The sequence below is a fragment of the Centropristis striata genome, chromosome 16 (genome assembly GCF_030273125.1).
Source record: "Centropristis striata isolate RG_2023a ecotype Rhode Island chromosome 16, C.striata_1.0, whole genome shotgun sequence".
Taxonomy (NCBI): domain Eukaryota; kingdom Metazoa; phylum Chordata; class Actinopteri; order Perciformes; family Serranidae; genus Centropristis; species Centropristis striata.
In genome coordinates, this window is record NC_081532.1 from 15465333 (window position 1) to 15569266 (window position 103934).

The 103934-nt window shown below is 39.1% G+C and overlaps 12 protein-coding genes across 18 annotated transcripts; 4 read left to right on the forward strand and 8 right to left on the reverse strand.

The window, feature by feature from the left end:
• Positions 1 to 10655: 10655 nt before the first annotated feature.
• LOC131988831 (kazal-type serine protease inhibitor domain-containing protein 1-like) lies at positions 10656 to 13980 on the reverse strand. 3 transcript variants are annotated; one of them, XM_059354096.1, is made up of 5 exons: positions 13936 to 13980; positions 12619 to 13534; positions 12313 to 12473; positions 11097 to 11244; positions 10656 to 10998 (listed from the first exon to the last, which is right to left on the reverse strand). In XM_059354096.1, the coding sequence occupies exons 2-5, from the start codon at positions 13082 to 13084 to the stop codon at positions 10886 to 10888; spliced, it is 888 nt and encodes a 295-aa protein (XP_059210079.1). In that variant the 5' UTR covers positions 13085 to 13534; positions 13936 to 13980; the 3' UTR covers positions 10656 to 10885. The 3 variants fall into 3 exon arrangements, with proteins under 3 accessions (XP_059210079.1, XP_059210081.1, XP_059210080.1); XM_059354098.1 differs by having other exon boundaries at positions 12619 to 13388; positions 13936 to 13968; XM_059354097.1 differs by lacking the exon at positions 13936 to 13980 and adding an exon at positions 13869 to 13934.
• Positions 13981 to 17099: 3119 nt separating this feature from the next.
• Positions 17100 to 22559, forward strand: gale (UDP-galactose-4-epimerase). 2 transcript variants are annotated; one of them, XM_059353409.1, is made up of 11 exons: positions 17100 to 17255; positions 18035 to 18163; positions 18365 to 18480; positions 20483 to 20596; positions 20872 to 21048; positions 21123 to 21236; positions 21362 to 21428; positions 21502 to 21587; positions 21705 to 21782; positions 21977 to 22091; positions 22190 to 22559. In XM_059353409.1, exons 2-11 carry the CDS (start codon positions 18043 to 18045, stop codon positions 22252 to 22254), a joined length of 1053 nt encoding a protein of 350 aa, XP_059209392.1. In that variant the 5' UTR covers positions 17100 to 17255; positions 18035 to 18042; the 3' UTR covers positions 22255 to 22559. The 2 variants fall into 2 exon arrangements, with proteins under 2 accessions (XP_059209392.1, XP_059209393.1); XM_059353410.1 differs by having other exon boundaries at positions 18368 to 18480.
• A 451-nt stretch (positions 22560 to 23010) lies between these two features.
• zbtb8a (zinc finger and BTB domain containing 8A) lies at positions 23011 to 27611 on the forward strand. 3 transcript variants are annotated; one of them, XM_059352530.1, is made up of 4 exons: positions 23011 to 23142; positions 24416 to 25284; positions 25439 to 25608; positions 26512 to 27611. In XM_059352530.1, exons 1-4 carry the CDS (start codon positions 23078 to 23080, stop codon positions 26827 to 26829), a joined length of 1422 nt encoding a protein of 473 aa, XP_059208513.1. In that variant the 5' UTR covers positions 23011 to 23077; the 3' UTR covers positions 26830 to 27611. The 3 variants fall into 3 exon arrangements, with proteins under 3 accessions (XP_059208513.1, XP_059208512.1, XP_059208514.1); XM_059352531.1 differs by having other exon boundaries at positions 23032 to 23142; positions 24352 to 25284; positions 26512 to 27610; XM_059352529.1 differs by having other exon boundaries at positions 23013 to 25284; positions 26512 to 27610.
• Positions 27612 to 29485: 1874 nt separating this feature from the next.
• hmgcl (3-hydroxy-3-methylglutaryl-CoA lyase) lies at positions 29486 to 34071 on the forward strand. Of its 2 annotated transcripts, none has more exons than XM_059353923.1 (9): positions 29486 to 29611; positions 29846 to 29929; positions 31228 to 31335; positions 31482 to 31577; positions 31697 to 31845; positions 31950 to 32013; positions 32108 to 32296; positions 32409 to 32534; positions 33351 to 34071. In XM_059353923.1, exons 1-9 carry the CDS (start codon positions 29525 to 29527, stop codon positions 33450 to 33452), a joined length of 1005 nt encoding a protein of 334 aa, XP_059209906.1. In that variant the 5' UTR covers positions 29486 to 29524; the 3' UTR covers positions 33453 to 34071. The 2 variants fall into 2 exon arrangements, with proteins under 2 accessions (XP_059209906.1, XP_059209905.1); XM_059353922.1 differs by having other exon boundaries at positions 29520 to 29620.
• A 1843-nt stretch (positions 34072 to 35914) lies between these two features.
• Positions 35915 to 38698, reverse strand: gjb3 (gap junction protein beta 3). The gene is made up of 2 exons (XM_059353925.1): positions 38555 to 38698; positions 35915 to 37873 (listed from the first exon to the last, which is right to left on the reverse strand). The coding sequence occupies exon 2, from the start codon at positions 37802 to 37804 to the stop codon at positions 36947 to 36949; it is 858 nt and encodes a 285-aa protein (XP_059209908.1). The 5' UTR covers positions 37805 to 37873; positions 38555 to 38698; the 3' UTR covers positions 35915 to 36946.
• A 3250-nt stretch (positions 38699 to 41948) lies between these two features.
• On the reverse strand, positions 41949 to 44008 carry LOC131988428 (gap junction beta-4 protein-like). The gene is made up of 2 exons (XM_059353540.1): positions 43928 to 44008; positions 41949 to 43505 (listed from the first exon to the last, which is right to left on the reverse strand). Exon 2 carries the CDS (start codon positions 43401 to 43403, stop codon positions 42624 to 42626), a length of 780 nt encoding a protein of 259 aa, XP_059209523.1. The 5' UTR covers positions 43404 to 43505; positions 43928 to 44008; the 3' UTR covers positions 41949 to 42623.
• Positions 44009 to 44701: 693 nt separating this feature from the next.
• ppie (peptidylprolyl isomerase E (cyclophilin E)) lies at positions 44702 to 51159 on the reverse strand. The gene is made up of 10 exons (XM_059354046.1): positions 51108 to 51159; positions 50102 to 50200; positions 49935 to 49978; positions 49091 to 49117; positions 48893 to 48974; positions 48704 to 48807; positions 48490 to 48613; positions 46773 to 46958; positions 46510 to 46652; positions 44702 to 44898 (listed from the first exon to the last, which is right to left on the reverse strand). Exons 1-10 carry the CDS (start codon positions 51136 to 51138, stop codon positions 44830 to 44832), a joined length of 909 nt encoding a protein of 302 aa, XP_059210029.1. The 5' UTR covers positions 51139 to 51159; the 3' UTR covers positions 44702 to 44829.
• Positions 51160 to 53975: 2816 nt separating this feature from the next.
• On the reverse strand, positions 53976 to 64799 carry pabpc4 (poly(A) binding protein, cytoplasmic 4 (inducible form)). Its single transcript, XM_059353987.1, has 15 exons — positions 64159 to 64799; positions 61095 to 61288; positions 59847 to 59962; positions 58720 to 58859; positions 58542 to 58636; positions 58324 to 58461; positions 58120 to 58215; positions 57715 to 57984; positions 57525 to 57615; positions 57143 to 57238; positions 55857 to 55987; positions 55667 to 55757; positions 55454 to 55584; positions 54642 to 54766; positions 53976 to 54557 (listed from the first exon to the last, which is right to left on the reverse strand). The coding sequence occupies exons 1-14, from the start codon at positions 64349 to 64351 to the stop codon at positions 54665 to 54667; spliced, it is 1884 nt and encodes a 627-aa protein (XP_059209970.1). The 5' UTR covers positions 64352 to 64799; the 3' UTR covers positions 53976 to 54557; positions 54642 to 54664.
• A 1138-nt stretch (positions 64800 to 65937) lies between these two features.
• On the reverse strand, positions 65938 to 68527 carry zpcx (zona pellucida protein C). Its single transcript, XM_059353423.1, has 9 exons — positions 68140 to 68527; positions 67948 to 68060; positions 67802 to 67875; positions 67547 to 67718; positions 67368 to 67473; positions 67211 to 67296; positions 67050 to 67135; positions 66096 to 66960; positions 65938 to 66020 (listed from the first exon to the last, which is right to left on the reverse strand). The coding sequence occupies exons 1-9, from the start codon at positions 68350 to 68352 to the stop codon at positions 65999 to 66001; spliced, it is 1737 nt and encodes a 578-aa protein (XP_059209406.1). The 5' UTR covers positions 68353 to 68527; the 3' UTR covers positions 65938 to 65998.
• Positions 68528 to 70068: 1541 nt separating this feature from the next.
• Positions 70069 to 77792, forward strand: tmem54a (transmembrane protein 54a). The gene is made up of 6 exons (XM_059353840.1): positions 70069 to 70198; positions 73177 to 73373; positions 74268 to 74327; positions 74645 to 74839; positions 74930 to 75067; positions 77118 to 77792. The coding sequence occupies exons 1-6, from the start codon at positions 70186 to 70188 to the stop codon at positions 77250 to 77252; spliced, it is 738 nt and encodes a 245-aa protein (XP_059209823.1). The 5' UTR covers positions 70069 to 70185; the 3' UTR covers positions 77253 to 77792.
• Positions 77626 to 82809, reverse strand: LOC131988659 (probable histone deacetylase 1-B). The gene is made up of 14 exons (XM_059353839.1): positions 82666 to 82809; positions 81839 to 81951; positions 81638 to 81755; positions 81467 to 81541; positions 81198 to 81336; positions 80806 to 80947; positions 80630 to 80722; positions 80422 to 80530; positions 80154 to 80294; positions 79497 to 79605; positions 79265 to 79395; positions 78995 to 79165; positions 78625 to 78676; positions 77626 to 78530 (listed from the first exon to the last, which is right to left on the reverse strand). The coding sequence occupies exons 1-14, from the start codon at positions 82715 to 82717 to the stop codon at positions 78503 to 78505; spliced, it is 1473 nt and encodes a 490-aa protein (XP_059209822.1). The 5' UTR covers positions 82718 to 82809; the 3' UTR covers positions 77626 to 78502.
• Positions 82810 to 83680: 871 nt separating this feature from the next.
• On the reverse strand, positions 83681 to 101043 carry lck (LCK proto-oncogene, Src family tyrosine kinase). Its single transcript, XM_059353920.1, has 13 exons — positions 100861 to 101043; positions 98912 to 99024; positions 98316 to 98376; positions 97449 to 97539; positions 95023 to 95121; positions 94782 to 94885; positions 93370 to 93519; positions 93122 to 93274; positions 90496 to 90675; positions 88364 to 88440; positions 85869 to 86022; positions 85526 to 85657; positions 83681 to 84893 (listed from the first exon to the last, which is right to left on the reverse strand). The coding sequence occupies exons 2-13, from the start codon at positions 99017 to 99019 to the stop codon at positions 84694 to 84696; spliced, it is 1509 nt and encodes a 502-aa protein (XP_059209903.1). The 5' UTR covers positions 99020 to 99024; positions 100861 to 101043; the 3' UTR covers positions 83681 to 84693.
• Between the last annotated feature and the right edge of the window lie 2891 nt (positions 101044 to 103934).

Genomic DNA, 103934 nt, shown 5'->3' on the forward strand with positions numbered 1-103934 from the left:
GCCCCTACCAAAGTTAACTGCACGCCACCGTTTGGGCCACACATTCTTGATTCACAGTGACTTACACTATTACATGGAAGACCTCTAAAATTTGCTTGTAAACAGCAACAATAGTAAAATGTTTGCAGTGAGTGAGCCTTGAGAAGATAAGTCAGACTGTAGCATCTAGAAGATCAATGGGGAAATTGCCTGTTTGGCCATGAGAGTGACACCGAGGTCACTGTCTAGACTTTAAAGTGTACTTTAGAAGGAAGCCCGCGAGACCAGGTTACTGTGAAAGGCCCTGTGAAGTGGTACAGCTCTGAGCTTAAGACTAATGGACCTCGGTGTTGACTGGGAATGTCCCTGATGTCATCTGTACTTTTGACAATAATGTTGATGACTCGATGAGGACACATGTTTCTGGGCTTTTATGTCATTTAAGAAGACAATATGTGGAGCTGGATAATAAACTGGTCTTTTTGCAGTATATATATTTATATTAGAGGTATATATAGAAATATGATTATCTGTTTACATGTCTGTATCTGTGCATCCAACAAAATGATCTGTTTCTGTATTTGTGTGTGGTTTATACTGGAAGTCACGTTTAATCAGGTAAATGTTGTATTATAAAACCTAATATTCACTGACAATGCCATTTTTTTGCCTTCAAATAATCCAATTGATTTAATATTGGTTTATATTAGATTTTGAAATATTTTTCCACATCTTCATACTGTGCTTTTCTTTTGTATGATGAATGATGAACAATAACAAGCAACCTTGGATAGAAGAAATATCTGTTTCCATCACCTTATTTGTTCTTTCACAAACAACATATTTGGATTAGGTGCGTCCCTAATATGTATATACTATATACAAAAATAAGTATAAAATGTCTTATCTACTAGAGGCCGACCGATTTATCAGTCGACTGATATTATTGGCCAATTCTGACCTATCTCTGACATATTGGTATCTATCACTATCAGCACATGATGTTATTTGATATGCACCAATATTAAAAAAAAATATTTTTTACAGAACATATAATACAGAAACGATACTTGGGTTGAGTTAGAAATGCCACAAGCTTTTTTTTTAATTCTTCATTAAAATGTTAAGCAATAACAGATACTGAACATTTATTTGCTATTTTATTCTAATTTATAATTATTTTAGACAATGTAATGCATTATATGTTTTACGTACACTAATGTGAAATATTCCTAGTTCGTTTTTTGTTTAGAAAAACTGTTTTTGGTCATATTGGTGCGCAATTTACATGGAAAAGGTCTATTTTTAGTTAATCTCAAAATTTCATTATATCAGCAACCATATCAGTAATCAGTGAATTTTTAATCCTTCTGAAATCGGTTTTAAAAACCCCTTTCAGTTGGTTTCTAATATGAACAACTGCAGAAAGGTTGCTAAGACAATAGATGCTTGTATTAATGCACAGACAAATGCTTCAAAGGAACAACAGCAGATTTTCTTTTCTCATAAAGAGCCTCTTATTAAAAAGAGGTCTTCCTGCATATCAGGCATATCAGTAGCTGGAGTCCCAGGGGCATGTTTAGCTCTAATTTACTCATCAAAAACATCAGAGTGTCTCTCAATAATCTCTGCAGTCCGTTGGTTGTTTGGGGGTGGAGTCCCCTGTCAGAAAGCATGCCCTGGAATGTTAAACACTAATTCACCTCTGAGCTGTGGAGGTGGATAAAGTGATTGTTCTATCTGGGAGCTGATTAAAATGGCTCTGGCCTGCTTCTCCCCTCTGCGCTCAACCTCTGACGTCCACCACATTCATTTCTGTATTCATGAGCGGATGAGAAAGTGCAGGCAGAGCGGCTGCCGTATTACAGATAATAAGGCCAGCGGGCACCACATTCGCTGCCACAGGTTTCCCCCTGCCCCGGCTCATTCAATTACTTCACAAGAGTCCTCTGAGGCACAGCTGCACTATGGGGGTGAAGAGGAGTAAATTGAGGTACATTCATGTAGACGCACACACAAGCACGCACACACCTTACGGATACAAAGAAGTGGAGGAGGCATACACACACACACACACACACACACACACACACAGACGCTGGAGCAAGAGAAGACAGCATATAAAGGATTTTACTGACAGGCATTTGGCTAAGCAGTACAATACATTTCTTGCACAAGTAGACAACAAAAAAAGGCCTGTCCTCTGTTGCTCACTGGCTCCCTGAAGATGGTAATGATATTGATAATGACTCCATGTAAGAAAAATGAAATCAGGGGCCATTGCTCATAGACTCCATATATGAGGTCACCATTATCTTGATGAAAGTGTAGACAGCAGCTGTATCATCTAGGAACATGAAAGATGGAGCCTGGCGGACTAATGGGCCATATCCTTTATCTATCGACATATGTAGCTACACAGTGGTCATCTTTCTTATAGCCTTAAACTATTAGTCATTAGCTCACCTATTCATGCATAGGATGCTTTGGAGTCATGTAAAAATTTGTAAAATACTTAACTGCCCTCTTTACTTAATTCATGATTTTATATTTTAAACGCTGGCTCTAAATTTGAACACTCTGTGGAGGTTTTATTAGTGAATGTGATCTCTCTGGAGAAGACTGGTTGCTGTCCATGGTGCTGAACTTGCCCTTGAGTTTACAGTGGCAGCTGCCTCTTACTACCCTGGGCTCTATAAAAGACACAGGGCCAGAGGGAAATAAAAGTTGGTGCCCTGTGAGTGGTTTTGAGCGCCTGAGTGATGAGATGCTGTCATTTGTACTCTCACTTGAGCTTTTATATTGTTTTGTTTTATTTTTGGCCAATCAAAAGAATAGTTCTCCATTTGGGGAAATGTGCATTCTTGCTTCCTAGCCAGGAGGTAGATAAGAAAATTGTTACCACTTTCATGTCTTTATGGCAACCAATTAGCTTAGCTTAGCACAAAGAGTAGAAGCAGTGCCTGGTTCTGTCCAAATGAAGAAGAAACCCCAGGAAGCTACTTCAACTGGTAAGTAAGTTTACCAAACAAGCCAGCTTTATTTCAGTTAGTCTGACTATTTTTCAGTTGATTTGGTTCCATAAAGCAAATTCATCTAGTTTTCCAGCATAAGTTGCCATTTGCTTAATAGAGCAGCATCAATTGAAAATGATTCAGACTAACTAAAATTAGCCTGGCTTATTTAACTCCCTTTATGGAACAAATAGTCCCATCCATAAACAACTGTAAAAGTACAATTTGTTGTTGTTACACTTTGGTGGTTGGACGGAATAAACATAAACCGTACCATAGGGACTTGAGAGTGGTTTCATTTTTCTCATCTCTTGGCAAAATGTTCAATAGGCGAAAATCTCAAAGGAGGACAGTAATGTTTGAATCTCATCCATAAGTAGATGCATGCTTCCTATTGGCTGCTTGATGTGTTTCGGTAGCAAGAAGATAGGTTCTACTTGAAACAGCTCACAACAGTAACTGCATCATGATTTCTGGAAAGATAATTTTTTATATGTATTTTTTTGCACCACAAGCAAAGTGCCATATTGTGCCATTATATTGGAATAGACAGACATCTCTACAGCTGACATCTCCACTATTTATAAATAGCACTATAGGTTGGAGGAAAAAATTGATGTGGGGGAGAACTTGTCTAATCTATATCTATATTTTAGTACTTTGTTTGTTCCAATGCACCAGTACATCACAGAAAATTACTTGTATGTGAAGACCAACTTGGCAATAAAAACTGATTCTGATTCTGAGCTGTCCCTTTAAGTGTCTAATTAGCTGATGATTGTATGTTTTTTAAAAAATGTGTTATATACATTTCTTCCTGCTGAAGTTGCATCAGTCGCCAACAGAGATTTACAGCTGTCTGAGAAATGAATGCAAAAATCTGGGGCTCAAGTATGTAAGTACATCCTTAACATGTGTACATTAAGAGGAGAACCTTTTCTTGGCCTTTGACTTTGGAATGCTGCATTTTCCAAACAAAGAATTCCCAGAATTGGCGCTCTCTTCATTAGATGGCATAATTTGCATTCTTTTATAATTGTGCTGCTTCTTTGATTATTAAATGATCACCCTAATTAGGGAGCATAATAGGGTTAATCAGACTCTGCTCATCACACTTATTATTATTCCTGCAAAAAATGAAGGAAAAAGATACAGTACTTGATTAATTATATCAGCCTTTTCATCAGCTGGGCTACCATTCCCCCCTCTGAAATTAATATCATGTTGTAAATGGAAGGAAGGAGCTGGCCGGACACAGACAGATGAAAGATTTCACTCAAATTAATTAAGCACTAATTATGCGGTGGGAGTTGGGAGCAGTTTGCATAATGAGCTCTATCAAAAGAGATCAGTCATGGAGAGGGGCTGTAGAGTTTCTATACAGCCTTCAGATGATACACAGACACCACTGAACATCATAAAGAGGGCTCGCAGAGAAGTGGGAAGAGGGTTAAAGCACTCCGAGGCTTGAGTCGTGAGGTTGAGGAGGGTTTTGTTAGGTTTGTCAACATGCTGTAAACCGTAAGGTTCCTCACTTGGCATGTTTTGAGCCACCAATGTGAATTATTCCGGTCTCACTTAAAGATATTACACCAGTCCTGGGGCTATATATGTCATTTTTTAAAATCTCCCTTCAGCTTAAGCATCAGATAATGAATTCACTACTCCAGCAAGAGGCAATAAGAACAGAATGTACCTCTAAATTCGAGCTAATCACAAACAACCTGCATCCACACTCCAGGGAGCTTTAAAGACCCTAATCACCTCTCACTCCAATTCTTGCGGTGTTCAGTTATTGGTGATCAGGGACTATACTGTGGCTATCTATCTAGACAATAGGAAAAGGGATTAAACAGACATAAACTCTCTATGTCTTAATCGCCTGTTTAATCACAGCCACTGTGTAGTGTATGGAGTTGAGTTACTTCAACTGATTTGTGCCACAGCAGCAGCAATCATGCATAGGCTAATCAGGGTGCACAGCCCAGCACTGCCCTTCAAGGTCTCCGAGTGGAATTACAAAGACTATGATTAGTTAATCAAATGAAGAACCCAATGTCCTTTCTTTATTTGTGTATACACCTTATCTAAATGGAAATTGTATAGCTGAGGCACTTCCAGAAGGACACATCTACATGTGAATGATCCTCCTTGAGCCCTTGGCAGTGAATACAGAATAAGATCTTTCACTCCCAATCATCGTGTTATGGCATCGTGGAGACTTTTACATGTCTGAATGATATTTGTTGTCAATGCTCATGTGAATGATGCAATCACTCAGTCTGTTGTGAGGTAAATCAGGAAGCACTAGACCGCAACTCTTCAAACACACGGGATGATGCGAGGCAGGATGTCGAGATCGTAGTATTCTGAGAGTGGAGAAAAAGCAGACAGGCGGTGGAAGTCAGTCAGCTTATTGATAGCAAATCAGTCAAATGTGCAGAAGGCCAGTATACATGTATCTGAGTTTGAATGTTTGGCGTCCTACGTCTTGGTACATTGGTACACATATATCTGGGACACCTTATAGGTTCAATATTTCTTTTTACAGTGTTAATAAGTTTGGTTTCATTGGGGTTAAAAATACGTCTCAATTTAATAATATTTAAATAAAAAAGAGACAAGAAGAATGCCTATTTTTATATAGCTATTCTAAATTCCTGTCACTGGATCTGGTTTTTACATTTTTTATCACAGGCAAAGTTTGTCAGTGAGTTGATTGGAAATTGAAGGTTCATGGAAACAGTACCACTTTTAACCACAGGTTATGGTTTTGGTTTGGATTGAATGTTTGTCCTTCCTCAGCAAGGATCTTGTTGGAACTGTGTAGCAGGGGTGAAGCAAGAACCTTTGGTGCAGATCTGAATAATGAGGCTATTCCACAAATTATTAATATTGTGTAACAGGGCGTGGCCTTGTGTGCCTTCAGCTTTCCGAGTATCCCGTTATTTCATTTTATATTTTTAAGCAGCATTTTTTTAAATAAACCTTATTTTAAAAAGGTTGAATAATAAAATAATAGATGTAACATTAGTCAATTGAGGAATAAACAAGATAGCATTCAGCTTAATTTGCTTACCAGTTTGGCTAATGTTAGCTAGCAATAACATTTGTAACTTACTTAATTTTTTTATTATTCTAAAAAAAGAGAAAAGCCATTGGTGATTTATGGCTTTTCTTCATCACTACACACCTTGCTTCTTGCTAAGTTTATGTTTTCAGTTGACGCATGTAAGTTTACATAATCGGCTAGCTTGTTGGACAGACTGATATTTAATGGATATCTAGCTGACACCCTGAATTTGAATCATTCATGTATCTTATATTGAAATTCTAAAGAAACAGAGACGGTTGAAGTACAGATATGTAAATAAAAAGCATGCTATCAGCTTGGATTAGCCAAAATGTTATATTCCACACACTGCATCTTTCCAGTCCATAAAATAAGTCTATTTTCTGTACAAATCTAACATTATGAACTTTTTCAGTACCAGAAACAACACATTGATATGTCCGACATGTACCCTCATAAGAATATAATTATGTTCTAAATTAGTCAAAAGAAAAGTATTTGGATATATTTAAATTGTATAATAAGGTCTTTCTCCAGCATCAAAGCGAACCTTTTCCCACCACGCGTCCCTCTGTCAGACATGCTGTTTGACATTGTGACTGTTGTTCCTAAAGAGAAAAGAATTTCCCTCCATTTCTTTGTGATAACTTCCTTCCAGGGGCGTCAGACTTGACCTGCTCACTCCTCCTAGAATCACCTCTATTATTTGTCAGTGACAGCAGCCCTTTGGAGGGTGGGGGCCTCCCCGAAAGGTACAGGGTCGTGGATGGCCCAATCCATCTCTGTCTGTCAGGTGATTGATTGTGATTTAGTGTGCGGTCCAGAGATGGTGGGGTTCCATTCTGATGAGCGATAGGTGGGAACCCTTTGACTCCCAGCACATGGCAAGCAGAGGCAGGGCTATGATGCAGGGTCAGAGGCAGCTGGTGGGGGTAACTGGGGGTTGGATGGAGGCAATGGGGGGTGTTGCGTGGATCACAAGATAGAAGATGTCAAAGATCCAGGACAAAGCCCCCAAACCGACCGCCTGAGTCTATCACTTAGCCCATCCATCACCCGTCCAGCTTTGTGGTTAGCATAACGGTTGCTAGCTAATCGTTTCATCATCAGGGAGATAATGGAGATGACAGTGAAGTCAGAGTAGCAGCAAGGACGCACCAGCTATTTAAGGCCATACTGGGGGGCTTTATGCCAGCTGGATGGAATATGTAAAGATTTCCCTAATATGATTAATCTCAACCTTGTATTAAAGGTTTCCTCTCTGAGGTACATGCTAGATGACGTTTGTTTGAAAATCAGTTAATGGTTACACATGAGTGGATCACGGAGCTGGCTGGATGCTTTGACGGAAAGAAACCACCATCATTCTAAGAGGAGTTTCCCCATGTTGTGCTCTGAGGAGATATCGGCTCTGATTAGAAGAATAAAAACTCATCCAGTGTGAAGAAGATATGCTTGATATCCTGTCAGCTGCTCTAATTTCCCAGTTCTCTTCTTAATATCACAAGATATGCATGATAAACATTATCTGACTGTAAAATCAGAGCAAAACGGCTCCTACTTAATGATATAATCTTTAAATCTTAATACTCAGGAGCAAAGTTCAGAGAGAGTATTCTTCCCGTTGTTGGCTGAGCTTTGTCTCCCAGATCAGATCAGGTACAAACTGTCCTTGGATGGCTGCTAAGCCCAGCCACAGCCTCGCTTCAGTGGGCCGCTCCGGCAGCTTAACTCCATAATCAACCTTAGAGGCCTCGTTAGGGCCGAATTATAAAATGAGAAGACAGACGTCTGTGGAAATATGATGTGGATTTTTTTTATTTCATGAGAGTTTTATCTAGCGTTTATTTTAAGTCATATTGATCAAAAACCTCTTCACGCGTAATTTACACAAATATTCAGAGTGGTTTGAAAATCAACTGATTCATAATTCTACATGCAAGATATTATGAGTAACAGCAGCCGGGGCATTGTCAATCACAGGAAGTTGTGTCAGCCAGGTGAATGTGTAGCCAGTAACCTGATCTCCTGTTGACAGAACAGGGACAGGTGCTCCGGCTAAACTAATCCATACATGCATGCTAGGCACAGGTCATCCATTAAGTCAGATTGATTCAAAGCTTTAAAAGACAAACTCCTCAAACCATTCCAGGCCTGCATGACTGTTCCTCTGTTGTTGCCATGATAATTGCAGTAATTCAAGGTGGCCTGTATCGGAAAGGGAAAGGAATGTTCCCTGTTTGTGCAGCTAATGCTGGAAACATTTTGTCACATGGGGACGAGGGGACATCTCTGGAAATGATGTCTTAACTTATGAAGAGAAAATGAAATAGCTGGGCGGTTTGTTATGTCAAGTATTCCATCTTCAATAAGATACGTTTGGTAGAAAATATGATTCAGTATGGAGAGGAGGGAGGTTTAAAGGCAGTGGACTTATTATTATATAGCTTGCATGACCATTTCACTTAATAGCCTTGTGTAAAAAAGAAAACATATAAACCAGAATTCTCTTTGATTCAATGTGATTATCAAACCCACTCCCATAAGGCCCCAAATGCCAAATAAAGGTTTACAGGCAGAGGCCAGACATCTGCTGCCCTCTGATTGGTTGAAAAGCCAGCAGCAGTCTCACCTGTTATCCACAGCTCAGTGCATGGTAAACACCCTCAGTCAGAGCTGCATGGAGAAGGAGCCCATCTGGTCAGCCGCATTAAAAACCAGGTCTTTAACAATGGCTTCCAGGAAAAAGGAGAAGGGTACAACAGGCCATATCAGCCAATAAAAACAGGCTATGCATGACATTTAGCGCCTGATGCAAGGGCTTAGCAGCATACAGGTTACCTACTGTCCGCACCAGCCCCTGGCAATAAAACAAAAGCCAATCTCACAGAGCGGGGGGATGCTTTGTGTAAAGCCGTCTGTTTTAGCTGTTGCTCTCATAACTTGTGTGCAAAGATGCAGACAGAGCATAAAGTTAAAAAGCATTTCCAGGGGGCTTTCATATAAACATCACAGCCAATACCCTTAGATATGCAAACACTATTATTTTCAACTCTTCATAACCATCCCAGTGGTAAAGTGTCATTGCATTTAAAGAGGACACTCACTCTTTTTTTTTTTTTTTGGAGGGATGTAAATAAGAAAACATGAAGCAGATGAGATGAGAGAGCAGTGTTAATGGATCTAGCTGTCAAAGTAAAAGCACAGTCACTGGAGAGCATTAAAGCGGTTATTTGACTAAACAGTGCCATCTTGTGTTCGATTGCTGAAGTCAGAAAACCTAGAAGGTGAAAATTATACCTAGAAAAAGACAAATAGCTGTATTTTTCAGTTATCCTTCTCTTATTATGCTTTTGGACACCGTTCTCCCTCTGATGTAGCTTCCTGTGGTGCAGTGCTGCAGACCAGAACACATTAGTAACCTTCTTCTACAAAATGGACTCTAACAAGTTAGAAAACAGGGGGAAACTCTGGCTTATTAGATATTTGATGGGTCTCTATTTTTGCCTCCACCTAGAATATAAAGGATGGAGACAAAGTCTCTAAATGAGATCTCTGGAATACAAAGAGGGATGTGAAGACGGAAAGGTTCGGGGTGGAGTTTGAACAGCAAGCAATGTGCTCTCTACAGCTGCTGGCACTAATGAGGATAATTACCCCAGTAATAACATTAGCCTATCTGAGGGAATGGAGGGGAAGGACAAGTGGTTGTGTTTGTGTGTGTGTGGGTGGGTATGTGAGCGCGTGTGTGTGCATGTGGTCGATGTATGTGTGTGTGCATGCACTGCTGTGCGTGTTCCTTTCCTTCTATCTCACTTGCAGTCTCTCCCTCATTCCCTGAATCTCAATATCTCTTTGTTAGCCCACAATAATTGTATTTGGGCCTCATATCCGCCATATCAGATTCGAGTTTGTACAAGGTAATTAGCAGGGGAAGGGAAGCCTCCACACCAGGAGGACAAATGCCCCCATGACATCATTCTGGCTCCACTCAGGAGGGGATGTTTTTTTTCCCTCTCCCTCTTCCTCCTCTTCGTCCTTCTTGTCATTCAGCTGTCAAAAAGAGGCAAAAATGTAGTGGCAAGCGAAAGTTCATGACATTGAAAAGCAAGGGGGTTGGGATTAAGAAGATAAAGAAATGAAGAGACGGAGGAGAGGTAAAGGAGAGGAAAGGGGTGGAAAGTGATTTGAGATGAGACAAGGGGCTGTGTTTTCACCGCAGGCCTGTAATCTCCAATCAGCTTTGACTAACAGACAGCGGGGGAAAGTTCCTCGGCGTTAATGCAGCTTGCCATTCAGAAGGAGCCGGTGTATCCAGCTGGGAGTTGGGGGATGAGGGGAGGATTAACTGGCACTCAGGTGGAGAGAGATGAAGAGAATCAGACGGAGACCCAGTGGATGGTCGCACCTTCTCTCGCTCCACGCCTCTTTCTTTTTTCTTGAACGTACTGTGCTCTCTATTTTCTGGGTGGAGTGCTAAAAGCAGGAGGTAGTGGTGAAGGCTTTACGTTATAGGGGTGACATGTATCCGTTTGCAGCTTGTATTAAGTATGTAAGTGTTTTAAGATCAATCAGCACTTTCCCTAGTATGCCAGTGTGTCACTTTTATTATAATCATACAAATTCTCTACACAACAATTAACAACACTGAATTGTTTTCTGTGCCATGGTACAGTAAGAAGGGAGAAGTAATGAAGAGATAGCTATTCCTTTTACAATTAGCAGTGAGCTGTGACTGATGAATGTCATGCCCTTTCATTTAAAATATGTGGGCTGATCCTTAATGGCAGACCTTGTTGTGTTGTCATATAAAACTGATCTAAATTAATCCCAGGTAATCTCTAGATGCCAGCTGTCCGTCACCACTGCCCCCCTCCAGATGATTTAAGTCCTCCTCTTCCTCCTCAGCATGGCCTTTCATCACCTTCATCACTAGAGACCAAATAAGAAATATTTCAAGTAAAAATGTATAGGAGTTTGCCATTCAAATGCACTGCTTTAGTGCAAATAGACGACAGTATGATGCTCACCCTGTTTTAACACTGTGAGCTGTGCAGATGCAGACGTTTCTCCCAAGGCATTGTGGGAGATGCAAGAGTAAACGCCTGTATCAGAGACGTGGAGGTCCTGTATCTGAAGCCAGGTAGAGACAGTGTAGCGCTCGGGACCGCCTCGAGCCTGAAAATCAGGTGGGATTAAACCTCAAGAGACCATACTAATCCATTCAAAGGTAAAAAGACTTTTGGCAGAATTATGGGTGGTACGAGAAAGCAATTTAATAAAATACATCATGTCCTGTTATGATCAATAACAGGGTCTTTCTTTAGTGTCATTATCAATAGAAATGCTGGAACTCATTGTGTGGTAGTTGGACATTTAGCCAAGTGAATGGTGGCACAAGAACACAATGCTGTGTGGGTTTTTAAAAGGAAAGTCTTTTGTTGATTGTTGTTTTGCCATTTTTGGGGTGTATGGGCTATTTGTTTTCAGTTGCACAGATAGCTATCATCTGTAGATCAGCCATTTTGCAATATCAGAATCCTTTGCACTGTGACACCATTGCAATCTCTGCCAATATATTGTGATAATATTGTGAGTTGCAATGTGATGCTCATCTCAGTTTTGGAAAATAGAAAAATAACCACCAGCTGGATTCAAGTTTATAAGGCTACTCCAGTGATTTAGTCACACTTCAACAAAACTAAGAGTCTCACAAAAGAAATATTATAACAGAATGGTTGAAATAGGCGCAGAGACAGACATAGCCTGAAGTCCAGTTTCTGCGTCAAGCCGCAAATACACTGGGTCCTACATTTTCCATAATGTAATTTAGTGGTGTCTATTTTGGAAAGCTCAGTTCAGTGCCACAGAAGAAATTATACAATTATTTTCACAGGGTGGTGTTTCTCCCCATAATGAAATAACTGAACTTTCATTTTTTCTAATGGCCAGCATGGGGCGACTTCACCTGCTGCTGCAAAAAAAGCCATTGTTTAGAAATCTATAAGAAAATAAGCCTGTTCTTCACTTAATTTATTACCTCAGCAAACATTTACCTAATACATTTATGGTCTCAAACACTGATTTCAATGCAGCAGCATGTTTAATTTGTTATTTCTAGTCCCAATAAGAGTAAAATTGACGATAAAACAGGTATAGCTTAGGGCTTGGCTACCTTGTAACTGACAAGCATCATACACAGCAAACATTGTCAGTGGTGCATAATAACTTCAGCTCATATCAAACCTGGACAGAGATGTGAGGATCATCTCCTGGCAGGAAGTGGTCACTTCCTGTCTTCCTCCAGCTCAGGTTTGGAAGAGGGTAGGCAGAGACCTCGCACCCAAACACAATGTCGTTCCCAGTGTAGTTGGACAGGTTTCTGGGGCCTCGAAGGATACGGGGAGCTGCGGCAGAAGAAAAGGTGTACCCCACAGTTCAAAACTAGAACCTCTAAAGTTCTCTATCAAGACAACTATCCACATGCATTGAAATATAGAAAAAAATGACTTTCCTGAACTGATAACATATGTAAGAGAAGAGTGCAGTAACCAGAGTGGCAGGGTCCTCTTCCGGTGAGCTTGATGGTTGTGTTTCGGTGGCTGGCACCCTCTCTCATCTGGCAAATATTTGGATAGGTCCAGCCATCTGAGCCACATACAGGGCCCTTTTCCTGACACACACATGTAGGTTCTGGCTCAACCATGTGTCCCCTCTTTGGCATCTTCCTCTGGCAGACCAGATCTTCTCCACAGCGACCGTAGAACTTCTGAGCCCCATCTGGGTCACACTGCTGCCCCTCCACATTAGCACACTGCTCGCAGCATCCACAGTCATCCGGCACCAGACCTGCAGGACAGCTGTTGGGAACCGGGGGGCAGAGGTGCTGGTTGCACTCCTTACAGCCTTCACCCTCCTCCCACAGCCGAAGCCACCCACGGTGCTGGGGTGGCAACCCGAGGGAAGTGTGCAGCCACACACTCATACATAAACACACACACAGGTAAAGCTGAGCCATGCTGCTGACCTGCACACAAAGTCAGAAACAAAGTCCTCCTGGCACACACTAGACTCAAAATGAAACAGTAAAATGGTTTCAAGCTGAACCAAAACAATGAGAGAGACGGCAGTCCGGGTTGCCTGTTGGTCTCAGTCACATGTTGTTCCTCCTCTGAGTTTTAAATGTTTCCTTGTGTGTCCTCTCCTTTGTCCTCTTCTGAATGGCTGGATTGGTTTTTGCTATTATTACCATGTACCCCTGCAGAAATGTTTTACAATTTTGTTTTCCCACTTCAGATTTCTTCATCAGCTCAGAGTCCTTCCTAACAAAGACACAGCATTTGCGGTGAATGAGGCGAGCAAACTTCATCTCTAAGGTATCCGACTCCTCTCATCTTTCTTTCCTTCCAATTCTGCTGCCTTTCTTCATGTGCCAGTGTCTCAGGGCAGGCCAGGACTGGCAAACAGGCTTCAGAAATAGCACAGGACATAAAAGAATCTTGCTAAATCAAAACTTCAGACAAACATAATGAAAAACAACAGCTCTCTATATGAACATAATTCACTCAATATATATTTAATATGCATTATTTAGCATTAAAGGATCCGAAGTGAATAGAAAATGCAACTTTATTTTACAACCTCTCTATCTAGTATGTTAATGTGAAATTCCTGTGTTTGGAAACATATTCTGACTATTTGACTTTAAATGGAAAATACTGTGTGTAGGAAACGTCACAAATCATTTTAAGAATTTAGGTATGAGATTATTCTTTCTCAGAATTAGGAATAAAGGTCCTCACATTTGTTTTTAAGAAAGTTCGTAAGAAATCCCATGAAGGTGTTCTTAACCTATTGAATTGTTCGTACCTGTGTTCTTTGAATGATGAATCTCATTTTATTGTAAATTGAAAAGCTGTGGCAGCTGAACCCAATTAGCATTAAATGCCCAGCTTATCCCCATAAAAGGGCATGAGACTGCAGGACCATGTGCAGAGTCACTACACAGAGTTGAGAGAATTAAGTCAAGAACATCAAACAAATGTCTAAAGGGAATAGAGCACCGGACTTAATAATGAAACTTAAATAGTTCTGACGTGAGATACTTCAGAAGTCATATTTAAAAGTGTCAGAAGTAGATATAAAATAACACACACACACACACACACACACACACGGGGCAAAAGTGGTATAAGGCCCCATACTGAAGTTGAGTCCTTACTGCAGAGGCTCAGTTTAAATTATTAAAATGCCCTTCTTCTGAAGAATGGTTGGTGAATGAGGAAAGTATCTCTGCTGGTCTAGACATAAATCACATGTGATGGTGCATTGCAAGTATAATACGGGGCCTGTTAATAAACTTTGAGACTTGGTCTTCATGCTGCAAATTCACAGATGGATATTATTCCTTTTTGTATGACATGCTGTGACAATTTCCCTCAATCTAATTAAATTCAATACATTGCATTATGGTTTTGAGCTTATATAACCTAGTATATATTTCAGACATGCCTTTTTTGTGCATATCCATGAAGTTATCAGTAGATATATATAATGCCTATGAAAAAGTATTCATCCCCCTTGGATGTTTCACCCTTTTGTTGCTTTTATACATGAAATCATGGTCAATATAATTTGGCTTTTTTGACGAGAATTTACAAAATAAAACTCTTTTATATCAAAGTGAAAACAGATTTGGTTCATCAGTATTCCTGCTACAATTGCAACATGAAGACAAAAGAACACACCAAGCATCTCAGAGAAAAGATCATTGAAAAGTATAGGTCAGGAGATGGCGATAAAAAAATTCCAACTTACTGGACATCACACAGAGTTCAGTTAAATACATCATTAAGAAATGGACGGAGTATGGCACTTGTTTAAATCTGCCTAGAGCTGGCCGTCCTCACAAACTGAGTGACCGGACAAGAAGAAGACTGGAGAGGGAGGCCAGTCAGGCCACCAGTGCCACCTATGACAACTCTGAAGGAGTTAAAGCTTCATTGGCTCAAATAAAATCAATTTTATTTATATAGCTCAAAATCACAAATCACAGATTTGCCTCAAAGGGCTTTACAGACTGTACATGGTACGACACCCTCTGTCCTTAGACCTTCACATCGGCCAGGGAAAAACTCCTCAAAAAACCCTTTTAACAGGGGAATAAGAAGAAGAAACCTCAGGGAGAGACCGAGGAGGGATCCATCTCCCAGGACGGACAGACGTGCAATAGATGTTGTTGTACAGATCAACAGAGTAGAATAGAGTAGAGAGAGACCGGTCTCAGACAGCCCTAACTATAGGCTTTGTCAAAGAGGAAAGTTTTAAGTGTACTCTTAAATAAAGAGAGGGTGTCTGCCTCCCGTACTGAGACTGGGAGATGATTCCACAGGAGAGGAGCTTGATAAATGAAGGCTCTGGCTCCCAATCTAGTTTTAAGGACTTTCGGAACCACAAGTAACCTAGAATTTTGGGTAATATGGTAATATGGCACTATGAGGTCTTTAAGATATGATGGCGCCTGACCATTTAGAGCTTTGTAAGTCAGAAGAAGGATTTTAAACTCAATTCTAAATTTTACAGGGAGCCAGTGCAGCGAAGCTAGAACAGGATAAATATGATCTCTTTTCTTGGTTCTTGTCAGTACACAAGCCGCAGCATTCTGGACTAACTGAAGAGTTTTAAGGGATTTATTGGAGCAGCCTGACAGTAAGGAATTACAGTAATCTAACCTTGAAGTAACAAAAGCATGCACTAATTTTTCTGCATCCTTTTGAGATAGGATGTGTCTAATTTTTGTAATATTACGTAGGTGAAAAAATGCAGTCCTTGAAGTTTGTTTTATATGGGAGTTAGATAGGAGAGACTGTACAACTGTTGCCCAGGTTCTTCACCAGTTGAAGCTGCATTAGAGAGAAAAAAAGCTCATTGTCTGATGAAACAAAAATTGAGTATTTTGGCTCTCAGACTAGACGCTATGTTTGGCAAACACCAAACACTGCACATCACAACAAATACACCATCTTCAGCTTGAAGCATGGTGGTGGCAGCATCATGCTCTGGGGGTGCTTCTCAGCAGCAGGCCCTGGAAGGCTTGAAACGGTGTAGGGAAACATGAATGCAGAAAAATATCACCAAATCCTGGAGGATAATCGGACTTGCTCTGCACGAGAACTACGATTTGGGGGAAGATTTATTTTCCAGCAAGACAACGACCCCAAGCATACAACAAAAGCTACACGCGATGGTTAAAAGACAACAAGGTGAATGTTCTGGAGTAGTTAAGTCAAAGTGCAGATTTCAGTCCAATTAAGAATTTGTGGCTGGACTTAAAGAGTTTTTTCATGCTTGATTCCTAAACAACCTGACAGAGCTTGAGCTGTTTTGCAAGGAAGAAAGGGGGAAAAATTGCATTGTCCAGATGTGCCAGCCTGATTGAGACATATCCATATATCCAAACGCTGAATTAACTATATATAGGCTACTATAAATAAGAGATTGATATATGTTGAGATGGGAATATTATTTATTATAATAATTGCTGCGACGAGTTGCTTCTCCTAGCTGCACTTACATTGCAGTGTGTAAATGTTCTGGATTTCATTTAAGTAACGTGGCACTTTTCCCTCACTATCCAGCATGTTTCAGATTGGATGCTGAGCACAATCACCTCCCTGTGTAAACGGTCAGAGGCGTGGCTTTGTTAGCTGACTGTCTGACGTCATGGCATGTGAGACGCTGGCGTACCACGGCGGAGACCTTAAATACCGTGAAGGCTGGGGATGGCATGAATGCGAATCCGGGTTGCGCTTCAAAATAAAACCCAAGAACAAAATTATGCCAACATAAAGACAAGTTTATCGGCTGTTGTGGTTATCCTGCATTATATTACATCATGTAGTGGTTCGCTTTTATGTCACAGTTCACGCTTAATTTAATTTATTGCCGCATAGGTGAATTTTGCGAATGTGTGTGCTTTTATTTTGAAAGACCACGCACAGGAATTCGGACGTTGATTATTAACTTAATTCCGTTCCACGTTTCACAGGAAGTAAAGAAATGACTGAAGCACAGAGGGGGAACTTCACTTAATGAGATATACCTTAGTTCTGTCTCCATACACTCTCCTGGACAGATTTATCCAGAAACTCTGCCGGAAACGACAATTTACACTCTTAGCGGGAAATTTAGTAAGTCCTTTCCACTGACAATCATTCTGTACTATGTGGTCTCATTCTGACAGTTTGTCAAGGAAGTTGTACGCTTGCACACTGTGTTAGACTTTAGTTTAAGTCATTTAGTGTTGAGAGGATTTACTGATATTAAAAAACGTTTTAAGTGGGGGTTTTAAAGGCTAAACATACATACAGATCATTATGAAAGGGTTTGTTTTATTGTGTAGTCAAACATTTAATTACAGAAAAAAGCAATGTATTGGGGAAAATTAGAATAGTGTTCAGGCTTTAACCTGTCTGTCAGTGTCTGTACTTTATTCCCTGTGTTATTGGCAATAGTTTTCAATGGAATTTAATCATAAAACTTTTACTACGCAATGTACAATTAAGATGCAGCCCATTTAGAGTCACTAAAAAAGTTTGCTCCCTCAAAAGATAAGAATAACTTCCAACAATGATAAGCAGACGTCACTGATGTATTGTTTCGCAGGCACTATAATTGTTCTATGTGGTAAAACAGGTTCAGACTTGTAGTGGTTGACGTGTGACATTGTGGGTGGGTCACATATCAGTCAGGTGTGCTAAAATGTGCAGGATATCCTCTTTCTCCAGAGCACGTCGACAGTGTGCCCTTAAGTTATTCTGCTACAGCTATCAGGAACGGGGATAATCACAACAGGGTTTTGAATAGATGGTTGATTGTTTGAACTAGATAAGACACAGATCATTCAAATGATCAGCTTGTTATCAAGCCGCAGTGGACAAGTGGATTAGGTGTGTGTTGTATTCAACAGGTGAGACTATGGCAGAGAAAGTGCTGGTCACAGGTGGAGGAGGCTACATTGGGAGTCACTGTGTGGTGGAGCTCATTGAAGCAGGTTACCAGCCAGTCGTTGTGGATAACTTCAGTAACGCTGTAAGAGGTAAGCTCCCTAACTGGAAACACAGGCTGATGAATGACTTTATACATCATGATAAACTTGGCAACTCCAAGTGTGTTTGTTTAGTGCAGTGATACTCATATCTGATTATTCTGATCTCTCTCTCTCTCTCTCTCTCTCTCTCTCTCTCTCTCTCTCTCTCTCTCTCTCTTTCTCTCTGTGTACATCCTGTTGTGAATGGAGGAGAAGGGGATGTGCCTGAGAGCATACGGAGGATAGAGAAACTTCTGGACACCAGCATTGAGTTTCATGAACTAGATCTTTTGGACAAACCTGGCTTGGAAAAACTCTTCAAAAAGGTCAGAAAGTTATTAATAGTTAATCTGATTAAAGCTCGAAGAATGAATTGTTTAATTGCCTCGTCAAATAACAGAAACTTTATCTGCAACTATTTTAGTAAGCAATGAACCATTTGTCATTCTTTACGTAAAAATATTGTTATATTTGCGCCAAATATATGGATTTTATGCTTTTCTGTGTCTTGTATAAACTGAAACCATGTCAGGGTTTTGACTGGTGGTTAGATAAAACAAGTCGTTGTTTTATGTCGCCTTTGGCTCTGGGAAATGATATAGGCATTTTTCACTATAATCTGACATTATATAAACTCCTCAAAAAGTTTGGAAACATTATTTCGGTCAATTATTTCTCTTTAATAATACCAATTGTATTGTGTGCATGGGTCCTGTTGAGTTTGTGTGCTCCAAGCATCAACATGCCTCATTTGTCCCTTCAGGATAAGGCCCGTGCAATAGGGCAACTGGAAGTTGGTGTTCCGGTATGTAGGGTGGCAGCATTATTTGGTGTCAGCCCTGGTACCATTTCAAATTCAAGACCAAGTTCTTTGAGACTGGTGAAGTCAAAGACACACTATTGAGTTCCCTGACAGTGTAAAATTAATAAAGTGTAAAAATGGTCAATATGTGTTTTTTCCTTACTACTGTGGGAGACTGCAATCATCATCCATTCAAAACAAACAGTGAATACCAACAGGAGAATATTGCAGGGGGTTCTGGCACATTTTTTGGGTCACTAGCAACCCATTTAGCTGTGTTGCTCATTCCAGAGAAGCACAAACCTTATGAGTTGTACCTCATTGTAAAGGTGACTAATCAGGCTATCCAACGATGTATAATACAAAAGCAATTAGTATTATTAAAGTGGAGAGATAATTGACCAAAATAATGTGTTTCAGTTCCAATACCAATACCTGGGCGCTGAGTTTGGGCTGATACCAAGTACCGATCCAATACCACTGTTTATTTAATACACTGCTTAACATTGTTTTCATATTTATTTTTTTAAACAATATGTAATAAATAAATACTTTGATATGGATTTACTGAATTGATATTTCTCATTAAAATCATTAATTGTGTACTAGCAACTTAAGAGAAGGAATTTAAAAAATCATAAAAAAATGTACAGGAATTGCTTTTCAAGTGTAAACCTTTGAAATGCAAGAAAAAAATGATAAACTTGAACAGATGAACAGATCAGTCGCATTGTTATTGATAACTGATCCAGCTGTTTAATCAGTATCAGCCTGATGCATCCCTGCTAATAATTAGAAATGAATGTAATTGTTGGTTGCAGCCCAAAATCGTATTATTCTAATTTGAAATTAAAATGCATGGTTTTTTTTTAACTAATGAATCGGCTCTAATTATTAGTTATTGAATTAAAGCTGGCAGACTTTAAAAAAAAAACAGAATAGGTTTGAGAGCAAAACATTTCACTCTGCAATAAAAACTAAATAATTGAATTATTAAGAATGTAATCTATCAAATTTTAAAAATGTTTGAGAATCTAATACGTTTGTTTGCACATCCCAAAGTGTTGCTTTTGATTTTAAAAGTTTATTTCCATTTCAAAAGATTGCTTGCCAATTCTTGTGGGTGGGACCTACACTGAAAGATGTGAAACACATCTCTATTGGTCAGTCTCAATCAGAGTGACTGCTTGGCAAAATCTACTGTTTGTAAAAGTGAGAGGAAGTTTTAGAGTCCATGGAGAAGACAAAGCAAAGTGACGTTGCCAAGCTGTCACTATGACCGAAACTGCCAGTAGAAATGTGTCTTACTTCTTTCAGCATAGGTCACACTTATGAGATTCAGCCCAAAAGCAGAAACAGAATTTTTGGATTTGCAAGTTTGATCCACAGTAATACATTTGGATCACAAATTTATTATAGACTGTTTTTGTAACCCAAGAATGTAGTGTGACATACTGCTGTCATGCTGTATGTGCCCACATTGGTCATACCAGTCACACATGCCTAACTATCTCTCTGTGTTGCAGCATTCTTTCAGTTCGGTGATACACTTTGCTGGGCTGAAGGCCGTTGGGGAGTCAGTGGAGCAGCCGCTGCGTTACTACAGAGTCAACCTCACCGCCTCCCTCAACCTGCTTGAGGTCAGTTTGACCTTTTGTCATCTGATCTTACTCCTCCTGTCTTCCATTAAATCTGCAATCACTCTTTATTTGCACTTCATCTTTGTTCTCTGTGTGCATGACAGCGTGTGTTCATTTGATACAGAATGAGATGATTCTAACCCTGCACCCTTCATAACTTTTAACGTGTGTCCGCCCAACTCAGCATTTATGCTTGCTCCCAAGTGGTGTGTGTGTGCTTTAGACTGCTGACTGTATGCGTGTGCCGTGTTTGTTTGCATCTGCATGTGTCCCAGGTGATGCAGGCTCACAGGGTGCACAATCTGGTCTTCAGCAGCTCAGCCACGGTGTACGGAGACCCTCAACACCTTCCCATCGACGAGCAGCACCCCGTGGGCGGCTGCACCAACCCCTACGGCCAGACCAAGTACTTCATTGAAGAGATGATCAAGGACCTCTGTAAAGCAGAGAAGGTATGGATCAGGAGGCAGATGCACGCATGCACATACACACACATGGATTCTCATAAATGCCTCTGTGTCAGCAGGACTGGAATGCAGTGCTGCTGCGTTATTTCAACCCAATTGGAGCTCATATCTCTGGCCAGATAGGAGAGGACCCTCAGGGTATCCCCAACAACCTGCTGCCATATGTTGCCCAGGTACATGAATTATCTGCCAAATACACAGCTGCATCAGATCACATCAGAGCATGCAGTGTGGGTGTTGTAGTTGAAGCTGTCATAGAATTTCACACTTTTGGCATTGCTTAATTTATCACTCATAGGTGGCTGTTGGGAGAAGAAAGTGCCTCAATGTATTTGGGAATGACTATGACACAATTGATGGGACAGGTAACAGGTGCACTGATTTATTTGTTTGAAATTGTATTTTGGTCCAAGGGCTAAATGTTCTTTCTTGTGGTAGGTGTGCGAGATTATATCCATGTTGTTGATCTGGCAAAAGGACACATAGCGGCTCTGAAGAAGCTGAAGGATGACTGCGGCTGCAAGGTACATTCAAGTGAAGAACATAACTTTCAGTCAATTTTTGGTCATTGTGCATTCACATGAATACTAAATTGAGGTATTTATGGGAGTGCTGGCGTGTGTGCATTATTGTGTCTGTAGGTTTACAACCTGGGAACAGGGACGGGCTACTCTGTGCTCCAGATGGTGAAAGCCATGGAGAAGGCATCAGAGAAAGAGGTGAGTGTCAGAAGAGCTCCTTTCTCTTTCAAGTAAATTGTCTTCTGAGTAACTGAAGTGACTCGGAGTAGTAACCACACTACATCTTGTTGTGTAAGTTCAAGATGGGAAAGCTGACACTGACATGATTCCAGCTTCTTAGGCTAAACCAACCTGCGTTATGTTCATTTAAACTTGATGAATCCTCTCCATAGATCCCATACAAAATCGCCCCACGTAGGGAAGGAGACATAGCATCCTGCTACGCTGACCCTTGTCTAGCTGAGAAAGAGATGGGTTGGAAGGCTGAATTTGGTCTGGAAAGAATGTGTAAGGACAGCCATGCAGACAAAATCTACATGAGATTTATAGCTTTTTTTTATGTGTGTGTGAAATAAATCCTGATGTAATTTCCTGTACCTGCATAGGTGAGGATCTGTGGCGCTGGCAGTCCATGAACCCCACCGGATTTTGCAACGGAACAGCCTCTTGATGCACCTCCAGCCTTTTGTTGTCTATAAGTCTTCTTTTAAATCACCGGGCCAAAGCAAAACCATCAACTTCCTCATTTTTTGCATAAATAAACACATGATTAAGCTAAATGCTTTGTTTTGTCATGTTTAATTTTCTACTCGCTAAATATCAACTCTCATCTTATTTACTGTTTACATCAGAAAAACATGTGACAGTGTATTTCTGATTTCTCTGTGTTACTGGTACTCAGATTAACAATGGATATTTTCTCTATGAATGTATTGATCTGTAAACCATAATGAAAAAATAAATTAATTTTTTGCATACTGAGAAAATTGAAGCCTTTTTTTCTCTTTCATTATTAAATTGTTTCCAACTATTGTAAAAAGGAGGTAATTAATCAAGATTGACTGCTACAATGCATACTATATTATTTGAAATTAAAATTCTTCAGTGACACAATATCATAACATTCCAGTAAAATTCACACCTGTAAACATGTTCAGAAACATCATAGTATGATATGGTCAGTGGAAGGTTTGAGTCACACATGGGTTGTAAATCCCGACAGAATCATTGTAAAAATATTGCAAAATTTTATGTGGCTTGGATATTCGCTGTTCAATATTAATATTCTGCCCATACACCGTATTTAAACGGGGCACTAGGGCTTTAAATGGCTCCTTGAACCCTCGGGCACCCAGTTAATAAACACCCACGTCAGCACTGTGCTCTAGTCGCTCTAACCGGGTTTCGGTCTTTAGGGCTGAGCAGGAAGTGCCTGACTGTGGACCCTGGACGAGAAAAAAAGAGCACAGAAAAAAAGGCAAACGAAATTAAAAATGGAAATGGTGGCTGACTTGGGGGCAAGTAGACTCTATCGGGCGCCGGGTGAATCAAGTCACCAGTGAGTATCGATGGATTTTGTCAGGGATATCACGGCGTGGGGCGTAAGCGGGTCCTGTCGACACCTCACGCCTGGGAAAGAGTCGCTGGGTTTGGGCAGCAGGCAAATCCTCCCCGCTGCTCGCTGCGCTCCGGACCTCCGGCGAGAAGTGGGGGTGGTCTTGAGGATGAAGACGGGCGTTTTAAGCGCGTCTTATCCTTGATATGATATACTGAGTGAATATATTTATTTTTCAGCTCGCAGCATGTTCAATTGCTGGAGGTTTGTGTCTTATTTTTCTATTGTGTGCTGGCTGGAGCCTGAAGTGGGCGTCGCTCCAGGACAGACTGGGCTGCTCTGGTGCGCCGCTGCCCGCTTTCCTCTCGCAGGACTGCAGCACTCTCGTGTCGTTTTGTAGGTCGACTGATGCCTGAATTAAGGGAGAATGGCTTGGTTAAGATAGTACACTTGGTTTCGTGTGACATGAGGAGCATATAGAGTCTTGCTGGCGGGCGTTGCACCGTGGGTTATCGGGCGCCGTGGAGCCTGTCAGCAAGCATCGCATAATTAAAAATAAATGCGTGTAATTCATTCTACATGAGCGTGGCTAAATAGGTTACTATAGAAAATGAACAATTCTGCAAATGAGGTTGCGGCATTTTTTTCTCCCTCTTTGCATGACATGTCCGGTTACAGTGCTTTATTTTCTGTTTCCGTGGTGTGTTTGTAACATCAGAGATTTCATGCGCGCTTTCGCTTCCCTCAGGGATGATTACAGGGTTTTGCCACCCGATGCTCTCTGACTGGAGTCGGGTGTAGCCCATTAGAAGAAGATTTTGATTGAAGGCTCTCCCGACCAATCACAGCACAGAATGAAGTCCTGTGGGCGGAAGGTCTGCGGAGCTGGAGATGGTCCAGTGCAGAAACAAAGACTGGGGGGAATTGACAGCTACATGAATGGGGTGTTACTGGTGTGTTTGTTATGTGACCTGCTGTTAATATTTGAAGTCTGTAGCATACATATATAGCAAGGTAAGCTGGCAACAAGGCCATATGTCCCATAAATCACTCTCCAGGAGTGCATTTGTCACTCTTTAATATGTAGAATTTATTTAATGTATGTATACATATACAGTCTTATTTTGTTAATTTAGGATCATGAAGATGTAAGTGTGTATATTTCAGTAATGAGTGTCCACAAGGCTCCTATGATCTGTTATTTCCTTGCAGAACAAGTCAGTGTATGCCGCATGCACAACCAGTGTGAGTGCTATCATCATGTTGTCTCCTGCAGGCAGCCTCAGAGGTGGTTCAACACCGCTGACATCACAGTGGCTCACCAAAGCAGCCTGCTGAAGCAGCTCAACCAGCAGCGCCGCCAGGAGCTTTTCTGTGACTGCAGCGTGCTGGTGGAGGGCCAGCTCTTCCGGGCCCACCGCAACGTCCTGTTCGCCAGCAGCGGCTACTTCCGCATGCTGCTATCCCAGGGGCCAGACGGGCTGTCCGACTCCGTCAACGCCACCTTTGATGCCTTCAGCCCTGAGACGTTCACCGTCATCCTGGATTTCATCTACTCCGGCCAGCTGGACCTCTCGAGTCACAATGTGATTGAGGTGATGTCTGCAGCCAGCTACTTGCAGATGAACAATGTCATCAACTACTGCAAGAACTTCATCAAGTCCTCCTTGGACATCAGTGTGAAAGATGAAGACAGTGACCGTGGCCTCAGCTTGTCTGAGACCTGCAGTTTCACCAGTGGAGTAGGAGAAGAGACATCAGAGCAGCAGCAAGGCCCCAGCTCTGTCAGCCCACCACCGGCCCTCTGGACCAGGGACAACTCCAGATCCCAGTGTAGCTTTATGGGGAAGGACGCAGACCATGAGTCATCGACCTCAGCTCTGAAGACTAATCCAAGCAGTCCTGCTGATGATCTCACTGCAGAGGCAGAGGACCTGCATGACCCTCAGGACCCTCTGTACACCTTGCCTGGATCAGACCGCCGGCGAAGTAAAGGGGGAACCAAGAGGAGAGCACCTAACACTCGCTCCAACCAACAGGAAGACTTAGACATCCAGGAGGCGAGGACACAAAAGGCTGAAAAGGCAGAGGAGCTTTATGCCACTCTGCCACCTATTGTGGGTGTTATTGGGCATTTTAATAAAGGTGAGTTTCAGACAAAGACAATCTCTAGAGAAGTGAGAAAAGAAATGACATCATCAGCAGACTGGCACAAGTGTAAACCTCAAAAGAAGCCAGTTCCTTAGATACCCAGGAAATAAACAGCAAAGCTCTGAACACTTTCTCTTCCTCTTTGCAGACTCCAACCCCATTATGCGCTTCAAATGTCCCTTTTGCACACACACGGTGAAGAGGAAGGCTGATCTAAAGCGTCACTTGCGCTGCCACACTGGAGAGAGGCCGTACCCCTGTCAGGCCTGCAATAAACGCTTTACACGCCTGGAGCATCTTCGAAGCCATTTTGAGACGGTAGGTTTATTTACAACCGGGAGGTGAAAGTCATTCATTATTGGTGCAACACATGGGCGGATTCTGAGACAATGAGCCCTGGGCACTGACATGTAAAAAGCCTCACCATCTCTACTACACAGGAGCAAGACACACAGACTTTATAGTGGTTGAGCCGGTTTTTGTTTGTTATGTCTCTTAGAGGTCATTTTGTAGTTGTTTTGTGTCTCTCTGTGGTAATTTTGAGTCTTTTTGTTGTTGCTTTCAATCTCTTTTTAGCTATTTTGTGTCTCTTGTAGTTGTTTTGTGTTTTTGTCTTTGTTTTGTCTTTTTTAGTCTCCTTGTGTGTCTTTGCAGTTATTTTGCATCTCATTGTAGTTGTTTTGTGTCTCTTTGTAGTTCTTAGCCTCTCTTTGTAATTGTTTTGCGTTTCATTGTAGTCATTTGGAGTCTTTTTGCTAATTCCTTATAGTCGTTTTGAGCCTCTTTGCAGTTTTTTGTGCCTCTTTTCAGTTGATTTGTGTCTCTGTGTTATTTTTTTCACCTTTTTATAGTTGTTGTGAGCCTCTCTGTGTATCTTTGCAGCTGTTGTCATTTTCATGTTGTCTCTTTCTGGGTGATATATTTCTCTTTGAGTGGCATTTTATAGGTGAAGGCCACGAAGGCCCATGACACTTTAGGGCCCTGGACCAGTGCCATATAGGCCCTTTGAGTAATCAGTCCATGGTGGAACAGCTTCAGAAACAATAAAATAGTGATAATGCTTATATGCCAGGCTGCACCACAGGGTTGTAAAACAAAAGAAGCATTGTTTTTTTATGTGTATCAGTTTTTACAACCACCTACTGGTACTCATACTGCCACAGAAACCCACAATAACACATTTTTGATGCAAAAAAAAATGTGTTTCCTGTTTCTCCACAGATCCATCAGGCCAGGAAGCTGGTGTGCAGGAAGTGTAAGTGTCAGGTGACGGAGGAGACTGGGCATGTGGTGTGTGAGGGCACACGGCGCTACCGCATGTGCACTGCATGCATCCAGGAAGTGGACTGCGATGACATCCCCATGGACAGCCTAGATGGTGCCAGTGAGGAGCCGGCCCTGTTACTGGGGGTGGACGGGGAGGAGGAGGGCGACAGTAAGAGAAGCTGGATGGTAACCGATGACGACGACCTGGCCGAAGACTCAAGGGCCGACCTCATCATCCAACAAGTGGACGACAGTGATGAGGAGCTGCAGTGAAATGGAACCAAAGTGTGTGTGTTTGTGTGAATGAAGAAGCATCATGCACAAATAATTAGTGTGTGTGTGTGTGTGTGTGTGTGTGTGTGTGTGTGTGTGTGTGTGTGTGTGTGTGTGTGTGTGTGTGTGTGATAAAGCCATGCAAGAGAATTTATGCATAAAACTTGCAATCCACTAATGTAAATACACACATTTATGATATATTAGTTCTCTATTAGTTAAATGCAACTGGTAAATCTTTACTTTCAATGAGATGTTGACCTTTGTGACAAAATGGAATGCTTTTTGTTGAGCTTCATAAAGATATGCAGTATCCAAAGCATGCATATTCAGTGTCTCCTTTGCTTCAAATATAGGTAAATGATAACGCTTTCAAATATGTTTTTTTTCATATGCATGGACAACACCGTTGCTACTTCTGGGACTCCGCTTTGATTAAAGCTGGCATTTGTGCAAAACTAAGTGATAAGGACAGAATGATGACTCTACTGCTATTTCCCTACTCCCTGTAGGGAAGTGAAGAGCAGCCTTTTTTTCAATGTCACACAGTTACAGTTTGTTTATGATTGTGTTTAATTATGATATGCACTATGGTATGAAAGCAATTATAATTTATTGTTTGTTTTTTTACTTTTTGACACATTAAAATATTTTTATACATTTCAGAGTCTGTGTCTTTTACCCCATCTTTGGGAACCACGATCAAAGTCAACAAGAAAATGAATAATTAAAAGGGAAAATAATTATATACGTTAACATAGTAAAATAAAAGTCCAATTCTGTGTTTCAAAATTCAGCTAACTATAATTGAAAAAACATTGTTTTTTTAAATGTAATTTTAAACAATGTTCCAGAAATAAATTGAGTGGCCAAAATATTAGAAACACCTCTCAATTTATATTATATATATCATGGATGGGTTACTGAATGGCCCTCCAGGACTTTAAGTGTCAGGGACCTCCCTGGCTTTCACTGACCTGGATGAGTCTCAAAGAAGATCCCACAGAAACATAAATTTATTGCAAACAGATGGAGAAAAATGAGCTGCACACAAATTAACTACAAAGAGACACTTAAGAACCACAAAGACACATGAAACAACTACAAAGAGAAGCGAAATGAAAAGGGGCAAAGCAATCACAGACGAAAACTACAAAAACAACAAATGAGTTACAATGTTACACAAAACATGAAACTATGAACACATAACATGACCAAAAAGGCTAAAGTTAGCCTATTTTAGCCACAATATGACAATTAAGAAAGCGGACCGCTGACATCTGACCTTTTTTTTTAAACCAAACCACAGCCTTGACTTTTACTATGTTGTTCCAAAGGTCTTGGTTTAATGATGTAATATACTGGAAAGTTTACTGACCATTTTTATTCATTCTTTCATTATCCTTAACCCGTGGACAGGTCACCAGATTATCGCAGGGCCCATTTTCATCCATTCCTAAATTTAAAAAAAAGCTTAATTCAGCACCAAATGTGTGAAACAAATGGTACAACCAAAAAATTGTGGCGATAATGTCTGGGGTGTAGTTGAACATGGAAAGCTATACATTAGTGTTCTGAACCCTTATACACCTTGATAGGTTTACTTAATTGATTAATTAAGTCATTTTTTTTATAACCAGAATCTAGTCTTTAGATCCCCAGCTTTTAGATGATGTGCATCATTTCTATGTGGTGCACTAAGCATGGTGTGTTCACTGATCTGTCTATTCATCTTAATTCATTCATCTTAATTGTAGTTAATTCATAGTTGTTGACCTGCTATCTCCCCCTAAAATGCACTACCCCCCAACCACCAATCCTCAATTAAAAAAAAAAAAGGAGCCACAATGATATGTGGGTAATTCAACTTTGTATCTTACATAACGTCACACCGTTAAAATAATCGCCTATGTCATTTTTTCAAGTTTTGCAGGAAACACAAAAAACTTCACCAAAAGTGTAACATATGACATTTATTGATCATTTCACTCAAAAAGGATTTAACAAATGATGGCTTTTGGTATAGTAATAACACTGTGTGTAAATTATGTAACTTAAGAGAAATAAATGACTTAGGCAAATTTTGAAAATGCCTTTGTGACTTAAGCAAGATATGGTAACACTTTATTTTGAAGGTGTCTACATAAGAGTCACACAAGCCTGTCAGAAACATGACATGACAAGTATCATGAGCATTAATGTTACTTCAAAGTGTCATTAATGTTCATGACACATCCCATGTCATGTTTATGACACGCTCATGTCACTCTTATGTAGACACCTTAGAGTAAAGTGTTACCAGATCTTGCTTAAGTCACAAAGGCATGTTCAAAAAATTGCCTAAGTAACATTTTATCATGATTTAGAATAATAAATCCGCTTAAGTCACACACTTGACATAGGCCATTATCTTAAAGGGGTAAAATCACATGGTCTGATAAACTGAGAATGTAGGCGATTTTACCATAGGTGGCAGGCGTCATGAGGAGATGATTTAGGCAAAAAAAAACAACAACCCAATTTTGACAAAAAATTACATAGGCGATTATTTTAACAGTACTCCAAAATATATATTTTTTTCAATGCAACTTCCTGGCACATAGATGGCGCTCTTGCGGTGTTTTTATCATCAGCGAGGTCACCTCCTCTCTCTTTCTGGAGTCACTAGTGACGTCACACTGGAGGCTGGACCATCATGGCTGCCGTTATGAGGCTTGTCAACAGAAGCACTTTATGTTCAGCTATGGGTCAGCAGTATGTGGCGTTTAGCTCAGCGGCAAAGGTGAATGCAGTGAGTTTTCTTGTGTTTTTATCTCCCTGCAGGTTGAACTGTGTGAACACGTTTAGCTCGCACCTGCCAGACAGCTGCTAGCGTCCTATACGGTCAAGCTAACATAATGTAGTTGGTAACCTCGCCAGGTGTTAGTTGGCTACTTGTGAGGCTAAGCAGGTTATTTATCTCTGATGTAACTCTACTTTACTCGTGTATTAAATGTGTTTGTGTGTATTTTTGCAGGCTGGCGTAAGAGCAGGGCACGCTCTTCCGGAAAAGGTTAAAATAGTGGAGGTGGGACCCAGAGATGGTCTCCAGAATGAAAAGGTAACGTTGTGTAAGAATATCTGGTTAACTTTGTTACACAGCAGTTATTATAGGCAGTAAATATCACAGTTAACAGTGTTTTAACCATTAGGGTACCGCCGGAGCAGGTGCATTGCTCATGTGTGATGTAACCAGGTGAAACACGCCCAGTGAATTCGTGTCAGTGTTTTTCAAGTATACCTCATCCTGTAAGACTTGGGATAAAGAGCTTTAGATTTATGGTTGTTAAGCAGATTGGAAGACAATAATAATAATAATAATAATAATAATAATTTTTATTATAACTTTTATTTGTATAGCATCTTTCAAAGCAAGGTTACAAAGTGCTTGAGAATAAAAGAAAAGACCATTAAAATCCCATAATAAAAACTATTCAAAATAAGGAGTAGGATACGAAAAGCCTTTGTTGTCTTTGTTGACAAGTCAGGATTTGGGAACCACAAGTAGGATCTCAGGCAGCGATCAGGCTTATAGGGAGTAAACTTATCATAAATGTAAGCAGGAGCCTGAAGATTTATGGCTTTAAAAACAAGCAATAAAATCAATTCTAAAACTCACAGGTTACCAGTGGAGGTCGGCGAAGACTGAGGGGTTGTGCTCAATATGGTCCAATATATCGCACACCTAAAATGACAACCAATTGATTAACTTTAAGGTTACTCTTTGGGCCTATGCTTCCCCTGATACGGGTTCCAAAATAATCTAGCTCCTTCTCATAAGTGTACTTTTTGATCTGGTTTTGTGATTGCCAATTTTTTAGAGTGTTAATAATTCTTTATCAGACCTGACTGGTTTGAGCTATTACCCAAATCCATCTCTCCGTCTTCGAAACAGCAGTTCATCCTTTACTCCTAATCAACGTAGGCTGCTGTTTGCAGGATTTACTGCTGCAAAAAAGACAATTTTACAAATGTGGTACACTCCAAGTCTCTCTTTAGAGTCATATTGGATTCTAGCCTTTAACAGAATAGCCAATCTTAAATATACAACAGCTAAGATGAATACAGCATGTCCTAATGGATGGAAATCATAGCTGCCCTTCGTAATCTATGGATTTAATCTTTTTGTAATCTGTAATCTTTTTGTTTTTAATTTTATGATTTGTTGTACAGTGTCCTTGGGTGTTTTGAAAGACGCTTATAAATATAATGCATTATTATTATGACTATTATTATTAAATAGTCTAGTGTTTTCTCTTTGTTGTTGCTGATAGATTTTCTTGTTTGTGCATTACACTTGTCAGCTTACTTTGTATATGCATATACCTCAGCTTGTTGCTTCTCTGTTTCCCCTCTTAGACCATTGTACCAACAGAGACTAAAATTCATTTGATTGACATGCTGTCGGCGTCAGGGCTGGGAGTTATTGAGGCCACCAGCTTTGTGTCCCCAAAATGGGTTCCACAGGTGAGTTTGTTCTCCCAGAGCAATTTATATGAAAAGTGCTGACACACCCAGCAGAGGGCGGTACAGAAACCACAGTGCGTGGGAAGGGAGGTGGATTGGTTTCTTCAGCACTAATTAGTTTCTGTCGTCTTTATCCCTAACGGCAGATGGCAGACCAGGTGGAGGTGATGAAGGGGATCTGTAGGAAACCTGGAGTGTCTTACCCGGTCCTCACCCCCAACCTCAAGGGTTTCCAGGCTGCTGTGAGTGCCAAGCATCAACATCCTAACACACTTTCCCAATAGCTTCACTGACAAATCTACTTATACTGTAGGGGATGTGTCTTTATCTTTCATTTAAATGCATTTCTTGCTAACTACAGGTGAAGGCAGGAGCTTCAGAGGTAGCCATATTTGGTGCTGCATCGGAGCTGTTCAGTAAGAAGAACATAAACTGCTCAGTGGACGAGAGTTTACAGCGCTTTGATGAGGTTATGAAAGCAGCTAAAGAAGCTGGTGTGCCAGTTAGAGGGTAGGATTGCTGGCTCTCTCTTGACTGTCAACAAACTTCTAAATCATCTGAGTTACAGGGATGGATTTGTAAATGACTTTCTCCTCTGTTTCTCATCACTGCAGTTATGTGTCATGTGTTGTTGGATGTCCGTATGAAGGCAAAGTGGCACCTGAAAAAGTTGCACATGTGAGTTCTCACTTGATCACATGTTTACTTTATGTAAACTGGTACAATTTAAGCACTGCAACAGAGTGCTTATGGCTTTGACTGTATCTTGCAGGTAGCCAAGCGTATGTACGCCATGGGCTGCTATGAGATCTCTCTGGGTGACACCATCGGAGTGGGGACTCCAGGGAGCATGAGTGACATGCTGGAGGCGGTGAGCAGAGAAGTGCCAGTTAATGCCTTGGCAGTGCACTGCCACGATACCTATGGCCAGGCCCTGGCCAACATCCTCGTAGCCTTGCAGGTCAGACCTCGTTCTGCTTATTTTACTGTAAATTGAAAATATGATGATTTATTGTTTGTGTTGATTTATGAAGTTAGTTAGTTTCAAGGTAAAGATTTCCTTTGTTTTTCAGATGGGAATCAGTGTGGTAGACTCATCAGTAGCTGGACTGGGTGGCTGTCCGTATGCCCAGGGGGCTTCTGGGAATGTTGCCACTGAAGATGTAGTCTATATGCTCCATGGACTAGGGATTCAAACGGTAAGAAGTCACACTTCATGTTTCTCTTTAGCCTCCCCTTTCTTTTAGGGTTTTACAGAAGATAATTTAAGATGCTTCTCTTGATTTTGGGTACTATTATTATATTGTTTTATTTTATTATAATTATATTCTTATGAGAAAAAAAATGCTCTTTCACGGATGAAACACACCAGCTTTTGCAGAATGTTCCAGTCTATCCCAATCATAATTTAGTTTGCAATTAAATACTTCTAGTATGCCATAAAAAAATGTCATAACTAAGTCAAAGTATAGTATGGCGTTAAAACATACCATAATAATGACATACTACAGTATTGCATCCCAAATGTTATAAAATAGTCATACGATAGTATTGCATCAAAAATGGCACAAAAAAGTCATACTATAGGTGCAATTTCCATTATAGTCGAATACCCGGAATGAGGCGGGTCTCCCTCTCCGAAACGCCGCTAATTTGAATGTGAGCCGCCCCTAGTGGCCGCTTGACCTCTTACCCTAATGGAAACGCGCCTTATAGTAATATATCCAAACTGCCATAAAACAGTCATGCTATAGTATGGCATGAAAACTAAACTTTTTTTTAACTCTTTATGCTTTATGCTTATGATGTTCTTCATAATGTGACAGTTAAAATGAAATCTTAAAGAATCACACTATCACCTTGCTTACAGTAACACAGTACTGTATAGTGAAATATACTGGATTGTAACCTCTATATCATGATACTTATCGTAACTCCAGAATCCTGCTAATATGCAGTCCTTATACGATGTGAGCTCCCTCAAGTTTGACCCTTGATATCCTTTCCTCTTGCAGGGAGTGGACCTCTCAAAGCTGATGGATGCTGGAGCTTTCATCTGTCGGACCCTCAACAGAAAGACCAGCTCCAAAGTGGCGCAGGCCACTTGTAAACTGTAGACCAAAGCCCAATCACGGGCTCTTTCACAGACTGTACACTGCAACACAACTTTATAACCTGAAGCTTTCATCCTCTGTATGTTCAGTTCACCCATTCTAATTTTAGTGTGATTCATACTCTACCAGTATGATAGATGGTGCAGACCCCTACCTCTGATTACTATATATCCATTACATGATAGCATAGCTGGAACAGTGCCTTATGTAAAGTCAGTCTAATCATACAGATGCTACTCATCGAAAGCCATGCCTTCACCTTTTTCTTTAAAAGTGTGCTTATTCTGGGCAGTGGGTAAGCCAAAGTGAAATTGTTTATAATAATAAATGAACCAGTGAAAATGTCCTAGGGACAGATTAACTCACTGTTGATGTAAGAAAAGACAGAAATGTTGTTTTGACTTCTATCATCCTTTGTATGCAGTGATCACTGTCTTCAGGTGAAGTCTCTATATTGGGAGCGTCTATGGAAACTATCAGTCATTATGAACTTGGGCATTTTACTGGCTTGTGAAAAAATGTTGATGTGCTGTGTATTTATTTTAAAATATTTCTCTTTTAATTTAGCATGTACATATTCCAACTAGATTTTGAATTTTAAAAATAAAAACTCTTTCATAAATTGAATGTGTCCCTGATCTATCATTGATGGTATTTTTGTGAATTTTAAGTTGCAGAAGCATATTTAGACCTAAAATGACTAAATTGTGTACAATGTAGGATTTGTTATAATACTTCACCTTGGATGCCCCTTTTGCAGTCCTCAGTTCTACAACTTTTGTATAAAGAGCGATATTTAAGAGTCATAGTATGGCATCAAAAATGCCATACTATAAAAATATGCCAAGACATTGTTACCCCAAGACTCGTCTGTTTTCCTCTGCTTCCTTATTGTTTTTATATATGTTTTTAATATTTCCCAGTCTGCGCACAAAACTGCCAGTGATGTAGCTGTGATGTCGCCTCCAAATTAGTCTATAGTATGACTTTTTGAGGGGGTCATTTTGGGACATTCCATAATGTCCCATAAGTAATTTGTGGGCATATTATGCTCGAATATGTATTAACACACGTTAATTGACCAATTTAAATAATTTGTAGGCATTTTGAAATGAGACAAGTTTTGACAAAAATTGACATACTATTGTATGACTTTTTTTGAGGGGTCATTTTTGGACATCCCATGGTGTTTTTATGTCATTTGTGGGCATATTATGCTCTAATGTGTACAACATATATTAATTGACCAATTTTAAGCATTGTAGGCATTTTAAAATGAGACAATTTTCTAAAATATATGACATACTATAGTATGATTTTTTTTTGAAGGGGTCAATTTTGGACATCCGATAATATGGTGTTTTTATGTAATTTGTGGGCATATTATGCTCTAATATGTATCAAAAGATGTTAATTGACCAATTATAGGCATTTTAAAATGAGAGAATTTTTGACAAAAATCAACATACTATAGTATCACTTATTTTTGAGGGGGTCACTCTTGGACTTCACATAATATGGTGTTTTTTCGCTATTTTTGGACAAACTATACTACTACATGTGTCAACGGAGTATGATTGGACCATGGCAAAAAAAAGTCATAGTAAAGTATGGCGTCAAAAATATCTAAAAAAAATAGTCATAGGATAGTATGGCATCAAAAATAGTAAAAAAAAAAAAAAAGAATCATAGTAAGGTGTCAAAAATGGTCTGAAAAAGTCAGTATAGTATTGCATGAATTATTCCTAAAATTATGTTTAAAACATCAGTGATCACTGTGTTCAAATAAAGTCCTTTATGTGGAGCGTCTATGGAAAACATTAGTCATTATGAACTTTATGATTACGATCTATTATTGACAGTATTGTCATTTATCTTCAGGTTCAAAATCATATTTTTAGACAAACCAAACGGCTAAACGGTGTGTAAAGAAAGACTGTTACTTATATTAAAAGGAACTGATTTGAAGCCATCATTACCCACATAAGGCACTAAAGTGAGTTTTAATCTTTTACTATCTGCATGGTGATCATGCACTTTGTTGCTGAAATGATTCAGAATAAACAAGAGCTAGTTTCTTCGGCGCACCTTGTTAGAAACCTGACTGACAAGTCTGACAAGCAGACTGAGATTCTTACTGCACGCCTCCTTCGCGGCGCTGAGAAACACACTTCATGGTATCAGGAACTGGAAAATAGCATGTCATAATGACTCACGGCTCATTTAAATGGGTAAATACTAATTGGCATGCAACCCTGGTGATTGTAAGTGTAATACAGTTAATTATGAGTCAGAAGCAATGGAAAAGTTCAGCTGCTTAAATGACATGGATGATCAGACAGTGTCGTGCAATAAAAAATGTGCTTGACCCACATGTGTAAATGGAAACCACATTCCAGAAATAAAATTAACACTAAGTATCCATTAGCAGCCCTTACTGTTAAAACACCAAACACAAACACACATTTACTCAATAAATTTAATATATTTAGTTTTGTAAAAATAACATTATTAACAACGAGTGCATAATTTTCGTTCCTCATCATTCCTGACGTCCACAGCGGACTATTAGGGACTCACAAAAATGCAAAAAAAAAAAATTGAGCCATGTGTTTGTCCAACCTTCTTCCCACCTCCTCCTCGGTGCTCCAGCTCTACCAACACAGAATTAAACAGCAGCATTCCTTTCGCCTTATTTAAATCAACAGTGGTCTTGGATGAGGCAAGGTTGTGTACGAGCACGTCAAAACACAGGCAGCCTATGTACAGCATGTGACTGTGCACAATAAACCTGAGACCAAGCATATGTCCGTTTAGATAAAGAAATATACAGATGATATATAGTTTGCTGCTAATCTGAGAAAATAAATGCAATAAAAAAATATTTTTGGCCAGTTTGCACACCTTCAAGTATTACTCAGCCATAACTGTATGACTTTGGAGCGTCCACACTCCAATGCAGAATTATTTACCATTCTTCAATGCCATCAGGACAAACAAATGGTGAAATTAAAGCTATCAGTTACATTAAATAAGAGATTCTGTGGAACCATGACACGCCACTGTATACTCTGGCAGGGAGGGTGAATACCTCTGCCAGGTGTGTCCTCCCTCCTTGTGTGAGTGTTTCATTCTCTTCCCCCTCACGTGTCATAACTCCAATCACAAGAAAGACAGAAACCGCACAGGAATGTTCTAATAGGGGTGAGGGGGTGAAGTCAACAAGGCACACAGACCTGTATTGTATTAAAAAAAAGAAAAACCCACATATCATTATCAAATCAATTTGGCTCTAGCTGACTTGTAAATATTGTGGATGTTGACTTGGAAACCAAAGTTCATGCGCTCAAAAAGAGTCTTGGATGTGGACACAGGGGCCCACAGGATGATTCCAGTACTGATGAGTCAACTTCCAGGGTCTGACACATACTGAAGTTTGGCTTGTAGTTCTGAGTCTGTTTTCAGAGGAATGTCCTAGTGCCCAAGCACTTTTGATTTCAGGAAGACAGATTAGGAGCAGACGCTCGTATCTTCTCTTCCAGTTTGAGCATAGACGGCCTGTGCGAAGCCTTGAATGCACTCCTAAAAGATGGAGGCTGGTCCTTCAGCTCCTTCCTCGGCATTTTCTCCTCGCAGTTGTTAAAGGGGTCATTGCTGTAGTCGTCCTTTTGCACAGGCAGGGTGCGATTGCGCCTCCTGTACTTGTTGCCGCATCGTACAATGCGCTTGGAGATGAGATAAATGATCTCGCAGATGTTGAGGACTATGCAGAGGCCGGAAGCTCCAACCATGAAGTAGGTGAAGACCTTCTTCTCTGTGGGGTGGCCAATGTAGCAGTCCACCTGGTTGGGACAAGGCGAAACTTCACACTTGACCAGCCTTGGCAGGTAGAAGCTGTCGTAGATGCGGTGGAGGATGTAGAGGAAGGAGACCTCGATGCCCGTCTTTACGAAGAGGCTGACAAGATAGGTCCACCACAGGCCGCCGTGCTTCTTGCCCGTGTTGTTGTACAGCTTGCTGTCCTCGCCGTGCTTTGCCCTGTGCTTGCGCTCGCGGTCGTCACGGTAAGCCACGTGCATGACCACCATGAAGGACGGGCAGGTGACGAAGATCAGCTGCAGGGCCCACAGGCGGATGTGGGAGATGGGGAAGAAGTGGTCGTAGCAGACGTTGGCGCAGCCGGGTTGCTTGGTGTTGCAGTCAAAGTCTTTCTGCTCGTCGCCCCACACTCTCTCTGCCGCCACCACGTACACCATCACCCTGAACACAAACACCACAGACAGCCATACCCGGCCGAACGCTGTGGAGTACTTGTTCACCCCACTGAGAAGGGCTTGGAAGGTCTTCCAGTCCATGTCCTTGGCTGGCAGTCAAAGTCTCTTCTCTGGAATTCCTCTCTTACTGGTAGTAGTTTATCTTCAAACCTGAACGAGGCAGAATGAAGAATGGGTGAACATGTTTTCATTGTCTGCTGAGTATTCTGCTTTAACTCCCTGACTCTGTGTTAGTGGTGTCCCACTTCCCTCCAGGTGGCTTCAATAACACACAACATTTCATTCTGACTTTTTAAATCTCCTATTTATCCTAAAGCTGATTTAACGTGAGAACATGTCACACAGGCCTCATTTATCAATGCTACCACAAACAACCACTAACAACACCAGACAGTTAGGAGTAGGCCTCGAGCCAAAGCGTGAAGGAAACAAGTTGGACCAAGGGTTTTTTTAAAACACACCCAGAGTTTATATATAATTCATAAAGCAGTACTTCGCAGCTTTTAAACAAATATTTATTTTAGAAACAAAGCAAATACTACCTGTCTTCTGCTATAAGTGTTAACATACAGTAAAAACACGTCAGACAATTCAATATCTTAAAAAACAGCCTTTTACGCACAGGCTGTACGCGTCATTTAGACATGTTTTCTTAATAGATTCGGCTCTTTGGCGACATGAAACCCTTCTATAACCACCAGAGATTATTAATCGTCTCATACAGTGCCGTATACAAGCGAGTGAATTAACGCATGTCCATTGGCTGAAACGCGAACTTTACGAAGTCGTCTAAGAAGCATTAAAGTTCATTGCAGCGAGATTTTTACTCACCAAAACAAGGATCAGTCCATTTTTAGTTCAAAGACACGCGGTTACGTATATTTCCGATGTATTTCTTGTCGTTTTAATGTCGTTTTAGTCCTTTAACGCACGGGTTTGGATCCAGTCGACAGGTAGAGCAGCGCAGGGTTGAGAAATGCGCCTGTGGGTGTGGTTAAAGAAGACAGACTGGAGCTACCCCAGATGTTCCCCTCTCTCTCTCTCTCTCTCTCTCTCTCTCTCTCTCTCTCTCTCCCACACTCACTGTAACTCACTGTTAGGTAGCAAATCAAAAAAAATTTTGCATAACAATTATCACAGCAAACAAAAACTATATCCAGATGCTTTGAATAGGATTGGAGATGTGCCTGCAATTGGAAAACCAGGTTTGGAGCAAGATAAGTCAATCAGAGCCTTGTTGGGTTGAGCCCACACATGGGTCAGGTTCAGGATTTGGCAATATCTGGGGCCACCTTCTCTTCCCAGTAAGGGTTCGATAAGGAAATGCATTTTCTAGGGTTTTTTTGTGATAATTAAAAAGTACCATTGTCTTGTGTTTCATGTCTCCAGGAAGTCATGTTTCCCTGTCCCAACATGTTTCTGAGTACTTCTCGTAGTGTACGTAAGAGGCAGACACACCCTAAGGTGAATGCATTTTTTTGTTGTTGTGCACGTCCTTACTCTTGTCTTGATGCAAGTTTCCAAAGGTAACTAAGTGTTAGGCAACATTTTTTTCTGAGAGGGGTATAAGTGAGTGAAGAGTGGTGGAGGAGAGGTCAAAGTGAGAGGAGCAGACTGTACAGAGTCTGTCTGTACAGAATATGCTGTAATGGAGACAGAAAATATTCCCCTGTTCCTCTTTCATTTATATCCTCCACTATAACTGCTTTCCTACGTTTTCACTGAGTGCCAAAAAGGCATATTGTGTTACCTTTATTCTTTTAAAGACCAGACTCTTCTCAGATAACACTGTCACAATTCACTTTTAAGCTCACCCTCAGTGTCACACCATGAGCTTTTGTCTCCACCTCCACTCCACCTTTTCACAAACTATTTTTCTAAAACTTCAGAGATAAGATTTCCCAATCAAACTGCTTCACTGTGTATCTGTTCTTCAGGGAAAACAACACATTTTCAGCCGTGGTTGCAGATGAATTTAAGCTGGCATGAACAATATCAAATCCCACCTTGTTCAGGATGCCATAGCTGTGCCACAGCTTGCCAGGTCTTGCAGACCACTGTCTGTGTTCACAGCTTTTGAGTCCCGTGTTTACATTATATAACTGGATGAAAGACATGCTCATATATCACCAGTCTCATGTTAAATCAAGTCGGAGTTATTTGTATTACTCAGTACAATAACACACAATGTCTCAATGGATTTTTTTTTTCTTTCAGGCTCACGAAAGCAAAGGCACACAACTTAAGCCCAAACTTTCAAAGATAAGGAAGTGCTGTTTTTTTAACCTTTTATATAAAAAAACACAAGTTATATGTTTGTGATGTAAAATTTGTTGAGAGGTCACATGCAGAGATGAGGTTAATTAGTGTTTTTCTTTTCACTTTATTAAAATGAGATGTGAAACCACCATGTTGAAAGCAATTTAGTTGTCTGACACCCGCCTAAAAAATGGGTAACCACAAGTAAATTAATCAGCCGGTTGCATCTTTGAATGTGTGTTTAGTCTGTTTTTCATACTTTCATATGTGTACAAATACTAAACACTTTCTATGATATAAAAAGACTGGATTTTTTCATCCAAGAGTGAAAAGTAGCACTATAAAGATAGTTCTGGCTTTTTTCAATGAAACACTTCATCTCAACATCTTGCAGCCGTGAGCTAAAACTCTCGGATTATTGTTAGAAGTATAAACTGCAGCTGTGCTTTTCAGGAAACTTAATCTTTGGCATAAAGCTTGAGCATGTGAACATCTGTACATGCAGCATTTAGAGCCGTTCAGCTGACAAAAAATGAATTGGGGAGGAGGTGGAGGGGGGAGGGGAAAGAAAAAAAGCGTAATCTTGGCTCCAGATGAAGAACTGGTCCAGGCAGTCTGCGGAGACACACCTGGAGGAATGCACCCTGTGACTCAACCTCTGCCAGTCGCAAGTCTTGACAAGACATACCAACAAACAGGATAAACACATCGCTTTTCACTGCTGTAACTGTGAAAGGAAGGAAATGTACCATGGCAGCGAAGACAGGGACAAAAAGAGAAATACTAGACAAGAGAGGAGCTGGGTGGATCTTGTAGTGGGAGTGATTGTGGGCTCAATAACAGAAACACCCAGTCGGGTTGGAGAGAGAATCAGGACAAAGAGAAGCTTGCTTGTATTTTTAGAACTTGTTAGAGCTTTAATTGTAGCACCACTGGCCCCAGAATAAGAAAATGTTATCCCTACTGTGTACGTGTATATGGATATTTTGAAAATCAAGTTCTCTTGGGTGTTAAATGATAACACATTTTTCCTCTTCCTCGTTGTGGTATCTCACTAATCAGGAACTTTGGCTTTTATCTCTTAAAGATTCAGATAACCATCTGTGATGTTTCTGCTGCCACTCTAATAAAGTAGACGTGAAAAACTACATTCCAACAGCAGTTTATCTTTCTCGAGAACAGTAGTTGCAATGATCAAGCACAGACTACTTGCTAATAGAGTTCAGCGGAACTACTGTCTACTGAAATAGACATTTATAGTTCCACTGAAACTGTTAACAGTAGTGCCTGCAGACGATCCTTAAGTGCTTGTGCAAAGACACTTGACTTTTTAAAATGTCATGCTTTATTTGCTCTGAGCAGCACAAACTGTATTAGCACATTCCTGCATGGTATCAGGGAGGCATTCAGAGCTAGAAAATATCTGACGGTTTCAAAGTGTCACAAAGAGAGAAGACTAAAATATGTGTTTTCACTCTTACTACATTGCTGCTATCACACGTTGCAATGTAAATACTGGAAATAACCATTCAGAGGCTGACAAATTCCTGCTCTGGGTGGATCCACATCTCTCAGCATTAGTGATTCAAACGGAAGAGTGGGAGACTCCTCCTCTTCCCTACGTACCAATCAACCTAAACAACAAGGGTTTTTGCCCCTAGCAACGGAGCAATTGTGCGCCAGTGGGGAGGACGGGCTTCATTAAAGACACGGAAAAAGTGGACGAAGAAAGAAAGTTGGAGGTCTTTGTAAAACCGCAGGACTTGCACAGAATCAACAAATCCCTTGGTTGGTTTACATTGTTCTTAAGTATATTTCCTATGCTAAGACATGTTGTGAGACTGTTATAATGCTTGTTATAATTAATGGAAATCTCTAAAGTGTTTCCTTGATCTTAGGACAAAAAACAAACACACTTTTTAAAACATTATAATTATCCTCTTTAATGAAAAATATTATTAACAACTATGCAGCCACACTGCACCTCTGGAATATGCACATCCTGTTATTATTAACAACTGTGTTTACAACACTGCATTTTGACTTCATTGCTCTCCTCTGCCTGTATACATGAAGCAGTTTAAAACAGGTCAGGACAGTAACATGCACAACATTACAATCTTTGTAAAACTCTTGATAAATTATGTATAGCACAGTATTCACAAAGAGTCAGATAAGAATGAGTGAGAGAAAAAGGGAAACGAGGCAGTAGAGTTTGAACTAAACATTTCAGGGCTGGGCGCTGAGCAGGGGGAAAACTTTAGACAGCGAACCACATGTGTTTGTAGAACCAACTCCAAAACCGAGGGTGACTCATGTAATTGGGCTGAAGGCTAACTCTGAACCACACACAGTTGATTTTTTCTTTGCCAGAGCTGCAGAGCTTCAGCTGTAAAAAACACTCTGACCCAAAAACCACAATAGTGAGCACATTCCAGATGAATTACACATCTCGTGGTCGAGAATTTTAAAATTCTCGGACAATGGACACAAAAACGGAAAAAAGGACTCCCTGCATTTTAGTTCGGCAGACAAAAGTGTGCTGACAAGTTTTTAAGGAAGTTCCTGTAGAGGGAGGAGAGGCATGTTTCCTCTCCCACAGCATTGCTTTTCATTAAGTCTTTGCTTTTATCTCAGTATCTCAAGATATGGCAACGCTGTATGAAGGAGCAGGCGTTTCAGGGGTGCTCTTTAGAGTATTCGTCTCCATCAAGGTGCTTCCGCTGGACAGCGTGTTGGTCATGACTTGGCGAGAATTATGCAATGAGGTGAAACATTCACGGCAGCGTTTGCCAACCAAGTAGAGGATTTCGAAGATGGAGAGGAGGATGCAGGCCAGGCTCGTGACCACCATGAAGATGGTGAAGATTCGTTTCTCAGTGGGCCGAGCGATGAAGCAGTCCACCTTGTTGGGACAGGGCTTCTGTTCGCACTTGATGAGCGAGGGGAAGTCGTAACCCTCATAGATGTGGTACAGGAGGTAGACAAAGGTGGCGTCCACGGCGATTTTGAAGACCAAAGTGAGGACATAGGTCCACCACAGGCCTCCACGCTTCTTGCCCGTGTTCTGGTAGAGGCGGCGGCAGTTTTCGCCATACTTGAGCTTGTGTTTCCGTTCCCTGTCGTCCCTGTAGGCTACATGCATCACCACCAGGAGGGACGGGCAGGTGACAAAGATGAGCTGCAGGGCCCACAGGCGGACATGGGAGACAGGGAAGAAGTGGTCGTAGCAGACGTTGTGGCAGCCGGGTTGAGCCGTGTTGCATTTGAAGTCTTTCTGTTCGTCGCCCCAGACCTTCTCCGCCGCCACCACAAACACCATGACCCTGAAGAGGAAGACGATAGAGAGCCACACTCGGCCGAATGCAGTTGAGTACTTGTTCACCCCACTGAGGAGGCCCTGGAGGAATGCCCAGTTCATGACGAGGTTTGTTCACAGTCTGTCTGCTCTTCCTGCTGATGGAAGACAGAGGAAGCTCTTTTCAGCTGGAACGGCACAGACAAAACTCAGCTATCTACCAGCCTGAGACAAAAAGAACACACAGTCATATCACAGTTATAGAAGAAGATTACAAAGAAACAAACTGAGGTGGTCTACATTAAGGTAGAAATCCACGTGTTTACATGTCTTTAACGGGGAAAAATGTGAGAAAAAAGGGCAAAATGATTACCCAAAAGTTTCCCCAAACTTTTATTAAACAACAGACTTTCTTGGCATATACACTTTTTAATGCGTCGCTGTACTGAGACAGTCAGAAAACTCTTTCTCAATCAGCCATTCACTTCACAACGACTAGCTCCGGTAAAAACTTTAAAGTTTGTACTTTCCGTGCGCAATTGCGCGTATCCACAATATCCACGTATACACCTATTGACTCGGATAAATACGAACAAGTTCGCGTTACTGTACTAATCAGTATTTTACAAATGGGTTTGAATACTTACAGTTGTAACGCTGTTGTTGCGATCCAGTGTCGGAGCGGAGGAACAGGCTTTGGATGAAGCTCACCGATGAGAATCTCAGTAGATTTCTCAACAGTCCGTGAGTGGAGTGGAGGGGGTGGAGTTGTTTGCCTGCCGTGTCTCTTCTCTCCACTGAACCTGCTCAGGTGTGGCAGCTTCAAATACTTGTTTGTTCAATTAAGTGAGGTGAAAAGCGGGACGCTGGATTTTCTGTTACTTAATCCAGGTTTGCATAAATAAACAGGCTCTATGATATTTTACTTATTTACTTGAAACCCAACCCAACATGCCAGATTTGTAGTGTACACATTTCAAACAAAATCAGGAAATAAATATTTTATTTGTTTTCTTATATCAAAAAATATTAAAAGATTTTTTTTTAAACTTAAAAAATAATTAACAAAATATGTAGGGCATCTTTATCTGGTCCAAAGTAAAAATCAATCTTTTCCAGGACCTTACAGATGTGGGAAAATTACACATTCATATACAGTAGACTAATTATTTAATGTCATCAAAATAAATTAAATCGTATTGTGCTATAAATAGCACATGTGACAAATTAAAAAACAGCAAAGTTTCAAGCACTTTACATTCTCTTTTAAAACATTTTAATGTGGTGTTTTCATGATTTCCAACAGCCACAGAAACCCTGAATTTGTGCGATGAATATTAAGTGATATAAAGGGGTCAGCCAGCAATTATTGAATCAATGCGACATTTATTTTGTACAAAGTGATAGACATTAAGCTGTAGTTTCTTTATAAAAAAGGGTGTTTATTGAAATATTTACATGGCAGATGACGTGGGTTCAAAGTACAAAAGACCATGAACACACTAATGCTTCCACAGACGCATACAAACAGGAACACACTTCTGTTCATTCACACATATTCTCCACAGTCAGAGATGATGACTTTCTGCTTCGGCTTGCCGTCTTTATTTCCCTGAGCCTGCAGAAAGAGAACATATTGAAAAGATAGAAAATGAATAATAATAAATAATAAGAACAGGACAAACTATAATAATGATAATACATTTTATTTATAGAGCGCATTTCAGGGTACAGAAAGACCCTTTACAGTTAAAACAATCGGTATAACAAAAAGCCCATATAAATGTTTGAGTTCCACATTTATTGGTACAACTATAATCACAAAAACATCTATGATTTCAAATTCAAGCACTATCCAAGCTTTTTCAGCATCTTACAACTTTGGTAAATTTATGAGTAAGATATTATTACTTATATGTAGAAATACAGTATAGTGATTTCACCTCTTCATCACACTAAATTAAATGCTATAAGCAACCAAAATTATGTTTCATGACAGCATTCTACAAGAGGATGAGAAATTAAAAGGATGCTTTAAATGTGTCACTTGTTAGTAAGTAGACTTGGAAACCTATGCAGCCTACATTTCAAGCACTTAAGTAAAAACAAAACACATTAACGTCCTTTGAATGATATCCAGCACCCATAAGAACTCAGTATTATCTTTGTATTTTTGCAACTTAAATCAGCATCAACTTTATACGATTCAGAAAAATCAATTATAACACCTGATGAACGGCACCCTTCTGCTAAATTTCAGTAGTTTTCCAAATTCGTTTTTTGCTGTATTTATTTACAATATAAGTAATACAGGGCCAGAATTTGATACTTTTTTATTATTAGACTCAATTGCCTTTTAATAAAGTAATCCTATACCTTTTACAGTCACACATAAGGCTGTTATATTCAGCTATTTTCAATTATTTTTTCAATTAAATAAAAATAATTACATCAGATAACAAGTTGGGCTAAATATAATAGCCTATTTAAGTGTTAAATCAGTGTGCTAAAGTAACAGCTAATGATGATAAATTGAAGTCTGAAAATATCAGTAAACTAAAATAATAATTTAAATACTTGACTAAAATACCTAAATATTATTTGCCTGCTCCGCTCTGAAAAGACATTTCCTTCTTCCTCCCTTCTTTTTTGCTGCAGCTCCAAGTTCTCTTGTTTTTTTGTTATGTGTTTAAACAAATTAGTGGTGTTGTCACTGTGGCTACACTTTGCAACATTTTTATTCACAGCTTTTTCAGTCAGCCGTCACTGCAACTTATATGTCGGATTAAACTTGTGTGCAATGTGTGTGCTGTTTGAGGACACGCAGACAACAGCAGTGGAGAAGCAAAGAGTACATGAATGAAGATGTGTTCTCAACAACGGAGCGCAGTTTGCACAGATACTCCTTGATGAACTAGAAATGAGTGCAACATAGGAGAGAAAAAAATCCCTTTTGCTTTGGTATCGATACTATTGACACTGGAATTGATCCTCAAAACTAAAATCTAGTACCTATAATATTAATACGCTGGATGGACCTGCCCACCCTGGTATCCAAGCATGCTTTATTCACTTGTGGCAAAATTGATTGATGTATATAGCTAAGAGCACATTGGGCAATACCGAAAGCTTGTTAAGAATAACTCTTTTTTTTGCTGCAAAGGATTTTAAGTTTTTATAATCACTAAATGAACCCATGAATCATTTTTGCAATTTCAGCTCCCCTTACCTCCATTGCACGGAGCACATCCATCCCCTCCACCAGGTCTCCAAACACCACATGTTTACCATCCAGCCAGTCTGTTTTATCAGTGGTGATGAAAAACTGAGAGCCATTGGTGTTTGCCCCAGAGTTGGCCATTGAGAGCTGCCCTGTGAGCACGAGAGACAAGGTTTGACCAGTTATCTACAGAATCTGCTAGTAAAGGTAAACTGCGATGCCCATTCACACAGAGACCGCCAACACACACTCCAAGAGCTGCAACTCCTTACCTGGCGCGGTGTGTTTGAGGACAAAGTTTTCATCATCAAATTTCCGGCCGTAGATGGACTTGCCCCCGGTGCCATTGTGGTTGGTGAAGTCACCTCCTTGGCACATAAACTGAGGGATGATGCGATGAAAGCTGCTGCCCTTAAAGCCGAAGCCTTTCTCATGTGTGCACAGGCAGCGGAAATTCTCTGTATAGGATGAAAGAAAAGATGCAGGTTATTATATCATTATAAGTTACATTTCTTTGATAATCTATTTTACCAACATAGGAATAAAATTAAATTAATATAAACTGGGAAAATGGGGGCTCCATATGCTATTTTAACAACCTCTACTTGTAACCTCTTTTGTCCCCTCCTGTCTGTACACAGCCTGCAGTTCAGTTTCACTGAATTATGTCATGTGATTGTGATCTCAACCAAGTCATTCAAGGCTTCTTGGGGGGGGGAATCGAGAACCGGTTCCAATTAAAAACTTGTTCCAAATTGTCCACTCCAGTGGAATCATATGCCTTGAAGCTCATCAGTTTCTTCTATGAAAGCCAGCATGTTTTTCTGATAGTTGTGTATTTTTAAAACAATTACATACATCTCTTGCATCCACGCTGCTGGAAATTTGACAGAGTGGAAGAACTGGTCCAAAGCCTGGCTTTATTTCATGAAGACGACAACAGTGTTGCTTCAGAGCTATACATGTCACACTGTGCCTGTGCTGAGCCGCCATTTTGTTTGTCACGGTAAGAGAGACTTCACTTTGCAGTGTAGTTCATACATTTCACTAATAAACCAGAGAACTGTACAGTAACATGATCAAAGTATCTCTCTCTTCTGTGTTCAGACTCTCTGATGCAAAAAATCTATGAAGGTCTTCATTTATGCAACACAGAAAATTGAACATGAATCAATAAGATAACTCATAAAAAAACAGATTGATAAGCAAAATTGGTAATGGCATTGAGATCAATAAAAAAGAACCCGTCCCATCCCTGATGGCGCCAGGGAGTACAGAATGTTATGTTTTTTTAAATGACCTGGTTAGTACAAAAGGTTTGTATGTGGCAAACTCAATTTAATACATATACATTTATTTGGTTACTTTGTCTGACAGAAGTGTTTGTCCCATGATTCATTCAAGGACTGTCAGAAATTGGATAATCCAATGATAGTTTGAATTTTTATAGGATGATAAAGGATGTAATTTGGCTTTTTTCTAAAAAGATGACTTTCAATTTGATCTGTATCGATATATATTGATTCAATGCTAAAATAGTCAATATAATCGATGCAAAGTGAACATTTCAGTATAAAGTCATCTTTAAGATATGCCCTTATTTTGAAATTCCCCCTCCATATATTCTTGTTTCTAAAAAATAGATTGATTTTCATCTAAATGTTTGGAAGAGTTCAATAAAACTTTTTATTTATTAACTTTTGTAAGTTCCTGTAAATGTTACCGATTGTGTGATATCAGCAAATATAACATTGTCCAGATAATCTATTTAATATTGTATTGTGAATAAATTTGTGATTTACAACCCTATTTCAAACCAAACATTGAACGTCAAACGTGGTTGTGTGGTTCACAGAGTACCTCTTCTTTTATTTAACTGAAAATTCATGCTAGTGTCAATTCTTTTCGCAAGCAACCTAAACACTGTGCAGCAATAGTATATACTTTCTGACAAATAAATGATGGTAAAAAGCACCGAGGCACACATACCTGCTGTCATTGGAACGATGTCAGCCCGAAGGAGGAAGCGTAGTCTCCCTGCTGGCTTGTTTCCAATCTTGATATCCATGTAGACCTGAGGATTAACTCTGCCCTTTTTAGCTGGGGGCTCAGCCTGCAAAGACAAATCATTCTTATGTCACTATCTTGACACAGACACAAGAGTCAAAGGCACCGACACATTTCAGAGAGAAAGCTGCCTCACCTCCTCTGTGGCAGTGTTTGTTGTCTCTCCACCTGCTGCCTCTCCCTCAGCCTCCTCTGCCGTCTTCCCTGAGAACTTCTTCAGCCAGTCATCGTCCGACCACACTGACAGAGAAGCAGAGTTTAAATCAGAGCCGAGGATCTAAATAATTGAAACTTAAGGCCTCTATAACAGGTTTTTATTAATCACCTGGTCGAGAAGAACCTTCTTTGATTCTCATGGGCTTGGCGGTGTTGACTCTGATGGTCCGTCCAAAAAGCTCAGACTCATTCTAGCATAGAAAAGGAAAAAAACATCAACATTTAAACAGGAAACTGATGTTTTTGTGGACATTTTGGGTGAACTAACAACAGCTAGGTCTCAGAAAAAGCAATGTGTTACACTCACCATGTTATCAATAGCTGCTGCAGCATCCTACAGAAGACAAAGGCCATAAAAAGGTTATGAGTACAATATTTACATTTAACATCCCCAATATGTGTCAATTATGAATCATATTTACACTAAATTCACCAGTGAGACTACCATTCTCCTTTTTCTAAATAAGACAATGAAACTGTGTGTAAAGGATGCCAATAAAAGTATTAAATTCATATTACAGATGATATAGCCATACAGCCATATTAATAACTGGATATTGCCCCTCTTAAGCATCCAAGTTTTTTTCTTGTGTTGCTATTATGCTACACACTACAGCTCTTGTGTTTTATGGCTGTACATTAAGTAGATTCCATAACAGAGTAGATGGATTACACTGTGTGGTAAAATTAAAATTAAACTCAGATAGTATTGTAGCTCAGTTAAGATGAGTACACCATGGCCATAACTAACAATTATTTTTATTATCCATTAATCAGCCCAAAAGAAGCAAAAAAATAGTCAAAGAAATGGCAAAACATGCTCTATGTTACATCCCAGAGCCGTGTGATGTTTTCAAATGGCTTAACTGGACAAAAGTCTACAAAACCGATTATATCATGTTTATTATCATGTAAAACAAATAAAAGCATGAAATTATGACATTAAGGAAGCATGAACATTTGGCTTTTTTGCTTTAAAAAAATTACTAAGATGGATAAACGACTATAAAATAGTTGCCAACTAATTATTTTTAAATCAAAAACTGTAGTGTACACCTCTGTCTATAATGAAGCTACACACAATGAATTTTGATTTTTGATTGTATTATCAGGATACCATCAGAATATTATGACTTCAGCACTATACATACCTCTGCCAACTCAAACTCAATGAAAGCAAATCCTCTGTGCTTTTCTGCAAACAGAACATGAGACATATTAATAGAAATTAACATTTATCCAACCCACCAAACAGAAATTAAATGTTAAACACAGAAACATTTACTGTCACATTTAACAGAAACTCTCCTGATCTTACCTGTTTCATAGTCTAAAGGTATCTGGATGTCTGTAATGTCTCCAAACGGAATAAAAGCTGCATGTAACACCTTCTCATCCACCTCCTCTGCCAGGCCACCTGACACAAACAAACACACCGTGTAGTGTAAACTATAGTGTAGTTTAAAACTGACAGTGATATAAACGTTTAGCAATTGAGTGATACAAAACAAACAGTATTATTTGGCTTTTAAAAAAAAACCATTACTGAAATTGTCAACAATGAGTGATGCTAAACATACACTGATGTTTAACACATTATTTCTAATTTTCTTCATTAAAATGGTCATTAATAGATTGATACGGATGTATACGTCATACGTATGTTTAATTTATTATTTATTTGGATTGTCAGCGACTGTTTGATACTGAACAGGTTTACTCTGTTTATTAAGCTATTTATTATTTATTTTAATTGTCAGCAACTGTTTGATACTGAACAGGTTTACTGATGTTTATTTAGCTATTTATTTTATTTATTCTTTATTAAAATTGTCAGCGAGTTTTGATACTGAACAGGTTTACTGATGTTTATTAAGCTTTTTATTTCAATTTTATTTAGTTTCTCAGCATTATAAAATATCTGTATAAAGATACATATCCAGAGAAGAAGATAACGGAACAAATTTATATTATTGAGATGTTCAAGAAAGCTTGACAGTTCCCGAGGCTAAACAGTTTATGTTGTCGTTTTATATCGTTTATTCAGACTATATTAAATCTCTTGACATGTTACACGTTACTCATGGCGTCTGAAAAACTACACGAAGTTTAAAAATGAGAGAAGTTGCCATGTTTTCAGCTGGCGCTCTCATGTTTTACCGGCTAAAACTTCCCGTATCTGAGGTTTTTACTTCTTATGCGCTCGTTAAACTTATTTGGCTGTGTTAAGCTAAATTGGTCATTAAGCAATATCCTTACCACGTTAGTTAGGAGTACTAAAACATAATTTCATCGCTTTTGCAGAGAAAATAACATTAACTTACCAACATACAGCACCCGTTTGTTAGCCGCCATATTGGATTTAACCCTTCAACTTTGACCCGGCTTCTCATTGGTGTATTGAAGCTATGACCCGCCTCCCGGTGGCCGCGTTATCTCTACCGCCACATGTCGGGGGGAAGCTGTCATCACACCAAATACACTTTTTATACTAAAATACAGTATTTACCATTTATTCAAGTACTGTACTTTGCTTGAGCAATTCCATTTTATGTAGCTTTATACTTCTACTGCACTACATTTTGAGGCAAGCTTTAGTTACTTTTCAGGACAAGATTTAACATTAAAAAGAGATGATAAAGAGACTTGTGTTTGGATAAAAAATTAACCTCATAACAGTATATAGTTAAAATGAGCCCTGTCTTTACAAAATTAGAATACTGCTTGAATACATGCATCAATACAAATTCATTCAGAATATTTTAGAAGATATATATTTAGAATATAATATAGAATAGAATATATAAAACAATAACAAATACTTTTACTTAAGTAAGGGACTTTTTCCACCACTGAGGTCAGTTCATTTAGCACCCTACTGTATAATAACTTTAACTAGGACTGCAAGCAGTACTGAATGGGCCCTCGCAGTACACACGTGTCGGGGCATGCTGCCGTCGGGGTGTGTGCGTTAAAGGGGCCAGTCTATACCACCCCTATGAATTTCATTGCCTTAAGTGTTATAGTGTGGCCACGGTACCAAATATGAAATTAGGCCGCGCATGCGCAGAAGCGAAAAAACCGCGCATGCGCAGAGGCGCAGAGGCGCAGAATTTTTTTTTTTAATTTTAAAATTTAGAAATTTAGAAATTTAGAAATTTAGAAATTTAAAAATGTAAAAATTTAATTAAAAACAAAAATACAAAAAAGTTCAAGAAAATTAAGAAAAAAAATAAATGTAAAAAAAAAGTAAAGAAGTAAAAAAGACAGTGGTGGAAGAAGTGTTCAGATCCTTTACTTCAGTACTAATACCACACTGTGAAATGACTCCACTCCGTTCATTTTAACTACCTAATAAACTTTTAAGTGGTTTAATTTATAAAAATGGGTAATCATTTTAAATGTATCATGTTTTTCATTTTAAATCTTGTCCTGAACAGTAAGTATAGTTGTCAGCTAAATGTAGAGGAATAAAAAGTACAATATATGTCTCAAAATGTAGTGGAGTAGAAGTATAAAGTTACATAAAATGTACATAAAAGTACCTCAAAATTTTACTTTAAGTCCAGTACTTGAGTAAATGTACATAGTTACTTTCCACCATTGCTACCTGCCTCTTCTAACTTATACATATCAGTTAAGAGTCCTCCTTCAGAAACTGTATGAGGATTAAAGGGATAATTTGTGCATTATTATACAAAACTTGGTACAAGTATTGTTACTTGGTATTGTTGTAGAACCTGATAATGTAATAAATTCCTGTTAATGTAATAACCCCATTAATGTAATAAAAATCTGCACTTGAGTCCAGTGAAAATGTAATAAAACCTGATAATGTAATAACTTCCCAATAATGTAATAAAGTGCATTTCCCAATAATGTAATACACTTTTAACCAATAATGTAATAAAGTATTACATTAATGGGAGGTTATTACATTATCAGGTTAGCCTTCATTTCGCAAGTCCTGATAATGTAATAACTTCCCGATAATGTAATAAAGTGCAGCAGACCACCCATTACTTGAGTTCAAGTGGTGATACTGTGTAGGCAACACTAGCTCAAGAGCTCTAGAGCCACCAACAGGTCAAAGTTGAATGTTTATTAACTTTTGACCCGTTCATATATTGGTTAAAAGTGTATTACATTATTGGGAAATGCACTTTATTACATTAACGGGAATTTATTACATTATCAGGTTCTACAATTGTCAATGCACTCCTGAGGATAACGCTTTAAGGTTTTATTGATCAGCCCCTAGGTGGCACTGTGGTGGCAGTCTAATTTCATATTTGGTACCGTGGCCACACTATAACACTAAAGGCAATGAAATTCATAGGGGTGGTATAGACTGGCCCCTGTAACGCACACACCCCGACGGCAGCATGCCCCGACATGCGTGTACTGCGAGGGCCCGTTCAGTACTGCTTGTTATTATTATTATTATTATTATTATGTACACCTGTTCATTTCCTACTCTGACATGTAATTTGTGAAAAAAAGACTTGTTAGGCATCCTGGCTCACTGTTACTACAACACCTGACTAGAATATTAGCCATTGTTAATTTAACTATTAACACCTGTACTTTCTGTACATATCTGCTATGAAGACTTAAAATGGCTGTTGTGGAATAAGAAAATGTTTCTGACTATTCTAGGCTATCCTATTTTATTTTACACTCTTTCACTAATTAAAAGTGGCATCTTATATGCAGCCAAATAATATTTTGGCTACCACTTTTAAAGAGGCAGCCTTTATCAAGACTTTCTGCAATGTAACTAATGACTTTATTATTGGTTAATTCATCATCAATGTTTATATGCCACTAAAACTATATATACATATAAAATCTTTTATACCAAACAAAACATATAGTGGATTTATACTTATATAAAAGAGACTTAGAGAAGAAGAACAAGAGGAAAGAATGATATGTATAAAAGAATCCTAAAAGTGTGGCATATATTCTGCATGAAGTTTGCACTTACAATCTATATAATTGTACTTTTATTGTAACGTTAAGTTGTCCTTCTTATTTTTTTAATAAAATTGGATGCATTTAATGGTTTATGAAAGAATGCTTATCAAACTTATATCAAACATTATAAACATGTCTTAAGTAAAGAAAATGCCCCTTCAAGGAAATGTAATGTTTATTTTTACTGGTGTCAGTCATCTATTCAAAGAGGAAACAGCCCCAAATCATACAAATAACCCAGGGAAAATATATGATGCTTATAATTAAAATATTATTATTATTTGTGGTATTCTTCCTGTGCTCTTACTAATCTGCCCTGCGTTGGCCTTCTGTGCATCCCACTGACAGACACACACCTGAAACCAAAAAAATTAAGTAAAAGATGCAACAGTGGTAACCTTGATAAATCATCCCTTTATTGAGAATACCACACACCCATGATAACATGATAGAATGGAGGAGTCCATCATTTCAAATCAAACATTAAAACTTTCAAGCAAAGAAAAGGAACAAGGCTCATTTTCCTTTTTAGAAAAAAAGGTTTCTCTCCTTTGCCACAAAATGCAGGGTCTTCATTCCTGATTCATTTGTATTTTTTGCTTTTGGTATGCAGTTTAAAAGTCTTACAGAACTAGAAAACGATGAGCTGTAATATTTCTTCAAAATGTTCAAGTATATTTTTAAAATTATATTTTTCTTTTTTTTCTTTATTTTTGCATAATTCTTCAGAGGAGCCAGGTGTTTGGAGTCGGTGTTGTGTGTCACTCCCCATCTCTGCTCGTTTTTTTTGTGCCCTGAAACAACGCAATGACTCATTACAACCACAAAACTTATTTTCAATAATTCTATTGTGCATCAGTGTTCATTTATTATCATACCAATTAAATACAGCATGCAGTCTTCAGGATGTGGCGGCAGCAGCAGTAGGAGCCATGCTGCCCACTTTCTGAGTGGCATCTTTCTTTGCCTGGTGGGCTTGTAGCACCGCAACAGCTTCTTCCACCTGAACAAACATGATATAAAACATTAGAAATTACACACGATGATGGTATAACCAGACCAATATGGGATTTTTGACACTGATGACAATTAGAGTGGGAAATGAACACCATATATATAAAATAAAATTAATTTTAATTAATTAATTAATTATAAAATTAATTAAATTCAAATAAACAGCTAAATTAAAATCAGTAGACCGACTATTTGTTCAGTATCAACCAGCCGCTGGCAATTTAAATAAAAAATAAAATAAATAGCTAAATTAACATCTGTTACATACATTCAGTATCAATCTATTACTGACCATTTAAATGAAGAATGAATCAAAACAAATTGTTAAAAAATAAACTTTAACATTTTTTTATAAAAAATAAATAAAATAGTTGTCTAAATAATATCTGTGACGTATTTTCAGTATAAATCTATTACTGACATTTTCAATAAAGAAAAAAACACTGTTTGTTCTGTATCACTTCAAAATGTTGCAATAAAGCATAAATAAAAAAATTTAAACAGCTATATGACACCATTTCTAAACCAACCATAGCATTGTTTTCTGCATTATATGTTCCATAAAAAATGTTTTCATAATGACACATATGAGAAAACAAATGCAGATGCTGATGTCTGTGATAGGCCCATATCTACTGCAGATAATGTACATTTCACTTTGACATGATAGACGTACTTTTGAGCGCAGAGACTCATGAGACTCCAGCATATGCAGCAGCTCAGAGTTGTCGATCTCCAGCAGCATGCCAGTGATCTTTCCTGCCAGGTTGGCGTGCATGGACTGGATCAGTGGGAAAAGACGCTCACCTGTTTGAAAAAAATGAGAATAAATCAACCTAATAGATGCTAAAAAGCATGACAGTCCCTTCATTATGATGTAGGATTTTACCTAGCATCTGTTTCTGCTCCTGAGGGGGCGCAGCAGCCAGCATTGAGGCTGTGAGAGGCTCCTGGCCCTGAACGTGCACAGCCGGCTGAGCCTGAACAGATGAAGAACATAGGAAAGAATGTTATTTATTTTTTTGTAAGGTTGATATGACAAAGACACAAGATGATGTGATTGGTCTTTTTGTTCATACCTGCTGTAAGGGAATAGGCTGCACCACCTGGGGGTTGGGGTTACGCACACCAGTGGCATATTTGTAAGGAGGCATGGCGCGGGGCCCGGGGACTCCCATTGAGGGACGAGGAGCCATGGCCTGGCCAGAGGCTAGCACAGCGGAGGAGACATGGAGGAGAATTCAGCATCTAGACAAGCTCTACTTTTTAATTTGACCCCATTTACACTGGGTTTTTAATGTGTCTTGTGCCACAGATCACGCATTTGACCACATATATTTTGTAGTGTAAATGCCTGATGTGTCCTGATGTGTCCGAACAAGGACATAACAGGAAAACATGTCATCAAAGCTGGTCATGTGGTGGTCGTTTTAATGAAAGAGTTCCAACGGTCGTAAACATGGAGAGGAGCTCTGATGTACGTGGTTGGGGTGCAAGTGGAACAGATGTCGAATCTCAAGTTTTTCCAAAGAAAACTTGACAACTCATATCGTTAGCAGTGGTGGAAGAAGTATTCCGATCCCTTACTTTAGTAGAAGTAGTAATACCACACTGTAAAATGACTCCACTGCATTCACAACTTACTGAAGTAAAAGTACAAAAGTATCAGCATCAAAATGTACTGAAAGTATCAAAAGTAAAAGTACTCGTTATGCAGAAGGGACCCACTCAGATAGTTTTACATATTCCATATATATTATTGGTTGATTATTATTGGTGCATTATGTAAGCATAAAAGCAGTATATTCTTAACATACTGTTATGAGGTTTAAATTAAACAAATGTAAATTTTTATCACTTCACTATCATGTTTTTTATGTTAAATCTCGACCTGAAAAGTAACTAAAGCTGTCAGCGAAATGTAATGGAGTAAAATGTAGTGGAGTATGAAGTATAAAGTTACATAAAATGGAAATACTTAAGTAAAGTACAAGTACCTCAAAACCGTACTTTAGTGCAGAACTTGAGCAAATGTACTTTCCACCACTGACCATTAGCAGGCTGTTTATGAGGTAATCGCTAGCAAGAAAGCAACTAGCGACTCAAGTTGTTGTTGTAGTTGTTATCCAACGTGATAAATGTGCGCAGGGCAGTTTCATCTTCTAGCTGAAGAGGCTTATAGGTAGTAACAAAATCTGAACACCTGTGGTCAGCTGGACACGCATGATACAAACAGGTGTAAATGGTGATATGTCTTATCCGTCCACTTGTGATCCGATCGTCCAAGACGCATTTTAGTGTAGTGTAAACAGGGTCTTAGGGTCAATAAAATTCTAAACACAGACTCAATGAGTTGATGACGCACCTCGTGGGCCCTGTGTGCCGCTACCAGGACTCATGTGCCTCAGGTTGGCACGGGGTCCTGGCTGACGCAGCGAGCTGGGAATCCCTTGGAAACCACCTGGAAGTGACAGAAGCAGAGAGAAAACAATGAGATGCAACATCAAACTTAATTGCATTAAAATGTACAAATAACTACTGTACTTAGCACAATGATCATACTGAAAACATTAAATGTGATCTTTTTGGGTGAGTTTGCATTAGTTTGTCTCCTTGTATTACTGCGTGTTTTGTTATGACAACAGCGCCGCTTAAGTGTGAGACTTATTGCCAAGGAACTAACAGATTAAAAGATAAAATACAAGAGACAGATGCACTATTGCATTCATATTATGCCACATGCTCACCTTGACCTCTGCCACCTTGCTGCTGCCACCTGGGGTTGGGTCGCATTTGGGCCAGCTGATTGGGTGCATAGTATGTAGTCCTGTTCTGGGCCTGGTGGGTAAAAGCAAGTGAAATGTACCGCACACTTTACAATAAATATATTTTATCCTCTTAAACACACACTATCTTTTCAGACTTTGTTTCTCACACCTGTGGCACAGCTGGCATGAAGTAGCCACTGGTTGGCTGGAACTGATTGATGATGGCGTTAGCCGGCATGGCTCTCATGCCAGCGATACGCTGCATGTACTGGTTGGTGAGGTGGGCTTTGCGCTCCTCTTTGCGCTGAGCAAGAGCTACGTAGAGGGGTTTAGAGCCAACGATGCGTCCGTTCATCTCAGTCACGGCCTTGGTGGCCTCTTCAGGAGAGGAGAAGCAGACAAAGCCGAAGCCCTTGGAGCGACCCTCCTCTAGCATCACCTAATGTAGAGACAGATTGAGTCTGGGTAACTTCACACACATGATATTGTTAACACTGTTGCTGCTATATTTATATTGGAGTGATGTATCATCTCTTTTTCTAATGCATTGCAATATCTGTTAGATTGATCTCACCTTAGCACTTGTAATAGACCCGAAAGGAGAGAACTCTTTACGCAGCTTCTCATCGTCTATGGTGTCGTCCAGGTTCTTAATGTAAAGATTAACACCCTGAAATCAAAGAAAGACAGTCATGATATCTATGCAGCAGCTTCTTTGACATTAATGGACTTAAATTTAAGATTGATTATATTAATTAAGCGCTTAGTGTCTACAGACCTGGTAACGACTGATTCTCTCTTGTTTCAGCAGCTCGAATTTCCTCTTCAGCTCCGCCTGCCGCTCCATCTTCTTCTGAGCCCGGCCCACAAACACAGTCTTGCCATTGAGTTCGGTGCCATTGACGTCCTCTACAGCCTTGTGACAAAACCATTATTATCAAGGGGAATGACCAATTAAGACTCATCACTTGGTACAAATTTATGAGGCCAAAGTACCTTGTTAGCGTCCTCGTGTTTCTCGTAACTAACAAATCCGAAGCCTCTGGATTTGCCGGTGGGGTCAGTCATCACCTTCACGCTGAGTGTTTTACCTTCAGAGGTTAAAGGTCAGATGAGTGGATGTAAGGTCACATTAAAGCTTGGAGTGACACCAATGAATCTAGTCCCATTTTACCGTATTTGTCGAAAAGCGTCTTCAGACGTTCATCATCCATATCGTCCCCAAAGTTCTTGATGTAGACGTTGGTAAACTCCTTGGCTTTAGCACCAAGTTCAGCCTCCCGTTCCTTGCGAGATTTGAAACGACCCACAAACCTGAAGATAGAGGGAGAGCAGCGAAACACACTCTTGTAAAACAGTCCTGACTGAGGTGAGAAAACAAACCAGGATCCATCTCTTTTGACTTCCTTTTTTCCGGTCTAAAAACACTCGTTCCAGCAGAGGACGACCTGACCACGCAAGCACGATAAGTAAAAAAAAGAGCACAGGGACAGCATCCACAAAACACATCTACATTTCATCATTTGAATCATCATTCCTGGGGTAAACATTGAAAAAAAAACATCCAACTGCTGTTAATATCACCAGAGGCAGGCAGATATGTTGGCATGCTAGACATCACAGTGACAACCATCTTAATTCTTGGTCCAAAACTTGATGAGGAGGTGGATGGAGAGGGATGGAGGAACAGAGTCTCACAGTACAAAGGGAAAGCTGAGGAGGACCAAATGATCTTATATACCTTGCTATGACGACCTCTCCCCTTCCGCCATCCAGTATTGCATTCCTGCATTCGATCCATCACTAAAACACACAAGCGTGGTCATACACACACACACACATACGAACACTCCGAGACGGGTGACCAGCGAGTCGACAAATGAGGCAACAGAAAATGCGCCTGGTAGGAAAGATAAGAGTTAGTAAAAGTTTTTAGTTTGTTATCTATCACTTCAGAGGTTATCTTCATACTGGCGGTAGTGAGAGATGAGCTTATTAGTCAGATCATTCACACACAAAGTCACCAACTGAAAAAACACACGAAAAGTCAGTTCACTCAACACATGTAGAACAAACAAGTCAGGTTTATGCACATGATAAAACACTGTTTGATGCCTATAAGCTATTAATAACACCATAAGCTCAACAAGTACTGCACTGTACTACATCTGGACTGTCAATGTCACGATAACGTTCTACTATCAAAGTAATTTTAAGTTAAATTCTTCAAAAAGTCTTTTCAATACACTATCAATAATGAGCGCCCCTTTGTCCCCAGTTCCTAGATGGTCAGACACTCACACCTTGCGGTCATTCAGAAGCATGCCGTTCATCTTCTCAATGGCACGATCAGCGGCATCCTGGGTCTCAAAGTGGACAAAAGCGTAGCCCTTGGAGCCATTTTCATCACACACCACCTGGAGCAGAGGGAGACATGTGGGTCAATGTGCACCCAGCAGAGAGGAAACATGACACTTGTAGAAACTTGTTTAACTTTAAAGCAAAAGCTAGTTTAGGATTCTGGGTTGCTGAGAGTTAGATGAGAGGTTCAATACCACTCTTAAATCTATTCTTTAGATATGAAGCTGCAGCCAGTTAGCCTAGCTTAGCATAAAGGCTGGAAATAGTGGGAGGAAGCTAACCTGGCTCAATCCATTGATACACCAACTTTCATTTGTTAAATATGTGCAAAAACCAAAGTGTGGTTTTACACTTAAGATGCCACGTCAACAAGATGCAAATACTGGTAATTAGCGAGTATAGACTGTGTAAAAGAAGTGGGCGTAGATACAATGATGCCACGCATTGGTTTGACCAGAGGACTCCTTAGACTGTTCACAAGTTCAACTCTAAACAAGACATTTTTAGGTGACCACAGTGTTACAATAATTATTTTATAATAATAATAATAATTTTTATGAACCAAAAACAAACTATTTTACTCTAAATGGGACAGTAATTTACAGAATTAACATCATACTGTATTTAAGAAGACTTGGACTTAGCATTTGAGACCATAAATTAATTAGGGAAATGTTTACTGAGGTAATGGATAAAGTGGGAAGTAGTGTAATTTTCTCATAGACTTTCATACGACTGAACTTCTTTTTGCAACCACTTGCATCGCCTCTTGCTGACCATTATAAAGAATAAAAAGTTTAAGGCTCTTCCACATTGTCTTGACTTTGAAGTATATTTGAGTACCTTGGACAGACTAGGCCCGATTTTTCAGAGTCTTTATGCTAAACTAAGCTAAGCTGCTGCTGGCAGGCTTCATATTCCACTATCAGACATGAGAGTAGTATTGTTGTTATCCTCTAACTTTCAGCAAAAAAGAATGAACAAATGTATTTCCAAAAATGTTGGATCATCACTACAATGTGACTAGTTTTAAGAGGAGATAAAGTGTTTGAGTTTAAAAGATGAAGTTTTAAATTCATAAGAATAATATTCCAATTTGTAATCTAAGCACAGTTTTCCAAAAGTTGGATTATGTACAGCATAAAAGATCTGTTCTAAAGTTTCTCAGATGCAGTATGACAACTGTACCTTGCAGGAGAGTATGTTGCCAAAGGCAGAGAAGGTGTCGTACAGGGCTTTGTTGTCAATGGACTTGTCAAGGTTCTTGATGAACACGTTGCCCACTCCAGACTTCCTGAGGGAGGGGTCTCTTTGCGACCACATGATTCTGATTGGCTTTCCTTTCACCACATCAAAGTTCATGGTGTCCAGGGCTCTCTCGGCTGGAAGGAGGAGGGGCAAAAAGGTGGAGGGAAAGGTCATGGTTGGTTGTTTACATGGAGCATTGAGTCTGAAAACATCTCTGTCACTATATACTATAAAAAACCCATCTATTATGGTCAATTAACGCACTGTAGGGCTTTCACACAAGGGTTTTCTATTCTGCCTTTACCAGTTGTTATAGTGAAGCCATGCCTTTAAAGCACAAACACAGTATTGACAAACACAGTATTGAATTCATAACAGAGAAATAACACAAAGAGGATCAGTCATTTTGTCCTCCTGCGCAGTGTGTGCTACAATGGAGAATACCTGCTGCTAGCCGATTAACAAGCCACATGGCACATGGTTAAGATACTGCAGTAGACCATGAGGCTGATGAACAGCTGGGACGAGTGTGGGTGGCAGCTGCAGTGGGCAACCTGGGAGCACATGTCCCCCTTCTCCAACTCACCACATGCTGCTGGGCCACATCCCACCTAGGCCAGATACAGCAGCAGTGCAGCATAACAAAAATGGCCGTAAACTGTGGTGTTAGGATGGGATTTGTTCAATTTCCTCAAATCTTTATGTCTCATTTAAACCCAGTTTAATCACTTAAATTCAATTTATACCATTCCTCTCTGTGCATCTGTTGCTTTAACTCTTACAATATAGTCTCTCATGTCCATGTGGGCACACATGCCAAAACATCCTTTTGTTCAGTCACTCCACAGTAACAGACACACACACACACACACACACACACAGGCCAGGCTTTCCAGCTAAAAGTGTCTGGTAAACAAAACGGAGCTGCCTTGCGTCTGCTGGCATCAGCAGTTTGGCTTGCAATTGTACTTCACAGCCCGTGTGCTCAGAGAAGGTGTGTGACCGCTGTCAAACATGTGGTCTTCTGGAAGGTTCAGAGTGGGACTCATAGTTTAAAAAAGGCCAAAGTGATCCATGTCGTTCAAGGTTATTCTCCAAATATTAAGTGATGCCATAGAATGATGGTGAAATGGTGTGGTGAAATGTTAACCCAGTTGCTCTTCTTGTTGTTAAGTATTTCTATCACGTTAAGAACCTGAAAGCATTACTGCCAGGCAAATTTTGGGCTGCTCAGAGAGATGTTCTATATTTAGAGAGGGGTCCTGGGAGGTATGTGCTGGCATGGAGTGTGAAGAGAGCATTCTCTACCATTGATGGGGAAGAGACACTCTCAACAAGAATGCTCAGATGAGCAACACCAGGTCTTGTGCGTGTTAACACATACAGCCATGAAGCAATCCGACTGAGACTGCAAACAACCTTGACAACTGCTTTACTCCGTATGAAATCAGATGAACTGACCATTTATATTTAACTGCTAACTATTGCCCCACAGACACATGCTAGGGCTCCATTTAAAAACCCAACAGCTACCATCCCCCCTGTGTCCACACTTCCCCAATAACAAATGGTGTCTTCTCACTTGTGGCTCTTCTCACAAGCAGTGATACTACCTTCCTGGAAGCAGGCCAGTTGTAACCTATCGGTGCTTCAGCTTTTGGTAGCCGACTCAAGCGCAGATAAAGGGTGACAGGTGTTAAATGTTGATGCAAGAGGCAAAGAAGTCCACACAATGTAAACAGTGTCAGCAGGCCTCCAAAGACAACCACAACACCTGCTACTATTTCTCAGCGCTGAGATACCGTTGACTCTAGCCACGAGGTTCTAATAGATTAACCAGTGAAGCAGCTGAAAGGGGAAAAACGGTGAAATTAAGGATTCTAATACGTTATTTCGATGGCATAGAAATTAAATTTAGATTTGTGATCATGAGCAGAAACCAGAGAAATAAATCTTTAACTTGTGTTGTCATAAAGTTTTAAGCCTCAGGCTGCTTCATGGACAATGAATGGGAAACCAATGTTTGTTTTACTTTTTTAATGCACAAAAATTCTTAATTCTGTTGTAGTGTTACCAATGTAGCAATCAATTTTAAACGTTCCCTTGGATGCTCTCCGTACCATCTATAAAATCTTTCCCAATTCAGTCTATGGAGCAATTCCACACTTTTTTTTTTTTTACAAATTTGCATTTCGAAACTCACTAGTTTAAAAAAACTAAAAAGTTTTTGGATGTGGGAAAGAGTTGTTCATGTTTACTTATATTTTTAAGCCCTTTAGGAATAACATATTTACATTTTGAAAATGGCTGTAGTTCACCTTTAAGTGGTTAAAATATTACAAATATGATTAAGATCATCCCTAACAAGTTACAGAACAAAGATGGAATAAAATCCAAACAGAATCAAATATTTGATATTATTGCATTTACTAGATAATACACATCAAGCAGGCAGTGCAGGGGTTATTGTTCAGCTGTGCTTCTCTTGCTTACAGTGAACAAAGCAGCAGAGGGCAGTGGGAATTAGTTCCACTCAGTGGCCCTTTAAATAGGAGCAGAAATGGGTCATTTTGGGAAGAATAAGTTAGATCTGCAAATGGAGTTAATATTCCTAAAACATGAGCGTAAAAATATGTTTCTGTTCGTGCTTAAGCACATGTTAAAGTCTGCATGTGTGTTAGGGCTTTAACTATGGTAGCCTATTTATTACCAGGAATATACAATAACTGGGGCACGCTTATATGGGTCAATGAGTACACCAACCAGTCTGAGGAACTGACAGTCTTATTAGGATAGTTAGACTGCAAACATATCACTATTAATTAAAAAATGCAAGTGTTTTTTATTCATTCTGTGCTCCTGTTTTTGCAGACAGTTTTATGATTGACATTGGAAGTATATGGTGACATTGTCAATATTTGAAGGATGCATGCTTTCTGCATCTTAAAGCTACACATGCATGCAAGTTACGTGCTCAAACTGCACAGTGCGTTTCTTTCCTTACCGTCAGCAGGTTGGGAGAAGTTCACATAAGCATATCCGAGGGAACGCCGGGTGATCATGTCACGGCATACCCGAATGGAGAGCACCGGTCCGGCGGGGCTGAATTTCTCATACAGCATAGCCTCCGTGATATCGGGGTGCAGGTCGCCAACGTAGAGAGAAGCCATTGGATAACTCCCCGTCGCTGTGTTCATAACTCGGACTTCAACAATATAGATGAATGCAGGGCTCCCCTCAAATACGCCAGAAAAATGCCGGTATGAGCCGTGTTATTCCGGGTCCGAGCAGCGCTTTAATTCTCACTCAATAAAAAAAGACAGCCGGCTCTGTGGTCTCGCTTGTTGAGAAAATGTCAAAGCTGAAAACAAAGATAGAAATGATCTCTTCTGAAGTATTTCTTCCTTAAAGATGCCAACTTCGGGTAAAACCCGAGGCCTCTTGTTTCCAATATTTTTTGTAAATTAATTTTTTGCTGTTTTTTTAAAACCTTTGTATTTCTTTTAAGTATTCAGGTACTTGTTTTTATGAAGATTTTGTTGATTTTATATTTTTTATATTGTTTTTATTTTAAGTTTTTCAAGAGCGGTGAGTTAGACACTCACGGTTGTTTTGTGGTCGCGAAAGAGACTGCGTGAGGAAAAGCGTGGGCACTTTATAGAGAGTGGCGGTGCGGAGGAAATAGTGGCCAGGGTCAAACATGAGAGGAAAAAAAAAGAAAAACACAGCGACCATGCGGCGTAAAAGGGAAAGCGCACACTGTACTGTCCCAACTACAGCGCCCAGCTCCCGACAGCGACATCTGGGTGGGAATACTAAAGCCTCACACACAACATGGAAGGGAGATTTAATTTCTAATAATGCAAAAAAGAAATGACAAAAAAAAAAAAAAAAAAAAAAAAAAGCTTTCCTGTCTCAGATACTCATACTCACTTAGGACTTCACTTTGATCAGTAATCATTGAAAGACAGAGGATCAATTCTTTTGATAAACCATCAACTGACATGCTTATTCAAAAAGCAGCTACAAAGGACTTCAATTTACAATAGTTTAGATTTCACTGTAATGCACCTCAACTTGTAAATAGCCTACTACATCTCTAATTTCTCATGAAATTTTTCCTTTTCATCAATCTAAGCCTTTTTTTGCTTGCAACCTCTAGAACAGTGTGTGAACGTTCTGCAATTCTTGCAAATAAAACAAATTGCTTTTCACATCCTGCTTTGCCTCTTATACGAAAAAACATTGGGAATGGCATTTACCCCTAGAAGCCATGGGGTTCTGCTGCCCCTCCCCACTTTATGATTATTATTTTTTCTTTTTTTAAAAGTCAGTATGATCCATCATGTTGGGAGGACTTCCTTTCAGAAAGTGACCACAAGCCACTTATGCATGTTAATTTAGGCTCACAACAAGTACTTGTTTGTATGAACCCCTTAATATGTTTAAGGAAAAAAAAAAAAAAAAAAAAAAAAAAAAAAAAAAAAAAATCATATATGAGTTTTCCCCCCCTTTGTTAAGATGCTGTTGTAGGACTTGCAATAGGATGTAAAGTAAAGTCGGTTTATGAACATAACTGGATTTCACAGGCAGTGGCCAGAGCAGCTGGCACCAAGAAACCTAATCAAAGATCAGGATAATAGCCTCCAATAGGAGAACAGAGTCTGAAGAATTCATGCCAGAATCAAGATGAGTGGCAGAACACCACTGGTCTACATCCAATTTGGGAGACAGTGTTAAGAAAATCTGTGCAGAATAGTGTTAATATGAAAAGACAACTGGATTAATGCTCAATGTTTATTCAGTTAAAAATTAACATTATAGAATATTCTTTTAAGATTCGGTTATTCTGCTTTGTCCATCCTCCTGAAGATGAGAGAAAGTACCAAAATTAGTCAAAGTCACATGCATAGAATATACTGATGTTACAAGACAAGTTACCTCAACAAATCCAGGAAAGCTGAGCGCAGCCCTCCGTGTTTGGGCTCCTGTTTCACATCTCTTCTCGCCACTCCTTTCCCTTCATGTTTCACCACTTCTTCCTCATAACTCAGAGTCTTTGATCCATCAGTACCTTTGGAAAACTGAAGTTTTGAGCGAATTATTGGTTGGGCATCATTTTCTTCTTCTTGGGGGAGCACAGCTGCATCTGCCATCTTGTCTCCAATTTGGTTACAATCAGTCGGGTTAAGGACACTCATGGTTATCTCAGCTGTCAGAGGGAGGTCAAACTCTTGTGGGGTCTCTTTGTCAAACATTCCAGATCTTATAAAACGCCTTTTTGTTTGGGATTCATCTGTAAAGGCGGCTTTTCCCATTAGTGGAGGAATTATCCAGCCATCAACCAGTGTGAGAAGATTCAGATCGAACATAGGAGCGTCACTTCCCAGCTCATTTGCACTTTGACCTGCAATCATGTTCGTGGGCAGCTTCTGAAGGGACTGCTGATCTGTTGCAGGTTGCAGCTCAGGAAGGTCCTTTGATACAGCATTGCTTGCCTCAAAAGTGTCTTCAGATTTGGAACCAAGATTCTCATCGTGTTTTGGATCTTGCACCTGTCCAGGTAGCCAGAGGGTCAGTTTGTTAGCTGGGTCCTGACTCACCACCACCACACCCTGAGGAGGTCTGGATACAGAAGTACCAGAAACAATTGAGCCTTCAGTGGCTGCACCATCAGTTTGCACGGAGTCGGCTGCAACAGGAGTGCTGGAGGCTTGTTGCGGTTCAGAGACAGAAGGCTCAGGACTTGCTGCGCCATTATTGTCCACAATGACAAAGGGGCCAGCACTGATGATGGCCTTTGCATCTGGAAGGACACGTTCAGTAGAGTTAAACAGAAATAGTCCAAATAAGTCAATTTATTGTGCCATCTTTTGACAAAAACTAAGCACAAACCTTCAGGAATGTATTTGACAGACAGGCCTTTACATCTTGAGCTGCAGCACTCGCACACCTCTACATTCCCACCAAGATCCTCCCACCTTAGAGAAAAGTCCCATTAGGTAATGAAAGACAGAGTTTTACAGTAGTTCTTTAAGTACGGTTTGGTTAAATACCTTGACTCAATCAGGTTATAGTTGCAGGATTTAGAGCCAGAGTTGACACCATGGTCAGAGAGGAGGACACTGCAGTGGATGTACATCTTCAGAGGAGAAGAGAGTTCAGTTACAGTTAAACAGCAAAAACAATTTTGTAAGAAACAAAAACCCTTACCTCAGAAATAAGATAAGATGTGTTCACAACAAAATTAACCACATCTGCTTTGTTGGACTCCACAAATCGCACAACGGCATGACGAGAACCCAACGGGGCTGTGCACCTGCAGAGAACAGAATCACATGTTACTAGATCACAGAGAAAACTTTAGAATTGAATCCTGACTGGCTGCTTACCCTTTATTCATGATGACTGCATGTTTGAGTCTACTCTGATGCTCAGGAGATGCAGAGACGAAGCAGGACTGGATGAAAAGCTGCTGCTCTGGCCTGGTTTTGGCTGAAACCTGGAGGTTTACAACCTGGCCTCTTTTATAGACATTAGACTCTGCAGGGCTGGTCCAGGATGCTGCAGGGAAATTAACACATTTGTGACTAAAAGAAGAAACAGTCCAACCAAACAGTACATTTCTGACTCATGCTCTAACTCACGATTCATGGCTTTGATGTTAAAGGTCTTGCTATTCTCAGGAAACGTTGATGAGTCATAGTAGTTCAGATAAGACCTGAAAAGACAAGATTCTCCTTTAGTATGGTTTATCTGTGACCACTGAGAAATGTTTGGTTACAAGATTTACTTCTTTGGGATGCAGGATATGTGCACGGTAGGAAGAGTTTGCCACCAGTTGGGGAGAGGTTTTTTGAGATTCAGATGGAGGGAGTTGGTAAACATCAACAAGCCATTCTGCTTCTGTAAGAGAGCAGCAGAAAAAAAAAATCTTACAAAGCTGTGGAAATAAAATGACAAATAAAGAATTTAGTCAACTTACCACAGGGGTAGTTCCACACTCATCCAAACCGTAAGTGAAGACAAACTGATTCGGGAGCTCTCTATTGCTATAGCATCCATTACCCAACTGGATTTCCTCTCCAGTCAGAACAAGATTGTTGGCTCTCTTATCAACCAGCAGAGTTAGCTTGGATTCATCACAAGACACCTCTACCTTGGGAACGATCATCATGGGAGGTAAATCAGCCAGCATGTGAAACTCAGGGCTCTGAGTCCGCCACGAGCTGAAGATGGTGTCATAGGGAGTGAAATGAAAATTTCTTTCAAAAGGGAAAGGCCTGGTGTTGTCAAAAAATCTTGGAACATCCTGAAAAAAGGGATGCTGCTTTTTTATCACTGATCGGGCAGTAATAAAATTTCCCAGAAAAAGGCAAAGAAATATCTTTAGTGTCCCCATTGCAAAACTTCACAGTGGGCCAACCACTCTGATTACTCTGCTGCCTCAGGTGTGTCATTAATAATGTGCAGCAGCAGGAGGGACAGGTGCTGGTAATCCTGCTAACGAGGAGGCCACCCAGTGATGCTGCGTTCAGGGGAGACGTCAGTGCAGCCAGGAATGCTTTTTTATGCTATTTGTGTGTTTTGTTGTGGGCATTAAGCAGCTATATATATATTTTTTTTGTTGTGTAATTTGTGCATTTTAATCCTGACTTTCTCTTTGATATACCCTGACAGCTGAGATATATTATTTCTTACAGCAGCATCATTCACTTAAAGAAACTCAAAATCATGCATGATTTTTATTTTAAAAAACTGAATTCTAAATGATTATACTGCACCTATAGATGCCAAAGTTGGCAATATATTTGATGTATTTTCTGGGATCATGCAGATATTATCATTTAAAGATAAAATTGTGCATTTAAAAATATATATTTTCATGTAGGGACCACACCACATTTACATATTCACATGACTCAAATAACCAAAGAATCAGGATGGCGAACTCCATACAGCACAGTGGTGGAGAAAGTCTTCAGAAGTGGTTCTCAATCTTGAGGTCCCAACCCCCTCTAGGGGTCGCCAAAGCTTTGTAGGGGGTTGTGATGCCTTTTTGAGTTTTTGATTGAAATATACACAGTTGGTCTATTTCCACATTTACTTTATTTCTGTTATAGAAATGAAAGGAATCTGATATATTTCAAGTTTGTTTAGTGTAAAATCTTCAATTTTCTATTTCAAGTAAAAGTCCTGCATTCAAAATCTTTAAAAAAAAAAGAGTAAAAAGTTGCAATACGATATTATAAAAAAAATAATTTGTAGCAAGTAAAAGTTCGGCATTCAAAATCTCACTTAGGTAAACATACAAAAGTATAAGCACTAAAATATACTTAAAAGTAAAAACTAGTCACAATGCAGAATGATCCATTTCAGAATCACATATATTACTGGATTATAAATAGTGATGCATTTAATTATGCAGCTGCTTAAGGGGGACTGTTTAAATGACTTTATTACACTGTCGGCCATAAACAAATGTTTATTCATGACAACAATTAAAGTGTATATTTGTATATAACCATAAAACGTTATTAATCAATATCTTCCAAACATATCACAATGGAAATTAAACCACAATTCAGTCTGAAAACTAAATTATTCCAACTTTATGGGATATATATATATATATATATATATATATATATATATATATATATATATATATACTGCTGGGTTTGGGTTTCTTATTCTGTAATAACACATGATATCACATAGGCACATAAGTAAAACTACAATTTCTAGGCAATATAATTCCACTTTTGAAACACTGTTTTAACTTGCCAAAGGCCAAGGGCTACAGACTTGCGCGTGTTTTTAACGGATAAATAACTTCTCTTGTACAGTGCGCGTGCAAAGGGGCGGGGCTTCAGGACAGGTAGGCGGAAGGTGACGCCTGTGTGTCGGCAGGTAAGCAGCAGGAGAAGAAGACAACGATCCACCAACAGCGGAGTGTCAAAAAGCTGTCAGAAATGACTTTAATACCGCTTTCCCACTAATGTGACCTAAGGAGACATTAAAATCCACCATGGTGAATTTAGGTAAGTTGACTTTTTTGTGCACGTTTCACTGAAGTGACAGAATATATTAGTATGTCGTTCGTTGAAGTTTTTAGGCGTGGTCTGCGCAGTCCTTAACTGACTCAAGGAGAGGAAACGGAGCAAACAAAGTTTACATTTTCTTGTATTTGGATGACAAAACTCAGTTTAATGTCTATGTTGTAAGTTATGTTATACACATAAAGCCTTTGTATGTATCTCGGTGTGAGCCTTACATGGGAATAACCTGCTAGTTTGCTTGGTGTTTCACAACATTCAATTCAAAGTAAAACCTGTAGCTGTTGCAAAGGCTTGCCTAGCAATCATTATGGACTTATAATAGGTCAGATATAGACCTTTAGTTTGGTATGGTTCCCACACTGTACATCTTATTATTATTGAACCTAAAGACAGTAAAAGTGTCAGACACCACCCAGCAGAATGACACACACTGTCCCAGTGTAAATACTAAAAAATAATAAGTCATGCTGGAGTATAAGAAGGTGTATGCACAACACCAATTCCAAAACATTTTTTTTCAATTTAAATATACCAGAATGTAGGTCATGTGTTGTGACATATATTCAATTTAAAACTGTACAAATACAGTATATTTAATGTTGAAACTGATAAACCTGCTGTAAATATATAATGAATTCTGAATTTCTGTTTTTAATGATGCCTTACGCAGCATCCCAACTCTTTTGGAATCAGGGTTGTACATTTATTACATGAGTAGGAAAATACTATGACTATTATACAGTGGTGAAATGGTACATTTAACCAAGTACAATTTTGAGGTATGTGTCGTTTACTTGAGTATTTCCATTTTATGTAGCTTTATACTTCTACTCCACTACATTTTGAGGCAAATATTGTACATTTTACTCAACTACTTCAGCTGCCAGCTTTAGTGATTTTTCAGGTTGAGATTTAACAGAAAAAGCATGAACAATTTAAAGTTAATTAAACCTCATAACAGTTTGTTAAGTAGGTAAATTGGCCCTACCTTGCTTACATAAATGCATCAATAATAATCCAATACTATATTTAGAATATATATATCATTCTGAGTGGGTCCATTCTGCATAATGACTACTTTTACTTTAGTTACTTTAAGTCAATTTTGATGCTGATACTTTTGTATCTATATAATTTGTAGTGGAATAATGTCACAGTGTGGTATTAGTACTTTTACTTAAGTGAGGGATCTGCATAAGTCTTCCACCACTGCTATTATAGCATACATTTTCTTCTTGTCTGTACATTATAGTAACAGTTTGTCATTATGTGTTCTTGACTGGCAGCAAACATTAGGCCCACAATATTATGACCAAAAACATGGTAAGCTTTGTTCAAAGCACCCTGCTAAAGGCTTGAATGAGGCAGGGCAGGGGCAGATATCTGTTTCTCCCTGACCCCTCAGGCCAGGTGAATGTTTACACACCCCACCCAAAGCTTTGTCCTGTTTGGTTCAGGAGGGGCTAATATGGGCCTTTATGAGTGGATGCTTCACCTTCCCTCAGAGGAAGGAACGAGACAGTGAAACACAATCCCCCTCAGACCATGCCTCTGAGTTGTCACCTATAGCTGCAGCGCTTTGCAGCATGCAGTGTGGGTGAGAGCTTCAGCGTTGTCTGCAGGGGTCGGGGATAAATGTGGTAACTGACGTACTGTAAAGCGTTGTCATGGCGTGCTAACCACTGGCCTGCTTTCATTTAGCTCTGCTGAAACCACAACAGTGTGATGAAGTTGGTTCACACACAAGCTTTCAGTGTAGTGCAGTTACAGCTCATTATATACTTCAGATCACATTTAATAAACATCTGTACATACTGTCATTTCTAAAGCCACACAGATATATCAGTTGACGGATATTATCGGTGTATATGCTGTCCGATGTGTGTCGTTATGGAAACCTTTTTAAACAATATATAATGCAGAAAATGCTGCTTGGTGTGATTTAGATGAGTGTTAGCTATTTATTCTTTTCTTTCTTTTATAATAGTCGGCAATTGACTGAAACTGAACAGTAACTATGTTTATTTAGCTATTTATTTTATTCATATTTATTTTTTATTTTCTCAGTAATCATTTAAAGAACTGGCTGACAATGTTGTTTTTATGGTAAAAAAAACTGGCAGCTGTGGTTGCGTAATAAATACGGTAGAACTTTTTCTAATGTTACGGTAAAAGGATATTAGCAGCATTTAAGATTGCCATTTTATTCCATATTTTACCGTATAAAAAAAGTTTTTTTCCATCAAAAGAAACATTGTTATGCTTTATAATTGACATGAAAATACTATATAAAATAAAGATTTTCCCAAGAAACATTACAGTGTAATGTATAACAATGTTAAATATTATTTAATAAAGTTTTTTTTGTTTGAGAAACTTTTTTATTCTATTGTACATATCTCTATTTACTTCAAATGAATTCTATTTTCATATTTCTATTTGTACATATCTTTATTAACTTAAGACTTGCATTTGTATCTATATTGTTGTATGTTTAGTGTAGCGTGTTTCTTTAAACCTTTATTTCATTTACAGAATAACTTTCTATTCTATTATTATACAACAGCAACTGTACCAAAGCAAATTCCCCTGGGGATCAATAAATTATTTCTGATTCTGATTCTGGTGAAAAATCGATCTAAAACAATCTAAAACTTACTATATCGGCCACCATATCAGTTATTGATATGATGAAGTTCCCCCTCTAAATTCAGTATCGGCATCGGCCTCAAAAGTCCCATATCGGTCGGGCTCTAGTAACTTCATCTTGTATATTTTGTTGGTTTCTGTCAACAATCCTATATGAGACTATGTAAATACCAGCCATGTCAACACAGCTGGTATTTACATAGTTCAATATGGGATTGGAGTCACATTCTCCTGACTGAAATGAATAAACGGGTTGTTGCAAAGATCACAACTCTCAAATCATAGTTGTAACACTTTTCTGCTTGCTCTAGGAGTATGCTGTGCCAACCTCAAGGACAACAAAGCCCTGATGAAGATGGGGCTGGGGCTGGTGCTGGTGGGCCATGTCAACTTTATTCTTGCAGCGCTGGTGCACGGCGCCGTGCTCAGGCACATCAACGTGCACTCTCAGGCCCGCACCATGGTGTACGCCATCTCTAATGTCATCGCTATTGTGGCAGGCCTGGTGGTAAGTGATGCAAAAACTTGTATTGTTGAAAAGAAAACGTGCTTTTTTTGCATCTGTAGAAGCTAAATTCACCATTCAATTTACTATTAAAAACACCTAATTTGCATATGTAAACATTACATTTCAAATAACCTATAATGAAATAAGAATAATCTTAATGTAAGTAATCAACTAGGGAAGTTTCATGGGAAAGCTTATTCATTATTTTTCCTCTTTTCACCTGTAATGACTCAAAACATTTTTATGACAGTATGAGAGCCATAAAAGAGTTTAATTCCTATCCAATATTCTGAAGGTTTTTACAGAAAGGTTTGTTCATATATCATTCATAGCTGGATTTCTATTGCATTTTATTCCCACAAAACCTACCTTTTTATGGCTGTTGATTGTATTTTGTGATTTATGTGGTTATAAAAAAGATCTCTAAAATTTCCTCTGAAAAAAACAAACAAACAGTAAAATGAACCAAGATTTCTTACCTTGGCATTATCCAATCTTAAAAATTAACAGATATTTTCAAAAGACAATGAATCATTTGCATATTTAAACGTACATTTTCAGAAAATTGGAAATACAAAAAATAACTGTATTAACATAAGTAATCAACTTTGGATGTTGCATCGTGATATCTATTAGTTAAACCCTATTCACATGTGGTGTCCCTCCATAAAAGCAAACAGATAATTCCCAGTGGATTGATGGTGGTTTAAAATTGGTTTCACATCATCAAACTGGAAATGTATACACTAGTTTGCCTCTAGAAACCCCATGTCTGATCATAATGATGCCATGTAAATCCTTAAAAAGCTTAAATTAGAGTAGTAATATTGTCTCATTTGTGTCTATGATGGTAAATGATTTGCATTTTGTAATGGAACTACTTTGCCCATTTAGGGAATCATTGGTGGGATTACTGCTATTGTCCTATCCAAAAACAAGAGGAACAGGATCCTGGTAAATACTGCTCTCCCTCCTCTGTTCAGCTCTCACGTGTGTCATTTATTGGCTCCTGTCATAACTTGCCCTCTGTGTTTGCATGAGTGCATGTGTGTGTGGACATGTGTTAGATGATATCTATTTAAATAGTTAAAATACACAAACATGCAAATGTGAAATTTAAATATTCTTTCATCAAAATGTTGACTCGCTATGATTTTGATTCCATATTCCTACAGCACTTCGATTTTACATCCAACCAGCATTAGAAAGCATGAGAAGTCTTTCACATACTGGTTCTCTCTTACTAACCTGTTGACATGTTGTCCTTGCAGCAGTGGGTCTTGTTGGTCATTAGCTTCATGGCAGGTCTCTTGGCGGTGGCCTGCACCCTGGCTCTGTCAGTTTCTGTAGTGAAAGCCATTAGTAACAAAGGCTGGGGCCTGCTGACACACTGCAAGCATTTTGATAAGGATGTCGGCTCTTCCAGCGTCACATACGAATGCCCCTTTGACCCCACCCGTATCTATGTAAGTTACATATAAATGGTTTTATACTGACTTGAATTGCTGCAAAATATAACCATTTATTCATCAGAAGTTTTTTTTATTGTCAACCAGGGGACCACAATCATTCTATGGGTTCCTCTAATCTTCATGTCTGTGGTGGAAATGGTGTTCTCCTTCCGCTGCTTCGCTGCCTGTACTTCATTCCTCTACCTCTGTCCGTGCAGGAGGAGGCCGACCCGGGCCAGGAGGGTAAGACTCTGTTGACAGTGTTAGACCTAGACCTGCAATTTTCTGTCACAGACAGTGTTTCTGCTGGTTTTAGTGTTACACGTAGACTGGTATGACCAGACTAATTCACACATGTGTATTAGTTGGAAGCTCTTAGTTAATATTTGATTTCCACGGGTTGTTATCAGCGTGCAAGACCTAAATTGATAGATCTAGATTTCATGCAGGCAGAAAAAAAAGTAAAGTCAGTGACAATGTAAAGACTATGGGCCGAGTGGAAACTTGCAGGCTACTGCGCAGGTTCAGTGGGCCACATAATGCAGAATTAAAGCTAGCAGCTAAAAAATCTTTATGTGCCAGGCAATCAGTTCTCGTTGGACTGAATGAAAAGCACCATCTTTGTTTCCAGTATCTTGTTCTTATAATACATCCATAGAGGGACCAGACAAATCTGTCAAAGCAAAAAAAAAGGCATGAGAAGGGCAGATTTGTAATGTCATTCCTTTAGTTGTTTTTTTGACCATGAAAAAAATGTTTTAAGCATATCAGTGCACACTCAGTGGCCACTTTATTGGCTAGCAAGGTGTTCCTTTTAAAGTGGTGTTGTGGTTTTCTGCTGCTGTAGCCCATCTGCTACAAAGTTTGACTGTAAACCCTCAGGATGGTTGTGCGTAGTAGATCAGCAGTTTATGAAATACTCAGAGCAGCCCGTCTGGCACCAACAACCATGCCATGTTCAAAGTTACTTAAACCACCTTTCTTCCTCATTCTGATGCTTGCTTTGAACTTCAGCAGCTCGTCTTCACCATGTCTACATGCCTAAATGCATTGAGTTTCTGTTACAGGTTAAATAGCTTATCAGCCAAACAGATGTACTTGATAAAGTGGCCAGTCAGTGTAAATAGAGCAATGATGTATACAGTTTTCCCAAGGGGAAAAATAGTTGAATAGTTTAATCTCTAAAACCTTCAAAAGACAAATGAAAAACACATACAGCAAAGGGGGAAAATGCTGTATTATAACCTTGATTGACTAAAGGAGAGGTGTATTTATTTACACTGTGTTATTGTTTTCTGAATGACATATTGTACTGTACTGTTGGAGGTTTAATATTAATGTTAACAACAAACTAATTCGCATATTAAACTGTTATGTGACACTTTATTCATTAATTGCATAATAGCAACTATCATTTCAAAATAAGACTCACAAGTAGCACAGCGGCAATAAAAAAGGAATAAATCAGGTCAAAACTGAGCTGGTGTTTGTGATCTTACATTGAATTTAATACAGACAATGGTAATAGTGTCGCTCATCTCACATGGTTTCAGTGCACGATCACATGGTTTGATCTGTGGTTGATGCTTTGCTTGAAATAGACTGAAAAGGCACACATTATAAGCAGTAACTCGGTTTATATACCATGAGTGGATTTATCAGCACACGGCCCACACTAATGCATATAAAAATTGAAATGTACTCATGCATAAACTACTGTATGTTACGGACACTGCATAATCAATCAATCAATCAATTCAATTTACTTTTCTGTATGTATGCATGTATGAAACACTTTACATATTACTGGGCCAGTCATCCATCTAAAGGGGCAGCTCTGTGATCAGATGTTAAACCTGAAAGGAAAACTTAACCTGAAAAATGACCATTTGTATATCACTTACTCAGTTTTGCATTTTAGTGTTGAAGAAAACTTTGTTTTTTCTTGCAACAGGAAATTCTTGAAGAAAATGGGGACTGCATTTAACAAAAGCAAAACTATTTTAAAATAATTTTTTTTGTCTCATTTATCTAGTCATATGCACACAACTCGCCAAAAACAGCTAAAATATTTAAAACTCTGGCACACCATCTTATGCTTGCCTATGTTCGATTTAAGCTAAAGTGTTTTAAAAAGTATGAAGCATAACATCCTCAGCTAAGTTTTCATTGCAGCCCAGCACTGATACAAGAGCTCAGTTTCTATTTGGTAGCCATTTTCAACCCTCATCACTTATGAGTTTCTAGATTACCTTATTACCTTTGATAACACTATTTATTTGACGTGTTTCAGGTGCGTATCCAGAGAGCTGTTGAGACAGCACCATCACCCCCACCGCGAGATCCAGAGAGCGACGCTGGAGCGGAGCCGGCAGAGCAGGACGAGCTGCTGGAAGACACTGCAGTGGCGCAAAGTGCATGGCTCTGATCCAGAGAAACCTAATGGGATAGGTTACAACCGCTTGGCTTAAAACAGAAGTTATCTGTCAAGTTGTCATGCAGAGTGTGTCTGTTACAATTACATGTCTGAAGAAGACATTTACAGGACTTGAGGCTATAAAAGCAATGGCATTTTATTTCCCTATTTTTCCATAAAGGAGGAATTTGTTTCTGATAAAAATACTACAAATGGTTTGGTTTTAAATGGTTGCATTGTTTGTGTGTATTGGATTTTGTCTTTAAAATACAGAGCACTGTCAGCTGTATCGACATTAAAAAGATTTTTTTTTTTAAATGTGTGAATCGTTTCATCGGACCAGACATTTTATGAATCATTATTTGACAAATGTTACAGAACAAACTTATCTAATTTTTTAGGGCAGTTTTTATTGGTGTGAAAAGTGTGGTCAAAACATATTGGAGTCTGTCAGATTTAAATGACACTAACAATTTTACTCAAGTACAAATATATACAACAAATTATTTCTAGAGTTTGTCTTGCTTCCCATTTTACAAAATACTATACTCTGGATATATTCCAAGTCCAAATTTCAGTGGAATCTAAGCCAGACACCAGCAATCACATGACAGGACATGTTTAATACTGTGCGGCAAGAGTCCCAGAAATTTGAAGATGTCAATGTATAAAGGACACATACTAAATCACAACCTAAAATATAGTGCTGTAATTTATGTTAAAAGATATTCAGGTCGGCACAATCCTCTTAACCACTTTCGGGGACCTTAACAGGCAAGACCAGGGACACAAATGTATTACAGAAAAGGATCTATTGTATAAACATGCTTCAACTACATATTCAAAGACACATCATGACAAAACTGGGACTTAAAGACAAAACAGAGTAGCCAAAAATATCTATGATTTAAATAAATTAAATCCATCAGATATATAAAAGCATACATGTACTAAGCCATTTTTTTACAGAGTTGCATCACGAGGGAAAAACAAGTGTCATAGAATAAAAAGATTAAGAATAAAAAATGAGAAAGCATACAAAAAAACAATACTCAAAAAACACTTGACCTCAGTCCATAAACGGGAAGGTTGAAAAGATGTCCTAGAAAACGTTTAGATCCCCGTCCCGTTCTGAGAGTGGGGTCTTATTATAAAGATACAGTTCTTCATTGTTTCCACAGCGGCAGCGTGGAAAGATGATTTGCCCAAAAAAGATCCTGCGTTCTGATCGGTTGCACTGGCATTACTGGCTGCTGAGGGATTCAAGGTGTCTTGGACTCCTCTTTTGGTCTAAAGGATCCAGAGAAAGAAAGGATTAACACTCCAAACAAGCCACTGCATGAACAATATGCTCAATAAATGCATGTGTGCAGTGTTTTCTTACTTTGATGTGTCCATTTTCTCCTCCTCTGGTGCCTTCTCTTCCTCTTTTACTTCTATTAAAAAAAAAAAAAAATCATAGTTATCCAGATAACATCCTCTGTAATATTAAGGATGATCTGACTTCAAATATTAACTAAAAAAATCTCTTTATGTAACAAAAATGATGTGTGTAGTGAGATGAAAATAAAGGAAAATAAGATAAGATAAGATAGAACTTTATTGATCCCTTGGGATGGCTCCCTCAGGGAAATTGAGTTTCCAGCAGCAAACAGGTTAAAAAGCACACAGTATCAAAAGTAAGAAAAAAAAAAGTAAAAGAACAATTTACATACAATAAATATGAGGTGTATCGGTTTTTAAATGATAGATACCTTTTGTTTCCTCCTCTCCTTTCTTCTCCTTTTCTTCCCCCTCTTTCTCTCCTTCAGTCTTGGCTCGCTTGGCTTTCTTGAAGCTGGCTGCATTTCTGCGGCCTCCTTCGCCTTCATCCTCAGAGTCGGAAAACTCCTCCTCACAAGCTATTCTCTTGTCGTGAGCGCGGACTGAACATTAACAGAGGAAAGAGTTAAATTAGAATTCTAAAGGGTAACCTGATGCTAAAGATTCCGTGCTAATGTGGAGGAAGATGAGGAGGCTCTTACTGGAGATGCGTTTGTTGGGGTCGTCCTCCTCTTCGTCTCCGCTGTCCTCCTGCACAGCGTCCTCAGGGATGGCTTGCATCTGGACTCCCGGGGCGTGAGGCAACATACGCAAGTTCTCAAACAAGCGCTGCCTAGAGGATGGAATGCATAATAAACATTGTGAGACACAAACCTCTCACAACAGACACTATCGGAAAAAATTACAGCAGAATAGCCGATTTAATGCACTCACTTGATCTTCTCCAGGTAGTCGTTGGTGTTCTGATTGGTCATGTTGGAGGGGCTGATGTGCAGCTTGAAGTCTGGTCCGAAGTACTCAAAGTAGTCGTTGTATGGGAGCTCTGTCAAGTTGAACATGAAGACATTTTAATGCTTGCATAAAGGTACTAAAATGTTTAAGACTTCTCTTTTCACCTGCTTGGAAACTAATACTATATTGGATGTATCCACACTAATGTGTTTACAGTGTTTAAAAAAGAAACAAACAGCATGAACATTTATACACACTGAGCTTGCATGTGAAGTGAAGATGGTTCTCTGCATCATCATTTCCTCATCAAATTCTACATCTGCTGGTCCGGACTAAAGCGCAACCTCTGATTTTTTAAACCAAAAAGGAGCCAGCTGCGATTTTAAAGACTGTTTTAGTGGTTCAGAATCCCCAGCCGTAAAGGTTACACAAGTTATGTGTTTTATTATAAAAATGTATTAGTGCAAAAAGACTTCAAGGGTTCTTGCTGACTGCTTTATCAATAATTTCATCAATATTTAATTATTTCTGATCCATTGTATAATGTTTTCGCTCACTGAGACAGTGCTTGATTACCACTGCAGAGAAAACAGGACTAAATATATTAAGTGCAACATAGGATATTACAAAACAACTCACCGTTGGGGATGGAGGTATCAAGGGCTACAGCAGTCTCGTATGTCCAGCAGCGTGCCACGTTGCGGATGGTGTAGCCTCCTCCGCCCAGCATCAGCAGCGGCAGGTTGAAACTCTTCATGTACTCCACACACTTGGCATGACCTGAGAACACAGCATGGGAAAACATTTGTAGAAAATGATTTGGTTTTTAAGTTAAATGGTTTTCCACATCAACTGCAGACTATGTTGCTTCCAGCATCATCAGGAGAGAGCCGCTTTGTTAATTTACCTTTAATGGTGAGGTTAAAGCAACCGAGCCTGTCTCCTGACAGAGAATCAGCTCCACACTGCAGAACCACTGCGCTGGGTTGGTACATCTCCATAACCTTGGCCATGATCTACACAAACAACAACACCCACTCACTAAAATGCTTCCGTCCATCAAGAAAGACCTCAACTACCAAAACATCACAGTGAACAGATCTTTGTTTACTCACAGGTTTGAATATGGCTTCATATGACTCATCGTCAATCCCATCTCTCAGTGGGTAATTCACAGCGTAATATTTACCCTTCCCAGCACCGATGTCCTGTAGAGAAGAAGGTAAATGTCAGTTCACTGTGCAAATATGACAAAATTACTTTAATTTGTCACATTTTTTTCATGGCTTACCCTCAGGTCGCCTGTGCCCGGGAAGTACTCTCCATACTTGTGGAAGGACACTGTCATGACACGATCGGTGGTGTAGAAGGCCTCCTCCACACCGTCTCCGTGATGGATGTCAATATCTATGTACAGAACTCTCTGGTGGTACCTGGAAAAAGTGGAATAAATCATTTAAGTCCTAAAATTGTTTTACTTAGCCTATGAGAAAAACATTTTAGGACTTTGTTTTAGACTTTGTATTCTACATTCCTTTTCGAAAACACGTCTGATTAGGAGAATAACTAAAACCCCAACTCATCAGTTTTCAAATAAGACTTTTGATCAACCCTGCAAAGTATCAGCTACTCTTACAAAACAAACCTGTACTTAAGTGGCTGTAATAAGGCTCTTCTACTCACTTCAGTAGCTCCAGAATAGCCAATACGATGTCGTTGACATAGCAAAACCCAGAGGCCTCGGACTTCTTGGCGTGATGCAGGCCTCCAGCCCAGTTGATAGCGATGTCTGTCTGCTGTTTGTTCAACTTCACCGCACCAGCTGAAGCACAAAAATGAATTAATAGCCTGATTATACTGAATTTAACAGATTACTGGGGCAATGATGGGATGACTACTGTCCACCACAGCATTTTGTCTGACCAGTACTTAAAAAGAGAAGCAAAACTTACCAACGGAGCCCCCTCCTGAGAGCTGGCAGAACTCAAACAAACCATCAAACACGGGACAGTCCTCTCCCACATTAACTGCAAAGCAGCAGCAGAGAAATACATATTATTGCCGATTTCAAAACTTGTGCAGAATACTCTACAAATGCAAAGGATATATTTGATTAAACTTACATCTCTGCATTTGTTTGCTGTACTCTGACATGTTGTCCGGCCGGATTGAACGCAGGAATTTGATGTAATCATCACTGTGATACTTGGTCATCTCTTCTCCGCTGGCTTTGTGTGGACGCTGCAACACACAGGGCAAAAATGAATACCTGAGACACACAAGCACAGCTAATGAAAACTTAGTGAGAATATAATTTGACATACATATATCTCCATCTTTCTGTAGAGTCCATAGTTGAGCAACAGGTTGTGAGTCATGCGAATTCGGTGTGGCTTCATGGGATGCCCCTGCCCATAGTAATAATTTCCAACATCACCTGAAAAAGACACACCACGTTAGATTATTTGTTTATTTCGCAAGCAAAAGAAGCACATATGTAAACATGAAGCAAACAGTCAAACGTGATAACTTCCTGTTCAGAGCAGGTTTCTGAAGCGAAAAAGTCGTTGAGGAATTGAACTCCATGATGCTCGTCGGTTATGATCCTGCGACCCAAAACACTGAAGTCAAACCGCCTCTACGAAACTACACAAAGTGCTCAGCTACATTTACACGATGGCGCTTTGTTACTCAAGCCGATTGACGTCGACTAAACCCGTATTTTGCGCCTACTACCCGGCATTTGAAGGTAGCAAGACGAGCCGTTTTAATGTTAGCTTGGTGTCGTTAATTGCGGTGACAATGAAGTCCTCAAATCCCCATTGTTAGCTCTTTAGCTAGTAACGTTAACTAATCAAGTTTAAGTATTAACATCTGGTGGATAAACGACTTAAAATGCATGTGAAGGGAAGCCGGTGGATTTAGGAGGAATTGCGTAAATACTAATAAGACACAAACACTGTGAGGACTAGTTAAGCGGCACTGTGTTACACTGAGATGTGAGAGTAGCAGGCGGCTCGAGCTAGCTAGGTTAGCTAACGTGCCAGGTTAGCAGGAGGTGGAAGAAACTGCGACCTTTGTTGGCGCAAAAGTGGCGGATTTCATTCACAAGCCCGTCCGTTTCCTAAAGTAAAGGCACACGGGTACTCACCGTCATAGTAGTAGCAAACTTTTTTCTTTGTTCCTTGGGAAGTAAGCGCCATTTTACTGCTTTTTGGCTGGCTTTCACCGCACACCACAGGAGACAACAGCGACAAGAGGCGGATAGTTTGTATCACGTCCAATCATCAATGGGATGTAGTGTGAGCTGCTGTCAACAGGGGGCGACAGTCACAGCCCCCCGGGCCAATAAATAAATAAATAAATACATTATATTTAATGTGAAGTTGTTGTTGTTGTTTTCAAATCTATTTTTCTTTTCTTTTTTTTCTTTTGCCGATTATGTTGTTTTATTGGGAGGGATTGTTTTCTGACTGTTTATCAATGTTTGTTTTGTCTGGTTGTTGAAAATGAGCAAAATTCAAATTCATATGCTTTTGAAAAAAATGTTTTTACATTTGTTATTTTTACTTTTGTGTTAATAAATATTTATTTTATTAATTAATTACATTTACTGTTTATAATATCAATTGCGTTTTTGCTTCTATTTAATGATTATATATATATATATATTTAAGAAATTGTTGTATATATATTGTTTTTAAGGGGGGGGGGGGGGTAGGTAGGTAGTTGTTTTACCTGTTCAGTGGTGGCGAGATTACTACATTACTTTTATATATTATCAGTTGTCAGTTCCTGAATACAAATTCAGTTGCAATATTTGTAACAATATTTTGCCGTGCAACAAGAAAAAAGGCATGTCTACTACTACTTTTGTATAACCTCAAAATCAAACATTGAAAATATTGAACCCTAAAATGGATGCAGTCACAAAAAATTAGATTTCCACCAATATTGTTTTTGATGGAACATTTTATGCATTTTGCAAGATACAGCCTTCACAGTTGGTAAAATCAAAAAAGTATTTCACAAACTACATGTGTGTTGTGTCTTTTGTGTAAGTTTTGTTGTGGCAGTTTTTTTAACACAGTATACAAAACCTTAGCCACATAGAAAATGTTGCTCACAGCAAAGAGCACTGACTCAAAGTGTTCATCTTTCCTTTTCAATATCAACAAAAAGGAAAAAAAACAATATTATCCATCAATCATGTGCCATCCCTGGGTGGAACAAGACCCATTTCCTAATTAAAGGTCACAATACCAAAATTGGAAGTAAGGAATATCAAAATGTACTGTAGTAAAAAAAAAAAAAAAAAAAAAAAAACAATTCAGTATGCAGAAGAATAATAGTATTAAACTATTTATGTATGTATTAACTGTTGCATTAATGTGCACATTGAATTTTTTTAATGCAGCTGGTGGAGCTATTTAACTTACTGACTGCTATTTATTGCTTGGTTGTTTAACCTTTGGCAGTGCATCTCGTATAATAAGTTCATACATGTCTCATAAAACCTTAATTGACGGAGTGTGTGCATGGTCGTAAAAACATATTTTGAGTAGCTGTCATATGTTTTTGGCATATCTGTAGAACATGTGGCCAAGATCAACACTACAGTGTCCTGAATGTAGTATTGAATTTAATACATTTACATAAAAATACAAATAAAACATTTGAGCATTTTTGCATTTAATGAAAAAATCAACCCCATGTCTATATTTTGTGATGGGTTCTGCTTTATCATGCAACAGCCATCCAATCTTACTTATTTACGCACTGTAAGTAAAACAATTTAAAACCATTTATTAAACTGCAGAGGTAAAACACAGCTGAAGCACTTTGACGGTATTTACATGTGAATAAAAAGCACCAGGAGAGCAGCTGCTTATACAGGAACTGTTCCCAGTCTATTGAAGCAGCATGGTGATCGCTCTTCTCTCTGTTGTTGGCTCGGTATGGCTCCACATGTGACTGTATCATATCTAAGAGGCCACTTCCGAATAAGTTTGGTGCAGAAACAAAGTACTTTGTAAAACCTCAGTTTCTACCCTATCAATATAAATGCATGTACTGTTCAAAAACAAACAAAACAAAATCCAGCATCCATCTTCCCAGGCTGTGCCTTTAGTTTGAACATCTTAACTGTTAGTCTGTATGTCTTTCTGCCCTGTCAGGGCTATTCCTGATACTGCCTCTCTGTGGCAGTGAAGAAATCCTCCAGAACGCTCCTCAGGTACTCAAAGGTGGGCCTGTCGTCTGGGTTTTCCCTCCAGCACAGACACATGACATTATTATAAAGCCCCTCTGAACAGTTTTCTGGCTTTGGCATTCTGTAGCCCCGCTCCAAGTTCTGGATTACCTCTGGGTTGGACATACCTGAAAAAACAATAGGCAACATGTAGAAGAGTAGGTGACGTATGTGATGTTTTCAGCAATTATAATCCATGATAGGCTTTTATTTGTATGATTTTATAAAAATACATTGTGATGGACAAGTATGAGTACAGTAAGTGGTGGAATGTAACTAGGTACATTTATTCAAGTACTGTACTTTAGTACAATTATGAGGTAGTTGTACTTTACTTGAGTAATACCATTTTTATTGTAACTTTATACTTCTACTCCACCACATTTCGAGGCAAATATTGTACTTTTTACTCCACTACATTCAGCTGTCAGCATTCCTTTTCAGGTCAGATTTACATAAAGAAAATGATCAATTTAAAGTGATTAGACATTTTTTTTAATCAAACTCATTACCGTATATTAAGTCATTAAAATGAGCCCTTGAAATGCTGCATCATTAATATATTTCAAATATAAAAAAATATCTTTATAACAAGGACTTTTACTTTTGATACTTTAAGTACATTTTGATGCTGATACTTTTGTACTTTTAACTTAAGAAAGCTTTCAATGCTGGACTTTTTCTGGTAGTGGAGTACATTTACGTGAGTAAGGGATGTGAATACGTGTTCCACCACTTAGTACAGTGAATGAGTATTTACCAGGGTAAGGTATGCGTCCATATGTCACTATCTCTGTCAGGAGGATCCCAAATGACCACACATCCGATTTTATGGAAAAGGTGCCATAGTTAATAGCCTCTGGGGCTGTCCATTTGATGGGGAACTTTGCACCTAAGAACACAGAAAGAAAATAACATATAAAACCATTCTTCAGTTTTTTTGTATGACATTAAAAGTGATTACTTTCCTTGTCGCAATACACTCAGACAAAGTCTTACAATATAGCAGTTCATTTTCTATAAGACATCATTCAGCCTGAAAATAGGGTTCAATTGGCTCAAAAGAACATGTGATGTAAGTGGTTTCTATGAGTTCTTGTTACCTTCTCTTGCTGTGTATTCGTTGTCCTCAATCAGCCTCGCCAGTCCAAAGTCAGCAATCTTACAGATGAGTTCAGTATTCACCAGAATGTTGGCTGCTCTCAGGTCTCGATGGATGTAATTTTTCTCCTCAATAAAAGCCATGCCATCCGCCACCTGCAGGGGTCAGCACACCATCAGACAAGCCCCATGACTGAGTTTCAAGCATGCAAGAGTGTGAAGGGACCTGTGTATACTTTGATATTGTGTAATACTTATGTGTGTTGGACAGATGAACTGATTTGGTGAACTCCCAAATCAGGGAGTTTACCACTTCCCCAGGTCAGTCCCTTATACCCTTTACCTCTCTGTACTCCACCCAGGTACACAGCTGGGCCTGCTCGACTTCCTGATACTAAAAGCTGAAGTCCTGACTTTACCTTATTGCAAAGAGGCTAGTTATTCCAGTGACTGTGTTTCTGATTCAAACAAATACTCTGAGTCATTTTTGTACACAGGCAGACATCAGATCAGAACTGATACTACACTAATGCATGAGGCAACTTGTTCGTGAGCAAGGCATCTAAATCCAGAATCAAGAAGATTTCCACCCACAGTTATTAAGTATCTGTGTCTGTGTTTATATATCTATCCTTTCTACATTTTGCTGGGTCAGTGGTATATATTTCAGACAGGAGAATCTATGACAAAGGTGTGAATTGCCCTCTGGGTCTCGTCAGTAATGTGAGATGTACGTTTGTCTGTGTATTTCATAAACCTCTACCGTCACCATGGCTTCAAACAACTTAGCGCCTCCTTAGTTTATTTAATTGTAGTATGATTCAATGTGACATTCCTTTGCATTCATTAAAGTAAAATCTCCAGCTCCTCTTATGTCATGCATAAATTTTAAGCAAGCTAAAGGATATGGACAGAGTATCCAATGGTTCGGCAACAGCAAAGTCATTAATCACTTGAATTTTTATGGTCCATCACATGATGGTTAGAGTAACTTGCTTAGTGCTTTTACCACAAATGCTATAAGTGCATGTTGACTGCCTTGAAAGCATCTTTCTGTAAGATATGTTCACCACAAAGCTCTGTATAAACTCTACCTCTCTGCGCCAAGCTCTAAGGCGTCGGAGAATTTGCCTACTCCGGATGAAGAATCTCTGGTCTTCTTAGACTTTGAAATTTCACTCAGTCTTCCTGTGGTTGTGTTTTTCCATTCCCACACCCACAATACATGTAAGTCAAAGCTCCTTTACTGGCATGTAACATTTCAAGAAGTAGATGTGGGCGTAATTAAGGTTTTTTGAATAAACTCATTTTGTTGCTCAGAGTTAGATAAGAAGGTTGATACCGTTCTCCTTTCTGTATGCTAAATGTGAAGCTAGGGCCTGTACCTTAGCTTAGCTTAGCTTAGCTTAGCTTAGTTTAGCATAAAAAAACAGGGAAACAGCTAGCCTAGCTTTGTCCGAGGGTAGAAATAAAGCTACTAATAAGCACCTATAAAGCTCACTAAACAATCAGTAATTGAGAGTTCTCAGTTCTCACTTTATCCATATGTTTGGTATCAGGATTTGTCACCTTGCCCTCATTTTGACATTTTAGCTGAGTCAGCATCATGTTGAGTAGATAAAAGGTGTCTTAGAAAATTAAAGACAATGCAGACATGCCTTAAACCTGTATTCTTGCTAATGGTCAGTTGGGGGCAACACCACTTGTTGCAAAAAGAAGTCTGATTGTATAGAAAGTCTAAGAAAATAACCATAGTTCTCACATGATTCATCACCTCAGTAAACAGTTTAAAGCCTAAATTGCTAGATTCTCGGTTTCTTCATTGTTCATGTTCATTTTGTAAATTATGGTCCCATTAAGTGTAAATTGGACAATAAAGCAGGTTATACTTTAGTGCATGGCTTACTTGTAATTGACAAGATTCTACCTGTCGATCAGGGTAAAGGGCAGACAATGTGTTTACATGGCAATGTGTGCATTAAAATAGTTGTGAACTTGTTTGTAAGTGTTTTCAGATACACCTTGTTAACCAAGACAGCTAGTTAGTGCCAGTGTTAGCTTGTAACTTAGCGTTTGATATGCTAATGGTATCTGGTAACCTGTGTAACCTCCACAGCTCCAACCTCTCCAAGTATGTTCATTTTTAGCCCCAAAACACCAAGATGGTGATGACTAAAATGCCAAACCTAGTCCACAAACCAATGGGTCATGCCACGTTGGCCACATCCACTGTTTTTATTTAGTCTTTGGTGCCAACAGGTCTAGACCAATGTTCGTCACAATACACATGCACCTCTGCACACACACCCATCCAACTCTGTCGTTATTACAAGGTTAGTGTTGAGTGTGAGCCTCATTACAACCGTGGTCAGTTTCCTGCCTATGAGGATCGTGCTGAGAGAATAGGAAGTCAAAGAACAAATGAAAGAGAATGTGGTAAATGGGGTGAGAGAGGTACAGAGAACAGACACACTGATAGTAAAAAGAGATGTCTTGCCTGAGCCGCCATGTCTATCAGAGTGTTCATGGGCACATTGCTTCCCTCCGTTGTTTTCAGGTAATCCACTAGGCTACCTGTGGAAATGAAAGTGAATTTATCTTACAAATCAGGTCATTCTCAACAGGTGGACACATGCAACCTATTTCTGTAAATAATAAACTAGGTTAGCACCACCAGTACATCCTACAGATGCATACACTTGTTTATTGTATCTGAAGGGTCTATGTGCAGAAGATTAAGCAACAAGCTGGTACTGGGAACAAAAGTGAAGTCATGCTTTGTGCAGATTATATTGATGTCAAAAAACATCATGATTCCATACAGACATAAATAGACAGCCGGACCAGAATAGAAGTTAAATCAGGGAACATAACAGCGTGAGGAAGTACAGGAGCATCAGTCAAGTTGATACATAGTTTCTGACAGCAGACTTTGTGTTGAGTTTGATTAGCGCAGAACAATACCTCTATGCACCAGCCAACCAAGTCAAACCAAAGGAAATACTTTAAGAGGAATGACTGTGCCAGGAAAGAGGAGGCCTTTGCTCTTCTGCTTAAGTCCGGAAGACTGCTTTTGAAGTCTGAGAGCCAGAGAACGCTCTTTGTCAAGGTCACAAAGGGAAGCTGGGATGACACGCCTGTTATTTTTCATCTTTGTTGTCTTCGATAGTAAAAAAAAAAAAAAAAAAGGACAAACTGAAAAGACGGGAACTACGAGCCATCCTTTCTCTTCACAACAGAGGCGACAATTGTGTCCTGTCCACACGTGGATCCCAGACAAAGAGCCAGCCTCATGTAGAGCCACTGCTGGTGGTTTACAAGCCACTCATACAAGTCCATACAAAGGCACTGCATTCAATTCAGCTGCAAGGCTGTTGCTGTGTTTGCGACAGCAATCTCTGTATGCATTTTGTTATTGTTCCTCCCAGTGAAAAAGAATTACAAAGACTTTTGAGGTTAAAGTGAAACAGATACTGGAACACTTTTGGTCATAGGGCTTGTAATATGGAAAATTGTTTGCAGCTGTTACCATTACCCCATTTTAATACTTGCATATGTGATTTGAAGTAATTTCACACGTACTTTGTTTTGTAAGAAGGGAGGGAAAAGTTCCAGTGGCAACTGCCATTGTCAAAGATTGTTTACTACTGCAAAGTCTTCCAATACTTGGACATGTGCATGTGCTTGTGAGTGTCTGGATGCATGTACGTAATAAAGACTCTGGAAAGTAGCCAAGTATCATCATGGGGTCTCAGTGAACAATAACCCGGTGAATCACCTTCTCCTGTTTTAACACCCCCCACGTCCCAGACAGGCCAGGAGAGACTTCCCCTCGGTGAGTAAACACCAGTAACCTGTCTGAAGAAGCCCGGAAAAAAGAAGCGAAAGTTCATGTTTGCTTTGAAACATTTTAGCACAGAGCGGCGAATGCAGGAGCGTCATGAGGAGAAGCTGAAAATAGCCTCATCAGAAGGCAAGCCACTTCAGCAGAGCAGCATGCTTTGGGAGGCAAGGCTCATGACTTAGCTCCCTTATTTAGGTTTGCTCTCACAGCTGCATTCATGTCCAATCATGAGTGATGATTATACCGTATTGTTCCAGTAAGCATATCATATCTGCTATCAAACACAAATATATAGGAAGGCAGCTGTGATTAAAAGGTGTTCAGCTAATTCAACAGAGTCACTGGAGTCTGACGACACCATGAGTCATAACAAGGGTGAAACACATGGGTAGCTTTTGTTTGAGCATGCGCTCACTCACCCACAGTCTGATACCAGATCAACATGTTTGATCCTGAACGCTGCCTATAAAACTCTTCTTTGTCTTGGCTCCAGGAGCAGACCTTACCCTGATGACACCGCCTTTGGTGTTCAGGGCGAAGACATTAAAGAAATGATCATTTCAGACAGGTTAAGACATATTCCAGGTGACTGCACTGAACTGAAATGAGCTGGTATGATTACAGAAGGATTTGATTTTAATTTAGCTTCAAATGAGCAATCATTTCACGGAAATACCCAGGCACCAGGTTTTGCTTTTCTTTTGATAATTGTAGGTTTCCCTGTTGATGCTTGGTGTTATTAGTAGAAGGCCTCAGGCTGTGACACATAGAGTATTTCTACCCACCATTTTCCATGTACTCTGTGACGATAAAGATTGGCTCCTGCGTAACAACAGCAAAGAGGCGGACGAGGCGTGGATGCTGCAGGTTCTTCATCATGTTGGCCTCTGCCAGGAAGGCTTCCACCGACATCGTGCCCATCTTCAGGTTCTTGATTGCCACCCTCCGGTCATTATTGTACACACCTGAAAATATACATTCAGATGTCAGTGGTCATGATCAGTGTGCCAACATGCTCACAATTATAATGCAGGTATAAGGTTAAAGCTGTCTCCTCAAAATTACATTCACATGCAATGAAACTGCACTCTGAACCACATTTTGAAACAAAGTAGGTAATAAGACTTACTTGGTTAGGCTTAGGAAAATATCATGGTTTTGGTTAGGATTAGGGTTAGGGAAAGTATAAGTAGTTGTTATTGTTATTATTATATATATCAGTTAACTACATTACATAGGTGATGTAAGTTAGTATGTTATTGGCTGAACATCCTGTGTTTGTTAACCTATCCCTCCACCGCAAGAATGCAATTGCATTCTATGAGAATGTAATTTTTAAGAGACATAATTGCCATTTTACCATTTTATTTTACTGTGTTTAGTTTGCTTAGCATGCTAATATTTACTTCATAGCACTAACAACAGTAATCACACAAGTATAAAAGCGGCCGGTGGGACTGTCATTAGTTTTGCAGGTATCTGGTCATAAACCAAAAGTTTGGAAAACTTTCATCTGTCATTTTGGGGTAAGAGTAAAAATACACTGGCTTCTTTGTATTTCTTTAAATCAACCACAGTCGTCTTAGTCGGTGCTAAGCCCAGGATGCAGTGACAGTGCCCTTGCAAATGAGATAGCAGTGACAACAGAAGGGGAGGAGAATTCCAAATATGCAGCAAATGGCAAGTTTTTACCAACATGTGAATGACGCCAAAAATCTCTTAGATTCATCCTCTTGGCACCATGAATATTTTTTTACAACAGTTGCTGTTTTAGTCAAAACAGAATATGTCGACCCCATGTTGTTGCCAGAAAAACAGTCAGGTTAACCAAAGTCCTGTGGTGGACAAAGTACTCAGATCCCTTACTTAATTAAAAGTACTAATACCAGACTGCAGAATTACTCTCCAAAAGTAAAAGTCCTGCATTCAGAACTTACTTAAGCAAAAGTAAAAAGTATCAGCATAAAATGTACTTAAAGTATCAAAAGTAAAAGTGCTTGTTATGCAGAATAGCCCCACTCAGATTGTTTTATTGATTCCAAATATATTATTGGATTATTATTATTGATGCATTTATGTAGGCAGAGTTTTAATTTTCTCAAGGTATGGCTCATTTTAATATACTGTTATGTGTAAATAAAAAAAGTATATCACTGTAAATTTATCATATTTTTATGTTAAATCTTGACCTGAAAAGTAACTTAAGCTGGTAGCTAAATTTAGTGGAGTAAAAAGTAAAATATTTGCCTCAAAAAGTAGAGGAATAGAAGTATAAAGCTACAATGGAAATACTCAAGTAAAGTACAAGTACCTGAATAAAGTATAGTACAGTACTTTTATAAATATCTTTTGTTAGTTAGTTAGTTACATTCCACTACTGCCAAAGTAATGCTATTTGCAAGGCTGAAAACATTTTGGATGAATGAACTACTACACTGTGTTTATTGTAAAAGTAAACCAGCAGAGCTGCCACCTCAGCCTGGTTATTATGTCACGAGTGTCTGAAACGAACATCAGTTCCACATGACTCATGCAAACAGGATCTCATTCCAGATCTGGTACACTAACACATGTCAATCAAACCCAAGGCCAACCAGTTCCATCTTCAGCCATGTAACTCCATGCATGAAGCGGAGCAATGGGAACACATTACACTCAAAGCATTCCTTCACCTCTTTTATCTACAGCAGAAATCTTCTCACTATGGTTATCGCATATTTTTATTAAACACTTCATTGCAAGTGACAGTCACTCCAATTATTCAAGTCTGTCCTCAAACTAGTGTTTGTGAGTGTTGCAGTGCCCAGGCTGCATGTAACAAGAGACTGTAAACAGAAAGTGGCTGTGAAATGAGGACAAGTTCCATGGTTGGCGATGTTTATCTCTAATAGTGTGTTTGGGATTGTGCTGGCAAATGAGGATGGAAAATAGAGGGGAAATACCCGTCCAATTTGAATAATAAGAAGGATGTGGCTCAGATTATTCCAGCTGATACTCTTGTGATCAAAACATGTTGCCTTCTTGTTTGACTTAATTCTCCAATGACAATATACGTTTATACAAGTATTGTAAAAAGGCAATTCATCCAATCCTTTGAGCTCTTTGGGAATTTAAATTCATGTAGTTTGACCAATCTTGCATAACAGGAATAATGCTTGTCATCATTCTGCAGCTAACCAGCTCATACAAGCCTACAATTAAGACTCGGTTGAGGAAACTGTTCTGCATACGCTGCAGAAAAAGCCTGGGGAAAGGATTTAGCAGCCCGCAACTTGATTGAGCAACTGGGCTTTGGACATGTGATGTACAAAATGGTGCAAACCCCCCATGCACAGAATGGAAAAGACCTAAATGATTTAATTTAATTTGAGAAATAAATCATATCCCCATATACTATTCCCTGTCACTCACCCATCCAGACTTCTCCGAACTGTCCAGCACCAAGCCTGCGCTCCAGCTTCAGGGACTCACGAGGAATCTCCCACTCATCCTGCCACCAGGGCTTCTGCGGGGCCCTCGACTGACACGGCTTCACCAGCTTCGTGCACAGCCCATCTGCTTCACCTGGACAACAGAGCGAGGGCACACAGGTTTAAAATCATTCAAATGAAAACCACACAGAAATCTTGATTATTCCTCCCCGAAGAGGCTGCACGCACGTGAGTGATGCTGGACGAGCTCCTTCAGAGAGTTAAAGGATATCTTGGCTTGGATGTAGAAGCCACCGTTGTCCATGTTACGGATTCTGTAGTGCTTGACTCCTTCGCCAGTGTTGTGGTCCAGGTCCCTGATTGATAAGGAGTATGACCCTGGAATAAAGAGGAAGCATAATAAAGTCAGATGATGCAGATTTTTCCTTAAATATTGTAAAATGACAAAGCAAATCAGGTTTAAACATAGGTTTGGAGATTTATTTGTAGTGTTTTGACTACATTTAGTTCAATTATTGGCCTGAATTTCAGTTTAGGACTGATTGAAAGGTAGAAAATATACCAGGGAACCCTTATGTATGTTCCTCGGATTTATTTGACCTATATATTTTTTTAAACTTTTGATTTGAAAGGCATTTCTGAACATACACGCCAATATCAAGATAAAGTAACTTTAAGTGCGTACAGACTAAAGAGAATTTGGATTCTGCTTATTTGAGAAAACACGGGAAATAGTTTGTGTACACAAATATAACAAACTTTTATTCATATATCATTATTTATGTTTTTCTTCTGAAAATCTTTAAGGGACCCCCTGGCAGAGTGCCATGGACCATGCTACGAGAATCACAGTTAAACACTATTTAAAAAACATGGATTTAAGGCACATTTAGTGTTTTTTTGTTGATTTTCTAACACAAACAGTTGAAAGAATGAAACGTGCATTGAAGCAGAAAAGCAAATCTTAAATTAAACAGATGATGCAAGGTGGAAAACAGTAAGAGGGGTTTGGGGAAATGAGTCTTATGTTATAAACACTGCCAGTAATAACAAGATTGATTGATATACAGTCATGGAAAAAAATGTTACACCATTTAGTTTAGATTAGTTTAATTTTACCCATTTTCCATGGTTTTCTTGATAATAACCAAAATCATTATCAAGAAAACAATGGAAAATGGCTAGATATCAACTCTTAAATTAAATTCTTATGAGCTATATGTTGTTATCATTATATTTGTCCAAACAAATGTGCCTTTAGTTATACCAGGCATTACAATGAACAAGAAATTGAAGCAAACAAGGGTGGTCAAATAATTTTTCCATGACTGTAGTAGATTCTATAGTTCTGCAATGTAATTTAGCAGACACTTTTATCCAAAGCAACGTGCATTTGAGAGTTCATATAACACAAGCAAAGTCAGCAAAGAACACGTGAGTGCCATGGGTTAAGTTTGAGTCCAAGATGATACCAGTCATTTTGTGTTACCTTGTCTCACAATGAATATCTAAAAATGGTACATGTAGCACCTTTGAGCAAACGGAACAGTGGAAACTGAATATACCACTGAGAAACAACCTTGTGAAATAGAAACTCTGATTGTGTTTACAATGTATGAGTCAATGTCACAAAAGATCACCTTGGGTTGTCTCACTCTCTCGAATCAAGAAGGAGCCCTGCGTATTCCCAGGAGCGAGGAGGAGCCTCATGGCTTCGTTTCTAGAAATGTTCTTAAAGAACCACCTGCAGCACAAACACACAACATGCTTCACACTTTGAGCTAACCACTTCCCTTCCCCTCAGGGACACAGCATGCATGATATGAGATGGTGTCGAGGTTGAGTGACAAGCAGTGTCGTTATGTTTCCTGTATGACGTACGGTTCAGTCTCCACTGTGGTCATTGCAACAAAGTTGTGTGGGATGTAGCCCTGCTGGCCTGTGGTGAGAGACTGTGCCAAGTACCACTCCGGATCATCCCTGGATGTCAAAAGAGACAGCAAGAAGTGAGTTTACATGTCTGTGATGCCTCACAGCAGTCTAGACTTTGTGGGATGAATGAGCACACCTTTAGAAGACAGTTTAAATAAACCCCTCCAGGCAAAAGGGCTCTTTGCAGTGTGCATGAAATGAACCGCATCACATTTTGCAGGTGTGTAAATGTCTTGTATTACATACAGGTGTCAGCAGAAGAGACGGGCGAGACGCCTCACTATTCATAAACTTTATAAAGCTTGTTAGAATAGTTCCCCCTAAAATCCAAATGTATAATATTTTCATACATTCATTTTTATCTAACCTTCAACCAAACTCACATAATCACATTTTATTCATTAATTTAATTGTTTAATTACATTGTTTTTCTTCCTATATTATAATATTTTTGGTGCCCTTTATGTAGAGCAAAAACACTAAAAATGTCACTATTTAATGGCATTTTTGCACCAAAACTCCCTGAGAAATTTTGTCAAAAATATGTCAAAATCCACATTAACAAATATGTGTGTATGTATGTGATCTTAAATCCTCTTCATGTCTTAGAAATCCCCCAAAATTCCCAGATATACTTCATAGGTCATGACCTCACCGGCCTCAATAATATTATCGATTAGTATGCTTAACCACCAAATAAACCCAATGTCTTTAGCTTTGTCATTAAGTTGTTTTTTTCTTTCCAGGCAATAATTGTGATTTAACCTTGACAGATAAAGTGTATGTCTTCTCAAAAATTTACTAATCAATCTCCTCCAAACATATCACAATGAAAATGAAACCACAATTAACAGGATTGTGACTGAAAACTTAATGAGTCCAACTTTATGGGCAACCGTGTATATTTTCATACCTTCATTTTTGTCTAACCTCCAACCAAACTCGGTTTCTAATGTTTTTAAAAATCTAATTTTATTCACAAATTTAACTGTTTAATTACAATGTTTTTCTTCCTGTAATATTATTACTTGGTGCCATGTATGTAGAACAAAAAACTTATTTCACTTTTTTTGAGCATTTTTGTGACAAAACTCACTCAGAAATGTTATCAAAAATATGTTAAAATCCACATTAATATAGTGTATCTATGTAATCTCAACTCCTCTTTATGACATAGAAACCCCCCAAAATTTCCAGATATACTTCATAGGACATGACCTCATCGGCCTCAATGATATTATCCATTAGTTTGCTGAACCACCAAATAAACCCATTGTCTTCAGCTTTGTTTTACCCGGTTACTCATAAAGTTGGAATAAAATATTTTTACCTCTTCCCATGAAATGATTGTGACAATATGATTTGTTCTTGACAGATAAAGTGTATATCTTCTCAAAACATTATTAATCAATCTCTTCCAAACATATCACAATGAAAATGAAACAATTAACAGGATTGTGTCTGAAACTAGATTATTCCAACTTTATGGGCGACCGTGTATATTTTCATACCTTCATCCAACCAAACTTTGTACAATTTTCGAATGTTTTTTTTTAAAAATCACATTTTATTCACTAATTTAACTGTTTATTACATTGTTTTTCTTTCTGTATTATAATTTGGTGCCATGTGTGTAGAACAAAAAACTTATTTCACTTTTTTACGAGCATTTTTTGCGCCAAAACTCCCTCAGAATTGTTGTAAAAAATATGTTAAAATCCACATTAACATAACATGTATGTATGTGATCTTAACTCCTCTTCATGACATATAAACCCCCCAAAATTTCAAGATATACTACATAGGACATGACCTCATCAGCCTCAATGATATTATCCATTAGTTTGCTGAACCACCAAATAAACCCATTGTCTTTAGCTTTATTACATTTATAAGAGCCATCCTGTTTATTTAAAAAAATCTATTTAAAATTAAATAAAAAAGCCTTTAAACTTTTCCTCAAAGCTAGTTAGTTACTCCAGTATTTTACTGCTAAACGCACAAACTAAACAAACTTTTACCTTTATTTCCTGTCTTTATATGCATACAGGTTTCCATTTTTAAATCCAGGGTGTATTCATGTAGCTAAACGCTTCTGACATTTTGTACTTATTTAACAGTTGACAGTAAAAAGAGACGAAGGGGGGTTTACAAAGGTCACAAAGGTAAATACTTGATATGTGTCTTAAAATAGGTGACTGTGAATTTTTGTAGCTATAAATGATCATTAATATAGCTGGCAAGAACGTACAGCAGTTTTGTTCCACACCGTAGTGGTCCGACACAGTTTTCAGTGCCGTGGGGGTTGATGGATAGAATATGAATTTTTGTCTGGGGCTGAAATATTAATTAAAATCTGTAAATTAGCAGCTTACTTGTTGAGGATCTTGAGTTTGTCTCCCTTCTCAAAGCCCAGGTCACCATCATGTTTGGGTTCGTAACTGTATATGGCCACCACAAGATTGTCTGCAAGAAGAATGTTATAAGTTTTAGTTGAATTAAATAAAGGAAAGGTGTACAGAAATCTTAATAAAGTATTCAGCAAAGCCACATTTGCATTTTGAAGCAAATTGAAATTTTAAGTTGACTTTTCAACGAGGGGTTCGTGCTACACTTTGGGGGTTATTTTGTTTTCCGTGATCAGTGGAGAAACCATATTTTGTTTCCAACGAGAAAATAAACCCACAAATGTTCACAAATAACTGCAGTTCATTGTGATTTTCTTTTTCACTTTAAGACGGACATATAATGCAAAAAAAAATTACAGGAAGATGAAATGGGGCACAAGGGGATGTGAAACCCCAGTGGCAGCAAATGTGGCTAAATATGCTTTTTGATGAGTTAGAAGTTTCACATAATAAAAAAAAATGTAATTGTAATTTGTTATTTATATTTTATCTAATTGTGAAGATAAGATACTTGTGGTAAAATTAAAATAAAATGCATTTAAAATATTACATTTCCAACATTTTTAACATAATTTCCTCATGTATTCATTTATTCTTTCAATAATACTTTAACACTCTTAAACAACCTAATACTGCCACTATTTCCCCATAATTTTACTGCTGCTATTATTTAATGCTCTGTACCTTAAATCATCCATTGCACGTCTTTCCATCTAAGAAGATCTTTTTTTTTGTCTCATTAAAATGGAGTCATGTGTTGTTTGTAACTTGACTCTTTATACAACATATAAAACAAGCTCAGACACACACAGAACATAATTTGTATCTCGTCACCTGGTAAAGGAGATGTAGGAGGTGAATGCTGTGATGGGTATGGAATCAGCTGGTCGGTGTACTGTTGAGGGGAAAAACAAAGTCCCACTTGCATTTAAAGTTCAGCTTTCCAAGTTTCACATTCACAGCAACAGATAATGAACATTTCAGGTGAATCACACAGCTGTAATCAGTAACAGTTTCTCTCTCAGACAAAATGTCTCGTGGTTGTGGCGAACACAGGTGGTTTTCTCCTTTATTTAATCTAATGGGACATCTAACTCATGTAGAGGAAACAAATGACTCTCCCATTTAATCACACACACAAAAGACGACTTCCCGCAATGCAGTTATGTAAAACGTTCTGGAATGAAACAAACAAAAACAAATTGTACTTTTCTTGGTTATAGTTACATCATTTACAGAATATGAAATCTATTGTGGGAGCCCATGTGGTGTTCACACTTTCTCACATGTACTGCAATCAACTTGTGGAATGGTCATCCACATTCAACCACAGTATTAACCTAAACCCATTCATGTCGAGTCTACATACACACAGAAAGTTATTCATACACTGCTGATGCCTCACACACAAACTGTCCATAGACACTTACTGGGTTGCATGACTGGGGAGGTATGGGACAGTTGCAGTGTTCGCAGATTTCATCCAAGTTCTCGATCCACTCGCTGTCTGAATAGTCCGAACTGCAGTTACAGCCCATCTTTTCTGCAATTTAGAGATTCAGCTCATTAAGCTATTATGGACATCAACAACTTCATAAAAAATTAATGATATCTTTGTTTTTACTAACTAATAAAACATTTTTTTTTTGCTTTTTGGCCGATGTCGTTCATATTAATCAGTTTTCTAGCATCAACAAGCACTTTAAAACCAATGTAGTAGTGTCAAGAACTTCAGAATCTTATCATAGTTTTTGTTCATTTGAATGTATTAATGAGAACTGCTCTAATTTTCATATTTTATTTACTTATGAGTGTGTGTTTTGTTTGTTTTAAGAGTCAACTGTTGTGTCATGACAATAAAGTATAAAGTTAGTCTGTCATGCACTGTAAATCAGACTTCAAATACAGTTCGGTGCTACCCTGACAAAAAACTTAACAATAACAACAACTTTAATTGCATTTTTAGACTTGTACATGGAGGATGCCGACAGAAGACACAAAATGTTTCATTTCCGAAAAGCTGTGTCTGAGGGCCTCGCCTCAAAATGGAGACTGAGTGGTGAATCAGACTCGAAACTAAGACCCAACACCTGTAAAAGCTTTCTTTTTTTAAAACTGCACATAACATTCAATTAAAATCCGGAGCTGTGACAAACAGCAACATTGTTAGTGTCGCTGTAAGCATTGCAAATTCGTTTATGTTCTAATTCTACTTGAGACTTGAATAGTAGGCTCTATAAAACTCAAATACTAATCTTTTATAATCCAGTGTCTGCACGTGTTCTGTATTGGGCTTTACACTGGTGCACTGTACGAAGTGGCTTTCTCAAGCTCACTTGGCTCCCATTGAGCCGCTCATGGAAAAGGGGGTCAGTGGGCTAATCGCAGCAGCCGCCTGTCCCAAAAAGCTCGGAGCCGTGAGAAAGATCCGGAGAGGCCTGACCCCGCCAGTAACAACCCACCACCGTACTGAGACCCCGGGGAACGAGTCACAGGAGGATCACCGAGAGTTTTCTTGAATTATCAGCACTCCTACGCCTGTTGGCCAGCACCCAGGGAGTCACACAAACAAAGTCAGCATTTTCCACTGAGGGGCTACCCTCTGCTTTTTATGATCTGCAGCGGAGGGCCTTTCCAAACAAATACTGATGATTGTTATTGCTTGCAAAGTATTATGGGTATATAGATGGTCGTGTAAGGTCAAGAATGACCTCAGCGGTTTGGCATTGGCAGTGCTGCTTATAGGCTAATAAACTACATCCTTTGAAATTTAGAAGAATATAAACAATATTTTCACACACAAAAAATACATTTTTATTGGATTTTATAGTTGTTGTACCAATTTTGACATTTTACACCCAAATTTTTACATCATCACCTGCATTAACTTTCACATATGAACATGAGCTATGGATTTAAAGACACATATATGCCTGAAATGTGTATTTTACTTTTGAAATAAACAATATAAAATAAATTAATCTGGTAGATATTAATAATTATATTAATATATAAGCAGCCAATTGTTCTTATGTAGTCCAATCTTTTTTTTGTTATGATTTTTTTTTATCAACAGTGACAATTACAGCATCTGATTATATTTTATGAGTCTTTAGTATAAAATATACATAAAAAATATGGATTTCATGTATTAAGCCATTACTTCTGGGTGTGGACATTATTCTTCATTATACATCAGTTTTTATATATCACACAAAAGTCAAAAGACTTGACACAAAACAACCCCTGGGATATGTAGCATGTTATATAATATATAATAATAACAGTGAAATAATAGTATTTATCTCAGTTACAGCCTTTTCTTTCTCTATATTCTAATCACACAAAACACCGATGAACTCACAAGTTTGAAACTTACCTCTTGAAATATGAAACGTCTCTTCAAGCGTCCAACTCTGTCAGATTTCACGTTTCGCCATAAAGATATCCTCTTGTCGAATCTTTTCTAAAAGAGCTATTTAGCAATAAGTGAGTTTTTCACCAAGGGAGCTGCGGTGTGACGATTTCATCATCTGCTTGTCTGATTATAACTAACTCAATGCTAGAGGTGCTGATGTGTCTGTGCACACGCAAACACACACTTTGAAGGAGCGGAGGAGAGCGACTCAGAGAGTTTCCTGTCGTTGAAAGGTTGAGGGTTGCTCTGCAGGCTTCTGACAGGTGCTTCACCGTGCAGCTGTGTGTGAGCTGGGGGAACGTTATAGGCTCCATGGTAGAAAGGGGTCAGGACTGCTCCTTTCCCAAACATGTTTCCAATACAGTTTAAAAAAGGAGGCTATGGTAAGCTGTGAGACAGTGGCGGGGTTATATTTATATATTTTACCTTTGTGTGCAACATCTGTGCGTCAGTGACCTTTAAGGTCAACTCTCCCTGTAAGAGACTCATAGATAAGTCAGAGGATTTCTAGCAAGTAGTATTATACTTCATTCAGATTTATATTTGCAGTGAGGCCACACTACAGATTATTTTGGCGATTTAGGACAGTACATTTCCTGTTTAGTGGTTCAGGCCTCAGGTTTAGCATCAAACAGATTTTTTGTTTTGTCAATCACACATGTGGTTTGTGTTTGTTAGATTTGTGGCCGGCAAAACATATTTAAAAATAGACTTATGACTTATTTAAAAATAGACCCTGATTCTCAAAACCAAATATGAGAATTATAGACAAAATGAGTCACAAAAAATCTCACCTACAAAGAGAAAAAACAAGCAAATGTCAATCAGATCCGGGATGACCCTCCTACGAATTATCATTTGAGACTTTGAAACTGTTTAGTGGTCACATTTAGCCCAGAGAGGAGACGTGAATTAAGAAGTCTCTCACACTGCTAGCACACACAACACCTTTTGAGACAACTGTGCTGCGGGCCGCATCATTCTCTTGTGGTGAACGACTGCTTCTACAGAGCATGCACCGGCAGGAAATCAGTCCAAACCCTTACAGGAAGTTCACAGACATATGTGCTTAGAAGACTGCCGCAGCATAGATTAAGTCTCACTTGATGAAACCGCCCTAGCTCACTCTTTTTCCGTTAAAACACATAACTGAGAGAGTGTAAATCTAAGAGGGTGGGTGAAGTCTTTTCACTTTTTTGAGTCTTGAGGATGATTTCGATAAAGTAGATAAAGCAGAATCTTACCATACAAGAAAACTAATTCCACATTAATACGATGGAATAATACCGTGCTTCAACTGGAACATAGTTTCAAGAGCCTCACCATGTTTGAAGATGAGCTTTTGGCAGACCTGATGAGCCTTTAAGGGCATTCCTAGTTTCCCTTTAACCACAGCTGTCGCTACTTCTAAACGTGGTTGGAAATCACATTCTGTTACGCAATCAAATCGAGATACTATCAATATGCATAAAGTTTTCCAACCCTCCCACCGCCCCACTTCTCGATGCAGGTGCTGTCCTCTTTCATGTGAGCTTTTGTTTTGCTACGAATGCTAACTCATGTACACTTTAACGCAGTTTAACTTATTCAAATATCATGCATTTTAAAGTTTGTTTTGTTTCGAACCAATCACTCTAATTACAGCTCATATGATGGCATGTGATACGTTATGAGGTCAAGTGAAACTATCTGCAGGGCACAGCTGAGTGGCATGAGAAACTGCAGAGCTTTACTGTAAGTGCATTCACTAAAGAATGAGACCTCAAGGTACATTACTGCAATTTCTGTGCATTTCCATAAGATATTTATTTCCACTGTTGATGAAGTCATCCGTGTCCTCAAGTCTGCCACCTTCGGATCATGTCAACAGTCCTGGTTGTGCTCTTATTTCACACAGTGGCCGCACTCTGCCAAGGCATATTTGGTTTCTTGTTCGACTAATTATGTCCAACAATGTCGGTGGTTCTGCACATCCCTGCAGGGCCCCATTCTTATGTTTGGATATTACACCAGGTCATGAATGTCTCGTGGCTGGAAAGAAGAGACTATTGTGCAGGATGGCTTTAAGACCAAGGATGGATGACGGGGACGGATCTGATGGAGCATGTGGTGACATTTAGCCCAGATAAGAGTGATAGCAGAACAACAAGTGCTCCAACACAAGGGACCACATAAGTCATTTGTTCCTACCTTCTCGTATGACCCACAAGATGTTTCCTGAAGTATCACCCATACTGGTGGCAGGAGGTAAACATGTTATCATCATGGATGTAATATAAGAACTGGATACCAGACCCAAAGACGGCGGCTCAAGGAAAGTTTTACAAATATAAAACTTCCTTGGATCATGGATTTTGCAGTTTAAGTTGTCCTGTTAACAGTTTTACAGATGTATCTTTTATCATGGTCATCTTCGAGAGCAAAGAAAAGTATGTATTTTTGTAGGCCAACACTGAAGTTAGCATCATCATGGGGTTTGTTGAGAATTCACCTACGGGATTTTTGCATTGGATTTTGAATCATTGCAGAAAATAAGCTCTGTAGCAAACATGTTTCCGATGCTAACGCCTTTTGTTCAGCAAGATAATCTTCCTAAATAAACACCACTATTATGATTTTTGAAGTGCTAATGCAGCCGACAGAAGTTAAAAGCTAACAGTATGCTACAGCTAATTACACCATGGTCACATGACTTGAACATCACGACCATTATGCCTCAGATGGTCTCCGACAAGCTAATCAGCTGTTTTGACAAGCTAGCGAAACCGTAGCCAAACTGTTGCAAGAGCGCTGAAAAACACAACTAGAGGCTGTGAGGTGGACTAGTGAGAGTTCTTGTCCGTGTCCGTCGTGATGATGTTTAATGTCCCCAACAACTACTGTAGTCTCATTTAGCCACTTGTTAGCAACCAAGTTATTATGGACATTTAAAAACAAAATTCATACTAACAGATTTTATTTCGTACAACAAAACAAACTTCTCTTCAGCTTGTGTTAACCACAGACCGTATTTCAGGAATCTTATTAAAAAACAT

Excerpts from the sequence above, each read along its gene's own strand:
- lck (XM_059353920.1), bottom strand. The coding sequence starts at position 99,019 with ATGGGCTGTAACTGCAGTTCGGACTATTCAGACAGCGAGTGGATCGAG. Across the intron at positions 98,377-98,911 it reads CTCCCCAGTCATGCAACCCA|TACACCGACCAGCTGATTCC; the intron begins GTAAGTGTCTAT and ends TCCCCTCAACAG. Across the intron at positions 84,894-85,525 it reads TGGACGCATACCTTACCCTG|GTATGTCCAACCCAGAGGTA; the intron begins GTAAATACTCAT and ends TTGTTTTTTCAG.
- gjb3 (XM_059353925.1), bottom strand. The coding sequence starts at position 37,804 with ATGGACTGGAAGACCTTCCAAGCCCTTCTCAGTGGGGTGAACAAGTAC.
- LOC131988428 (XM_059353540.1), bottom strand. The coding sequence starts at position 43,403 with ATGAACTGGGCATTCCTCCAGGGCCTCCTCAGTGGGGTGAACAAGTAC.
- gale (XM_059353409.1), top strand. The coding sequence starts at position 18,043 with ATGGCAGAGAAAGTGCTGGTCACAGGTGGAGGAGGCTACATTGGGAGT. Across the intron at positions 20,597-20,871 it reads CCTCCCTCAACCTGCTTGAG|GTGATGCAGGCTCACAGGGT; the intron begins GTCAGTTTGACC and ends CATGTGTCCCAG. Across the intron at positions 21,429-21,501 it reads TGACACAATTGATGGGACAG|GTGTGCGAGATTATATCCAT; the intron begins GTAACAGGTGCA and ends TTCTTGTGGTAG.
- LOC131988831 (XM_059354096.1), bottom strand. The coding sequence starts at position 13,084 with ATGGCTCAGCTTTACCTGTGTGTGTGTTTATGTATGAGTGTGTGGCTG. Across the intron at positions 12,474-12,618 it reads AAGAGGACCCTGCCACTCTG|CTCCCCGTATCCTTCGAGGC; the intron begins GTTACTGCACTC and ends CTTCTGCCGCAG. Across the intron at positions 11,245-12,312 it reads ATCCTCACATCTCTGTCCAG|GCTCGAGGCGGTCCCGAGCG; the intron begins GTTTGATATGAG and ends CCTGATTTTCAG.
- pabpc4 (XM_059353987.1), bottom strand. The coding sequence starts at position 64,351 with ATGAACACAGCGACGGGGAGTTATCCAATGGCTTCTCTCTACGTTGGC. Across the intron at positions 61,289-64,158 it reads CTTCTCCCAACCTGCTGACG|CCGAGAGAGCCCTGGACACC; the intron begins GTAAGGAAAGAA and ends TCCTCCTTCCAG. Across the intron at positions 55,758-55,856 it reads AGCCTATTCCCTTACAGCAG|GCTCAGCCGGCTGTGCACGT; the intron begins GTATGAACAAAA and ends TCATCTGTTCAG.
- tmem54a (XM_059353840.1), top strand. Across the intron at positions 73,374-74,267 it reads CTATTGTGGCAGGCCTGGTG|GGAATCATTGGTGGGATTAC; the intron begins GTAAGTGATGCA and ends TTGCCCATTTAG. Across the intron at positions 74,328-74,644 it reads ACAAGAGGAACAGGATCCTG|CAGTGGGTCTTGTTGGTCAT; the intron begins GTAAATACTGCT and ends TTGTCCTTGCAG.
- zpcx (XM_059353423.1), bottom strand. The coding sequence starts at position 68,352 with ATGCTGGCTGATTTACCTCCCATGATGATCGTTCCCAAGGTAGAGGTG. Across the intron at positions 67,474-67,546 it reads GCAGTCATCATGAATAAAGG|GTGCACAGCCCCGTTGGGTT; the intron begins GTAAGCAGCCAG and ends TGTTCTCTGCAG. Across the intron at positions 66,961-67,049 it reads TGTCAAATACATTCCTGAAG|ATGCAAAGGCCATCATCAGT; the intron begins GTTTGTGCTTAG and ends GTGTCCTTCCAG.
- zbtb8a (XM_059352529.1), top strand. The coding sequence starts at position 24,309 with ATGAGTGTCCACAAGGCTCCTATGATCTGTTATTTCCTTGCAGAACAA. Across the intron at positions 25,285-25,438 it reads TATTGGGCATTTTAATAAAG|ACTCCAACCCCATTATGCGC; the intron begins GTGAGTTTCAGA and ends TCCTCTTTGCAG. Across the intron at positions 25,609-26,511 it reads TTCGAAGCCATTTTGAGACG|ATCCATCAGGCCAGGAAGCT; the intron begins GTAGGTTTATTT and ends GTTTCTCCACAG.
- hmgcl (XM_059353922.1), top strand. The coding sequence starts at position 29,525 with ATGGCTGCCGTTATGAGGCTTGTCAACAGAAGCACTTTATGTTCAGCT. Across the intron at positions 32,297-32,408 it reads ACATCCTCGTAGCCTTGCAG|ATGGGAATCAGTGTGGTAGA; the intron begins GTCAGACCTCGT and ends TTTGTTTTTCAG. Across the intron at positions 32,535-33,350 it reads ATGGACTAGGGATTCAAACG|GGAGTGGACCTCTCAAAGCT; the intron begins GTAAGAAGTCAC and ends TTCCTCTTGCAG.
- ppie (XM_059354046.1), bottom strand. The coding sequence starts at position 51,138 with ATGGCGGCTAACAAACGGGTGCTGTATGTTG. Across the intron at positions 49,979-50,101 it reads ACCTTTAGACTATGAAACAG|AAAAGCACAGAGGATTTGCT; the intron begins GTAAGATCAGGA and ends TTCTGTTTGCAG. Across the intron at positions 48,614-48,703 it reads CAAACACTGCCACAGAGGAG|GCTGAGCCCCCAGCTAAAAA; the intron begins GTGAGGCAGCTT and ends TTGTCTTTGCAG.
- LOC131988659 (XM_059353839.1), bottom strand. The coding sequence starts at position 82,717 with ATGGCGCTTACTTCCCAAGGAACAAAGAAAAAAGTTTGCTACTACTAT. Across the intron at positions 79,606-80,153 it reads TGATACCTCCATCCCCAACG|AGCTCCCATACAACGACTAC; the intron begins GTGAGTTGTTTT and ends TCAACTTGACAG. Across the intron at positions 79,166-79,264 it reads CCCCAACAAACGCATCTCCA|TCCGCGCTCACGACAAGAGA; the intron begins GTAAGAGCCTCC and ends GTTAATGTTCAG.